Source organism: Furipterus horrens, unplaced genomic scaffold (genome assembly GCF_987537825.1).
Source record: "Furipterus horrens unplaced genomic scaffold, mFurHor1.1.pri manual_scaffold_3, whole genome shotgun sequence".
NCBI classification, from domain to species: domain Eukaryota; kingdom Metazoa; phylum Chordata; class Mammalia; order Chiroptera; family Furipteridae; genus Furipterus; species Furipterus horrens.
Genome location: NW_028327173.1, coordinates 136,988,573 through 137,096,818, shown reverse-complemented (window position 1 = coordinate 137,096,818; position 108,246 = coordinate 136,988,573). Strand labels below are relative to the sequence as shown.

At 46.7% G+C, this 108,246-nt stretch overlaps 6 protein-coding genes, 1 long non-coding RNA gene and 2 pseudogenes across 8 annotated transcripts; 7 read left to right on the top strand and 2 right to left on the bottom strand.

The window, feature by feature from the left end:
* Nucleotides 1–12,568: 12,568 nt before the first annotated feature.
* On the bottom strand, nt 12,569–14,018 carry LOC150016089 (uncharacterized). The gene is made up of 2 exons (XR_016509773.1): nt 13,113–14,018; nt 12,569–12,772 (listed from the first exon to the last, which is right to left on the bottom strand). It is a non-coding gene; the product is annotated as an uncharacterized LOC150016089 (long non-coding RNA).
* On the top strand, nt 13,240–18,875 carry OXA1L (OXA1L mitochondrial inner membrane insertase). Its single transcript, XM_090270296.1, has 10 exons — nt 13,240–13,326; nt 13,755–13,916; nt 14,608–14,821; nt 16,874–17,017; nt 17,255–17,340; nt 17,517–17,681; nt 17,847–17,951; nt 18,063–18,225; nt 18,309–18,389; nt 18,468–18,875. The coding sequence occupies exons 1-10, from the start codon at nt 13,264–13,266 to the stop codon at nt 18,593–18,595; spliced, it is 1,311 nt and encodes a 436-aa protein (XP_090126422.1). The 5' UTR covers nt 13,240–13,263; the 3' UTR covers nt 18,596–18,875.
* A 404-nt stretch (nt 18,876–19,279) lies between these two features.
* SLC7A7 (solute carrier family 7 member 7) lies at nt 19,280–52,421 on the bottom strand. 2 transcript variants are annotated; one of them, XM_090270294.1, is made up of 10 exons: nt 52,275–52,421; nt 46,137–46,682; nt 25,074–25,199; nt 24,135–24,279; nt 22,531–22,654; nt 22,205–22,308; nt 21,824–21,920; nt 20,392–20,541; nt 20,012–20,195; nt 19,280–19,811 (listed from the first exon to the last, which is right to left on the bottom strand). In XM_090270294.1, the coding sequence occupies exons 2-10, from the start codon at nt 46,633–46,635 to the stop codon at nt 19,705–19,707; spliced, it is 1,536 nt and encodes a 511-aa protein (XP_090126420.1). In that variant the 5' UTR covers nt 46,636–46,682; nt 52,275–52,421; the 3' UTR covers nt 19,280–19,704. The 2 variants fall into 2 exon arrangements, with proteins under 2 accessions (XP_090126420.1, XP_090126421.1); XM_090270295.1 differs by lacking the exon at nt 52,275–52,421 and adding an exon at nt 48,010–48,117.
* Nucleotides 32,614–32,986, top strand: LOC150016087 (protein BEX2-like; annotated as a pseudogene).
* A 6,806-nt stretch (nt 52,422–59,227) lies between the features above and the next one.
* MRPL52 (mitochondrial ribosomal protein L52) lies at nt 59,228–62,551 on the top strand. The gene is made up of 5 exons (XM_090270293.1): nt 59,228–59,279; nt 59,400–59,460; nt 59,537–59,604; nt 61,943–62,007; nt 62,377–62,551. The coding sequence occupies exons 1-5, from the start codon at nt 59,267–59,269 to the stop codon at nt 62,527–62,529; spliced, it is 360 nt and encodes a 119-aa protein (XP_090126419.1). The 5' UTR covers nt 59,228–59,266; the 3' UTR covers nt 62,530–62,551.
* A 1,881-nt stretch (nt 62,552–64,432) lies between these two features.
* On the top strand, nt 64,433–74,767 carry MMP14 (matrix metallopeptidase 14). Its single transcript, XM_090270292.1, has 10 exons — nt 64,433–64,798; nt 68,832–68,980; nt 69,232–69,354; nt 69,739–70,046; nt 70,514–70,675; nt 71,122–71,279; nt 71,460–71,598; nt 71,723–71,873; nt 72,324–72,439; nt 72,763–74,767. Exons 1-10 carry the CDS (start codon nt 64,694–64,696, stop codon nt 73,092–73,094), a joined length of 1,743 nt encoding a protein of 580 aa, XP_090126418.1. The 5' UTR covers nt 64,433–64,693; the 3' UTR covers nt 73,095–74,767.
* Nucleotides 74,768–84,141: 9,374 nt separating this feature from the next.
* Nucleotides 84,142–84,262, top strand: LOC150016083 (small nucleolar RNA SNORA8; annotated as a pseudogene).
* Nucleotides 84,263–86,949: 2,687 nt separating this feature from the next.
* Nucleotides 86,950–92,900, top strand: LRP10 (LDL receptor related protein 10). Its single transcript, XM_090268324.1, has 8 exons — nt 86,950–87,037; nt 87,141–87,497; nt 87,879–87,941; nt 88,810–88,945; nt 89,876–90,066; nt 90,185–91,202; nt 91,545–91,674; nt 91,785–92,900. The coding sequence occupies exons 1-8, from the start codon at nt 86,950–86,952 to the stop codon at nt 92,388–92,390; spliced, it is 2,589 nt and encodes an 862-aa protein (XP_090124450.1). The 3' UTR covers nt 92,391–92,900.
* Nucleotides 92,901–97,220: 4,320 nt separating this feature from the next.
* On the top strand, nt 97,221–101,575 carry REM2 (RRAD and GEM like GTPase 2). Its single transcript, XM_090270291.1, has 5 exons — nt 97,221–97,431; nt 98,643–98,984; nt 99,229–99,302; nt 100,015–100,222; nt 100,553–101,575. Exons 1-5 carry the CDS (start codon nt 97,353–97,355, stop codon nt 100,846–100,848), a joined length of 999 nt encoding a protein of 332 aa, XP_090126417.1. The 5' UTR covers nt 97,221–97,352; the 3' UTR covers nt 100,849–101,575.
* Nucleotides 101,576–108,246: the final 6,671 nt, after the last annotated feature.

The following is a 108,246-nucleotide window of genomic DNA, read 5'->3' as shown; positions in this document are numbered from 1 at the left end:
GGCACAGGGACTCCCCCATGCATCACCATCGACGGGTACACCCTGGAGGTTGTCAACGACTTCACTTACCTCGGGTCCACCATCTCGAGCTCTCTGTCAGTCGACTTGGAGGTCAACCGGAGAATCGCCAGGGCAGCCACAGTTATGGCCAGACTGAACCGGCGAGCGTGGAACAATTCCAGCCTCACTGAGAAAACCAGACTGCGCATCTACCAAGCCTGCGTACTCAGCACTCTCCTCTATGGCAGCGAGACGTGGACCACCTACGCAAGGCACGAAAGGAAACTCAATAGCTTCCACATGAGGTGCCTGCGATGCGTCCTGCATGTCGCCTGGCAGGATAAGGTCCCCAACACCGAGGTGCTGAAGCGAGCCAATATGAGCAGTTTGCATGCAGTTCTTAGCGAGAGACGCCTCAGGTGGCTCGGCCATGTCAAAAGAATGGATGCAGGCCGTATCCCCAAAGACCTCCTCTACGGCGAGCTAGCAGAAGGCAAGAGGATGACAGGGCGCCCAAAACTGCGGTTCAAAGACATCTGCAAAAAGGACATGACACAATGCTCCATCAATCTCAACACATGGGAAGTTCAAGCAGACGACCGCCTAGCCTGGAGGCTCGCGGTCAGGCAAGGTACGTCACGTGCAGAGGCTGCGCGCAACGAGGAGGCGGTCCAGAAAAGATCGAGGCGGAAGCAGCGTCAACAGCAGCAACAACGGCCATCTGCCTTCACCTGTAACAAGTGTGGCAGGGATTGTCACTCCCGAGTTGGACTGCACAGCCATTCTCGGCGGTGCAGATAGACTCTCAAGAAGCTACGCCATCGTCTCTTGAGACGGACGGCTGCCGCCGCCGACGACGACATCTGTGACTGGATCTTTTATATGCTACTGAGGTCCACACACTAAGTTCCTCGAACATTTTTATGACCAGTGTCTTGAACTCTGCATCTGCTAGATTGCTTATCTCCATTATATTTATCTCTTCTTCTGAGTTTTGTTCTGTCTTTTCATTTGGGCCATGTTTCTTTGTCTCCTCATTTTGGCAGCATCCTTGTGATTGTTTCTTTGTATTAGGTAGAGCTGCTTTGACTCCATGCCTTTGTAGTGCAGCTTAATGTAGTAGGTCTCCTGTATGGTCCAGTGGGACAGCCTCCCCTATCACCCAAGCTGAGTACTCAAGGTGCCCCATTTGTGTGGGTTGAGTACATCCTCCTCTTATAGTTGAGCCTTGGCTGTTGTTGGCAGATCAATGGGCAAGGTTTACTCAGGCCAGTTAGCTGCAAGGACTGGCTGTGTCCTCTGACCACCAACCTCTGTCCTCTATGGAGGATTAGCTGTGAAGAGGTAAGGTGGTGGTGCTCCAATGTGGTCTATAGCTGTCCACTAGGTATATTGACCCTGGGGTTTCCCAGGTCATGCAGGCCAAGGTCAGCCCCCACCTGTTTTTTTCCCAAGGCCACCCTGCCTGAGCTATAAAGTAATCTGAGATGGCTGCTACTTGTGCTGGGCTTGGATATTCCCAGGCAAAGCCAAGCTGTGAATCTAGGCTGGCTGCTGCTAGTGCCAGGCTGAGGGCTCACTGAAGCCAACTCTTGATTGTGCGATAAGATTTAGAAAGTTGTGAAGCATGAGCCAAGACCAGTTATTCATATGGAAAAGCAGTTTGGTTGGGCAGGGCAGAGTCTCCAGGGATCTCCAAGGTAGGTCAGTGTTAGCCAGGTTGATGGAGTCTCAGATATGACACCAGCTTGCAAACTCTGTAGGGGGAGGGTTTACAAAAGGGACAATAGCCTCTGTTGGCCTTGATGCCAGACACTTCAGTTTCTCCCTGTATACCATTGTTGCCTTTCAAGCTGATACACAGTGCCAGAGCTCAGAGGGAGTGACTCTGAGTAGGTGAGTCCTTCCTTGTGTGGGTTGTTGAAGAGGAACTGCTTCAGGCTCCAGCAGCTTCTTCCACTGACTCAATCCCCACTGGTTTTTGCACCCAGAAGTTATGGCAACTTATCTTCCTGGCATTGAAACCATAGGCTGGGAGGCCTGGCATGGGGCTGGGATTCCTCACTCCCAAGATATCCCTCCCAAATTTTTATCTACCAAATGTGAGTGGAAGACCACCCCCTTCTGCATCTGCACCCCTCCTACCAGTCTAGATGGATGTGGTTTCTTTAATTCTATAGTTGTCATACTTCCATTCAACTTGATTTCTGAAGGTTTTGAGTGATAGTTGTTCTATATTTTAGTTGTAATTTTGATGTGGTTGTGCAAAGAAGTGAGCCATGTCTGCCTATACCGCCAACTTGACCAGAAGTCCCAGGCCAGAAGATTTAAAATAAAAGGAGGGCAGAGACTGGCTCTCAGGCTCTCTTCCTCCAGGATACCAGGATGATGATGTTGCAGTTGCCTGCATTTCCCAATGGACAGTGTTTTGGATGGGAAGGAGCTGTGGGCGCAGCCTAGGATCAGGCTGGCCTAGCAGAGGGTGGCAGGGTTATTCTTCTTTGGGTGTTCTAGAGGGATGACCTCTGAGGCAGAAGCCTGCCATTTTTCCAAAATTGTGGAGCTGTTACAGAACTGCAGTCTATGCTATTCTGGAACAGCTGTGGGGTCTGATTGCCTGCTGTCAAGAAGGGTAACTCCCAATACAAAAGTCTGGTTGAAAAGGAAAGGGAGTTTACTTAAAAGTTTTATAGATTCAGAATAATGGTGGGTTTTGTCCCACCCACTCCCTTTAAAACACCCAAAAACACTTAGTACTGCCTCCCCTATCAAACCAGGCCAGTTTTAGAATACACCAGTCAGAAGTATGTACCATCTTTCAGAAAAGCAGAAGCCCATGGCTCTGTATTCCCAGTCACCGTTCAGCATCTCAGGCATCTCCAACTAATCCATGCTTGGTTAGGCAGGTCCCTGCAATTCCAGCCTCATCAGCCATGACACCGTGTTCTCAAGGCAGCTTCCCCAGTGGGTCTCCTCTTTATTCAAGACTTTGTGGCAGACTCTCTCCAAACCATGTGTCTTCCCTCATACACCAGATGTCCTAGTTGACTCCCATCTACCCCCTTTCAGACCATACGGCTTCTCTCCCCATCCTCATGGCTCTCCCTAATTTTAAATACTGACCCAGAGCACTATACATCATTGTTATAAAAAGTATCTTAAGCCTATCATCCATCCTTTTGCTCTGGGCTGCAGCAGTTATTATCTAGCTATCAGCTTGCCATAGATATGCAAAGTACCTTAAAAGCTGTATTATCTCTTTTCCCCACCCCAAAACCATGAGCTGTGGGGGCTTTGGGGACCCCTCCCCGACTCTGTTACATGGCTTTTGTATCTTATGTTGTTTTAGTTTTTAAACTAACCCTGTAGAAGTAAGATAACTATCAACTAACAGGAGGAAATAATAGAACTCAGGTGTAAAAGAGTTTAGCCTTAACTGATAGGTTTAAGTAATTAAAGCTGTGACTAAAGCATTAAAGAGTTTAACCTTAATTGATAGGCTTAAGTGACTAATGCATGTGGGATGCTATTATTCCAACTTTGTGTAGCTTTTGAATAAAGGCTCCTTTCCTTTAGCACCAAACCTTTGTCTCTGGAATTTTGCCTACAAGGTGGCAGGGGGCAGCAGGACCCACTTGTTGTTCGGTAACAATCAGAGAATAGCAAATTAAAACCTCAATGATATATCATGTTACACCTGTCAGAATGGCTACCATCAATAAGTAAATGAACATCAAGCCTTGGTGAGGATGTGGAAAAAAGGGAACCCTAAGTGCACTGTTGGTGGGAATGCAATCTGGTGCAGCCACTGTGGAAAACAACATGGAGTATCCTTTAAAAATTAAAAATGGAACTCCCTTTTGACCCAGTGATTCCACTTCTGGGAATATATCCTGTGAGAAATGCTCACAATAAAAACCGGGACACAGGACTTGACAGCAAAATGAGGCATTTATTCACAAATCTGCAGAGTTGGGTGCACCCCCAGCCAGGAGCATGTGCGCGCCAAGTAGACAAAGAAAACTCGTTTTATACTAACTCAATTAGCTCCCCTCACTAACGAGATTAGCTCCCCCTCCCCTCTCCCCCATTTCTCCATTACTGGTTAGTCCGGGGTCACAGTCTAACGTGATTAACTACTTACATCAGGGTGTGATTAACTAAGGGTAATCTAGTTATAGGTCTAGCTCCAACTTATTTGCAAAGTTATCTAGCTACATCTTCCCATTTCTCTGTGATTGGTGATGACAATCTTCCTCCCTTTGATCCCAGAGATATGTGTGAGGAGCTGCAGAATTTTCTGGCCCTTTTTCCAAGACTCATCTGTTAATTACTTCCTACTGGTTTGAGAGTCACTGGCTTGCTTCTTTATCCCTAACAACCCCAAGGATCCTGAAACACCAATACAAAAAAATATATGCACCCCTGTGTTTATAGCAGTGCTATTTATAGTAGTAGTAACCCTGGCTGGTTTGGCTCAGTGGATTGAGCGTCGGCCTGCGAGCTAAGTGTCGCTGGTTCGATCTTCCAATCAGGGCACATCAGAGAAGGAAAACTCTGATTCCAAAAAACCTCCGCTGCCTTGCGGCATACCTCTTCAGGGGAAAGGCTAAGGGAGTAAACCCCGACAGAAAATCCGGAGCCGGAGTCCCTAAGGCGGTTTGACATTGTAGTCAACACCGGCAACTCCTGCAGCGCACCTGAAGCCAAGCTGTATTGACTCCGTCTTTCCCTTGGACCTTTCAGCTGCGAAGAGAGGGGGGATCTGCTGCATGGGCAACAGCAGACCCTCCATATCACCCTGCCCAGGCTCTGTAGCTTCAGCTTCACTGGAGAGGACACTCCAGCGTCATCGCAAGATGTCGATCCAACACGGGAGGAGACAGATACCGTGTCACTCCCGAGTCGGACTGCACAACCATTCTCGGCGGTGCAGATAGACTCTTAAGAAGCTACACCATCGTCTCTCGAGACGGACGGCTGCCGATACGATACGAGTTAAGTAGTTAATCATGTTAGATTGTGAACCTGGATTAACCAGTAATGGATAAACAGGGGAGAAGAAGAGGGGAGGGGGAGCTAATAGCATTAGGGAGGGGGAGCTAATCGCATTAGTATAAAACCAGTTTTCTTTGTCTACTTCGCAAGTGCAGGACACTGGCTGGCTGTGCGCCCACCTCTGCAGACTAGTGATAAATGCCTCGCTTTGCTGCTGAAGTCCTGTGTCCCAGTGTTTCATTGTGAGCGTTTCTCACAATCTCACTTACATGTAGAATCTAATTAACATGATAAACTAGCGAACAAGATAGTAACAGAAGCTTAGATACATAAAACAGACTGGTAGCTGCTGGTAAGGAGGCTACAGGTGGGGATGGGATGAAAGATGATGAAGGGATTAACCAAAGAACATTTATGCACAACCTGAGGACAACAATATGGGGATTGGCTTGGAGAGGGGAGAGGGTGGGGCTAGGTGGAGGTGGGGAAAGGGAGAAAAAGTGGGAACAACTGTAACAGCATAAACAATAAAAATAAATTTTTTAAAAAATGGGGTCTTTAAGGTGAGCCCTAATTCAATATGACCTTTATAAGAAGGGTAAATTCGGACACATAGGCAGTCATCAGAGAAATGGGCAGACTGAGGACGGCCATGTAAAAAGACAAAGGAAGAAGGCAGTCATCTGAAGTCAAGGAGATAGGCCTCAGAAGAAACCAAACATGCTGACACCTGCTCTTGGACATCTACCCTCCAGAATTATGAGAAAATAATTTTTGTTGTTTGAGCCACCTGGTCTGTCATATATTGTTACAGCAGCCCTAGCAAAATAATACAAATAGAATCTAAGAATATAAACAAAATATGTGATCCCTGCAAGAAATGTTGAAATTAAGAGATTATCATCATAAATTCATGCATTTTCTTCCAGGCTTTTAAAATATGCATATCTTGCCCATTTTCACAAAATTAACACCAAAATGTACTTACACTTTTGGATCCTGTTTCTTTTACATAATTATGAACACTTTTACTAAATCATAAATATTTCACCACCTCATTATAGTCAAAACTATGCTTTGAAATGGATGCATATTATTCTATTGAATAAATGCAACTGAAATCATTTTTATTTCCATATGGTTTCAAGAGTAGATTGTTTCCATTTTTAGTAATTTTAAATAACACTATAATGACCATCTTTGAATATAGGTTTTCTCCCCTTAGGAAAACACTCTTAAACAAAATATAGATCGTTTCCAATTTTTTAAATTATTTTTTAATTACAGTTGACATTCAGATCATATTAGTTTCAGGTGTACAGATAGTAGTTAAGACATTTATATAATTTATGAAACTATCCCCCTGATAAGTCAAGCACTGGCTTGAAACCATACGCAGTTGTTTTAATATTATTGACCATATTCCCCATGTTGTATTTTACATCCCCATGTCTATTTTATAACTGCCAGTTTGTACTTCTTAACCCCTTCACCTTTTTCACCCAGCCCTTTAACTCCCCCTCCCATCTGGGAACATCAATTTGTCCTTTGTATCTATGAGTTTGTTTCTATTTTGTTTGTTCATTAAGTTTGCTTTTTAGATTCTGCATATAAAAAAAATCATATGGTATTCATCCTTCTCTGTCTCACATTTCATTTAGCATAATACTCTCTAGGTTCATCCATGTTGTTGCAAATGCTAAGAATTCATTCTTTTTTATGGTCACCACTTCTTTGTTCATTCATCTGTTGATGGACACTTAGGTTGCTTCCATATCTTAGCTACTGTAAATAGTGCTGTAATGAACATAGGAGTGCTTCTTTTTTCAAATCAGTGTTTTGCATTTCTTGGATAAATACTTAGAGTAGGATTGCTGGGTCATATGGTAGTTCTATTTTAAAATTTTTGAGGAACATCTATACTGTTTTCCATATTGGTTGCACCAATTTGCAGTTCCACCAACAGTGCGTGAAGGTTCCCTTTTCTCCACATCTTCACCAACACTTCTTGTTTGTTGACTTATTGATGATAGCCATCTGACAGGTGTGAGGTGATACCTCCTTGTAGTTTTAATTGGCATTTCTCTAATGATAATTAGTGAGGTTGAGCATCTTTTCATGTCTATTGGCCATTTGTATGTCTTCTTTGGAGAAGTGTCTATTTAGGTCCTCTGCCTATTTTTCAATCAAATTGCTTTTTGGTGTCAAGTTGTATGAATTCTTTATATATTTTGGATATTAACCCCTTAGCAGATGTATCATTGGAAAATATCTTCTCCCATTCAGTAGCTTGTCTTTTCATTTTATTGATGGTTTCCTTTGCTGTGCAAAACTTTTTTAGTTTGATTGAGTCCTATTTGTTTATTTTTATTTTTGTTTCCCTTTCCCGACAAATAAAAAAAAATTACTAAAAATCATGTCAAAGAGTTTACTACCTATGTATAATGGTTTCAAGTCTTACATTTAAGTCTTTAATCCATTTTGAGTTTATTCTATTTACATGGTGAAAGAGAGTGGTCTAGTTTCATTTTTGGCATGTATCTACCCAGTTTTCCCAACACCATTAATTGAATAGATTGTCTTCACCTCACTGTATATTCTTGCGCTCTTTGTCTTGCCCACTTTGTCAGATGTTATCTGAACATAAAGATGTGGGTTTATTTCTGAGCTCTCTATTCTGTTCCATTAATCTATATAACTGTTTTATGCCAGTACCATGCTGTTTTAATTACTATGAACTTGTAAACAGGCAGTGTGATTCCTCTAATTTGTTTTTTTTCCCCTCAGGAGTGCTGTGGTTATTTCGGTTATTTTGTGATTCCATATAAAGTTTGGGGCTATTTGTTCTAATTCTGTGAAATATGTCATTGGTATTTTCATAGGGTTTGCAATGAATCTGTATATTGCTTTGGGTTGTATGGACATTTTAACCATGTTAATTCTTCCTATCTGTGAGCATGGTATATGTTTCCATTTCTTTTAATCTTCTTCAATTTCTTTTTTCAATGTCTTACAATTTTCTGAACACATGTCTGTTACTTCCTTGGTTAAATTTATTCCTGGGTATTTTTACGCAATTGTAAATGGGATTGTTTTCTTAATTCTCTGATAGTTCATTATTGGTGCATAAAATGCAACCAATTTTTTGATATTAATTTTGTATCCTGCTACTTGACTGAATTCGTTTATCAGTTCTAATAGTTTTTTGGTGGAATCTTTAGGGTTTTCTATTTATAGTATTATAGTATTGTGTCATCTGCAAATAGTAAGTTTTATTTCTTTCTTTCCAATTTGGATGCCTTTTATTTCTTTTTCTTGCCTGATAGCTACGACTAGAACCTACAATACTATGTTGAATAAAAGTGGTAAAGAGATAAAGACATGTACCATATGATTTCACATATATGGAATCTAATGAACAAAATAAAATAATAAACAAAATAGAAACAGACTCATAGATACACAGAACAGACTGACAGCTGTCATAAGGGAGGTAAGTTGAAGGGCTGGATGAACAGGTGAAGGGATTAAGCAAAGAAAAAAAACCCTCATAAACACAGATAACAGTATAGTGATTACCAGAAGGAAAGAGGGGTAGGGGGAGGTAAAAGAGGGTAAAGGGGGAATAAATGGTGATGGAAGAAGACTTGACTTGAGGTAGTAAACATACAGTATATCATACAGATGATACGTTATAGACTGTATACCTGAAACCTATATTTTATTAACCAACATCACCCCAATAAATTGAATTTTAATAGAAGTTGCAAACGTAGACAACCTTTTCTTGTTTCTGATCTTAAGGAAAATGCTTTTAGATTTTACCCATTGAGTATGATGATAGCTGTAGGTTTATCATATATGGCCTTTATTATGTTGATGTATGTTCCCTCTGTTCCCACTTTGCTGAGTTTTTATCATAAATGGATGCTTCTTGTCAAATGCTTTTTCTGTACCTATTGATATGATCATATGATTTTTCATGTTTCATTTTATTTATGGGGTGTATCTTGTTAACTGATTTGTGGATTTTGAGCCAACTTTGCATCCTGAGAATAAACATCACTTGATCATGGTGTATGATCTTTTTAATGTTTTGCTGAATTTGGTTTTCTTCTTCTTCTTCTTTTATCATTTATGCTATTACAAATGTCCCATTTTTCCCCCTTTGCTCCCCTCTACCCAGCCCACCCCTCACTTCCATAATCAATCCCCACACTGTCTTCCCTGTCCATGGGTTCTTCATGTATATTCTTTGACTAATCCCTTCATCTTCTTTCAATCATTCCCTACCTTCCCCTCCCCTCTCATAGTTGTCAATCTATTCCATGAGTCTATGCCTCTGGTTCTATTTTGTTCATTAGTTTATTTTGTTCATTAAATTCCTCTTATAAGTGAGATCATATGATATTTGTGTTTCACTGACTGACTTATTTCAGTTAGCATAATAATCTACAATTCCATCCATGCTGTCGCAAAAGGCAAGAATGCTTTCTTTTTTTCTTCGCGTAGTATTCCATTGTGTTAATGTACCAGTTTTTTTGTTTTATTACAGTTGTCCCACTTTTTCCCCCATTGCTCCCCCCACACACAGCCCACTCCTTCTCCCACAGTCATTTCCCACCACGTTGTCCATGTCCATGGGTTATTTATACTAGTTCCTTTACTAGACCCTTCCCCTATTTACCCCCCTTCTCTCCCTCCCTCCCTCCCCCAGATAACTCTTTTTCTGTTCCTTGTTCAATTTTGTTCATTTGTTTGTGTTGTTCATTAGTCTCTTATATTGGGTGATACCATATGATATTTTTCTTTAATTGCCTGGCTTATTTCGCTAAGCATAATTCTCTCCAGTTCCATCCATGTTGTCACAAGTGGCAGAAGTTCCTTCTTTCTTTCTGTACCACAGTTTTTTGATCCACATTACTGATAGGCATTAAGGCTATTTCCAAATCTTGGCTATTGTAAATAGTGCTGCTATGAATAAGGGGTGCATAAGTTCTTTTGAATTGGTGTTTCAGGATTGTTAGGGTATATTCTGAGTAGTGGAATGGCTGGGTAAAAGGCAGTTCCATTTTTAATTTTTTTAGGAAACTCCATACTGTTTTTCACAGTGGCTGCACCAGTCTGCATTCCCACCAACAGTGCACTAGGGTTCCCTTTCTTCCATGGCCCTGCCAGTACTTGTTGTTTGCTGATTTACTAATGATAGCCATTTTGGCAGGTATGAGGTGATATCTCATTGTGGTTTTAATTTACCATCTCTGATGGCTAGTGATGTTGAGCATTTTTCCTATGTCTATGCGCCATCTATATGTTCTCCTTACAGAAGTGTCTATTCAGGTCCTTTGTCCCCCCCCCACCCTATTTTTTTAAGAAAAGAGACTATATTTGGGGGGAAGGGTTTTTATCTTATTTTCAAGGACAGTCTGTGCTAAGCCTTTTTTTGTTTTTCATTGTTTTTAATGTCGTTCTATTACAGTTGTCCCATTTTTCCACCATGGCTCTCCCCTGCCCTGTGCACCTCCCCCCTCTCCCATAGTCAGTCCCCACCCTGTTGTCCATGTCTATGGGCCATTTATACTAGTTTCTTTACTAGACCCTTCCTCTTCTTTCCTCCCTTCTCCCCTTGCCCCCTAACCTCTGGTCACTGTCAGTCTGTTCCTTGTTTCCATGCCTCTGGTTCTATTTTGCTCATTTGTTTGTTTTGTTCATTAGGTTCTTGTATTAGGTGAAATTATATGGTATTTGTCTTTTGCCACCCGGCTTACATCACTAAGCATAATACTTTCCAGTTCCATCCATGTTGTCGCAAAAGGTAGCAGTTCCTTCTTTCTTTCTGCTACATAGTACTCCATTGTGTAAATGTACCACAGTTTTTTAACCCACTCATCCATTGATTGGCACCTAGGCTGTTTCCAGCATTTCACTACTATAAATAGTGCTGCTATGAACATAGGGGTGCATAGGTTCTTCTGAACTTATGTTTTAGGTTTCTTAGGGTATAATCCCAGCAGTGGAATCACTGTATCAAAAGGCAGTTTCCTTTGCCCACTTTTAATTGGATTGTTTGTATTCCTGGTTGAGTCATATATGTTTTTATATATTGTGGAAATTAAACCCTTGTCTGATGTATCATTGGCAAATGTTCTCCCATACAGTCAGTTCCTTTTCCATTTTGATGATTTCTTTAGCTGTGCCAAAACTTTTTTTAACTTGACATAGTCCCATTTGTTTATTTTTTTCCTTTATTTCCCTTGCCCTAGGAGATATATCAGTAAAAATATTGTTACGTGGGATATCTGAAATTTTATTGTCTATGTTTTCTGGTAGGATTTTTATGGTATCACAACTTCTATTTAAGTCCTTAATCCATTTTGAGTTTATTGAAAGTTTGTACCTTTCAACCACCTTCATCCAATTTCCCTACCCCAACCCCTGCCTCTGATAGTCACAAATCTGATCTCTTTTTATATGAGTTCGGTAATTCTTTTTAGAGTCCAGATCTAAGTGAGATCATACAGTAATTTTCTTTCTCTGTCTAATTTCACTTAGCCTAATGCCCTCCAGGTCCATCCATGCTGTCACAAATGACAGAACTTCCATGTTTTTTATGGCTGAATTGTATCCTTTATTTTTTAAAATTTTATTTATTTATTTTAGAGAAAGGGGAAGAGAGGGATAAAGTGAGGGAGAGAAATATTGATTGGCTGCTTCTCATATGCACCCCAACTGGGATGGAACCTGCAGCCTGTCCATGTGCCCTGACCAAAGATCGAACCAGCAACCTTTTGCTTTACAGGATGACACCCAACCAACTGAGCCACACCAGAAAAGGCAACATGTATACCACATTTCTTTGTCCATTCATGCATCGATACTTAGGTTGTTTCCATATCTTAGCTATTGTAGATAGTGCTGCTATAAACATGGGAGTACAACTATCTCATCAATAAAGTGCATTTTGAGAGGGAAGAAAATTCCACATTCCCAGAAGTGAAATTGCTGGATCATATGGTAGCTCTATTTCTAGTTTTTCAAGGACCCTCCATACTATTTTTATAGTAGTTGTACAAGGCTGTACAAGGAGGCAAACACTGGAAGATATGGTTTATTGGGGGTCACCAAAGTAACCACCACAGAATAGTTTTATTTTTTCCCAAGTGTCCTGTATCTGTGTATTTGTCATCAGCTCTATCTGTATTGATTTTTTCAAGTAACCAAAAAAGCTTGTTTATAATAGTATGCAACATATATGATTAATAGGTTATACTCCTGATTACTAAATCTATAGTCTATTTCTTTGACTCCTATTTTTACCATTTGTCGGGTATTTTCATAACCATCCCAAAATAGCAGTGATTGAGATCATTTCAAGCTATTGTCATTCAAAAGCAAACTGTACTTTGTCATTCAAAAAGCACTTTTTAGTTGAAAGACTTTGTTGGGGTTCAAATATAATCAGCTTTCACCTTTCTGAGCTGTACTTTTTTTTCTGTGAAGTAACTTTCCCTCATATATATTTAGGAATGTTATCAGCTTCAAGAAACAAAACACTCAACCAACCAAGAGATAAGTGTCTAGATAGTATAGACTTTTAATTATCTTACACAACAAAGTCTAGAGATAGGTGGTTTCAAGCTTGATGAAGCAGCTCAATGACACCACATAATCAAGAATGCAGGGTTTTTTATCCATACAACCATCTTCAACATATTAACTTTTCATCTTTAGACTTGTCCCCTTGTAGTTACGAGATGCTCCCCACACAGCCTCACTGAGGAAGGAAACAGGGAAAGATGTAGTCTCCTTAAAGTTCTTCCATCTGAAAAGTAACTTTTTACTACAAGCTGCCTTCCTTCAACTTTTGTCAAAACTCCAGATTACCCTCAAATTTCATTGGATCTGCGACTACAATATTATCTAGCAATAAGAATCAAACATCACTGGGCAGGGTAAAATAAAAAACAAACCACACCAAGCATAGCCAAGACTGTCCTGAGACTAGACACGTAGGAAAACTCGCCGGTTTACGACCACTTAGGTGGCTTTTTAACGTCACTCTTCTAAAAACACTCCGCGGAATCTCGTAAATGAGGCCCTTTGCGTCTTCCTACCCACTTCAAAGATGTCCACCGAGCTCCAGTCTCCTCTACCACTTTGATCATGGCGAAACGCCGGCTTCAGACCCGTTTCCAAAAGCGCCTCCTCCCGCGAGACTGCGGCTCTGAGTGCGCAGGCGCGAACGGAGGTCTTCTCCCAGCCAAAATGGCGGTGGTATTGATGTGCGGGCGGAGGGAGCTTCTCCGCCTGCTACGGCCTCAGCGACAGGTGAGGTTGTGCCAGGGCTCAACGTAGGGGTGCTGCCCCGTCCCTGTGACCCAAGCCAGGGGCCACTCATGCTGGGGTCATGAGCACACGCTTACCTGCTCACCGAAACCTGCGTCCCTTGACCTCGGGTCCCGTGAGGACGCAGAAGGGTTACCTTCTTTGACCCCGCGGGCTCAGCGGCCCCGTCTCGTTGTCTGTTCCCGGGAGCAGGCTTCACCTCTGCCAAGGAAACCTCAGCCTCCATTTCTGGGCCGCGGGGTGGGCCTGCGGTAGGTGAGATGCAGGACCAACCTTTTGCGCGTGGAGAGTTAGTGTCCTCACCTGTGGTAGCGAGCTGCCTTCTTGCGGAGCGGGGGCGGGGAGGATGAACTTAATAACGAGACTTCTGCTCGCGTTAAAAGAGCTTCATCCTCCTTTTCCGCGCGCAGTTCCACAGCGTCTCAGGGCCCTCGCAGTGGCTTTGGAAACCGCGAACTGCGGGAGTCCTGTTCCCAGCCGGACGGTGCTGCGGGCGCCCACTCTGTGCCCTCCTCGCGGCCCCTAGCCCCCGTGGCCTCAGTATCTCTGCCATCTCGTTTGCAGAAGCCGAGGTAAGACGTGTTAGGAGTGGTGTTTCTTGGCTAAGTTTTTGTTTTTATTCTGTTTTGACTGGGGAAAGTGGAATGTGGAGGAGAGGTCTTGTCCACACTCCATACAGCTCCCCAGAATGGTAGCATCTCTGCTTGGGATAGGTTTTCAGATCAGTTGGGGGGTGATTGCGAGTACACAGCAGGAGAGATTTTATGTCATATACGTACCGTTGTTTCCCCAAGTGGTGCCCAGCCACGCACGGTGATGGGAAATGTGATTCCAGGTGTGTGTGTATTAGAAAAAGTGTAACTTGCATATCACTTACATGATTTCATGGATGTTGATATTTCTGAGGATGAGACCAAGTAGGTATTTTGATCTTAAAAATTGAGTTGTTTTAAGGGAAAATTATGAGTATAATAGTTTGAGTATGTGCAGAGTCATGACAATGATACCCAAATGACTGAAGTTTGAAAAATACTGATAAAAGAAATAACTTTAATGAAGTCTTATATAAGTCAGCTATTTTTCTGCCTTGGGAGCAAGATAAAATGTTCTCTTTAAAAGTTGAATTCTGTGGCTATGTAGGCTAACCTTGGGAGAACAAGAAGTAGGGAGTCAAGAAAACAACCCAATACTGGTCATTATAAAGGGACCCTCAATTTCTGTGTCCCCCGTACTGAATCTTACACATGGCTTCTTTTTGCACAGGTTCAGGCCCCTCCGGTCATTCCTGCAACTCCTTCACCCACAGCAATAACTGAGGTGGCTTCTGGAGAGACTGCAGATGTAGTCCAAGCTGCTGCAGAACAGAGCTTCACTGAACTAGGGCTGGGGTCATACACCCCAGTGGGAATGATCCAGAACCTACTGGAATTTATGCATGTTAACCTTGGCCTGCCTTGGTGGGGGGCCATTGCTGCATGTAAGAGGAATGAATCCTGGACAAGGGTGGAGGAAATGTGGAGTTAGGGATAGAACTTTGAAGAATGCAGTTCAGTGAGGGTATCAGGAAGTAGTTGTATTAGTATAGGGAGTCATAAAAAAGATTATTCAAATGAGAGATAAAGGCTCATTATATGTAGATGTACTCTACCTGTATTTTCTAAAGGACATAAAACCATTAGAAAATCTGCAATTCAAGAAATGTAAATATTTGAATGTGAACGTGGGGTTAGAGTAAGGAGACCTTGTTAACAGTGATGAAGCTGCCCTGGGTTAGAGTAGGTCAGGAACTTGAACCCAGTATTGGGGAGACACAATTGCTCCTCTTGTAGGCTAAAACTGTGCTTCAAATTCTGTATCTTCCTATGCCCTGCTCCAGCAATCATCCTTTAATCTCCCTGTCTTCAACTTCTCCCTTTTTACTGCCATACTCTGAATATATAAACATGGTCAAGCACAGCATGTGCTTCTTGCATGGAAATCTTTTTCCCTTTATCTCTAGTTCACCTTTCCTTCCTTTTATAGCTATTTTTTGTTCCTTTTGTCTTGTTTGTTTGTTTTCTCTCACCAGAGCACACTTTTTCATTGCTTTTAGATAGAAAGGGAGAGAGAAACATTGATGTGAGAGAGAAATAGCAATTGGTTGCCTCCTACATGCACCTTGACAGGGGTCTGAACCCTCAACCTGTGTATGTGCCCTGACCAGGAATCAAACCTGCAACCTTTCAGTTAAGCAGTGACAGTCCAACTGACTGAGCCACACCAGCCATGGCTTATAGCCATGTATCCAGTATCCAGTGGATTTGCTTCTTTCTTTCCACTCCTTGACCATCAGCAATTTGACTTTTACTAGTGCCCCTTTATTCTGACTGCCAGTCACTTCATTGCTAAATCTACTTTTCTTTTTATACTTGATCCTTCTGTGTTAGACACATTAGATTTTGAAATCCATTCCTTGGCTTTTATGACAGTCTTTTCTGATTTTCTTCCTGTCTTTTATTGAGAAACATCAATTGGTTGCCTTTGGTACATGCCTGGACCAGGGATCATACCTGTATACCCACAACCTAGGTATGTGTCCTGACTAGGAATCTAACCCATAACCTTTAGGTTACAGTACAGTGCTCCAGCCATCTGAGCCACACCTGCCAGGACTCTTCTTATCTTTTTGACCACCTTCCCATCTCTTTTGCCCAGTATACTACCTACCCCAGAAAACCTGGTATTCTGCATTCCATCCTTAGCTCCCGTCTTTACTGCACATCATCCATCATAATGTTGGTAAAGCCTAAACCAATAAGTCCCCTCAACCCCCATCTCCTTTTAGCCTAGGCCCACTTGTCTATAGATACCATAAATTAAATATTTGTTGGAATAGGAAATGTGAAGTGTAAAAAAAGAAATAGGCAGAAACTTAAGCAGTAGGCCATCAATATTAGCTCCTGCTTTAGAGGTTTCTAAGACAGCGGCTTTCAAACTTTATTCCTGGGAACTCCAGCATTCTATAAGCGTACCTCTGATAAGAGCAAAGGCTGGAACTTAAACAATCCAATAGCCAGACCATCCCCTCACCTAGGGCAGCTTGATTTTATGTTATGCATATTGGAACTACACTTAGAGTTTGGTAGGGGGAAGTTCCATTGATAATAGAAAAGTTTGCAAACCATTGATCTATAAAAGTAGCTTCTGGCACATTTTATTCAAGAAAACAAGCAAGATTCCTGGCTATTTGCTTAGAGAAGTTAATGTTAGACTGTTGTGATGTTAAAGCAGAGGATTTAGCCTTAATGGAACTAACTCATACTCCTACCCTTTGTTTTGGGCACCTCCGGTACGAGTCACATTGTGGAGAAAACTAGAATAAGAGAGACCTTTTCAGTGAGAACCTAAAAATCTTCAACCTTCTAGTGGGGGGGAGAGGGCAAGGGGAGCAATGGGGCGAAAATTGGGACAACTGTAAAAATAAAAATCTTTAAACTTCTCGCTGCAAAACTGCTTTAATTTTACTCCAATCCTAGTGTGTATTTTCCAGGTACAGTCCTTGCCCGCTGCCTGGTGTTTCCTCTCATTGTGAAGGGCCAACGAGAGGCAGCCAAGATCCACAACCATATGCCAGAGATCCAGAAGTTTTCCACTCAAATCAGAGAGGCCAAGTTGGCAGGAGACCATGTTGAGTGTGAGTCACTTGCAGAATGAGCGTGGGAGAGGACCACATTTACACTTTTCCTGACATTCTGCTGAAGGAAAGAGTTGCTACTGCTGGGCCCGTTCTAAAGATTTGCCTGCTTCTTGGACCTAATGCTTACAGGGACTAGCCAGGGTCAGTTAGAAATGTCATGGGCCAGGTGATGAGGATGGTCATCTCTACCAATGTAACTGCCTGCCCAACCACTAACTTGCCCTCACTTCACAGTTTACAGGGCCTCCTCAGAGATGCACATGTATCAGAAAAAGCATGATATTAAATTCTTTAGACCTCTCATTCTACCTCTGACTCAGGTAAGAAAAAAAATTTCCCTTGTTTTATTTTGAACCAGTCAGATTACCTCCTGTTTCCCATGCCCTGGGCCCCCAAAAAGCAGATGGTGGTAATATTATACATGGTTTTCAGTAATGGAGTAATGAATATGTCTCCTCTGATAAAGGGTCCTGACCCTGTTTATCCTGTGTAATAGGCGCCGATCTTCATCTCCTTTTTCATTGCCTTGAGAGAAATGGCCAACCTTCCTGTGCCCAGCCTACAGACAGGTGGCCTGTGGTGGTTTCAGGATCTCACACTGTCTGACCCCACCTACATTTTACCACTGGTAGTCACTGCTACAATGTGGGGTGTTCTTGAGGTAAGCCCAGGTTGGCCAAGTGCCAAGTCTGCAAAGTGAACTGGGATTAGGGGTAAAGTAGTTTCTACCTAGAGAAGCAGAGGTGATGGATAAGAAATGTGAGCCATAATCACTAAAATCCCTGATCTTCCTCTGCCCCCCCCCCCTTTTTTTTTTTTTTTGCAGCTAGGTGCTGAGGCTGGTGTGCAAAGTACTGACCTTCAGTGGATGAGAAATATTATGAGGTTGATGCCCCTGGCAGTCTTGCCCATAACTCTACATTTTCCAACGGTGGGTAGTGACTTACAGGCTGGTTTCAAGTCCTTTCAGCTAGCCTCGCCACCTCCCGGCAAGCTGGTCAGGGATGCAGCTTCTGAGTATCTGTTCTTCCTTCTCATCCAGGCAGTGTTCGTGTATTGGTTCTCCTCGAATATGTTTTCCCTGGGCCAGGTGGCTTGCCTCCGGATTCCAGCTGTACGCACTGTACTTAAAATCCCCCAGCGTGTTGTGCATGACTCCAGCAAATTACCTCCACAAGAAAACTTCCTAAAGAGCTTCAGAAGAGGTAAGGGCCTGTTTGCAAATTAGGACCAGGGGAAAATGGTCTGAAAACGAGTATGAGACAGTGTCTTACTCTTCTTTATATAGGCTGGAAGAATGCTGAAGTCTCCTATCAGCTACAAGAGCGTGAAAGGCGCATGCAGAATCACTTGGAGCTAGCAGCCAGGGGTAAAGAATCCTTTCAGGCTAAATTCTGTCATTGTTTCTCCCTTTCCTTTGTTCATTGAGCTTCTCTTCTTTCCCCAGGTCCCTTACGACAGACCTTTGCCCACAACCCTCTGCTACAGCATGGGAAAAATCCCCCTACCAACACCCCTAACAGCAGCTGCAACAAACCGAAGTCAAAGCAGCCCTGGCGTGACACACTTGGCTGAATTCTGTTTCCTGCTCATACTGACATTAACCCTGTCTCTCCAAAGACTCAGTCTTAGAACAAGAGTTGACACTGGGTCCTTGTCCCAGACTTAGAAACTATGGGATATGGAGATGTTCATTTTAAAAAGTGGATTCCACTATAATCTCTTATATCCAAGTTAAAGAGTACTGGGGAGCTAAGTGATCTTCTGTTCACAGAATTAGTAAACCTCTGTACTGTATGTTACTTTCTGGTACTTATTAAACAAAGGACTGGATTGTGTGCTTCAGTAAACTAAATAGGTCGGTGGTGATTGCTCTTGCTGGCCTGTGCTCTTCGGAAGTATCTCAGTGTAGTAACCCTATAGACATGTTGTTTCAGCTACATGTGCCTTGCAGTCATAGAGGTATGCCTGATAAGTTGAGATTATATCTAAATAGAGTAACCATGTTTATTTATCCCAACATTACCTATAAAATGTCCTTCAAAGATGTGCTCAAATTCTTAGTGGTACTTTTTATCTAACAACCTTAACATTTTGCTGCAGCAGCTTAGGTGTAGAAATTGGTTTCATCAGCCTTTAGCAAATAGCTTGAAAGGGAAGAAATACTTGGATACTTTCAAGCATTAGATTGTTTTTAGTCTACCTACCAGGCTAATAGGAACTGCCCTAGAGACTATATAAAATGAAGTCACTCAAAGCTTAGGAACATAACCCTTTTATTGTCCAGCACCTATACAGTTTCATTTCTCTCTAAAGGAGATAGGAAGTTCGCAGCATTACTGGCCCTTTTAAAGGAAACGAGGAGTAGGTAGGCACACCCAGAGGTGAGTGCATATTTTAACATATGGGAATGTGCTCCTGGAACAACCAAGCCCACACCTGACATGCTCCCACCACAGTCTGCTTTATCATCCCTCTTTAAAAATCTGGAACAATATATACCAAGACAAATAAATTACTGTCCATATCTCAAAAAGCAAGTTCAGAAGTTGTTGAAGCTGCCCAGACCAGGCTTCTGGACAGGTGCCTCCAAAGAAGTAAGCTTTCCTTTTCAACTTCCTTGGCTCCAGCCAGTAGAAGACAAGAGGCCCCTGCTTTTCACAACTCAGGATTCTTAGTGTTATTTACTTAGACTTGGGATCTTGTTCCTTGGGCATCTTTTCTTCATCTTCCAAGTCCATCTCTGCTGCAACTGACATACATAGGACCTGGAGGTACCATGTGGTAGATGCTACAACGAGAAGTTGGAATCAAAACTCATAAGAAATCAACTGGACTGAGTTCAAGTGGCACTGAATGGGGTTGGGCCTGAGGAGACTATTCAGTTAAGCCTTAAGGTTAACAGGAAGGAGCTATGGCAAAGGTGACTTGGGACAGGATTTGCAGGAACAGTAAAAAAGTGCCAAGTCAACCTGAGGGTCTAAATCTTACCCACAATCTTTCGGAGGCAATGAGGTCGTTTGTGTTCTGGGACTCTGATGATGAAGAAGTAAAAGGGCAAGCCTGAGAGGGCAATGCCAATGCCGATGAGGGAGTTGATGGTATCACTGTAAAGTGGAATAGCCACCAGGAAGATGGTGCAGCAGCAGAAGACAATGGGGAAGAACAGGCTGAGCTAAGGGCACAGAAGAAACAACTAGAAGTCAGTTCAGGATTGACCGCTGAAATAACCCCACCTTTTATGACAAGCAGAGCCATGAGCTGCCTCTCCATCCCCATCATCTCCACATACTACCACCAAAGGTCTCTGAGTAAACCATCATGTAAGGATCCCCAGAGCAGATGGAGCAGGTAGGTTAGAGGTGAGTTACCTTGAGGGAACGAGGTCGATCAGGCTCCTTCCAGCGCAGATAGAGCTGACCCACAATTGAGAGCCCCACAAAGAACCAGTAGCTGAAGCTATAGTAGTTAATGAGCTGGAAGATGTCCTCTACACACAAGTAGATCAATGCCATGATACCCTGTAAGCACAAGTCAGCTCCTCAGGCCCTTGGTTACTCAAGGCATTTTTCACTGCCCTTTTCCAAACCCATCCTCTTAAGTCCTCAGTCTCCCCACCTGCCCTTTTCTGTTCCCACCCTCTTTAGCACCTGAGTTTCAGTACCTCATTCTTTCCTGTTGGATTGGTCAAAAAGTCTGTTTAGTTTTTTCCGTAAAATAAAACACATTTTTCCTTTTCACCAGTAACTTTATTGATTGGGATGTTTTGATTATGTTGGCTATCTCTCACCATTGGCTTCTTGTGGGTAGAGGCCAGGGGTGCCGCTAAACATCTCCCAATGCATACGACAGCCCCACAGCAAAAAATTATTTGACCAAAATGTCAATGTACAAAAAAACTTTGCAAACCACTTTTGATGCATTCAGTCAGTCACAGCACCTTCTCCATACACTGCACAAATCTTTTTTTTGTTGGTTTCAGTTGCATTTTTACCTTTCTTGAAATAAAGCATAATGTACCAAAAATGTTGTGTATCTTCTTCCATCTTCAATATTAAAATGGCTGCACAAAAATTCACCAATTTTGATAAGCTTCTTTTTAAATACTAGCTGATATGACAGCTGTCACAGTACAGTATAACAAAATTGTTTCAAATGAAGTTAAAAACTAAGCACTAGATAGCCATTGTACAGAAAAAACTAAAGGAACTTTTCGGCCAACCCAATATTAAGTCAACAGCCTCAATTGTTTTTTCAGCCCATCCTTCAAACCTTTGCCAAGTTAACCACCTGTAAAGCAGAGCTCAAAACAATTCCTCAAGATTTTTTTGCCTAACAGCCTCCACATAATGGCTGCAACCTACTTTAAACTCCACATCGATTTACCTCAGGACTTTGATGCTGTTTCTCTTAACCTAAGGCCCATCTCTCCTGTTTGCAACCCTAACCTTAAAAATCTACTTCGAATGCGTTTAGTCTTTTCTCATTCACCCTCTACCCCCATGGAAGTGATAGTGTCTTTCCCTAAATGCTACATCACTCACTATCATGGCAGTCATTACAATATATCCCATGTGTTTTATGCATTACCCTGAACCAAAGGAGGTTACCATTCCTTGGAGAAGATAAATTGTCTCCTAAGAACTACAGCAGTTAGTACAGTGTCTTGCCCACAGTGGAGGTTCTATCAGTAGTTTTTCTATTAGAATCTCCTTGAGTTTTCAGGAAGCCAGGAAAGTTGCATCTACTGTTATTTGTTTCCCCCACAATCTGGCTTTCAGCCTTGTCCTTGGGATCACTTACATTAAAAAGCAGAGCAGGCACTGGAGTGAACCGCTTAACATGAACCATGCAGATGGCATCAGGGAGATGACCTTCTCTTGAGCCCACAAAGAAAAGCCTATTTTGAGTAAGATAGGAGAAGCTGAGAAACTTGTGGGACATGGTGTGGCCTGGTTCATGTGACACACAGGCCTCCCTCTGCCATCCCCTCCAGAAGAGTGGATAATATGGGATGGAGGTCAATATTGAGATTAGTAAGAACTAGAGGCTGCTGATGAAAACAAGAGCAAAGAGGTTGTGAATCATCTGGGGAGCACAGTTACTAAAGTCTGGGTCCTGTAAGTCCTGCCTCCCCCTGCCATAGTTTTCAAAATAGCCTCCAGTAAAAGATACTACTCATACCTAGAAGCAGCCACAATGGAGGCATTGAGGCCACCAAAGCAGGATAACGCAACTGCCGGTGGAATTGTCCAGTTGAATATTCCAAAAATCTGATCTGCAAAAGTCTAAGGGAAAGAGTCATTAGGGATGAAAGACATGGACAGGCATGTCCCCATATTCCCACTTCCTGGAACCCAACCCTTCCACAACAGTGGTAACAGGACCTCATTGCAAGTCCAGTATCCCAGTATCCTTTCAAGGACTCCCTTTTCTGGGAATTTCAAGAGCTGCTCTATACCTAGAAGCCCACAAATACCCTCAGCCTTCTGCTAGTGCACATAGTTTACCACAGCAACAGCATCACTGGCCAGGATGTCCCTCATGTTTAGCACGGTGTAATAGGCCACATTGGTCAAGATGTAGATGATGGTGACAATGGGCATGGAAATGGCAATGGAGAGGGGCAGATTCCTACAGCCAAATAGAATAATAGATACATTAGTCCCACAGTCGCATCCTCATCTCCTTTAATCCTCACACTCTGTCACACTTGTAGCATTTCCCTAGTGCCTTTGCCTTTGTTGCCTAGGATAGTGACTTAAGCTTTGAACTCTTAAGATCTAAAGAACATCAAGGGAAAGGAATGTCACATTTGGAGAAAGGGCTACTATGCAAAAAAAGTGGGGTAACAAAGACCTATGTCATAGGTCATAATGAAGATGGGAGGTTTTTTGGGTTTCTTTATTTACATCCAAGGATTCTCTAAAATTGTTAACATTGAAAAAATAAAAATGTAAATATTGAAAAGTTTGTCTTAAGGTTGAGAAATACTGTAGAAGAAGGAATTATGGAGGCAAAATGTAAAATCTAATTTCATCAGAATAGGACAGTCCCTCGGTAGAAAGAACAATGTGTGTATCTAAACAAGCAACTTGAGAAGTATGTCTGCCTCGCCCCTTTACTCAGTTTGAGAACCTTGAGTACCATCCTAACCGGTGACCAAGAGAAAGATACAAAGACCTCTCAAGGGCTCTCTAGCCCAAATGAAGTCATGATCGTCATAAAACTTCACAGTGAGACTGGAGGTTGGGGGGAATGAATACTCTCAAGTCATTCAGCTTCTGTCCAGTAGGTGGAAGCACCACCCAGGCCTCCATCTTGCTTCTAATATCTGCCCCCAGGGTTGCAACACTGGAAGTGTACCAAGAGTATTCTTCTGTTTTCTCAAAGCCAAAAGAAATTATTTATTATTATTCTTTTGGCTAAAAAACTATAGAAATACCACTCCCTGGCAAGTCTTAGTTCCCAGAATCATTGAATCTCAGAGCCAGGAAAGGCTGAGGAGATCATATAATTCAACCCCATGTATCAGAGATAAGGACTTCCTCAAAGGCATCCAACAAATCAGAGGAAAGATGCTCCAGACCCTTTGAATTCCTGTCCAGCGCTCCTCACTCTGCGTGACTAGAGGGTAATTCAGAGTAACAATGGTGAAGTGATACCATTGAATGAAAAAATACCACTACGCCAGTATGAATTTGAGAAACGAGAGATCAGAAGGGAAACAGGAAGGTTTTGGGGCGTCTATGACCCTCAGTTCTCTATGTGGGGATAAGGGTGGGCGAAAGACTTATCAAGGAAAATTATTTATTTTAAAAGCATACATTGAGTACATGATACAACATGCCTTGATACAAGGATGAATAAACAAGTGTAAAAAGGCCTTCTTGAAAATTTTTTTGGAAAAGGCCTTTTAAAAAAAATTTTAAACATGCCCAGGAAAGTTCACATGTCAGCTGTTGCTGTGATCATGGACAAGTTATATTTCTGGACCTTAGGCCTCCCATCTATTAAAAGGGAGCTGATAAAAATCTAGCTCAGTCATTGTGGTACTCCATCTGACATGCAGTAGAAGCACATTATTGCCATGGAAAGTTGGTAAGGTACCTACCTCTCAGGATTCTTGATCTCTTCAGTAACATAGTTGAGGGTGTCCCAGCCCGAATAGGAGAACAGAGCTGAGTACAGTGCCAGGGCAATGTCACCCATTGCATATGATGAACCCTCAAAGGAATTCTCAAAGTGATTTGAGGCTCCTAGAACCCAGAGAACATGGAAAGGCAGGATTAGTGACCTCCTCCCCAACCTCAAAGTCATCCAGAAAAGGAGTAGAAGAATATGGCTAACAGCAGGTGAGTGGCTTAGAACACCTTTGTTAGCAAGGGTATCAGTGAAGGAACAGAGCAGAAGAGACATCTACAGTGATGGGCTGATTGCAGGCTACAGCATGGGAGTCTTGACAGGAAGGCCTCAATGTGGCTTCCTAGGAGTAGAAGGGCTAGAGAAGAGAACAGGGGTGATGCAGTCCTGTCCTGCCCTGCCAGGTGCCCGATTCTGCCCCCTTTCTAACACCAGACTGAGCTGATACAGGGTGGAGGAAGGGCAGGACTCACTGTGCCCAGGTCAACAGAGTAGTTGTTGGGTAGGTGTTCAGACCTGGAAACTGGAGTGTATATAAGTTCATTTCTGCCCTTGCTCACTCCCAAGGGGAAAACAACCATAGCCACAGCATTGAGCTTTACAATCAGCAAAAGCCATCTCCCAGTGAATGGCTGGCAGCTCTTTTGCTGAGATCATCCTCCTCTGGGAAGCAGCATGTATGAAAAGTAAAGGACAGGCTTTGGGGTCAGTGCCTGGGTACAGATTCCAGTTCCACTACTTAATAGCTAAGGTCTTAGGCAAAATACTTAATTCTGTAGCCTTAGTTTTCTCATCTATAAAATGGGAACAATAGGACCTACCAAATGAGATACTGCATAAATGGCACTTAGAGGAGTGTGACTTCATAGAAAATGCCTAACAAATATAAGATGATATTATTATTTCTTACCCTGGCCAAGTCTAACAATGCCTGCGATGATGACGGCAATCAGAGCCAGTAGCTTAGCATAGGTGGAAATATCTTGTACCATTGTTCCCCACTTGACATGGGCACAGTTAACGAAGGTTAAGAGACCTGAAAGAAAAATAATACTGATTGATGACTGACTGTATCATCGAGAGGGCCTTACACTTCCAAGCAATTTTTCCAATACCAGTCACCAAAATAGACATTTGGCCAAAGACAAGTGTTAGGCTCAGAAACCTGTATTGGAAACCTCCTGCCCAGAATGTCCTCACCATTACCATGTAAAGGAACTTGCTAAGCACCTGTGTACATTGCACCACACACAGACACACACACACCCTCAGCAGGATGACACAAACAGGAGACACAAAACAAAGTGACTGGATTTGCTTACATACAAAAATGCTCACAGCAGTGGGAGGCAACTTAGCTCAAGGGAATTAGGATGTGTTAAGGCTGTTGTCTCTGAAAAGTCAGTTTCTCCCCTCTCCACCCTCCTATCAACTGAGATGAGTTCTAGGACCCGGTAGTCTGATGCTATGGTATTACTATTAACCTTGACATGTCCTGTTATGACTTATCCAATGTCTGGGCCAGCAGGTCAGGACATGTAGCCAAGGATTAGATGGAGGCCAGACTTCCTGCTACAGCCTGCCAGTTCAGCTGCTTGCTTTTGTGCTTAGAAAGGTTCTTGGAACCAAGATTCCTACAAAATGGGGACAGGGCATTTTTCCTGACTGGACAATGAAAAACCAAGAGCCACAAACATTCCTCAAGTCTTTCCCTTAACATAGAGGCAATCCCTTTAGAGCCAGAGTTCTTTTTTTAAGATTTTATTTACTTTTAGCGAGAGGGGAAGGGAGGGATAAAGAGTAGAGAAACACCAGTGTATTGTTGCCTCTCGTGACCCCCAGCTGGGGTCCTGGCCCACAACAGAGGCATGTGCCCTGACTGGGAATCAAACTGGCAACCCTTTGGTTCACAGGCTGGTGCTCAATCCACTGAACCACACCAGCCAGGGCTAGAGCCAGAATTCTTAAACGAGGGCTTCCACAAGGCCTGATATGCTTTATAAAGTGTTATATAGATCTATCCAAAGTATATACATGTTTCTAAGAAAAGGGTCCAGCCCTGACTGACATAGCTCAGTGGGTTGGTGTCATCCTGCAAACCAAAAGGTCACCAGTTCGATTCCCGGTCAAGGTACATGCCTGGATCGCAGGCCAGGTCCCTGGTTGGCAGTGTACAAAAGGCAACCAATCGATGTTTCTCTCACACATTGACGTTTGTCTCCCTTCTCCCTTCTCATCTCTCTAAAAATAAATTAATTAAGTCTTTTTTTTTAATGTCCATAGCTTTTGTCAGAACCTCAGAGAAATATATTACCCCCCACAAAAAGTTACAATCCACTTCAGAAAAAGAAATTCAAGATGGTAATTCCACACATGCTGTGAGGCTGACCAGTAAGACTCCCAGAATGTGAAAGGGAAGAAAGTCAAAAGAAACAATTCTGAAACTCAGCAGAATGTTCCTCAATCCCCCACCATCCTCTTAAACAGGCAGGCAGGCATACACACCACACCTTCCCCACTGTGGCAGAGTAAAGGGCTTCACTGCTCCCTCCTTCCCAGCTCAGCAACTGGAGCACAAGAAGGATGACTTAACAGTCCTCCCAGGGGTTCCGAGGGCAAGGTCAGAGTCAGCCTGCCTTATCAGTAGAGAAAGTGAGGCCTAGTGCTTGCTGGGCTTGCCTGCATCAGGTCACCAACATAGTCAGGAAGTATCCCTGTCTCAGTTCTGGCAGTGGTGTGAACTTCACTGTCCCTAGTTCTCCAATTTTGTTGTGTCCTGGCCTCATTATACTCTAGCCTGAGGTTACTTCATCCTGAGAAGCAGGGAAGACCAGCCTCTCAGAATAGCAGTCCTTTCTTCTGTCTCTCCCTGCCCTTATACCCTTGCTTTTCTACTCACTGCCCAAATACTTTTCTGCTCTTCCCAGAAAAAGAAACATTCTTGTCTCATACAAGCATTTGCTTTTCTGCCTAATAAACCAGACAATAAACAATCAACTCTTATCCCAGGGCTGGGCAAAATTGTAACCATAACTCCAGGCTACCCTACTGCTAAGTTAATAATTAAAGACACAAGCAAACACTCTCCATAAGCACCCTACAAAATGGCTAAAGTGCCTGTATCTCAAGCTCCACAAATCTTTCAGATCTGTTAATCCTTCTCAGCCAGTCACCCATCCTTTACTCCCCACCGGACTTCTACCTCCAGCCATTCAACAGCCCTCATGCCCCTCTCTTTCCTCCTGTAACCCTTACCCCTAACCCATGGAGCTTTGCTTCTGTCTTAAAAATAGAACTCCAAACACCAGGGACAACTGATACTGCCATAGTCACAAAGGAATGGGACCCCCTAATTAAAATTCATGGTTAGCCCTTAGGGTAACCATGGGTCACAACACCAAACTGGGATAGGCTAAGCCACTCTTTCTGGTTCACAGTCAGTCTGCAGCCTAGCGCCACTAGGTTCTATTCTCAGCTCTATCCAGGCGCATGGGCAGGCAAAAGCCAACTCATCATCCTTTATTACCACAAATTATGAAAAGAAAATACATGGATTGTTTACATTTTAATCCCTACTGCTTATCTACTCCCACGTCCATCCATTTGTATTCCTCCTTTTACCCACCAGTCTCCCCACCCTGCACTCAACTTTATTTCTCAGTCACTGTCCCCCCTTCTTGGCGTGATTTGCTCTCTGTATTGAGCACAGGGGTCTTGGTTTGAATGAAGAAGGAAATCCTGTGGAAAGAAACAAGGAAGCAGAGGAACTGCCTGAAGAGAGCTGGCCCACACCTTCTCCCAAACCCCACCTCCTCGAAGGTCTCTTGGCCATAAAACAGGAAATGGGTATGGGAAGTGGCTGTGCTGACTGGGCTCTTTGGCCATTCCACCCCACCCCCACCCCCCAGCAGATAGAGGGGACCAGAGGCCCCAGAGTCCAGCCAAGCACACTGTTCTTGAAGCAGAGCCCAACCTCCTGGTTCAGAGGCAGGGAAAGGAGGGGAACATGGAGTTGGAAGATAGAGGCAGCTGCAAGTTAACCTCAAGGACAGAGGTGCCCTACCCTCCTGCCTCTAGGTGCAATTCAGTCTCCACCCAACACTGGCCCAAGTCCACAGGAAGATGCCCTGAAATCACTTTGGACCCTTGACTAAGGGGCAGCTCCATTCCTGCTTTGACACCTGCTTTGGAGAAAGGAGAAGCTACAAAAAATTCATCTTATAAGCATCTAAGGAGTTGAATGAGTCATTCAACCCAGTCCCCACAGGCTCCTGGAGTAGGAGGCTAGTTCTAGCATTAAGGCCCAGCATCAACTCTGGAACTAAAAGTCAGGATAGCACTGCCTAGGTTGATCCAGAACAGAATGAATCTTGCAGATCCACTCAGGATCAGATGCCCAGATTTATTATAGTTTAGATGCCCAAACTAAGAAGTCCCTGAAAAAGAATGGGAACCTACACTTCTCCCAGCGCCATAGGTTTTAAATACATACAATGTAACACACAACACTTAGGATGCTATTGAATCCATCTTCTCTTTCAAATGCCCAGGGACTATAAAACCTCAGTACTTTACTAGACAAGTCATTTCATTGTTAAAAGAGATCCAATAGCTCTTCTTTCCACAAGCCAAATACATCTTCCTCGCAACTTCAACCCAGTAGCTCCAGGCCTCTCCTCTGGAGCTACACAGAATCTAGCTAAAGCCCCTTCCATATAAGGCCCTTCTTATCACTATACACTTACATCCTGTCCCCTCGAGTCTTCCCTCTTTCAGGCTAAAAACCCAGTTTTTTCAACCTCTTGTGTGACAAATATGGCTTTCTGACCACTCGCCATCCCAGTTCTCTCCTCTGCATTTACATGCTTCATTGAGTCAGTGTCTCCCTGGACACTGCAGACATTTCACAGACTGTGGAGCTGCAGTTTGAACTCACTGTCAACAGCAATTCCTTTTTGCCCCACCTCAAACTGATCAGCTTTTCCATCTTCCCCTTTTGGGGCCTATAAAAATGATTTTTTAAAAATCCCAAATATGGCACATTCACATTCCTTTGTGAATTCTTAGGCATCATTCCCATCTGCTATAAATGGATTTTTCCACATTAATCTTGTTAGTGCAAATGCCTCCAATTTTGTATTGAAGTCACTGATAATGTTGCCCAGGATACTATAGACCTTCCTCTATGCTGGTATTATTCCAGAACGTCAATCAAGAATCCACCAAACTGTTCTTTTATCTAGTCCAGTTTTTTACACTTGGTCAACAAGAATATCATAAGAGTCCTGGTCAGGTAGTTCGATTCCTTGGAGTATTATCCTGACGCACCAAGATTGCGAATTCGATCTCCGGTCGGGGCACATACAAGAGGCAACCAATGAATGCATAAATAAGTGGAACAACAAATTGATGTTTCTCTCTCTCCCAAAATAAATTTTAAAAATTTAAATTAAAAAGAAAAGAATATCATGAGAGTTTGCCAAGAACCTCTCTGAAATCTGCATACACATGTCTCTGTTCTAACAATCTAATGATGCTGTCAAATGACTCAAATAAAACTAGTACATATTTATACTAGAATGTTCTTAACTACACCATTGTAAGTCAAAAATTAGAAACAAGCCAAATGCCCATCAACAGTAGCATAGCTAAATCAATACAATGGAATACTAAACAGCAGTGAGAATAAGCCACATACAACTACAGACAAAAATACAGATAAGCTTCACAAACATATTTAGTGAACAAGCCAGACACAAAAGAGTATATTCCCTTTATATCCATTTACAAAAAAAACAGGTAAAACTAATCTATGCTACTAGAAGTCAGAACAGTGATTTCCCTTTTTTTCTTTTTTTTTTTTTGTTGGGGGTGGGGGTGCGGCAGAAGGGAGTGACTGGGAGGAACACAAGAAGGGTTTGAGGGCTGCTTTCTTGATGTAGATGCTGGTTATACATGTCTGTTCAATGTGTGAAAATTCATCAAGCTGTACACTTATAATGTGCACTGTTCCTTGGTGTATATTACATTTAAATAAAATTTTGAAGTTGAACAACAAATAAGGTTAGCTTAGCATGGCTTATTTTTAGTGAATCCATACAGGTTTCTGAGATTCTCCTTTCTTATTATGCTTTGCTAACCAGCTATGTCTAGAATTTGGGCAGGAATCAACTTCAAGTTATCAGTGCAAAATGCTCAGAATTCACCTCTCTCTCTTTCTTGGAAAGAAAGCTATCACAGGTTATCACCTGTGGTAGGCAAAACAACAGCCCTGGGAAGCAGAAGAATCAGTGTCAAGAGTGATGTGATGTAAGAAAGACTTGACTAGCTATTGCTGACTTTGAAGATGAAAGGGGACCGTGAGCTAAGGAATGTGGGCAGCCTCTAAAAGCCACAAAAGGCAAGAAAATGGATTCTCCCCTGGGCATGACTGACACATTGATTTTGACCTAGTGAGACTCACTTCAGACTTCTGACCTATGGAGCAGTTCAAATATAAATTTGTATCCAACTAAGCAAACCAGACTAAGAACAGAATCATAGGTATGGCGATCATCCGGAGGGTTATCAGCTGGGAGGGGGAAGGGGGTAAAATGGGGATATGGTGCAGAGACTAAGAAGCATAATCAGTTGGTACAAAATAGACAGGGGGATGTTAAGAATAATATAGGAAAGGGTGAAGCCAAAGAACTTACATGCACGACCCATGAACATGAACTAAGTGGGGTGGGATTGCTGGAGGGAAGTGGGGTACTGGGTGGAGGAGGAAAGCAAAGGGAAAAAAAATTGGGACTACTGTAACAACATAATAAAATACACTTTAAAATTTGAATAATAAAAATAAAATATAAATTTGTGTTGTTTTAAGCCAACAATTGGTGGTATTTTTAACAGCAGCAATAGGAAACTAATATGTCATGCAACAGCTTCCTTCACACCCTTCCTGTTCTCCAAGATCCTGGAGATGCTTGATGGTGATTCTGTCATTTCAGCTAATTATAAATTCTTTCTATTTGTCTGCAAATGGATAACTTAAAACATCTAAAGCAATAACATGTATTACTATCTCCTTAACTCTCTTGGTCTTGTTTTTTTGTTGGCTTAGATCTGTTGGCTTGTTGGTTTTCATTTAAACTTTTTTTTTTTTTAATTTGAGGGGATATGGGGAAGAAAAACATCAATTTGCTGTTCTACTTAATGTATGGATTTATTGGTTGACTTTGTGTATTCCCCTCACAGGGATCAAACCTGCAACCTTGGTATATCAAGACGATTCTCTACCCATCTGACCTACCCCACCAGGACAGCCTGTTGGTTTTTTTATTAAACCCTTTCTAGATTAGCAATCCTCCGTTAGGAAAAATTAGAAGAAAAATAGAACTGTGGCATTCTTCTTTCTCAGCCACCATCTACTTTCTTTCTTTCTTTCTTTTTTTCTTTCTTTTAATTTTATTTATATATTTTTAGAGAGAGGGGAAGGGAGGGAGAAAAAGAGGGAGAGAAACATCAATGTATGGTTGCCTTTCACATGCCCCCAACTGGGGACCTGGCCCACAACCCAGGCATGTGCCCTGACTGGAAATTGAACCAGCAAACCTTTGGTTCGCAGGCTGGTGCTCAATCCACTGAGCCACACCAGCCAGGGCACCACCATCTACTTTCATAGAACTAATTTCCATGCCCTTGCTGTTCTCACTCTGAACATTCCTGTAGAGCCTTTGATTGTCCTCTGTCTTTTCTTCCAATCTTAGTTTATGCTAGGCATTAAGCTTCAGGACACTCTTCTTGCAGTTCTGGGCCACCCTTGAATTGAGTCTTGGTTATGTCACCTCTCACCATCTCTTATATATCTTGTCTTTAAAAATCTAAGCTCATCAAAAAGCAATGTATTCAATCACCTTGGTTTCTTCAGATGACTCTCCTTTTCTTCTTAAATAAGATAATTTTCAACTATTTTATCAGAATTTCATTTTAAAGAAGCTCCTGGAATTATTTTTTTTAATCCTAGGCTATAACATTATAATTCTTTACCCTGAACTTTTCTGAAAAGTCTTTGCCTGAAATTTAGAGTGTATTTCAGAGGAAACCTAGCATTTCTTTTTCTGGGAAGTACAAACTCTTAGCAAGCACAGTCATTTCCTCACAAGGATTCCACACTTCCCCTGATTATATTAAATAATAATAAAAATAAGTAAGTCCTATCCTTTTGAGATGCATATTGAAGCCTTTACAGGTTAAATGGTTTAATGTCTTGGGTTTGCTTTAAATAATCTACTGGGGCAGCGCCTCGCTGGTGGTCTGTCACTTGCACCTTTCTTGGTTCCTGCTTCTGGTGACTCTCCAGTAGGAGGTGGAGGAGAGGGAAAGCAGGTCTGTGAGTCCAAGTGTTGCAGCAGAGCACTCAAGGTGAGAATCCGAGTATCAGGAGGAGGAGAATAGGCTCAGGAGCAATGGTGTCCAAAGAGGAACAAGCAGTAAAAAAAAAAAATCTCAACATGGAAAATGAATAAAGGGATGAAAAAGAGCAAGATGTTAATAAAGGAGAGGCCTTGGCCCTCCTTTTGGAAGCTGGTGAATATTGTGTGCCTAGAGGAAATCATAGGTGGCTCGCTGTGAGGCAGCCCATCTGCAGCACAGATGTGTCTGGGATTACAGGCTTGGAGAGCCACAGGCAAGGATGCACAAGAGAATATGGAAAGGATTGAGGAGATGAGACAGCTGAAGGAAAAGGTGGGGGGAAAGCTGTTAAGACATAGTCCGCAGGCAGTTAGCACTGACTCCCCTCACCGTGACCCTCATGATGAGTTTTGCCTTATGATTTGAATCCTGATGTTTTCCCTGAAATTAATAGATACACCTGCTTCCTAAACTTACATGTTCTTGATTAACTTTCACTGTAAACCTGTTGGTGTTACTTGTTTCCTGTGGGTCCCTTACTGCCAGTTTCTAATTGAATATTGTATTTTGACCCAATTTGTGAGTTTCTGTCAGTAGGGGAGTTTTACCTATTGCATGGAAAGATGCTCTTTACATATTATGAAGTTAATAAAGCAGTTTAAAAAGCAAAATAGCCCTGGCTGGTGTTGCTCAGTGGATCGAGTGCCAGCCTGTGAACCAAGAGGTCACCAGTTCGATTCCCAGTCAGGGCACATGCCTGGGTTGCAGGCCAGGTCCATGGCTGGGAGCACTCAAGAGGCAACCACACATTGCTCTTTCTCTCCCTCACTTTCTCCCTCCCTTCCCCTCTCTCTAAAAATAAATAAGTAAAAAGCATAATCATCATAATAATAATAATCTAGTGGGGTGAGGGTGGGGTAGTTGGAGTATAGATAAAACAATGTTGATTGTGATTCATGAACATTGGGAGTTCACATTATTATTCACTCTACTTTTGAATATGTTTGAAATTTTCCATAATAAACGATTGTTTAAAACTTTATAGAGCTGCTGCTTTTAATGGAATGCAATGACATTAGCAAAAAGATGCTCAGGGACTTGAGGGTTCCATCACTACCATATCTTCCCACAAACTTTATAATCTTTATTAGGAAAGCAAAACAGTCCCCCTCTGATGTGAGAGTGTGCAGTCTATGCCCACAGTTACATCATTCCTATCTCTTTTTGCTTTTATCCTCTTGTTCTCTTCACCATGCTTCTCCCCTTAGGATGAGAGTTTATTTCCATGCACGATTACTATGAGAGACCTTCAGGAAAATTCCCTAAATGGATCCTGAGAGCCTCTGACAACACCATGTAATAATTCTTCTTCCCAAGGTAAGCAGAGAGGATTAACAGAGGCTGTGTCCTTGTGCCCTTTCTAAGAGATGTACACATATCTGTAACTTCTGTTTAGCTGTAAGAAGAAACCAACCTGCAGGCAGAGCTGGAAGTAGTACTGGCCGGTACTGTTCATTACATTCATTGGGGAAGTAAAACCCTTTGACAGCTCTCTGTATCTTAGTGGACTCAAATTTCCCTCTCACCACAGTCAAAAGAATCAAAATGTGACCTTGCACCGATGGAGCAGGCATTCCTCATTATAGCAGGTGCTCATACAAGTTCATCTTTTGATATACAATATTAATCTCAGCTCTTCTGGAAAAGCCATCATTTTTTAACAAAAGATATTCTTTCATGTCATATTCTAATCAAATATGAAACTATTCCCTCCTTGCAGTGAAAGTAAAAAACAAATAAACATGTTCAGCCTTGAATGTTTATAGATATGAGTCCAAAAACATCATTCCTGATCCTATATCCTATTTTCTCCAAATGTATTCACTGAGCAACATTTCCATCTTTATTCTTCTTTCTATTTAATACCTCAAAGCCTCCCAAATACCCAGATTTATACTATTATTGGTGCATTTTCTCCTTTCCTTTAAAATTTCAATTTAAAGCTTATTAAACACATCTCTTCCAATCCTTATGAAATTTGCTCTGTCCTTCACTGGAGTCTATCGTTCTAGTATCTTAGCATATATAGTCAGGCACTGTGTTCTGTGTTCTATGTTCTTCTTTTCCTTTGCATGCACAGCTTTCAAATGACCATGAAATGAAAATTTCACCTGCCACTCACTTCACTATCTTGAATTTCAAAATCACCACTGATCCATCTCAGGCGTCTTCTGACTAGTGACATCATTCATCCCACAGCAATTGGCAGAAGGACAGCAATCTGTGGGCTTAATTGGTACGAACAAGCTTTTTGTCATATGTTGCTCAAGAGAAACCGCACGTCTCTGCATTAGGCTGGTCTATGTCTACTCAGAGTCACATTGTTCAGGGACAGCCAAGTTCAGTCACTGGTGTGCTCGGGCCTACTGATACCCACATATGTCCAGAATACTCTAATACTGCTGTTTCCTCAGAAGGATCAGATTTACATTCTCTGAAAAAGCCTCAGACCTGTTGCCTAAAGCCAGACATTTCAATTTTTCCTCCTTTTCTCTACTGCCTGTTTTGTTTGTTTGTAACGCCTACCTCTATACACCTTAAAATTCACTTTCTCTTCCTGGCTTCCTTGAGGTGTTATTTCTTCCATCCTTCCTAGGTGCTATTATAACTCTCAGAGAGCAGATGGTCCTCAGACTCTTTTACCCTTTCGGGCTAGAGAAGCATTTCGCTTACTCAGGTATCCTGTGGCAAGAAGACACACCAAGCAAATCCCTAGGGGTCACTGAATCAGATGCTTGTACTCTGCCTCCAGGAACTCCGTCAGCACTTTAGGCACCACAGCTGCACACCGCTCCAGGAACAAGCAGGCAGGGTGTTCAAGAGGGTCTCATATTCAACCACTCCGTGTGCTCCCTTCTCTAAGATGGCTGGTCCTTGTTCACTGGGCTCTTCCTGGTCTGCTTAGCTAGGGCCGATTCAGGTCCTCAGGAACAGGCCCCCAAGCCTGACTGAGCATCAGAATCACCTACAGCACTGGGGTTCCACCTCAGGAGTTCTGCTGCAGGCAGTCTGATGGCCTGCCTGCTTTGGGTGTGCTGCCTTAGGTAATCACATCAGAACAACCCTCATCTCTCCACTTAACTCAGCGCTTCTCTATCCCAGCTGCACATCGGCCTTGCTTGACAAGCTTTAACAAAGTCCAGTGCTCAGGCCCCACCCAGGCAATGAAGTTGGAAACTGTGTTGGAACCCAGGCATCAGCAGGTTTTCAAAGCTCCCCAGGGGATCCTAAAGCACAGTGACAGCTGAGAAGCTCTCTTCCCAAGGCCCCCATCAGTTCTCCCCAGCAGCAAGTTTCTGCTTCTTCAATTCACATTCTCGAAGCAGTTCCCATTTGTATACCCAGTGGTACAGATTTTTTTGGTTGGGGAAACAGGGAAGGAGAAGAAGAGGCCATGAATAATTTTTTTTAATCCTTACCAGAGGATATGTTTTTTATCGATTGGAGAGACAGAGAGAAAGGGGGCGGAGGGGAGAGAGATCGGTCACCTCCCACTTGTGCCCCAACCACACCGACAGGGGATTGAACTTGCAACCCAGGCATGTACCCTGACCAGGAGTCAAACCAGCAGCCTCTGGATGTACAGAATGATGCTCCAGCCAACTGAGCCACCTGACCAGGGCACCATGAGTATTTTTTTAAACTTCTGGGTAATTTCAGTGTACAGCCAGGGATGGGACTCCCTCTCCTTGACTCCTTCCCCAACTTCCTCTAGGCCCTTCTGAGGCAGAGAGAAAGAGAACATATAAAGGAAGAGAACAAAGGTGAACCCCTGAAGAGCCTTGAGGATGAAGCCACCACAGAACTCAACCTCCCTCACTGCTGATGAAGTCATTCCAATGTTCACACTGACCCCACACCAAAAAGAACTCAAGGCTCTGACTCCAGCCTGTGTGCTGCTCTGAATGTGGAACATGAAATGAAACTTTCCCCACTGTGAACTTAAAACAGCTCTTGGGAAAACCCCTCCGGGAGAGATAACCAGCTTTCAAGCATAAAGTTCAAAGGACAAAAATCAGTTGGGGGCCCAGTATCTGGTTGTTTTACCTCATTAGCCACAAGTTCATGAAGCCAGTCATTCTAATATCAGGAAAAGCTACATGTGGCAAAAGCTTCCAGGCAAATATACAGAGAGCTGAAGCCCCTTACAGTCCACAAGCAGCTTTAGTAGATTCAGTATGAACGGTCTGCCCTCCCCCCTGCCCGATTCCTCGAGCAGCCCTCAGCCCTCCACCACCCACCCCGCCCTCAGAGCCAAAAGCATGCAGTGCCCTTCTCAGCCAAGCTGAATCTGGAACCATATCTTCTGGTCATTCATCCAGTCAGCATTTATTGAAGCACCTACTACATGCAAGTCACTAACGGCAACTGTCAGGGACACAAAAGGCTGCAGTAGTCTGTCTGTTCACAGGAGGCCCTGTGTTGCTGGCTAACTAGTATAAGCAGGCAGACCGAAGACACAGGAGGTAAATTGTCCTGTTAGCAAAAGGCAAAAAACTAGACCAAAAAAACTAGGTCACATGGTGGGAAAGTGTAGGCAGGAGCAGAATTACCCAACACTGCTAACAATGGGCCAAAGCATGTCAGCTCCAAAGAAAGGGCCATTGGGTGGAGCTGGACTTCTGGACATCTAGACCTGACTCTGCCAAGAGAAAAGTTCCACCTTTTCTGCAGAGAGGAAAAAGAGCCTCAGCCCTAGGAGCTACTATAAAATTAAAAGTAGGTATAACCTTGGCCGGGTAGCACAATGGGTTAAAGAATCATCCCTATACACCAAGGTTGCAGGTTCAATCTCTGGTCAAGGCACATACAAGAAGCAACCCATGAATGCATCAAGGAACAACAAATCAATCTCTCTCACTCTCACCCTCTCTCTCACTCTCACCCTCTCTCTCTCTCTCAAATCAATTTTTTTTAAAGTAGGTGTGTTATCTTTATCTTACAATTGAGAAAACTGAAGTCACTCAGGCCAGCTTCTAAGTTTGTATACATTCCACCACATGCCTTCCTGCTTGGATGCAAGGATGTGAGACTGGGAGTGGGATTATCTCTCCTGGGGTAATGGAGCTTCTGGCTGCAGAGAACTGGAGCAATCTCAAAGAACTCTGAAAAACCAGAATAATAGCCTCAGGAAGGGCCACCTGCACACCTCTCTGGTTGGGAAAAGTAACCATTTATAGTAACCTGGACAGGACAGCACAGTTTTCTCCGAACTCAGGATTAATTAATTATCCATCCGTCTACGCAATAAGCACTTACTGAGCACCCACTGTGTTCCAGGCCCTGCACAGGCTCTGTGATTAAGACTCAGGCCCCAGCCTTCACAGAAAAGTGAACATGAACAATTATAAGAATGAAAGTATGAAAGTCATTGTGAGGCAACCCATCCAGTCTGGGGCAGTGAAGGGGGTGCACATGGATACCAGGACCACTATTATCTGGACTGAGTATATGGAGGTTGGTGCTGGGGTTGGGGGTGGGGAGGAAAATCCCTAGCAGACAGGGTAACATGTGATTACCCTGACAATGAAATCAGCAGTGAGTGAAGTCGCCCACGCGTACAAAAAAATTTACCCCAACCAGCAATTTTCAACCAGTGTGCCACAAGAATTTTTAAAACATGCAGTATCTGACTATTTAGTCAGGGGCACTGACCTCTTTTCTCTTAGATTGTCAAATTAAAAAATGACAAAAAAAAAAAAAAAAGACAATAGCCAATACAATAGTAGCCGCCAGGTGTGAATGAATCAAAATTATATCAATTTTTTACCAGATTTGCAAAAAAATATATTTTTTGGTGTGCTACAGAAGTTTAGTAATTAGTCTATGTGTGCCATGAGATGAAAAAGGTTGAAAATCGCTGCCCTAAGCAATAATTGGTAAATGATTCCAAGGTCTATTAGCAATGCTAATAGATGAAATTCACCATCAGCTCTAAAGGAGGATCATACCTATTGAGGGGCAGTAAACCACTCTGACAGAAGCAGAAACCTTTATTTGCTCTCTTGAAACTGTCACCATTTAAATAGAAATGGATGAAAGTATGGCAGAAATACAGATCACACCTCTATGAGACAGAGACTGTATTCTAGAGACGAAGAAACAGGCTAATAAATGTAACCTGCCTGATTCCATGCCCTTAAACACCATGACCACTCCTTCCCAAAAGGAAGAGGGTGTCCTCTGCACTGTTCAATGGAGAAAAATGCTGACTCGGGGCACCCAAGCATTCCAGCCATGGGGAAGACCTTACTGTAGGATAAAGATATTTCACCCAACTTTTCTAGAAATATACTCCCAAACCAAGCTAAAGCAGGCTTAAGTCTTTCCCATAAACTCCTCCCTCAACACTGGTCCCTCCCTCTAACAACCACCCTTCTTGCCTTCAGAGTCAGTCCTCTGGAAAGTATATCTAATCTGACACTCCCTGCCCTTCCCTTGTCTGACATCCACTCCACCACTTCCCTGAAAAGACTGACAGTTTCCCTTTACCTCCGATTTGTCAATTCCAAATGATGTTGGCTGTTCAGCCCCTCCTTTGGGCTCACACAGGCTCCACATCTAACCACACTGCATTAGAATGGTTTACATGACTATTTGTCTCTCCCACGAACTGTGAGCTACAGAGGGTGGACTGAGTAACAGCCACCCTCATATCCCCAGGGCCTACCCCAGAACTAGGCACATAGTAGACACTCAAACTTCACTGGATGAATAAACTCTGAAATCCAACTCCACCCACAATGCCCTGAAATTTCCCTCTCCAAATTCACCAGTGACCTCAATGTTGATAAATCCAAGCAACTCCACTCCTGATCTAGCTTGACCTCTTACCAAATTGGACACTGTTGACCACCGAATCCTTCTCAAATTGCTCTCTTCCACTAACCATCTCCCATTTCTCATCTATCTCTCTAGATGCTTCTTCTCCACCTTTTTGCAGAATATTTATCCCTTAATGCTGGTATTCCTCAGAACACTGTCCTAAGCCCTTTTCTCCTCCCTTTCTACATCTGGTTCCAAGATCATCTCATCTGTTACTGTGATTTTAATTATCATCTATATACTGAAGATTCCCAAAAGTATATCACCAGCCCAAGTGTCACGATTCCAGATACATATGAATATCTAACCACCTACTTACTGGACATCACCAGGTACAAACTCAGTCTGTCCAAAACTGATCCCATCAATGTCTCTCAAACCTCTGCTTCTCCAGTGTTTCCCCTGTAAGTAACTGGCATAAACATCCTAAGTTGCCCACACCAGAAACCTGGGCATCTTCATCGACAACCTCCGCCATATCTAATCAGTGTCCTAGTCTTAACCAGTTTCCTCAAGCCCCAAACATGACTCTAATCCAGGCCACCATCATCACTTACTAGGATCATAGCAACTGCTTTGTAACTGGTCTCCTGCTTTCAGTCCTGCAAATTGGTACAAGAGTAATCTTTTTAAAAATCCACAAATTCTAAACTCTAAATCACAAATGTAACTTTCCTGCTTCAAATGCCTGAAGAGGTTTTTCATTGCCTTAGGACAGTGATTTTCAACCTTTTCTATCTCAGGGCACGCACAAAGTAGTAAAATTCTGTGGCACAGCAAAAAATATATATTTTTGCCAATCTGACAAAAAAAAGTAGGTGTAATTTTGATTCACTCACACCAGACGGCTATTGTTGTGTTGGCTGTTGTCATTGTTTTTTAAATTTGACAATCTATGGTAAAAGAGGTCTATGCTCCTCACTGAGTAGTCAGGTATTGCATGTTTTAAAAATTCTTGCAGCACAACAGTGTGCCATGGTGCACCAGCTGAAAATCGCAAGCCCAACAAACTCCTTAAATTAATATGGTTCTTGCTATAGATTGTATTTTCCAAAGATATCTTGACAATATCTCCCATCCCACATGCTTTTTATACAATGTGACTTTGACACTCCATCAAGAGGTAAGAGGCCCTGGCTTATGTGGCTCTGTGGACTGAGCATCAGCCTGCGATCCAAGTGTCGCCGGTTCGATTCCCAGTTAGGGCACATGACTAGGTTGCACACCAGGTCCCCAGGTGGGGGCGCGTGTGAGGCAACTGCACGTTGATGTTCCTCTCCCTCTCTTTCTCCTTTCCCCTCTCTCTAAAAACAGATAAACAAAATAAAATTTTTTTAAAAAGAGGTAAGGTCTGTGCCTCTTGAAACTGGATGGTCTTCTGTAACTGTTTCAACCTCTAGAGTACAGCAGGAGTGACACCATGTGACTTCAGAAGCTAGGTCACAAAAGGCGATGCAGCTTCCACAAGGCTTGTTGGGATTCTCATTCTTGAAGCCTTCAGCTGCCAAGTAAACAGTCTGATTGCTCTGAGGCTGCCATTATGTGAAGAAGCTCAATGTAGTCCAAGTGGAGAGACCACATGGAGAGGCCCTGACACAACCTGAAAATGATGCCCAGCTAGTCCCCATCTTTAGTGCCTCCATTCCAGCTCTTCCCACACACCATGTGACTACAATCACATGAGATTCTGAGCCAGAACTGTCCCACTTAGGCCTTCCCAAATTCCTGAGCCACAGAAACCATGAAATATTAGAATAAAATGACTATTGTTCTAAGCCACTAAGTTTTATGTGACTTGTTTTGCAGCAATAATAGTTAGACAAGTTAATAAAGCCCTGAAAAAACCTCTCTGATGACCTCCGTCTATCTCTGCAATCCAACTCTCAACACTTCCTATCTTAAACTCGATACTGTAGGCCACTCTGAACACCTTTCAGTGTCTTGAAGATGTCTTTCTTGTCCACAAGTTTTCATACATTCTGTTCTTGCTGCCTGAGATGTCCCTCTTCCCTTTCTACTCTTAGTTAATTTTTCTTTATCACTCAGGGGTTGTATTAAACATCCTTATGGAGCCCTGGCTGGTATGGCTCAGTGGATTGAGCACTGGCCTGCAAATCAAAGGGTCGCTGGTTCGATTCCCAGTCAGGGCACATACCTGGGTTGCGAGCCAGGTCCCCAGTTAGGGGCATGTGAGAGGCAACCACACATTGATGTTTCTCTCCCTCTCTTTCTCCCTCTCTTCCCCTCTCTCTAAAAATAAATAAATAAAATCCATAATAAAGAAAGTTTTAAAAAAATAAACAAAATATTTTTGAAAAACGCTTTCTTATGGAGAGTTTCTAAACTCCTAGGCTAGTTCAGGTCTCCTCCTGTGGCTCCTTGTCCCTCAAAAATTACAACACTCATCATAGTCTACTGTAATCTTGTGTTGGGTTGCCTATACTAGCCTCCCACCAGCACACACACGTGTGTGCGCACACACACACACACACACACACACACACTGACAGCTCCCTAAGGACAATGATCAGTGCTAGTGCAATGGCAAGTGCTTCATGAATATGTGCTGAGTACTCAGTCTCCAGCCTCATTGCTTTCCTGAGCTCCAGATGGGCACATCTGCCTACCACCCTACAAATAAATTTCAAATTAAACATGATTGCATCCTCCCCCTCCTTGTAAATGATGCCAGGATCTACCAGTTGCCCAAAACAGAAACCTCACTTCTTCACTCAAATAATATTTATTGAGCTCCTCCTCCCTTTGTTTCTTTGTTGGCAATACAGTGGATCATAAGGCAGGCTCAGCCCCGGTGGCACAGAACTTACAGGCTGGTGGGCATGCATCACCTACCTGTTTCTTATAACAGACATCCCAGTAAGTGTCATTGGTTGTTCTGATTATACCTTCTAAATTGCTCTCCCATCTGTCCTTTCCTGGAGACATCATCTACTAAATAATCTGTGCCTCGACTGCCATTGCCCCAGTTCAGGCTTTTGTCATTTCCTGTCTGGACTGCAATGAGCTTCCTAATCCGTGTCCCTCCCTCCAGCCTTGCTTCTTATGTCCCATCCCGGCTACACTGCTCCCCTGTTCTCACCTTTGTGCCTTTACATCGCCTTTCCCTGTATCTAGAATGTCCTTGGCCCTTCCTCAGTTAGCAGATATTTATTGAGTACCTAGCAGACAACAGGCACTGTTCTACGTGCTGGAGATTCAGCAGTGACCAAAACATCTACTCTCATGATGTTTCCATTCAAGAGGGGAAGACAGACAAACAAGCAAATAATAATGTCAGGGGGTGATGAGTACTATTAAAAAAAAAAAAAAAAAAAAAAAAAACAGGATAGAAGACTGAGAGCTACCACTTTAAATAGGATAGGTCTCTGTAAGGCAATATGTGTGCAAAGATATTAATGGAGTGAGATAATAAACTCTGAGGACTCCTAGGGAAAGAGCCTTCCCAGCAAAGGAACAATCAGTAATCACTCCCCAGTTAAAAAATGCCTAAAGCAGGAACAAGCCAGGCAAATTGAAGGAAAAGCAAGACAAACAGTGTAGCCAGAGCACAGAGGGTAAGGATGAGGTGTCTTAAATGAGTCAAAGAAGTCAGATAAAGTGGGCTTTGAAGGTCATGCTAAGTGGGTGCTTCACCTACCCCTGATTACTTTTCATCCTCCAATGTCAAGTGCAGAAATCATCTCCTGAATAGGCCATACACCATCCCACTCCTGGCACTTACCATATACAATATGTTTAATTGACTATTTTTGTGAGTCTCCACCACACCATGAGTTCCCTTCAAGCAGGGGCTCTACCTTACAGCTCCATGCTTTATAGAGTGCATCACAATTCAGTAAATTATTTTCAGAGTCAAAACACTCTTCCTTCTTCATTCCATGCCCTGCAAGCAATTCCCTGGTTACTAGATTGATTTCTCAATGACTATGGCACTAGGAAGGGGGTGCCATGATAGTGAACACATGCCTTCTGGTATTTAGAAGTTACACATGTATGCTCACCATTGCACATTAATAAAGACTTACTTATACAACATCAGCCTCTCTTTTGGGCGAGACTTAACTGGTGAGAAAATAATCACCTCTGGGTCATGATGACCCAAGGAAGGCACTGCTCATGGAAGAGCAGCATGAGCAGCCCGGAAGGAGCCCCAGATGCCCCCTCTACCTCATCACCATCTTCCTTATTTCAGATGGCAACCCCATCACCACCAATCTGTCCAAGCCTGAATCTTTAGCAACACCTCAGAGAGCTCTCACACACTCCCACATCCAGAAGTCCTAGAACTCCCACCTTTCGCTATTTCTGTACCTACCCCCTCATCTCAGTTCCAGAGGCCCCACCCAGGAGGCAGCCCTTCACCACATTTCATATGGACTCAGGTTTCAGCTCCCTAAATGGTCTCCCTACCTTCTCTTTCCAAAAACACTCTCCACATACCCAAAGGAGTTCTTCCAAGAAAATCTGATTTTACTTCCCCACTTAAAATTGATAGCTCTCCCCTATTTTCAAAATAAAGTCTAGCCTGTTTAGGTACCATATAAAACCCTCCTTGAGCTGACCCTAGGCTCTCTTTCCAGTTTACCTTCTCCCCTATCTCTTATTCCACATTCCAGCTTTACCAACTACCTGCAATCTTCTGAACAGTCTGTACCTTTTTGCATCTCCACACCTCATTACATGCAGTTACCCCTATGAGAAATGTCCTAGAAGACAGCTGTGTATCTTTTCAAAATTCAGCTGAGACATTGTGTTGTCTGTGACATCTTCCTGAGCTCTCCTCCCCACAAGAAGAAAGTTGTCCCACTTGCTCCTATGGTGCCTTTATCACCACACCTATTATCTTGTATAACAGTTATTTGTTAAGGTGTCTGTCTCCCTCCTGGGCTACTTCTTGGTTTTCTCCTGAATGGTTATGGTTAAATAGAGATATTACAGTTTATATCTGGGCAGAATGATGTTCTCAGAGGTCTCAGTATCTGACTTGTCCTGGGTGCTCATTAAATAATAACTGAAGGAAGAAACTCATGAATCACATGTCCCTAAATTTTTACATTCTTGGTTGTCCTTCAGAACCTTCTCCCAGATCTCCATGTGCCTCTGAAGTTACTAGAGATAGAAAAAAGGCCTATAAGCAGTGAAGAGATAAAATAATTTTAAATATAATAATATAATAATTATTATATTTATTATATTATAATAAATATAATAATTATTAACATGGTACATTTAACATGATTTATGGTTTTCACTGAATCTGATTTCATTCTTGTAGTAACCTGGAAGTAACTAGTCACTGCACCTTGCCTAAGGTCACACAGTTATTGAGCCAGCCTCAAACACAAGTATGATGCACTTTTTACTCTACCAGAGCTGCCTCAAGTATATTCCATAAACTCATGCAGCCCAAAACTCTGTCTTCTATTCACTGGGGAGCTCTGCAAACTAATCATAACTGTGGTTACTTTGCATGTATTTGTACAAGGGTGTACATGTGCATTTATGTGTACATGGGTGTACAAGAGTTTGAGTACATCTCTATTCCCAAATTAGAAGCAGCAAATTTAAAAAGAGTGATTGATAGAGGCAGGTACAATGCCACAATCAAGGAACAACAGCTGTCAGAGATTACACAGACCAAAACCGGAAATGAATAAAACCTGATGAACTGAAGTCAGGCCAGCAGTCTGAGGCCACTGAGGAAGCCAACATTCATCCCCACACTGCTGGCCTGGGAATGCCCCATAATCACAGAAGAATGGAGATGTGCAACAGTAACCCCAGATCACCGAAAGAAATGTCAAGTTATTAAGGCAAGCAGACATAGCAGTGGTTTTAAAGAGAATTCAACAAAGATGGTTGAAATAAGAGAATTCTGGCATTTAACGGAATGCAGCCATCTTAGAAATTTTACTTAGATGGAATAATCCTTGTCCTACACAAGATATGTGACAATATACCCACATTTAAAGGGACCCCAAGACAAACAGATTCTAAAATTAGTTTCACCAGTAAGTCAACCTACCAGGTCATCTATAATAGTGTTAAGAATCTAGTCAAGCTCTGGTCAGTATGGGCTCATTTGGTTGAGCGGCATCCTGCAAACCAAAAGGTCATGGGTTCAATCCCTGGTCAGGGAACATGCCTAGGTTTGCAGGTTCAGTCTCCCAGGGCACGTACAAAAAGGCAACCACTTGCTGTTTCTCTCTCACATCAATATTTCTCTCCTTCTCTTTCTCCCTCCCTCCCCCTCTCTCTAAAAAATTAAATTAAAGTAAAATTAAATGTAGATCTGTAAATAGAAAAGAATGTCACTGATAAATTCTGGGGAAAAAGCAAACTGTAGAACTATATATGGACTATGATCCCATTTTTCATAACCATAGAACAAAACTACATCTCTTGAAGGAGCATGAAGAAAGCCAGGAAGGGCACACAAACTGCTAATGTTGCTTACCACAAGGAGTTGGGTGAAAGGTAAATTAGTGGGGTTTTTTACACTTTGGTACTATTTGAATTTTCACACAAAACATCATTAATTTTTAATAAAATAAAAGCATTTGTAGAGGCATACATTTCCTTCCATCTCCTTCTTACTGTCTGACTAGACTCACACCCAGGCCTCTGCCCTGACGTTCCACCCAACACCTCCTACCCCAGCCCCACTTACAGATGCAGGCAGCAGCCAGCAGGCGGCCAGCAGCATAGGGGGTGAAGCAGCTTGGGAAGATGGGCTGCACCATGTAGTTGGCAAAGGTGATGGCGATGATGGCCTGGCTGGTGGGCTCAATAATGAGGAGAGAAGTCCAGAGTCGGATGAAAGCAAGCAGTTCCCCAAAGGCCTCGAGGATGTAGGCATAGCTGGCCCCAGACTTCTTAATGGTGGTGCCCAGTTCCGCATAACAAAGGGCCCCAAAAGCGGAGAAGAGGCCCCCAACAGCCCAGATGACCAGCGAGAGGCCAAAGGAGGCGCTGTACATGAGAACACCCTTGGGGGACACAAAGATGCCTGAGCCAATCATGTTCCCAACAATCAGGCACACACCATTCAGCAGAGAGATCTCCTTCTTCAGCGTCACCTGTTCGGGCCCTGGGTGGGCCTCCTCTGCCAAAGGGGATGCATCCCCCGTGTGCTGGGAGGCCACTTCGTACTTAACGCCATCAACCATAGTGGAGGAGGAAAATAAAGACTTCACCAGCTTCCTGGCATTGCCCTCTAAGGAAGAACAATGAAGATAATATATATCAGGTGGTTGGCAGTACCATAGTATGCTCCCCCATAGGGACCAGTATGGACAACCTGCCCTGCCCACCATGACTGAGACCTCTCTCTTGCCTCCCACCTCCCATTAACTCCTTCTCAAGCTGGCCTTGGATCATCAAAACAACCACAACTCAAATTTTTGAGGAAAGGCACTCATTCCCTAGAGAGAAAGTATCTGTCTCTCACCCTCACTGTGAGGCTGGTGCTGTCAATGTGATTTACAGAATAGGAAACTAAATCCTGGTTCTACCTGGACTGGCTGTGATAAGATACAGGAATTAGGGCAATCATCTGGCAGTTCCCAGGTGTAACCATGATTAGAGCCAGCATTTTTCAGCCTTACCTCAAAAAAAAAGGTTGGCCCTGGCCGGTGTGGCTCAGCTGGTTGGAACTTTGTCCGTAACCTGAAAGGTAGTGGGTTTGATTCCCAGTCAGAGCATATGCCTAAATTGTGGGTTTGATCCCCTGGTGGGGTGCATATGAGAAGCAACCAATTAATGTTTCTCTCTCACATCCATGTTTCCCTGTCTCTCTCCCTCCCTTCCCCTCTATCTAAAATCAATAAGCACATCCTAAGGTAAGGATAAATAAATAAATAAAAAGTCTGTCTTCCCTCCAGTTTCAGGCTCACCTGTCACCTGTCACCTGTCCTGAGATGGAACATGAGGAACCAACCTTGCAAGCAAATAATCTGTGGGTTCTCCTCACAACACTGCTCTTTTCCCCCAAGGATTCTAGCTCTGGCAAACCTAAAGGCTTCAGATATTTCCTGCTGGAAACCCAAAACACTCCCCCTGCTGAGGTGAAGTGCTCAACCCTAGCAAAGCCCCAGCAGCCTCACCCCATCCTGAAAGAAGACAAGCTATTTTCCTCTTTTCCGAGATACCTTTCCCAGTCTCTATTACTCCAGATCCCTGCCGTCAAATCCCTCACATTAGCATAGTTGCGTCACCCAAACGGTATGAATGAGAGAAGGGTGATCCAAATGTACAGCCCAATCTAGAGATGATTGGATTCAGCTGGTGACCACTCCCCACCCGGAGCTCTTGCTGGAGATACGGCCCTGAAAGCCAAAGCCAGAAGACAGCTGAAGCAGGGCAGCTGATGCTGGCCCTCGCACAGCAGGAGACAGCTGAGCGGAAAAACAGGCAAGGCTAGCCAAGCAAGTGGAGAGACACTAGGGCTAGGGGCACTGGGGAGAGGAAGGGGACACTGCACAGCAGCAAAGAGGGAGCAAGTGAGGGGGCTGCTGAAGGAGAGAGGGTGAAGCACTCACTACCTGGCTAAAGATGTAAGCACGGCAGCAGCGCCAGGGGAAGTCAGGAGCCTTGCTCTGACCACTCCTTCTTCTCAGCCAGCAGTGAAAGGAATGGCCAGGCAAGGGCTTATGGATTTAAGTCAAATGAAGAAGTCAAGAAGGGCGGAGGGGCTGAGGGCGGGGGAGAGAAGTATTAAGCAACTGTGTCTGGGTCCAAGGTTCACTGGCCCCTCATCTCTGCAAAAAGGGCATCTAGGAGCTCTGGGCTCAGCACTTTCTACGATAAGAAGGCACTCCCTCAGGAATCTCCCTTGACAGGAGCCAGAAGAAAGGACTGTCAGCTGGGCATAGCTCTGAAGCCCTGGGGAAACTGTCTCCTAGCAAATTAGCCCTGATGAGCACTAGGCAGGCTGGGAAAGAATGCACAGCCCCATCTCCCAGTCCTTCAGACCCCACCCTAGCCCACTTCTCTCATCCCAAACAAGAAACGCCAGAGGGTTGCACACAAAGGCTAGTTCACAAACGAAGAGATTAGAGGAAGTGAGAGTGAAGTCCCTGTACCTCGTGACTGGGCGTCCTAAGAGTAAAATTCTTCACACTTCCTGGCAGAGTGAAGGGTGGCTGCCTCTAAACTTGGGCCATTACCCTAAGGCTGAGCCTCAAGTTGCTTCCAAGGAAACAGGGTTAAGAAATTATACTCTAACCTCTGGCTGCATTCACCACCCGTCCCACACATGTGCCCTTTCATCCTTAAGAAAACATACCAGGATCTTTGGGTAAGCATAATGCTTACAAACATCTTCCCCAAATACAAGTTTACTCCAATTTCCTAAAAATATGGGGAAATAGGATTTCACTGAGCCATCCTGAACATGCAGGCCCAGAACAGAAAGAACAAATTGCGTAGTTTTTGGAAACCATAGATTATGCTACCTTTATCGTCTACTTAAATCTGGTATTTTGGGTCTCTTTTACCAAAAGAGTTATACTCTATCCATTCTGGAATCCAACTATCTATTTGTCTCTTTTCACAACTTTTTCAGAACAATCCTCTTTGGTTATTCTACAACCAGAGAATGTCAATCTAAAAATCCCTGTACCCTTCCATCCTAGCCCCTTAAGCTTTGTTTTTAAACCAAGAGAGGGATCCAGATGTTTGCTTTCCCAGACAGCATCCTTCTCCCAAGTCACTCTCACAAACATCTGGAATCTGTGGATGAAAAAAACGGGTTCTATGGAAAGTAATCTCACAGGGTAATCTAATTATAAATTCCTAACTGGGCAAGTTATGATGGGTAGTCATGCAGCAAGCATACAATTTATTTACTAAAAGGTTTATCTTTGGCTTAAGCAACCCCTGTTTATTGTTTCTGTACATCTAGGTTAACACACTTTTGAAGTGTCCCATCCTTCTGGTATATGATTGAGACAGGATAGATAGTAAGAAGCTAGGGTAATTCCTTGGCAAGTGGAATAGGGAAACTGAGACAGATAGCTGATCAAACTGGCCAAGCAATTTACAGCCAGAAACAGAAGGTCACCTCCCTAGAGATAACATCTAGACCTCAGTTGTATTTCAGTTCCAGTCACAGAAAAAGCACAACCAGGTAAGCTATGGCCAGGACCAGCTGCAATGACTAAGGACCCCCTGCCCTGGCACTGACCACTCAGTGGAGACTGTGACCCTGAAAGCGCACACCTGGAAAGCTGATGAATATTCTATTAAACCCTCCCCTGAGACCTCCCTGAGATTCCCGCCTGCAGGAGCGAGATAAAAGCCTCAAGATAAAGGACGCAGCGCTTGGAGCTCACTCTCTCACTCTTCCTCAGGGGAACAGCCTCCACCATTCCCCTTACCTTCTTCCCCCACTTCTTAACCCCACAGGCATGTGTCTCCTAAATTCTAAGGCAATGAGCAGCTGGCAGCGTGTCCTAGGCTGACCTCCTGAACTTATCCCCAAAGCCCCCTTTTCTCTGACTTCCCAGTGAAGTAAGGCTGCGCAGCCTAGGCTCTCCTGTTGCTTCTTCTATGCTAGGCGCTTCCTTGTCTTACTGTCCTCAGCTTTAATAAGTGTATCTTCATAGTTGCCTGGACTCGTGCTGTGAAATCTTTCCTACACAAAATCAAGAACCCATGCACTACCGGGTGGCCCTAGGCAGACCCTCTCAGGGCCAGACCCCCCTGCCCATAACATGACCACTTTCAGGGCCCTCCTTCTAATACATGACCACCCTCAAGAGAGCACATAACCTTAACCTGTAATCCGATCCCCACCTGGCTTTTTCCCACCGACCTGTAATTTTCCTTATGCTCCCTCCTTAATTTCAAATGTGTAAAAGAAAATATAAAACTTATTCTCAGGAGCATTTGAGAACTTGCTCCCCTGGCATATGTTGTCAGTTTGCCTCAGATAAACTCTTACAAAAATTCTCTACAGGTTTGGACATCTCTTATGTCCACAAATCCATCCAGAGGAGACTGTCCTTTTCTCTCACGTGCCCCCTTAAATACTCCTATAATAATAATAATGGCTGTACTTATTGAGCACTTACTGGAACCAGACACACTGCTAAGCATCTTAATGCCTTACTTCATTTAATCCTCCCTGCAGCCCCTGAGGCAGGCACTAAGTCCCATGCCACGGTGCCAAACTAGTGAGGGCAGGCTAGCCAACAGAGCCCAAGCTCTTACCTGGCACTGCGCTACCTCCCCAACATCCCTACTCCCTCCTATCTGCCCAGCCTCTGGGCTTTCCTCAGACAAGAAAACACTTCACATGGCTTCCTAATGAATTATCTGGAAGAAGATGTGATTATATTAAAAAGAAAGCCTCTGCCCTCCTTCAGCCTGAAGCCTAGACCCTCCAGCAAAGCCCATCCATCTCCTTCCTAGCTGTTCCTCTTGTTTCTCATCTCTGCAGGCGAATACAAGTCTTCTCAGCAGCACTGCATTTGCTAGGGTGCCCGCTTAAAGAGCAAACAACGCACACAGAAATACATCATCACATGTGCCTTTTTAAAACCAAATTCATTGTCACCAAGGGGCGGGCATGTGTCCTAACGGGATGTTTAAAAAAGAAGTAGAAATGAAGGAGGGACAAAGGAAGGAGAGAGAGCGTGGGGTCAAGTGGGGAGAGAAGTGTGTTGTTGAGTTTAATTCCTGGCTAAGCAGTGTCTGAAAAGAGAAGTCCTCTTGGAATCTAGAAACAGAAACCCACACTCCAGGAAACAGCGTCCCCTAGCGGCGTCACTCGGAATGCGAAGGGTAGAACCTCCTTCCTAGCCTACCCTTCGCTCGCCCACACAAACTAACTGGGCAGGGGTGGCTGTCCTTCACGGAGAAGATGCCCCCTCTTTTCTCGACCACTGCCTAGCACCAGCGCCGTGGGCGAAAAGGCACCATCTTTGGCAGCTCACATTCCTCCGAGACCCTGGTTCACAGGGTAATGCTTCCACCACTTAGGCAGCCTGGGGTCTGGCAGGACCTCTCCTAAAGGGCTCGTCCACACCAGGCTTTACGGAAGAATTTTGCAGTCTGGAACCTCATGAGATAACGGTGTTCCTGATACGCAGCACCCCTTGTCCTCTTCCCCTGTCTGAAGTGCATTCAGGACCTAGTGGAGATTACAGGACAGCACACTCATCCTACAGCCTGTGGGAGAAGTTTCAGATTCAGGGGCTCAGGGAACCCAGGCAGCAGGGCCCCCAGGATACAGTGCCTGGCACAGTAGCCAGTGGGGCCCCTTGACCTAACCCCACCTGTGAATGGCAACAGCAAAACACCCTTTCTCGAAAAACCAGCACACAGTCCAGGGTCTTGACTCCTCAGTCAAGTTCAGGGAGCTAAATGTGATCAGATGTTTTCACTCCCAGAGACCCCATGTCCTGCCTTCCTAGTTCCAACTGGTCTATGCTGCCTCCCCTAACAACAGAAATAGAAAACAGATACACTCTGGTACAGCTAGATTGCCCCATCACCCTAGGCTGGAATCTCAGCTCCTCCCTCCCCAGTTCTCCATTTGTTTTTCTATATCCCACAGTGGCTACGACAGTCCCATAAAAAAAGAAAACAAGTGAAACAAGAAATTGTTTACTCCTGTGGCCAGGGCTTCCATGAATGTAGGGCTAAGTCTCTGGGCAGAGGGCTCTGCCTAGGGAGGGTCAGCGCTGGGGCCGCAAAACGAGAGGCTCTGAGTTTCCTGCATTCAGACAACCTTCAGGACTCTCACTCCATCCTCCTCCTGCACTTCCCCTCTCACCCACTGTCCCCGTCTCCCACCTCTTACCAGTCCCGTGACCTTTGGGCAGGTTCGAGGAGGAGGGGCTACCAGCACGTTGGGGGTGGGGGTAGGAAAAGGTGCTAGCAAGGGGCACCAGGGTAAGGCTGGAGCTGCAGCAGCTGTTGACTCTGAGGAGCAGAAAAGGCAGAGGGTGATGGGACCGAAATGGAAAACAGGAAAACATATGTGTGACTCTGGCCGGCTGCAGCAGCGGGGAGGGGCCAGGAGGACGGGCTGGATCTGGGACCCATAGGACCTCGAAGCCTGCCTGCCTCTAGGCTCCTCCTCTTCCCTACCTCAGCCTCCCCCTCCCGCCCCCCTAACTTCCTTGTTGCCCTACATTTACTAGCACTGAAGCTCTCCCAGCGATTTACACTGCCCTCCTCATGCCCTTTACAACTCCTCCTCCTAATTCCATTTCCCATGCATCTCCCAGTCTCACACTATCATCAGCCCTGCCAAAGGCACAGAATCCATGGTTAGAGCAATGGACCTCTGTGGTCCCATCTCCAGAATCTCAGTGTCATTTCAACCCCTGTGTAAGGCAATCCATGCCAAGGAATGTCACTTGTCAGGGTACAATTGAGCGCATACCTAAACACTAAGCAAGCCCACTCACAACTCAGGTCCCCAGTTGGTTCAGGTGATGCATGTGTTGCTAAGGCCAGCCAAGGAGGCCTGAGCAAGCCCTGACACAGGGCTAATGAGTTGGCATCACTTCACACCAGGATTATTTAAATACGTTGAATGTTTATTTAACAAAAGTGGGGGGATATGATTTTCTGGGAATAAAAACTGTTTGCATCTTTCTTTCTATTCAAAGTTAGAACTTATGTGATTTCATTACATACAACTTTCTGAAGTAGACAGTCTTCTTGGTAGGCACAAGAAACCATTTAAAATGTAGATATGGCATAAATCTCTCTCGGGGAGTGGCACTTCACAGTGTATGGTGCGTTCTCAAAATTCCAGCTGTGACTTCTGCCCTTAAGCACCTAAAAGCTGGTCCTAGGGCTATACTGTGCAACTTATACCTGTACCTGCATGTTGCAAAATTATTTTGGAGACAGATGGTCCAAGTAAGCAGTCTCTTAAGGATCTCTCAGTGGATGGTAACCAGCTTAAAGTTCACCAAGAGACAAAGACAGAAATCAGAGTTCACTGCCACCAAATGTCCAAATTACTCCGAGAATAATTTAGTGCACTTTTAGACCCAGGCTGCTAGCCAGTTGGTCTGCCCCTTAAGCCTATTCCGGGGTCAGGTCCAAGCTGTAAATGAGGGAAGTACTGAGAAGTCTAAAACTGCCCCTCAGCTCTGGACCCTGCTCTCTCACTCCACTCCAGCCATACTCGCCTCCTTGCTGCTACCACACAATCATGTTCCAGGGTAAGAGCTTTGGCAATTGCTGTTCCCTCTGCCTGCAACATTCTTCCCAGAGATATTAATTCCTTCACCCACTCCATTCAGGTCTGTGCTTAAACACCAACCTCTCCATCCCTTCACCATGCTTGACTTTTCCTTTAAGGGCACTCATTACCATGCCAAGTTGGGAGTTCATTTGTTGTCAGCTGCTCCACTGGGGTGCAAGTATCATCACCAGAGCTTTATTTACCCCTATCCTCAGTAAGGGCACATGTGGACTGTCAAGAAAAGTTTGCTGGAAGAATAAATGAATAAATGAATAATGCTCTCCCCCTAGACTGATTTCCCAGCTGGCTGGGCTCTGGTGATGTCCTTGAACTTGCCCTTCAGCTGCTGCTGCTCTGGCTCCTAAGCAAGGAGTATTTAAAAGTATTTATTGTTTTTGATGTAATGGGTTTAAGGAAAAGGGAAGGTATAATGTTCATATTTACTGGGAGGTCCAAAATAGTTTGAAATGGACTTTTTGTCTCATTAATGGAAAAACAAAAAAAGCCCGTCATCTAACGCGCTTTCCCGGATCCTGCAAGCTCTCAGTGCTCCGTCCCACCACCCAGGCTCAGATGACACTTCTGGATGCAGCGAGAGTAAAGCGCGACAGTCACGAAGCGGTGAACGGGCAGAGGAAAAAGCAGAGAGGTGACCGCAAGGTTGACGCAAATGCAGGTGGGTTCGAGAAGAGTGAACCACAGCCCCTTAAGCGTGAACTCTTCCCAGACCCCACTCCCGGCTCCCCTCCCGACCCCCAGCTCTCTCTGCCCTTCCCGGCGATCCTCGCCCCTTCTCCACAACCCTTCCGCCCACGCCCAGCCAGCTCTGCCTCTCACCTTGGCCCGTTTCTCCCACTTTCCCCCACCCAGCCTCACTTTCCCGGGGCCCGGGGCCTTCACGTGGCTGCCGCCTTCTGTTTAGTTCTTTCTCTCGGCCCCGTTCCGTGTCTGCGGCCGAATAGCTCGCCTTCCCAAATCCTGAACCTTCCTCTGCCCGCCCTCAAAGCCCGTCTCAAGAGTCGGATCGTCCTTGATGGTCCCGCTACAGGGGCCGAACCGGGGTGTGCCTTTGTGAGAAACGCTCACAATAAAAACTGGGACACAAGACTTGAGCAGTAAAGCGAGGCCTTTATTCACGAGTCTGCAGAGCCGGGCGCACCCTCACAGCCAGGAGAATGTGCGCCCCAAGTAGACAAAGGAAACTGGTTTTATAGTCTTAGCTTCCCCACCCTGAAATTGCTACCCTATAGTGATTATTTTCTCCACCCTAAAATTGCCGCCCTAAAGTGATTATCTTCACCCTAAAATTGCCACCCTAAAGTGAGAACGATTAGCTTCCCCGCCCTAACGCAAACTAGCTTCCCCTCCCCTCTCCTTCTTTCCTGTTTCTCCATGACTGGATACTTCCGAGTTACAATCTAATGCGTTCATCTAAATGCCCCTATTGTGATTTGTGAATATGCTAATGCTGTCAACTCCCTTCTCAGATTCTTTAATTACATTTGCCCTTTGTTACCAATGACTTTTTACTGGTTTGGGAGTCACTATGTTCTTATTTCTTACACCTTGGGGGACCAGAACCCCACTCCACAGGGCATTCCTCCAGTTCCCTCCACCTGGCCAAGCAGCTCTCGCCCCTCGCGGGCTCCAGAAAACGCCAAAAGAGGGGCTTGTGATGAACGTAGGCAAAGGGCGCAAAGGGCCGAGAGCCAAGAAACCTCGCAACCGCTCCTCTGCCTTCTGACTCAGGCACAGCTGTGCTGCCCCTGGGAAAATTAAAATGACCGCGGATACCCTTCGACGGGCCCTCTGCTCCGGGATCTCAGCTTCCTTTTCCCTCCCTCCCAATCCAGCTCGAGCTGGCGGCCCGACGGAGGTCTGGCAAACCTCCCCCTCATCCCGCCTCCTGCCCCGAGACGCTCGGCTGAAATCCTGAGGGGCTCTGGGTTGCAAAGCGCGGTGGGATAACACGGAAGGAGCGGCGCCGGCTTCAGCCGGGGGAGGGATCTTCCGAAGGGCGCCTCCTCTACCCAGGATCTCAACTCCCCACCCCCTTGGGGGGACTATTGCATCAGCTTAGAGATCCCAAATTAAGGAAAGTGGTCTCCACTAGGCCGGAAAGGTGTTGAGCAGTAGCGCCGCCGCCAGGAGGCAGCACTTAACAAAAAAAATGTCCTGGCTGAGGGAGCCCGGGAGGCAGGAGTGACCAATGCACCTTTTGCCTTAAGTCTTTGAGGCTGCGTGAACCCCACAATAGAGGATTTGCTGGCCTTGTTCAAGAAAAGGGATCTGGAAATGCTTCACCATGTTTTAAAGCTAAAAGATAACTTGTAAATAATAGTTTCCTTTTGTATACCTTTTGGACAGTCTCGCTTTGGCATTTTTATAAAGTGAGAACGCTGCAGAGAGGTTCACAGAAAGCCACCCACCTTCAAGACCTTATCTGGTGGAAAGTGAAGCTTAAGAGATTTCAAAGCTGTGGGGCAAGAAAAAATAGTTTAGCCCGAGGTCATACAGATTTAGTAGAGATTTGACAGCCATGGGACCAGAAAAGGAGTATGTTACAATAAATTATATAACTAATAAAGTAATAATAATATGCAAAGCAATGTATTGTGTGAATGGGTGGTTTATAGCCATCAGTTCCCACACTTCTTGCTGAGTGTGACAGTAATTTCATCTTGAGCTGTTCTAAGAAGGAACATAATGAAGAGATGTGAAATAAGACATTTCCCAAACCTCAGAATTTGGTTACAAGCATGCAAAAGGGGGAAGAAGAGGATACAAAATGAGGTGGCAACACAGAGTCAGCTTCACTTCTGCTCTTTCTCCAACATCATCATTATTCATCCCAATGGTTTAAAAAACACTTAATTTCCCAGGACAAAGCAATTGTACAGAAGTTACAGTATACAGACCCAACAGAAAGATATTTAAATAAACATGTTGGACAAAATAAACATGAGTGGATAACAAAATGTTAAAGCCAAGTATAGGCCATGATGCCCTTGAGGGGCAAAAGTGTTAAAGAGAGGGGAGACATGAAGCTCAGATTCCTGATGCTTCCCATTGCTCTCGACTCCAGCTTCTGCCAAATGAACTCCAGAGGTAGAGGCATCTAGTTTGGGATGCTGAAGCCCTTTCCTGTGGCTTATGAGTCTGATGAAGTCACTGAGGAGAGCTGTCCAAGTGCCAAACCCCGCCCTTGCAAGGGCTCCATGAGGCCCCTGAGAATGCTGATGATGTTAGCTGTCAGCACTAATGTTCTGTCTCTCTCTTAAAATCCAAACCCATATTTCCTGCTATTTACAGCCCGTGGATTGTCCCCTGCCACATCAAAATAACCACGTCAAAGGCTGAACTTGTCTTCTTTCCCAAGACCTTTCCCCCTCCCCGATTTCCCAGTTTTCCTGGTCAAACTTCCCATCCTGCCCCCAAAACTCTCCAGCTCCTTGACTCCCACAGCTATTATTACATGTGTTCACTTCTGCATGTAGAGTTCATGTTATCTACATTATTTGTGCACTTTAATATATGTTCCCTTTTTTATGATTTTGCAAATCAGTGGTGTCCCCTACTGTGTTACTACTGGAATAAAGGAATGTTACTGGTTCAGTTCTATAAACACTATAAAGATACAGCATTGGGCCCTGACTGGTGTGGCTCAGTGGGTTGGGAGTCACCCTGTAAACCAAAAGGTCACCTGTTCAATTCCAGGTTGGGGCACATGCCTGAGTTGCAGGCTAGGTCCCTGGTCCCATTTGGGGTTGTGCAAGAGGCAACTGATCGCTGTATCTCTCACAAATTGATGTTTCTTTCCCTCTCTTTTTCCATCCCTTCCCCTCTCTCTAAAAGTAAATAAATAAAATCTTTTTTTTTTTATTGTTTTTGGTAAGTGAAAGTGAAGTATATGAATGTAAGATGATAATGGTAGTCTGTGGTCTTATTTCCCTTGCTTAGTTTTTTGGGTCCATCTGTTGGTTTAACAGCCAAGTTTCTATTTTTTTCTTTTAAATTTTTGATTACATTTTCCCACTACCTTTTAACCCCCTTATACCCCTCTCCCGCCTGCAATCACCACACTGTTGTCCATGAGTCCTTTTTTCCTCCATCCCTTCACCCCCTAACCTCCCCACCCCAAGTTTCATTTGTTCCCATTCTTCTGGTTCAGTCGGAGCCTCTACTATTCTTATTGTTATCAGAATAGCTTCTTTTAGTTCTTAAACTAGGATCCACCCTTCTCCTCTTTCAAAGCTCAGCTCAGAGGCACCTTTTGTGGAAAAACATCCTGGTCTTGCAGAAGGAAATTATAAACTTCAAATGACCATTTCACCACTCCCTCAGGTTCTCTCAGTCAGCATGCATATAAGTGTCTAGCCTAGCACACAGTAATCGGCACTTTTGTAGGAACCTCACCATTTGTAAGCACTTTCACTTACATTATCATCCTTAAAAATGTTTTCACAAATGTGTATATTAAGCTTTTTTTAATGAAAAAATTAAGGATAAGTGACTTACTCAAGTTAAGTGATTAAAAAAGCAGAAGCAGCCCTGGCTGGTGTGGCTCAGTGCGGGGACTAAGCTCCAGCCTGTGAACTGAAAGGTCACTAGTTCAATTCCCACGCAGGGCACATGACTGGGTTGCAGCAAGGTCCCCAGTTGTGGGCCTGGGAGAGGCTACAACCACGGCAAAGGATGGATGGATGTATCTGGCACATCAATGTTTCTCTCCTTCTTTTTCCCCTGCCCTTCCCTTTCTCTAAAAAAGGAAATAAATCTTTTAAAAAAAGAGAGAGGAAGGAGTCAGAGATGTGGATTTGCCACTTACTAGTACATACCTCAAGGTTGTTGCAAAAATTATATTAGACAATGTGTGGTGGTAGCTCTTATAAAAATGGAATCAGATCTTAGCTCTGGTACTTCTTCCTCAAGAAAGCCTTGACAGCGTACTCTAGATCAAGGTTCGTTACATGCTTACAAGCATCACATACTTCCCTTCCTACCACTTATCTCAGCGGTAATATTACAGTAATGTGATTATTTGTTTATTGTCTTCTCTCTTTAGACTGCGAGCTCTATCAGAATAATGATGTCTGCCTTGCTCCCCAACAGAATCTCCTAGGTAGGCTTAACACAGTGCTTGTCACATAGCTCTTCAATTTTGTCGGGTAAATGAGAACCGAACCCAAACTTTTTGGTTCACTCTAGGTTTGACTCTTAGGCTGGGAAAAATGTTAGTGATGAGGGAGAGAAGATAGAATGAGGTAACATGCATGTTACTCCGCTGATAAAAGGTAAATTTCAAAGAACTAGACACTCCTGCAGGGAACTCGTAGAAACAGTTCAGAACGGTTCAGTCTGGGAGGACACTTCCACTCAAGCTGTAACCACCACAGAGGATGCATACGATTAAACACCGTTCTGGTCCCAAAACCAGGCTGCAGTTCCGTCCTCCTTTTCCGTACAATGACCCAAGATGGCGGGGCCCGTGATTGAAAACCAGGTTCAAGATGGCGGCCTCCACCTTTCCCTGAAGCGCCGCGCGGGACCACGGAGGCCACGCCCACTTCCGGTTCCTGGGGCTTAGCATGGCGGCCTTAGGTACTCTGCTCTCCAGTAAACTGGGTGTAGGGTCCGTAGGCTCGGGAGTCCGTGGGGGCGGGCTCGGGAACCGTGAGCTGGCAGCACGGCCTCTTTCCCAACTCTGCCCTGTTTTCCCAGCAGGTGTCCGGAGGCTGCACTGCAGCGCGGTGGCTCGAGCGGGTAGCCAGTGGAGAGTCCAGTGAGTGCCGGTTTAGGGGAAGCGGGGGGTCCAGAAGCTGTGCTGAGTCCTAACCGGACTGTTTTTCTCCACCCAGGCAGGGTCTGGCCGCCAACCCCTCCGGCTACGGGCCTCTTACGGAGCTCCCAGACTGGTCTTACGCGGGTGAGCGCTTTCTGATAGTTAACCCTACTTCGGAGAGCCGCTCAGAGAGAACGCCCCTTCAGGGAGCGGGGTGGGGGCTGGTGTCAAGGTGGGGGCTGAGTGAACAACGTATTGAACTTTATAGGGGTAAGAAGTCCTATTGTTTATTTTGTAAATTAAACTACTTTTATGGAAAATACAGCTAGCCAAGATCTTTTTGGCTTGTGCATATAAGCAGAAGACGATTGTGACTTGGGGCGCCACCCGGGGAAGGGAGTGAAAAGACTATGTTTCTCAGAGTCGTTCTTAGAAAGTTGGGGAGAACCGCCCATCTGTGTGGTGATTGCATTATTAAGAATTTGGTACCACATCCAGGGAGAGCTCCTTGAAAGGCTGCCTAAATGAGCATCTCAGAAGAATAGTAAAGTGAGGATTGAGGGTGGTGGCCGCCCTTCAGAAAAGTCGCTTCCCTTTACTTTAAAACAAACAAAAGAAATATTAGCCCTAGGAGACAGGGAGCTTTGAAAAGTTGAAGCCACTCCCCATACCCCCCTATGGGACTCCAGTTTACAGGTGGGAAAATTGAGACCTGCAAAAGTTAATTGCCTGTGATCACCCGCTAGGTAATAATAGCAAAGTCAGGACTAGAACTCAGCAGAGAACAGGCCCCCTTCAAGAGCATAGAGACCTGAGTATTAATACACTATTGGATTTTATAGGAGTATGATCCTGCTTCATCAGATATTTGGTGTCTGAGGAGGATGGTACAGATCTTTTCTACTTGTTATTTACTATAGGAAGTGAAGGATCTTCTTGAAGTTGTATGGAATATTGGAAAGACTCTGGAATTAATTCATAATCTAGATTTCTCTTCTTGCTAACTGGGTCTTGAACAAGTTACTTAATTGTATCTCTCAATTTCCATATCTGTAAAAGAATACTTACCTCTTACTGTTCTTGTAAGGATAAAATGAAATGACCAATGTACACCTGGCATACACAATATTGACTCCCTTGATTGATAAATAATATCCCTTACCTGTCTTGCCTTCAAACTTTTGAGCAGAATTTTTACTCTTATTTGTTTCTTTGTTGAAAGTGCCCTTTCTCTTCAACTCCATTATAAACTATTAGAGATACTGCATCCTTTTAGCAAGTCTGTAGATATATATGAAATTTTTATTCTGTGCACATGTGCCTATACTACACTGAAAGCTTAGTGAAAGAGTCCCTGATCGCAAGGAACTTAAAAGTCTAGCTGGGAAAACAAATCATGGACATATTAAAAATTAAATAATCTGCAGTGCTCTGCTAGTTTCCAAAAGGACTTGAGATGGCTGAATAGGTTAAAAACAATAGTACAATAAATGCCCCAAGGCAAATAGATTAATGTTAAGTGATTGATATGTACTTCTTTCATACGATTACTCTGTCCAGCAAAGCTATCATTTAGAATGGAAGGGCAGATGAAATGCTTCCCAGACAAGGTAAAGCTAAAGGAGTTCATTACCACCAAGCCATTATTACATGAAATGTTAAAGGGACTTATTTAAGAAAAAGAAGATCAAAACTATGAATGTTAAAATGGCAACAACTATCAACAACTAAATCCAAAAAATAAAAACAAAATCCAACTAAGCAAACCAGAATTGGAACAGAATCATAGGTATCAGGATCATTTGGGGGGTTATCAGCTGGGAGGGGAAAGGGGGAAAATAGGGAAATGGTGCAGGGATTAAGAAGCATAACTGGTTGGTACAAAATAGACAAGGGGAGTTAATAATACAGGAAAATGTGAAGCCAAAGAACTTACATGCATGACCTATGGACATGAACTAAGGGGGATGGGATTGCTGGAAGGAAGGGTACGGGTACTGGAAAGAGGGGAGCAAAGGGAGAAGAAATTGGAACAACTGTAACATAATAAAATATACTTTTTAAAAAAGTTGAAGAGGTTGGAGAAGGATTTCTGGGACAGATAGGGTTTGGCTGGAAGGAAAGGCAAGAGGTGTTTTTCTCAGTATGGAGTGAGATGGACTTTTGCAAAGACTTCCAGTGAGTAGAACAGTGATCGGTTTGCTTGAGTGGAGTGTTTCTGAAAATAGAACAAGCAGTTCAGCATTGCAAAGAACCTTAAATTCCAGGTTAATGAGGGGTAAGTGAAATAGAGTAGGAATGTGCCAGGAGCTTATTCTTGGGGATTCTGACATGCTTCACCCTTGAAGGTGAGGGATATGTTTTAGGAGAATTTTAGAATAGGTGTGTAATGGAAGAGAGGAGCCCTCATTCCTGCCAGGGTTTTCACAGGGTGCTGCAGGCCATGCCTAACATTTGCCTGTTCTCTCACTTCTATCTACAGATGGCCGCCCTGCTCCTCCAATGAAAGGCCAACTTCGAAGAATTGCCCAAAGAGAGAAGTTTGCAGTGAGTGGTTAGAGCCCCAGGCAGGGCAACCTGTATGTAATATGAAGAAGAAAGTTTAAATTATAATTTGTCTTGACCTGTGTTGACACCTAAGTTAACATATACCCCTTACACTAAGGTTTTAACACTACTGTGAGAAGGGAGAAATAAAGTAAGGTAGTCCTAGGGCAGGAACCAGTAGTAGGCATTCTGCCACACATTTTACTGTCTTCCTCCTGCTTTCCAGCCCAGAACCTGGTCCCACCCCTTCCCCAGTCAGCAGTGTCATTTTCCAGCTGAAACCTCTGACTTTGATCTGTGAGTGAAAGGATATATGGTGCAGAGCTCAAGCCCCAGATGTTATCCACACTGTTTTCCTGTCTGTTTCAGAGACGAGTTGTACTGCTGTCACAGGAAATGGATGCTGGATTACAGGCTTGGCAGCTCAGGCAGCAGGAGAAGTTGCAGGAAGAAGAAAGGAAGCAGAAAAATGCTCTTAAACCTAAAGGGGCTGCTCTGCAAAGCCCACTACCAAGTGAATAAAAAGCAACTCCTATCTCCCTTTCCCAGACTCTCTCTGGCTTTCTTGCCTGTCACCTTCATGCCTCATCCTAGCCATCTTTTTATTCCCCATCCAACTTCAGAGCAAAAGAGCTTGGACACTATATAGAATAGGGTGTAAGAGCACTGCCAGGAAGGGTTGGGTTAGTGCTCCAAGATACTTACCCCCTCCTTTGCCAGTCATAGAGCTGGCCCAGCTATGAGCAGTTACTGCTCTGCAAACATGAAAAAGGGGCAAGTTTTCTTGATCTTCACCAGGCATTCGAGCCTTGAAAAACCTATATACAGCTCAGTCTGCATGCAGTTACGCACTTAATAAATGTTTTGATGAAAAACACTACAGCTGAGGTCCATTTCTTCACAAACAACTGGTCAGTTTTTGTAAACTAGATACATGGCCCAAAAGGGTACCTCCACTGGGAAGGCTGACATGGGAAGAACCAGACTTGGGTGTTGCATGTTCTAAAGATTTGGACCTTGAGGTTTCCATGGTTCTGATTGAATTCCAGAAGTTGGTTAGAGAGAAGGCTGCCCTCCTTATGCCAGTTTGTGTAGGGAGCCCTGGAGGTACTCAACCCCCAAATAATCACTGTGAGATAGGTATCCCCTGTATACCTCCCACAAACCCATTAGCTGCTCCCAAGACCCAGCGAAACCTTTCATTTTATTGATCATGGCTCTTCCCATGGATTCTGTGTGGAAAGGACCTTTTCTCTTATTACAATACAGAACATGACTTTTTTTCCATTTTCATGCCACAAACGTGTTAGTTCCTAGATTTCTTGGATTTTGGGAGCTTCCTACCTGACCTAATTTCTGTCCAGCTTCTGTTATTCCTTCCCTTGCTTTCTTTCCCTCCCTTCTTTCCCCCAATACCACCTCCTCCTCTCGCTGACCAATGCAATTCTTGGGTCTCAGGTTTCACTGATGGTCGGGTTTTCTGTCTCCCACACTTTTCCTGCTTCTGTTTGACTTCCAGATCTGATTCTCAGCCTCTTTCTTATCTGTCTCCTTTTCTCAAGGCCAGTTTTAGCTCGTTCTCTCATACATACCTCCTCCACCTTTTGTTCTCAGAGACTAGTCAGCCCCTGGAGATTTTACTCTTGAAGGAATTGCCTCCTTTTCCAGTGTATGTAGGGAACTAAACCCTAATGTCCTGACTTCCGGTCTCTCATCTAACAATTGCACCAAACTTGATTTCTTTTTTCCCAGATTCCATGGCCTTGCACCCCTTCCCTTCCCAGCCAGTTCTAATTTAAGGAGCAGCCAGATTGCAAGTGGCCTAATAAAGGGATAACATTTTTCTACGAGGATAGGACCCCCAGATGCAGCGTGGTTGTGGGGTTTGTTGATGGGTAGTTCGTTCTTGTTTGTTTGCAACAGGGACAGAGGTGGTTGTCAAGAATAAGAAACAAAAGGTTCAATTTGGTTTAGTCACAGGTCGCAACAGACAATCCCCCAAGCCAGGTGTCAGGCATGGAAGACCCCCCTATCACGATCCCGGACTCTGAACTAATTGCCCCAGCCACGGAGCCTCCCAGTCCTTCCCACTCTGAGGGGAGACAAACGCTGAATACCGGAGGAATTCAGCCACCCAAAATATGCTTAGGGGAAGAAAGTCTCCCACATCCCGTTCCCTGGGTTCCCCCCACTATCCTCTGCTTTCAGCCCCTGGAGATGGCAGCCTTCACCACACAGTCAACTTAGGGTTGGTTGGGGTATGTGTGTGTGTTTGGTTTGGTTGGGGGGGAGCGGCGTTGGGGTGTGTGTGTGTGTGTTTAACCGGGCTCTTGGCTGTAATTGGATTCAGGCTGAAACAACCACGTCCGCACCGGGAAAGGAGGGCATTGGGGCGGGGGCGGGGGAGAGGCTGTGGGAGAAGGGAGGGACCAGAGCAGAGAGCAAGAGAGGGCTCGCGATCCAGTTCGCCGACTAAGCAGAAGAAAGATCAAAAAACGGAGAAGAGGGGACGAGCAAACAGGCTCTTTCAAGAACAATTGCCTCATCTCCAAGCAGACAGCGCTCTAGGAATCCAAATTCAGTGCCACCCGAAGACAAAGGCGTCCGAGGGAGTGGCGGCGCGACCCCAGGGCTTGGGCCCCGCCGCGGAGCCCGCACAGCCGGTCTGCCCGGACGGTCGCGGACCATGTCTCCCGCCCCACGGCCCTCCTGCAGTCTGCTGCTCCCCCTGCTCGCGCTCGCCACCGCGCTCGCCTCCTTCAGCTCGGCCCAAAGCAGCTTCAGCCCCGAAGTAAGTGAGCTCCTCCGGCCCCCTGCCTGGAGTCGTGCGGCGGAGGAGGCGAGCCCGGGGGTCTCCAAGGGGACAGCCCCCCTTCGGAGAGGCGGGCTCTCGGGGTCTCGATTGCTCCGGCCTGCAGGATTTCCTCCTTTTTCTTTCCCTCCTCGTCTCCAAACTTCCAAAGCGATCTGACTTTGCCTCCTTCACCCCACCCCACCCGCCACCGCCTTCTTCCCCACTCGTTTCCTTGGAAGAACTTTACAGCCGGGCCCACTCCCCACCTTCCCCAATTCCCCCGGGCTCTGCGCTCAGCTCTGGAACCAGTTGGGAGCCTGATGAATATTTGGACTCCGCTCAGACCCTGCGCCGTCCTGGTTTCTTGTCATGCGCTGGAGTTTGTTGTTTCTTCAACTTTCCAGCTCTCCCGCGCTCTCCCGCCCGCGCTCAGCGGCGCCGGGCTGCCAGGGAGGGCTCTGGAAGACCGCGGCCCCGGCCCTCCGCGCTGCGGCCGCTGCCCACCAGCCGGGCCCTCCACCCACGCATCCGCGCCCAGGTGGGGTCGCGGCTGGACAGCGGAGCGGCCCGGCCCCCCGAGAGGATCCCTCTGGGTCCCGGCCCCCGAGCCCTGGCGTCGAGGGTCACGATGCTGGCGCTCTGGCCGCCTTTTCACACACACACAAAGCTCTCCTTGTGAGTGGGAGCTCGGCTGGGCCGCCGCCTTCTCCCCCGCCCCCTCCCCCGCCTGCTCCTTTAGGCCCTTTTTGTTGTTAATTGTTTTTCTGTGTTAATTGCCTGGAGACAGGCGTCGCACAGGGGGAGAGGGGACAGGGCCTGGGCCCGGGCGCCCGCACAGGTCTCGACTGACTCCAGCGCCCCCCCACCCATTCCCCGACGTTGGCCCATCCGGCGGGGAGGAAGTCGCGTGGGAGTTGTCTGAGGAGGTTTTTCCTCTCTCCCTCTTATTTTGGGGTGAAGGTGGGAGACGGATTTGATCAGTTTCTTATTTTGGGACATCCCAACCCACTCAGCCCTGAGAGGGCCTGGGTGCCTGGGTGCGGTCTGAAGGGGCTGGGAAGGGCCCGAGAAGGGGGAAGGGATCTGGACTTGGCTTCTTCCTACCCCGTCGGCGCCCTGGTCCCACCCCTAGAAGAAACATCTCCAGAAAGAACACACTCTGTCCTAAAGGGATCTGAGGCTGAAAGGAAAAAGGGTGGCCCTAGGAATGGGGTGACCAGGAAGTGTGAAAATCTGCCCTCTGGCTAATCCTGGCACTGGCCAAGCGGAGGAGGCATCCTCTTTCCAGGCCTGGAGTCTTCATCTGAGGCCTGAAAGCAGAGCTCCCAACAAAAGGAGCCCGGGCATCTGGGGAGCAGCCCACTGCCAACATCGCCTGCCCTGCCCCACTAGGCCCCCAAAGGGAGGGGCAGCAGCCCTCTTCTCTGCTTTAAGTGGGTCATGGGCAGTCCCAGTGCCAGAACCACTATTTGCTTCTGGGCCATGGAGGGTGGGAAGCAGAGGGAGGGAGGAGCAGGCTCAGAAGCTCCTATACAGGGCCTGCTGGAGAGCCAGAGGTTCCCCCCAACCCTGGACTCCTAGGCCAGAGGAGGGACCAGTTCCCTTGACTTTCTCATAGAACAGCGCTTTTCAACAGGTGTGCCACAAGAATTTGTGAAACATGCAATACCTGACTCTTTAGTCAAGGGCAAGACTTCCTTTCCCTTAGACTGTCAAATTTATAAAATGACAACTGGCAGCACGACAGTCGTTGTCCGGTGTGAATGAATCAAAATTATACCATTTTTTTTTTTGTCAGATCGGCAAAAAAATATATTTTTTGGTGTGCTGAAGAATTTTAGTAACTAGTTTTTGTGTGCCGTGAAATGAAAAGGGTTGAAAATCACTGACCTGGGGAATGCCTTGCACCACTTCATTTTCAAGGCAAAGCCAACCAACTGAGTTCTTTGACCCAACATGTTGCTCCTTCTCCGGGCCTCAGGCAGCCAATTCCTCCCACCAGTCCTCCATAGTCTTGCAGCAGCTTCAGGACAGCCCTTTCCTCCCCTTGGCCTGTCTGGCTCTCAGCCCTTCCCCCACCCAGCCGCAGACACAAGAGTCCTCTCTTCTGTGGTTCCAACCTCATAGTCTGTGGTTCTTGCTTTGCTCAGAGTCTGTCCCTGTGAGGGAAGAAAGCCTAGGCCTGGGAGGAGAGGGACAGGGGTGCCTCCTTTTCAGGACTCCAGGGAAGTCCCATTTTTGACTAAGCTTCCCCTTTTAACTATTGGATGTGGGGTGGAGGTTGTGGGTATGAACATTTACACCTGCCTACCTTCCTGAAAGACTCCTCAGGGAAGGTTTTGTTTATCCCAGAGCTCCTGGCTGTAGATTATCCTCACCTCTCTGCCAACCTCCCTTCTGTCCTCCTGCCCTAGAGTTCCCCTCAGTTTTGCTCCCTGAGGGTTGAGGGGACCTTACCTCAGTCCTCCTGAATTCCAGCTCTTCATAGGCCACTCTAATCCTTCCCCAAAGCTGAACTCCCACCAGGGGTTGTAAGGCTGGAATGTGTCTACCCTATAGGTGAGGCTAGGGGCAAAGGGAGTTTCCTGCCCAGATAGGTATTGGCCACAGCAGGCTTCCCGAAGGTGCTAGCTGAAGCGTCAGCCAGCACAGGTCAGGGCAAGCATACAGCTGTTGGGGAGAGCAGTGCAGGCCTGAATCACCCTGCTCTGCTCTGCTCTGGTATACCAGAGGTTAAACTTCACTCCCTCTCCTACCCTTGAGAAAAGGCTCTCAGAGTAGGGTGGTGCTGGGGTTACTCTGGCCAGGCCTGTTGGCTCAGGAAAGGCTGGCTTGTTTACATCTCAGGCCCTACCTCCATCATCCTTGGGGGATTACTTCCCAAGACCATGTTGCAATTCTTGCCCCAGCAGGCTCAGGTTCCCAGTCAGCTGCTCCTGAATCACCTCTAGCTCCCGTGCAAGAGCACTGTCCCAGCACCAGGGTGTGAGCCCAGAGGAGAAGGGCCATGTGGAGATTTATCCTAATAACCTGGGGTGGAGGGTGCAGCACCTAACAGCAACCTCAACCCCTCTGCACCCCAAGCTCTCACCCCAGGCACCATGCAGCCCTCTCTGGGCTGCTTAAGGAGGCAATGCTGGAGCAGGAACCAGTTCTCCAGGTAGTATCTCTGCATAGGAGAATCCAAGTATTTTCATATCCTATATATGACTTGGCTCATTTTACTTTTCAGGTTTTAGGAAAATACTCCATTGTTCTTATAATAAAGGCTGACTTTTTCCTCAACGAGGTATTGCAGTGTGTGTACCTTTTGATCAAACACCAAAAACCTAACTTTACTTTAAGGCACTATGCCAGCCTTTATATTATGAACAATTCACAACATGCCTGAAATAAAACAAATTACAGTCCCCAAGTCTCCACCTCACCCCCATCTCCCACTCCCTCTGCTGAGATCCTTAAATGTATGGTTTAGATCCCAAGCCTTAGGTCAAATGCTGCTTGGATAGAAGCAGTGGCAGGATCCTGGCTCTGGCTGCATCACACCTCTGACCACCTGCAGAGGCCCCAGCTTCCCCTATCAGCAGCCAGCCTCAGCCATGGCTCCTTTTCTGCCCTCCTTTCTTAAAAAAAATCTCAGCTGTGAGGGCCCTGGAGGCTTGGCATCCCTCTTCCCTGAGGGTCACATGCCAGGCCCAAGAGTGGAGCCCTTCATCCTCTCCCCTTTCCACCCTAAGAAGACATCTGAGAACTTGGTTAAACAACCAGGGCTCCCATCCTGAAGGCAGCTATAGCCAAAGTCCAGAGCTGGGGCCCACAGCTCCAAGAGGACAAGCCCTACTGGGGCCTGGGCCAGAGTTCAGGTCCAGCCTCCAGCCTTGGAGTTCCTCCAGATCCACTGCCAGAGCCAGGCTGAAAGCTCATTGCTCTTTCTTCATCAAGTGGAGGGTTCAAGCCAGGTACCATGAGGAGGCGGAGGTGTTCCTTGAGCCAGGTGGGAATGCTCTAAGCCACATTCCTTTCCCTACAGGCCTGGCTACAACAATATGGCTACCTGCCCCCTGGGGACCTGCGTACCCACACACAGCGCTTGCCTCAGTCATTCTCAGCTGCTGTCGCTGCCATGCAGAGATTCTACAGTCTGCGGGTGACAGGCAAGGTTGATGCGGACACCATGAAGTAAGTGCTAGACCCTGGCAGGAATTCTGCCCAGCACCCACTGAGACAACACTGAACACCATAGAAGTTGCTCCCTGAATGCCTGACTCCTGCCCCTACCTCATCCCCACATGCTGATCCTGACCCTCTTTTTTATTCACCCTGACCTTGCCCACACTAACCCTGGGGCCAGACATCCCCACTGTCCTCTGAAGACCTTTGTCTTTCATACACTATACTGATCCCAGTCTTTACACTCCATTCTCCCTCAGGGCCATGAAGCGCCCCCGCTGTGGTGTTCCAGACAAGTTTGGAGCTGAGATCAAGGCCAATGTTCGAAGGAAGCGCTACGCCATCCAGGGCCCCAAATGGCAGCATAATGAGGTTACTTTCTGGTGAGTCCAACAGGCAAGTGGCCTTTCTCACAATTGGGTTACCATTCCCTATCAGTTGTGCTTACAGAGACTCCGAGGCATCTTGCCATACTCACCTCTTCCTAGGATGCATCCTTGGGAGTGGGGAGGAGAATACCAGTAACCCTGGAGAGAGGTGCACATTGTATGGGAGAAGGGTATACCCCAGGGCCAGAAAGCCAAAGCCTGAGGGTCCCCTAAGCTCTCAGTACTTGGGGCAGAGGCATCATAAGGCAGCAGGAAGAACTGGGTCAGGCAAAGGTGGCTGAGCAGTTCCGTCGGTCCTGGGAAAGTATAGGGAAGGAGAATTTTGCCCCTTGTAACCCTAACATACTGTAATCCTCTCCCCATGTGGCTGGACCTCAGCATTCAGAATTACACTCCCAAAGTAGGCGAGTATGCCACGTTTGAGGCCATCCGCAAGGCATTCCGCGTGTGGGAGAGTGCCACACCACTGCGTTTCCGAGAGGTACCCTATGCCTACATCCGTGAGGGCCATGAGAAGCAGGCCGACATCATGATCTTCTTCGCTGATGGTTTCCATGGCGACAGCACACCCTTCGATGGCGAGGGTGGCTTCCTTGCGCACGCCTACTTCCCAGGCCCCAACATCGGAGGGGACACACATTTTGACTCTGCCGAGCCTTGGACTGTCAATAATGAGGATCTGAATGGTGAGCCCTGGGACTCTTATTCTGGGGAGAGTCAATGATCATTTATATAGGGTTCTCCTGCCTCCTCCCAAAATCTTATACCCCACAATCTCAGGGCTACAAGGGACTACAAAGATCTCCAGGTATGACGTCCAACAAAAGAAGGAATCCAGTTTTGAACTACTTATATATGGTTTCTTCTCTCACCCAATAATTGGTTTCTCAGTCAAAGATTTAAAAGTATCCACATCACCCACTTTTCTGGACAAATGTCATCCTGGGAGAAACAAGTCCAGATAGGACCTCATCCTTCCTTAACACAGAGCTCCTAGGATAGGGATCCAGCCCCAGAGCACTCTCACCTTCTGGTTTTTTGAGTGGAAAACATGGCAGGCAGGCTTGTGTGTGAAACTAAAGCCCCTGATGGGAAAGCTGGGAGTCTGCGGAAGGGACCGAGGCTGCCATCATAACCCTCCCCACCCCTCCAGGCAATGACATCTTCCTGGTGGCTGTACATGAGCTGGGCCATGCTCTGGGCCTTGAGCATTCCAATGATCCCTCGGCCATCATGGCACCCTTTTACCAGTGGATGGACACAGAGAACTTCGTGCTGCCTGATGATGACCGCAGGGGCATCCAGCAACTTTATGGCAAGTAATCTATGTCCACATCTGCTCCTTTCTCTCTGCTCCTTGTCTTCATTCTCTCTGGACGGCATATTTCTTCCCCTTTCCCATGCCCTACAGTCTCCCCACATCCCCCTCCTGACTCTGTATCTATTCACTCCCACTTTTATTTTATTTCATTTGTCTGTTTTTAGAGAGAGGGGAAAGGAGAAAGAGAGGGAGAGAAACATCAATGTGCAGTTGCCTCTCACGCACCCCTAACTGGGGACCTGGCTTGCAACCTAGGCATGTGCCCTGACTGGAAATTGAACCATATTCGCTCCCACTTTTGAGTCTACATTTTCTGTCCCTTCTTAGCTGCTTGCTTCAGATTCCCTTCACCCTTCCCAAAAGTGCTGTCTGCCCATATGTCTGTCCTTTCCTCTCCCTCTTCCCCCAAGTCTGAAGTGCTCCTGTGTTCTCTGCCCCAGGGAGTAAATCAGTCCCCACCAAGATGCCTCCTCAACCCAGGACCACCTCCAGGCCTTCTTTCCCTGATAAGCCCAAAAACCCCACCTATGGGCCCAACATCTGTGATGGGAATTTTGACACCGTGGCTGTGCTTCGAGGAGAGATGTTTGTCTTCAAGGTGAGAGGAAGAAGTGGGCTGGTTTGGGGGGCCAAAGGGCTCTATGACCAGGAGGCAGGGTGGAAACAGCAGCAGGTGGACTAAAAACTAAAACAGAGGCAGTGGGGGAGCTTTGGGGACTGAGCTGGAGAACTAAGTGACAAGACATAATGTATTCTTCCTACCTCAACTGCCTCCCAGGAGCGCTGGTTCTGGCGGGTAAGGAATAACCAAGTGATGGATGGATACCCAATGCCCATCGGCCAGTTCTGGCGGGGACTGCCTGCATCCATCAACACTGCCTATGAGAGGAAGGATGGCAAATTTGTCTTCTTCAAAGGTAACCAGGCCTTAGTCTTTGGGTGTGTGGAGGGTCTCCTTGGATGAACAGATTCCACTTAACTCCTCCATAGACCCTAGAACCCAAGTGCGACCTCGATCCTGCTCTTCTGTTGCCTCCCCAGGAGATAAACACTGGGTGTTTGATGAAGCTTCCCTGGAGCCTGGCTACCCCAAGCACATTAAGGAGCTGGGCCGAGGGCTGCCTACTGACAGGATTGATGCTGCTCTCTTCTGGATGCCCAATGGAAAGACCTACTTCTTCCGGGGAAACAAGTAAGGTCTCAGGCCTGCCTCCTCAGATACCATTACCAGATTCCCTCTGTTCTGGAGGAAGACCCATTTTACCTCTGGGATGTTTCCCTGGAGAAGGAGTTGGCTAAGTCTCTGTTGTTGCCTAGCAACAGGCAGCCTCCACTGTGTGCTGAGTGAGTGGGATGTGACCGGGTCACCATTTCAGACCTGGTCATTTGACGCCTCCTGCCCCCAGCACTGTGCCTCCGCTGCAGCAGCCTGGCACTGTCATTAAGGGCTGCTGGTGGCTCCTTACAGCCTGCGCCCTCCCTCCCACCTCCACCTTCCGCCACTTTCAGCTACAGGTCCTCATTACTCCAAACCCCTGTCCAGAGCCACTCTTAGCTCACTGGAGAATTCAGTACCAGGTCCTGCTACCCTCTGAGGATGTGCCCAGTGTTCAACCACTTCCCTTTCTCTCCTCTCTACCAGGTACTACCGTTTCAACGAGGAGCTCAGGGTAGTGGACAATGAGTACCCCCAAAACATCAAGGTCTGGGAAGGAATCCCTGAGTCTCCCAGAGGGTCATTCATGGGCAGTGATGAAGGTGAGAGGGGCATGGGAGGTGTCTGTGCGGGGAGGATCAATTGGTACAAGGAGTTAAGAGAGAGGAGGAGGAAAGAAGGAGAGTATTGTGGGAAAATGACGATGACGATAATAACAGTGGAGCCCTTGCCATGGGCCAGGCACTGGGCCAACTGCTTTCCACATGTTAGACCCCTTAGTCCCCACCACTCCCCAACCTGGTACTAGAATTACCCCATTTACAGCTGAGGACACTGACAGATTTTCCTTCTGCTCTTCTCTCTGGGTCTCCTGGACGCGGCCTTACCTCTGTCTTCTTTGCCACCTTCTTGCTGACTCCTGCAGTCTTCACGTACTTCTACAAGGGGAACAGATACTGGAAATTCAACAACCAGAAGCTGAAGGTAGAGCCAGGCTACCCCAAGTCAGCCCTGCGGGACTGGATGGGCTGCCCTTCGGGGGGCCGGCCAGATGAGGGGACTGAGGAGGAAACGGAGGTGATCATCATCGAGGTGGACGAGGAGGGCAGCGGGGCAGTGAGCGCAGCCGCTGTGGTGCTGCCTGTGCTGCTGCTGCTCCTGGTGCTGGCAGTAGGCCTCGCAGTCTTCTTCTTCAGACGCCATGGGACCCCCAAGCGACTGCTCTATTGCCAGCGGTCCCTGCTGGACAAGGTCTGACCCCCACTGCCGCCCGCCCACTCCTACCATGTGGACTTTGCCTCTGAAGGCAAGTGGCAGCAGATGGTGGTGGGTGGGCTGCTCCCACCCGTTCCAAGCTCCCTCGTCACCCCCACCTCCCTTCTCTGTCTCATGACTGGCCTCATCCCTCCTATCCTCATCCCTGGCATTGCTTCTTCCCTAGATGGGTCCCCTGGGGGCTGCACAGGGGCTACCCGTTTCAGTCCCTGCCCCTCAGGGACCCCTGTAGCTTGGTGTATGTCTAGCCTCATCTGAATGTCGTGGCTCTGCACTTGAAGGCAGGACTCTCAGACCTCACTGGTAAAGGTCAAATGGGGTCATCTGCTCCTTTCCATTCCCTGACATACCTTTAACCTCTGAACTCTGACCTCAGGGGGCTCTGGGCACTCCAGCCCCACTCAGCAAGCCCCCAGGTACACCCAGTTTGCAGCCTCCCACCACTCTTTCTAGCCTAAAGGAATCTAACCTTTTATGAAGGGAGACCCTGAGAGAGTGAGGGAGTGGGAGCTGCATAGCCACCTTAAGATCTTGAAAGGGAAGCTCAGAGAGGGTCAGTCCTCTCCACCAAGACCTGCCTCTCCCCCACCACTGCCTCCAAGAACTTCATGGAAGGAGCCTGAGCCATTAAGGAGTAAACTGAGGGTGCAGAAACCCCTGACAGCCCTGCTCTCCCAAATGTTAGCCTTGGATGGAGATGTCAAGGTTGGAAGAGCTGAGACCAGGGGGTGCAGCTACCAGGGTGGGGCCACGGGGAGAGATTTGGTCAGGAGCCTCAAGGCTCAAATGCAGGCAGCTGGGGCAAGTGCCAGGGGCAGGGCAGTCAGAGGGGACAGGAGGGGACCAAAAGGAGGTGCGGCAGGAGTGTATGGCTGGGGGCTCAGCAGGCCCGGCCAGCAAAGATGCCACAAGGTGGGCCATAGTACCCAGGGGAGGGTACATATTATTGGAGCTCTCAGGAAGGGCCTGAGAAAGGCACACTTGCTCCTCTTGGTGCCTCCCCTCTGACCAGACAGCACAGAGGGGAAGGGTGAGGAGCCCAGAGAAAGGAGCAGGGACTGGTGACTGGCCCTTAATGAGAGTAGCCATTACTACTTAGCTACTTAGGGAGCAGGAGGCTCCCAGCAGCAAGCAGCCTTGAGTCAGCCAGTCTCAGGGAGGGCAGGTGCCTGCGCATTTCTTATTTCTTGGTCAGGTTACCCCCTCACTTCCTGATGCCTCCACCCCTCAGCCTACCCTAGGGTGTCCTGCCCCCCTCACCCCCACCCAGCCCACCCATTTGGAGTCTCCTTCGGCCACCCCACCGAAGGTGGTCATGGTACCGGGGACTTGGGAGAGTGAGAGACCTTTCGAGGAGTGCAAGGAGAAGGATGGGGGGGTGGGGGGAATGGGGTGAACGGTGCTGGTAGTTCGGCTAAGTTTGTCTTGTTTGGGTTTTTTGTTTTGTTTAATGTATATTTTTATTATAATTATTATATATGAATTCCCTTCAAATCGTTCCTTTTTTGTTAACAAGGGGCATGGGGAGGGGTGGGGGTGGGGGGCAGAGGCATCGGACCCCAGGAACCTGCAGGGCGGGGCTGGGTCAGTGCCCTCTAAGGACATTTTTGACCTTGTTCAACCTTTCCACAAAGAATAAATGGTGTTTCACATTTCATGTGTGGCTGCAGTTCTCTCATAGGGTGAATGGGCTGTGGCCACAAAGGAAATGAAGAGGGGGAGAGCGTGCTCATGAACAATGCTTTCCAAGAGATGGGCATTTGGTATTTTTCGTAAAGGAATATGTTTACTCGGTGGATAAAGGGATTCAGGGGCCAGAGTTGGAAAGGAAAGCATACTCCCGGGGGCAGGGGGGCGGTCCACAGGGCCCAGGCACTCTCCCAACCTGGCCTAAGGGGCTACCTTTGAGGCCCAGGGCTACAAAGCCAAGAGGAAGTGGTCAAGCTGATGCCACTCGGAAAATCTTCCTAAACTGCCTTACCCTGTCCTGTGACCTGGCCACAGATCCTATTTCCTCAAGCCTCTGCCTCCTGCTGGGGAGTCCCACGATCATATTCAGCCCCAGGCTCTGTGGCAAGTCTTCCACCCCAGCCCTCCTCGGACTCTAAGCCTCTTCCAGGCCTGGGGTTCAGCTCCCGGGGCAGAGATAACAGAGGCGGGGAGAAAGAGGTTGCCCCTTGGCCAGTTAGGAGCAGCCTGTGTCTGGCTACACAGAGATCTTACCCCAGCTGCTCAGGAGAGGCAGGATGGTCAGGTTGGAAGGACAGAACAGAATAGCAAGGCTTTGTTTCCTCTTTCTTTAGAAACTGCGCCCAGACAGGGTTCCCAGGCTGCTGACCCACCCTTCCTCCGAAACCAGCCTGTAGGGAGGAATAGCTCAGTTGCTGAGTCAGCTCAGCTGGAGAGGAGCAGTTCTCCCCCACTTCCCGCCCCTTTCCCTTCCTGCCTCAGCCCAGCCCACCCTAGGCTCTAGCCCAGGGCCCCTCCACAGCCTGCCTCCAAGAACCCTGGCCCCACCTAGGCCAGTCCTATCCAGCTGCTATTCAGGGCTGCTTGGTGTGATTGCTTTGGCAGAAGGGGTACCCCACCTTCCTACCAGCCAAGAACCCTGACCCTACACCCGGCCTCCTGTGCCTCTTCTGCCAACAGCTGTTTGGCACAGCCTGTGTGTCTCAGTGGAGTTGGCCACCATCACCCTGCCACCCTCACCCCAGGAGATAGGGACCCCTGAGAAGCCGGCACAGAAAAGTCAGGGGTGTCCGGGAGTGGCGAGGCCTGTACATGTGGCAAGGAGCTCAAAGATGAGCTCATGGCCCCTTTGTGCTTTTGTGGCCCACATCTGGAGGCAATTACAGATGTTATCCAGTGGGAGTTCTGCGAAACACAGCTGGAACCAGTGGAGGAGCCTGGGGAGGGGGGACAGCCAGAGGGAAGAGGAGGGGGAACCCAGGGCTCCCGAGGCTGAATGCGGTTTCCCCATCACGAGGAAATTGTTTGGCCCTGATTCTGGAATCACAAGATGCTCTCTGAAGCCAAGGGGGAGAGACGGGAATGGAGGACCAGAGACAAAGGGGGAAGGGGTGGAAGAGCAGGGATAATTGTGGGGTGGAGGCTGCTGGTCTCGTGCTGCCCTGGGCCTGAGGGATCCAGCCCAGTGAGACTGCCAGGCTACCCCAGGAAGTGACTTGGTGACCTCCGTGCCCCAGCTGAGTGAACTACTTGACCTGGTCAGGCTGGGGTGAGAGGAGAGCAGAGAGCCCTATGGCTCCTGAGAGACCTGCAAATGAGTTTTCACTGGCCCTACCCGCTTTGTCCATTGGGCCTGACCCAATGTCTATGGTTCCAAGTTCCTTTATTCGAAAGCAGCACATGTGAGTTAGAGCAGCCAGGAGGGAGCCAAAGGGAATCTGTGAGGAGGTTTGGGCAGAACCCAGGGAAGCCAGCTCCGAGGAGAATAAACTGGGGACAAGCGCAGAAGAGAGGCAGTGCTCTGCCCACCACTGCACCCCACACATTTGGAGGGGGGAGCCATGGACTGCTTTGTCATCGCCTCCCTTCTCTAGGGATCTTGCCACCAGCTGGGCCCATGCCTCCAAGTCTGCCAGCCAGGCAGTGGGTCAGCAGGATGGGAGGGGAAGATCTAAGTGGAGTTTTAGAGAAAAGAGGACTGAACAGTGACCCCCACCCCAAACACACATCCTCGCCAGCTCTGCTGGCCTTTCATGGTCCCTGCCCAAGGGCCCCTTCTCCCCACAATCTGATAAATTTCCCAGTCCTCTCCCCTCTGTATCCCTTTGTCCCTCACCAGCTAAGGGGAAGTGGTAGGAAACCAACATTTGCCAAGATCCTCACTACACCCAATGATGCAGGCACTAACCCTGCCTCCATTTTACAGATGCCATAACTGAGGCCCAGATAAGACTTGCTGAAGACCACAGCTTATTAGTACAAAATTAAAACCCAAATCTTCTGATTTATTTTTTTTCTGTACAGGCAGATTCTGACTGTGTTTCTTGAGTATCCCTTCCCATGTGGACCCCATTTAGCTGGGTGTCTGTGTGGCAGGGGATCTGTCAGCATGCCTACTGTGCCCTGCAGTACATCCAACATCAGCATTGGGATTGGGGGTGCAGGGGAAGAAGGACGCTTCCTCAGAAATCCACTTTGCCAGAAGTCACTTCCTGCTGGGGAAGAAAGGAGGCAGCGGGACTCAGAAGCCAAAGGCACTGAGTAGGACAATGGCAGCAGGTAGGGGAGGGAGGATCGTGGTGAATGGCTGTGGCAAGGGTTTGTGGGGTGGTGGGGGGAGTGGAGGCCTTCATGGATAGTTCCCACTCCCCTCCTAAAACCCCAAGGAAACCTCAGTCAAGGATGTTCCACTGTCCTGCAGTCCCTGTTCCCCCTTCCAACCCCTCACCTTAAATCTGAATTCACCTTGCCCCTTCCTGAAAGCAACTAGAGGTGACCTCTGAAAATGGTTCGCTATTCACTTGACCCAGAAAACCCCACAAAATCATACAAATCAAGAGGTTCAGATCTTTGTGTTCACTTTAAGAACACTCGTGAAACTGCCTAAGCCATCAAGAGTATGTATAGGCGAAAAGCCACCTAGTATCTGAAAGCTGTAACTTTAAAGAAGCAATGTGTCCCCTTCCCTTGATGCAATAGTGGAGTTGGTAGCTGTGTCCAGGCCAAACAGTGGGGCTGGACATAGGGTCGGGGTGGCCCAAAAAGAGTGCTGAGTTTTTGCTGCACATGCTTAAAAATGCAGAGAGCAATGCTGAACTTAAGGGTTTATATGCAGATTCTCTGGTCATTGAGTACATCCAGGTGAACAAAACCCCCAAGATGTGGCATAGAATTTACAGAGCTCATGGGCAGATTAGTCCATACATGAGCTCTCCCTGCCACAATGAGATGGTCCTTACGGAAAAAAGAGCAGATTGTTCCCGAACCAGAAGAGGAAACTGCACAGAAGAAAATGATAGCCCAGAAGAAACAAAAGCTTATGGCCTCAGAGTAAATTCAGCATAAAAGAAATACGAATAAAAGTAAAAAATAAAAATTAAAAAAAAAAAAAAAAACTTTTATGCTGAATTCACCTTTAGAAGATCAATTCCTGCATACCTAGCCTGGAGGGTTTTGCCTTCCTCCTTCAGACGGTCTTGGGAGACAGAGGAGACCCAGAGATGGGGTAGGGGGAGCTGGGCAGACCTAGAGGCAGCCTGCATGGAGGCTGTGCAGCAGGGGCCTGAAAGGGAGGCAGGCCCAACTGGCCAGAAGCCACCTTCCAAATGAGCTCACACACATACTTTCCACCCTGGCCCAGGGCCGATGGCTGAGCGCCTTCCAGGCCAGCTTTCCCCAGTCAGGCCCAACCCCCTCTGTCCTCCCCTGTCCCTCACCAGTCCTGGACCCAGGGGTTCCACGACAGAATCAGACACCCCAGACCACAGCTGTCACCACAGTGCAAGGGAGAAGCTTCCTCTGCCTCCATGCTGAGGCCAAGTACCTCCAGGTCCTTTATTCCTCCAAGAGCCCCTTTGTGGCTTAGGGGAAGGAGAGATTAGCTTCCCCCTCCCAAAGACCCACACCTGGGTAGGGAGTGGCGGTAGAGGGGACAGAAGAGGTGTCCACACAGTAGTGAATTGGCGGAAGGACTTCCTTTGAGTGTTTAAAGTAGCTCATTGACTCAGGGACCAGACCAGGTCTGGGAGCTGCCTCACCATGGATCACATCCTGCTCACTCACTTCATTTCCCGCTAGGGGCACTTCCCTGATTTGGGGCAAGATGGGATCATGGGGTCTGTGTGAGGCAAGGCCAAGCTGACCACAAAGTTGGGGGGGAGTTGACAAGAAAGGGAGGATGGGCCACCAGTGCCTCCAAAGGCCTAGCAGATTCACACACACGCAATAGGCTCCAGCTCTTTTTGATGCCTCCTGTGGTCAAACACATCACCCTCACCCAGCTTCCAGAAACATGTAGCACCAGGCCAGAGAGCAGGATCAATTCCCAAAAATGCTCTCCTTAGCCACTCAGTGCCTGGCTCTGTGCTAGGAACGTGGCTGCCCTGACCATATACCCTGGATCCAATATCTTCCTGAGGTTCTGTGAGTTAGTATATAGGCAGACATGACAATTTGTCTCACTTTGAATTCCCAGAATACAGCCACTGCAAGTGATCACACAGCCAGCTGTTGCCATCTAAGGCATTAATGGTATCATTCTGTCAAGGATCGACTATGATTTATAATAATACTGACCTCATCACAGCCACTGGACAAACATGTACTGTCCTTAATTTTTTTTTTACAGAAGAGTTGGATGGTTCTAGGCACACAGAAGCCCCTTAACTTAATAAGTTTGTTGACTTAAGTTGCCAATGAGAGCTGTGATATACATAAGTAAACAATGGTACTTGTGAATATGTAAGTACTGTATTGTATACATATGTACATAAGTTATGTATAGTAAGTAGTGATACATAAATTAAAAGATCATTGAGCTACACACTTAAACTTATTTTATTTCTGTAAACCCTATTTCTGTAACTTTACTGTATGTTTCACCTCTATTTTAAAAAGGTTAAAAAAATAAAGAAAAATATATCGAGGTAAAGAGGTTCATAACTCCAGAACCACAACTTTGGGTATAGACCTCCTCCTTCTGAGCCGACCCTCCTCACCAGCCTGCCCTTAAGGTGTGTGTGTGTGGGGGGGGGGGTCAGTACCAGGTTGTGTTGGCCCAGCTCTTCTGGAAATATCGATCCTTCCGATTGCACCCGGGTCCAGTCTGCTCCTGGACCTTGACCTGGAGAGGCCAGCAGCAGGGTCTGTCTCTCTTCCCTACAACCCTCTAAGCTCCATTCCAGTGTCCTGTCTCTCCTCCATTCCACTGGCCTGTGCTCCAGAGGTCCCCTCACCCTAAGTCTGCACAAACCTGCATATAAGTTCCGGGTGGAGGAAAGCTGCGGAAGGGGACCAGAGACCCACCCCTCTCTGGCTGCGGGTACACCCCCTCTACAGCAGAGACCAGCTGGGCAAGTTTTGCAAGGTGACAGCTCCCCCTTGTGCTGGGTATTGTCACTGCAAATCAAGCCCGAAGTAAGAGAAGCAGAGGCAAACGCAGCCTCTGCACCTCCCACCCCTCCTCCCGAGACCACAGATACCACCAGCCAGTCCCTTCCCCCTTTCCACTTTCTACGTTTCCACCCAGGACACCTGTACTTAAAGGGGTGGGGCTACGGGCGCGACAGGGTGACAAGCCTTAGTCTTTCAGGGGCAGAGAGAGCCAAGTCAGAGTTTCCAGCTCTCATCCTTGTACGGGGGTTGGTGGGTAGCCTTCGAATAACTCCAAGAAGGAAGAAGGAATTGAGGGAGTTGGGACAGAGGGTCCGCAGGAGGAAGTACGGGAGACACTTTGGAGCCCCCTCTTCAGAGCTCCTCTGAGCTGTCACACTGCCCCCCTGTGGATGCCTCAGACATCGATGACTCCAGGATACCTATCCCCCAGGCTCCTGGTTGGGAGTCCAGGTGGGTCTGCACTCTGGGACTTCAGAATGCTCTCATTGAGCTCCCTCTAGCCAAGGCAAGCCGGCCTCTGTAACTCCTGTATCTAAGGGTGGGACGTTTCTGTGACACTTCTCGGAGGCCTCTGGCGATGCTGGCGGACGAGGAGAGCCTCTAACCTGCGCTCATCCTCCTCAGCTTATCCTCACCTTGGGGCGAGGAGAATCCTTAATCTCTGCCTCACACTTGCGAGGTTCTTAAATATTGTAGTTTAAAAAAAAAAGAATGCCAGTAGGTATTTTGTGAATAGCATCATATTTTTGCTTTGTGCTAAAAGTTTCGTTAAAAATAAACGTTTAAAATATACCAAGTATTTTCAAAACCATCTTAGTATTTAATTTTGTAATATATCAGAGACTCAGACAATGGACATGATTGAGGCCACTCTCAGACTTCCAGGAGGTGTCCCCAACCCTGCCTCTCCTTCTCTTCCAAAGCACAAGGAAACTTGCTCCCATAACCATCTGGTAGGGTCTTCAACTTCCCCACTCCCTTCAAACATAGAGGTTTCCCCATCTTGAAAAGCTGTCTACTGGATACTGCTGCAGTCTTGAATGATTTCCCCAATCCCCCCTTTTTCTTTCAAGCCAAGGTTTTTCAAGAGCTGTCTGCATTCCTTCTCCAGTCATTTCTTTTTAACCTAACTTCCAGTCATTTCTTTTTAACCTAACTTCAACATTTGTATTCCAACCCAGGATATTTAGAAATTTACTGAAATTGCTCCTGATCCCTTTTTTTCCACCCCAGGCCTTTACTTCCTTTCACTTTCTTTATTTTTTTTTAACATAAAATTTAAAATTGTAATGGGAAAAAAGATAATAAATCTGAAAAGACAAACAATAGATTGTGGAAACGTTTCTAGACCAAACAGCTAACAGCTAAGTGGAAAAAAATGAGTCTACAAATTAATAGGAAAAACATAACCCAAAAGGAGAATGACTAAAGGATATTAGTGACTAAGTAAGTCACATGGCTAACAAATATAAGATGATCAGCCCCACTGTAGACTGGCTATGAAAATTAAAGAAACGAATTATAATTTTTTTATTTAGAGTATCAAAGAATACGAGGGTAGTAACACCCAGTGCTGGTGAGGAGAATAGGAAAGCAGTATGTTCAAACTTAATAAGAATGTGACCTACTCTAAAATTTTTTTGAAACAGTTACCCACACCATCTATTACAATTAAAAACTACATATGCCCTTTGACTATAGCTTATGCCCCAGTAATCCGATTTTAGGAGCTCTATTCTTTAGAAATAGAAGCACAATTATGTACCTTCTTTCACTTTCTTTGGCTTCATGTTATCATCTAACTCACCTTGCTTCCAGAATTTCCCTTTGCCCTTCTCTTCAGGGAAGTTATGACACCCTGAAATCCATGAGTCTGTAGTTGTCACAGAGCCCTGAAGGCCCAGGGACAGGTGTCCCTCTGCATTAATCCTACCTGCACCCTTAGTTTTCTGTTCCTTAAGCAGGGAGTAGGCTGACTTTCTTTATTTGCTCCATTAATTCCAGTTTCTGCCCTTCAGACTATACGAAATAAACAAATTCTTGCTTTAAACTACCACACTTTAAATATTTGGATCTAGTTTTTTGTGTCTTCAATCCCTCATGAAAATTAAGCTTTTTTTATGTGTAAAAAGCCTTTCTGGTTCCACAAACAGCTTATTATATGGCTTAAAGGCCCCACACCATTCCTATCACCCTCCTCTGGACTAATTAATTTTATCAATTTTTTAAAACATAGTTTCCAGTACACAAGAGGCAGTATCACATAGTGTTGGAAGCAAGGGCTCTGGAATTACATGATCTAGGTTTGAGTCCAGTTGTACAATTACTACTGGGGCGACTTTCAGCAAGTTATACTTCTTCCCTTAGCTTCAATTTTCTCAACTTTACAATGAGGCTAATAATAAAAAGCGTAGTTGAGTCCTGGCTGTGTGGTTCGGTGGATTGAGTGTTGGCCTGCAAAGAGTCAGTGGTTCGATTCCCAGTTAGGGCACATGCCTAGGTTGTAGGCCAGGACTCTGGTTGGTGGCGTGTGAGAGGCAACCGATTGATGTATCTCTCGCACACTGATGTTTCTCTCTCTCTCTTACTCCTTCCCTTCCTCTTTCTCTAAAAGTAAATAAATTGTCTTCTAAAAAAATAAAATAAAACATATTAAAATTTTTAATTAAAAAATGGGTAGTTGAGTGGATTAAGAGATATAATCTATGTAATGCTCACCAAACATTTATTAAGTACCTACTTTGTGCCAGACATTGTTTTGGGCACTAGGGAAAACACCAGCAAACAAATAGATCTCTGCCCCCATTAAACTTACATTCTTGTGGGAAAAGCAGGCAGGAAATATAGTAAATGAGCAAAATATATACTGTATTAGATAGTCATAAGAAATTTCCAAATCTTTAGATTCTGCATCCTTTTTTATTAAAAATTCCACCTGTAAACCATCATTCTCTTCTCACCTTTTACTATGAGCACTCAAGAGAAGCCAGGCTGCTTCTTCAACATTTTGCTTAGAAGTTTCTTCAATCACCCTTGCTGGTGTAGCTCAGTGGATTGAGTACCGGATGCCTGCAAACCAGAGTTGTCAGTTAGATTCCTAGTCAGGACACATGTCTGGGTTGCGGGCCAGGTCCCTAGTTGGGGGCGCTTGAGAGGCAATCACACATTGATATTTCTCTCCCTCTCTTTCTCCCTTCCTCTAAAAATAAATAAATAAAATCTTCAAAATAAAAGAGAAGTTTCTTCAACAAAATATCCAATTTTATTGCTCACAAATTCTACCTTCCACAAAACATTGTAACTCAAACACAGTTAAGCAGAGTTCTTTGTCACTTTATAACAAGAATCTCCTTTTCTCCACTTTCCAATACTCCTCAGCTCTATCTGAGACCTCTCAGAATAACCTTTACTGTCCATATTTCTACCAACATTTTAATCTGTTCACTACCACCGAGGTATTCTCTAAGAAAACTGAAGCCCTCTCTACAGCTCTCCTCTTCTGAGCCCTCACAAGAATTGCCCTTAACAGTACATTCAAAGCGATGCAGGCTCTCTCTAACATGCACCTCCAAACTCTTCCAGCCTCTGCCCGTTACTCAGTTCCAAAGCCACTTCTACATTTTTAGGTATTTGTTACAGCAGCACCCGCACTTTTCAAGACCAAGTTTCTATCTTAGTCCATTCAGACTTCTATTTTAAAAATACCACCAACTGGGTAGCTTATAAACAACAGAAATTTATTGTCCACAGTTCTGGAGGCTCAGAAGTCCAAGATTAGGGGGCCGACATGATCACCTTCTGGTGAGGTTTCTCTTCCTGGTTCATAGCCAGTGCCTTCTCACTGTGTCCTCACATAACAGAAAAGGCTAGATAGGGTTCTACTCTCATGCTCAAAGTATCTCCCAAAGGCCCACCTGCTAAGACTATCATCTTTAGGGGTTAGGAAATCAGCATCAGAATTTTGGGGGAAAATGTTCAAAGGACAGTGAAATATAAATTCAGTATCTGGCTTCGTTGGTTTTCTTGGCTTCATGCATATTAAATCTGGTATTTTTATTGATACAGTATAAAAAAAGAATCTGGGGGGACACGAACATTCAGACCATAACACCTTGGCTCCTGCACATGCTAGTAGTTTGATCTTGAGCAAATTATTTAAACTATCTATGATTTAGTTTCCTCAATTATAAAACAAGGACAAAAAAAGCACCTACTTTCTAGAGGTATGATGAGGATTAAATGAGATAATACATGTGAAGTACTTAGTGCCAAGCATATGATGAGTACTCTGTAAAAGTTATCATTTTGAAAACCAAACTTTTGCCCGTATTCCTGAAAAAGTTTTAAGAACATCTCCATAGACCCATTTCTAAATGTACTTGATGGTCTAGGATGTGATTTATGTGAGCCTGGACACTTAAACTCACTAAACAAATTAAAGCTTAAACTCATTATAAGCACCTTGGTCTTTTTAATTTCTTCCTTTCTTTCTTGTTTTTATTGCTTGAATTCACTCTTAAATATGTCTAGCACAGGCCTTACACATGGAAGGCATTCTAATAAATATTTATAGAATGAAAGTTTGTTCTACCCTGGTGCAGTTTCTTCCTGATGATGACAATGATGATCATGATGACGATGATGATTGTTCCCAAAAGCATAGATCTTGATTTTATTTTCAGCAAATTTCTGTTTATTCTGCACACTAAACCATGGGCTCTCTTCTTCCTTCCCACTACAACTCTTCCCATCTCACCACCATCTGCCCTGCTTCCTTTCCACATTCCTCAACCACCCACATTCTGGATCCTCTGGGTACTCTCCATGGCTCTATGGCTTTTAAATTTATGTATCTGACCTCTCTTTCTAACTAGACTCAAAGCTCCTTGAGTTCCAGGCAACAGCTATGTACCCAGCATAGAGAACACAGTAAAACACTGTTAAAAGCTCCATGATCACTTCTAGGACTTAACTTTTTCTTTAAATTTTATTTATTTACTTTTAGAGAGAGGGAAAGGAAGGAAGAGAGAAAGAAATATTGATGTGTGAGAGAAACATAGACTGGTTGCCTCTCCCACGCCCCCAACTGGGGACCTGGCCCACAACCTAGGCATATGCCCTGGCTGGGAATCGAACCAGCGACCCCTCCGTTCACAGGCCGGCACTCAATCCACTGAGCCACACCAGCCAGGGCAGGACTTAAATATTTTAAATTTCCCCAACTTCTTTGCCCCTCTTTCCTTTGCTCATCCTCCTCCTACATTGAGGGTTCTATTTCACCCCTCATTAATCCCACAGGCTGCAAGAGAGAACTGAGAGAGGTGGGATATAGAACGAAGGGCTTGGGTCCAAGTGGAAGAAAGGCCTTTTTATGACCAACTCTGGCTTCAGGCTCTGCTAAAATCCCTTTTTTGTTTGTTTGGTTTTTTAATTTTTTAGAGAGAGGGGAAGGAAGAGAGAGAACTAGAGGGAGAGAAACAGCGATAAACCTAGGATAAACCTGGCCCACAACCCAGGCATGCACTCTGACTGCGAATTAGAATTGAACCTGTGACCTTTCAGTTCCCAGGCGGGTGCCCAATCCACTGAACCACACCAGCCAGGGCTGAGATCCCAGTTTTTAACATATCAAAACCAATGTCTTTAACATAAAACTGTTTTGTACCATTTGTAAAGCAGTGAGAGTAGTAAGGACCCAAGTGTATGTTCTATCCAAAGCAAGATCGCCCAGGTTCAAAAACTTCGTTTCAGCATTTACTAGATCCATGATCTTGAACAAAATACTTAACCTCTCTACCCAGTTTCCTTATCTGTAAAATGGAAATAACAATAGTATCTTACCTCGCAATATTGTTGAGAGGAATAAAAGAACGAACACTTGAAAAGTGCTTTAAATTGTGCCTGAAATGTGAAAAAAAGCTCCAAAGTATTTGCTATTGGTATCGTTTATTAATATTACTTATCAGTGCCACAGGAAATCAGTAACCCCAAGCCCATATAAATTAGAAATATCTCCTGTAACTAATAATAATTATTATTACCAGGTATGGAGCACCTTCTTTAAGCTCAACTTACATTACCTCCCTAAGGACTGACAACAACCTTACGAGGGAAATGCACTTTTATTATCCCCATTTCATAATCGAGAAGGACAGGGAAGTTAAGTAATTTTCTCAAGGTCACAAAGCCAGCAAGTGGGGAAGTCACGTTTATTCCTTTATTTACCATTTACCGAGTTTTTTTTCTGTGTCCAAGCAGGAGAGAAGCCCTGTGGGTACAAAGGTAAACAGGAAGTTTCAATTTTCATAACGAGGCAGGGCGGGGGCTGGAATGAAGAGTAAACAAATAGCTTTTACACTGTGTGGTAATTTCTATAATAGAGGTTCACTTCAAAAAGTGCTACCGGATCTCAGACACTGGAACAGGAAAGTCCTGAGAGCTTGCGTCCTAAAGAAAGACATGACAGTTACGGAATAAGCAGCTGTCCTTTGACAAACGTGTCCAGTAACAAACGTGCTACCGAAAGGAATAAACAAAACCGAATCAAAACTGGAGACTGAGCTCTGGTTCAAGAAGCCGGTCTGACCAGTCCAGGTACGGCCGGAAAGGGGTTAAAGCGAGCAGGCGGGCGGGGCGAGCGCGCTGTTGAGCGGAGGTGGGGCTAGGATCGTCCCCGCCCCCTTCTTCTGCCCCGGTAGCTCCAACCCCTAGGGTGCCGCCGGGGCGAGGGCCGGGTAGTTGGGTTGCGCTGCCTATGCCCCCTCCCCCGCCCCGCTCTCCTGTCTCGTTCGGCGGACTGGACACACTGGAGAAGTTGAGCCGCCACCGGGCCGGCCGAGCAGGTGACGGTCGGCAAAGTTTGGCTAGAAGAGGAAGTGGTCTCAAGCCCCGGCAGGTGGCGACCAGGCCTGAACCTGGCGCTCGCGGCCTGCGGGCGAGCTCTAGGCGAGGGTGCGCTCCGGAACCGGGCCTCGAGCCGATTCCCGGGGCTTCGGGAGCCGGCTTCGAGAGGCGGCTTCCAGAGCGAACGCGGCGGCAGCCCGGAAGACAACTCCGAAGTTGGCGAGAGGCACCGCCCCTGCTCTTGGGCCGCCGCCGCCTCTCCGCCCCCAGCCCTGGCATCCCGAGCAAGGGTCAAGGAGCCCGGGGCATGGAGCCCCCTCGGGGAGGCGGCACCAAGGGTCCTGCACTCTCGGAGCGGCGCCGCCTGCGCAATGGGTAGACGACAGAGGCTGCGGGACTCTTTCTGCTCCCTCGGACAGCTCAGGATGCTGCCGGCCATCCTGCTCTTTCTCCTCTTGGGTAAGCAACCTAAACGAAACTCTTCATCCAGCACCTCGCCCCCAGGGCTGCCGGGGGCCCGAACGCTCTAGCTCCCTTCCTCCTCTGCTGCCCCTCAGCCTACCCTGCTAGCCTGGCCCCCTGCCCTGCCGCCGCACCCAGCGCTGCCTGCTCCAGCCCCCGGGAAGCCTAGTCGACCCCTCAGCCCTCATCCTGCCTCCCGCTTCCCTAGATTTCCAGGCCACCCCTCAAGCCATGCTGCCGACCTTCCTTTGAGGTTGCGCACGGCAGTCCCGGCCGCTTCACCACCGCCTCCCGTAAACTACCCGGGGGTCCCAGGCGGCGGCTTCTTTCGCTTGAGTTGTACAGGTGAAGAAAACTTCTAACTCCCTCTCCTGTCCTTTCTCGCTCTTCCTCTAGGGGGCGCGCTGGCCCATCCAGACCGGATCATTTTCCCTAATCCTGGTGAGTAGATGATGTCTTTGGGGCCAGGGGCTTGGTAAAACGAGGGAAGACCCAAGAGAAGGAGTCTCTCTTCCCTGAACTCTTCTGATATCTACCGTAGTTTTTGAGTGGAGATCATCCGCTTTTCACAGAGGGGGAAACTGAGACCCAGTGTAAGCCCTCACCGGGTGATTATGTACTTTTTTTCCCCTCCAATCTCCATGCTTGATCCCCCTAGCTTCCTAGAGAGGGTATTTCCTGCTCTAAATGCTCCTGTAACTTTTTCTTTTTTTCAAAGATTTTTATTTATTTTCAGAGAGAGGAGAAGGGAGGGAGAAAGAGGGAGAGAAACAGTGATCTGTTTCCTCTCATACACCCCAAACTGGGGACCTGGCCTGCAACCCTGGCATGTGCCCTGACTGGGAATCAAACCAGGGACCTTTTGGTTCACAGGCCGAAGCTCAATCCACTGAGCCACTACAGCCAGGGCTATGCACTTGTTACTTTTAAGGTGAAGCTATGATGCGTGTGGGGAGGAAGGGATCCACTGAAGACTATGACTATACAGAGTATAGGTGGGCAGGTGAAGCTTGTCTGCTCCTTTTTTTAAAAAAATTAATTTTAGAGAGACAGAAGAAAGGAGAGAGGAAGAGAGAAACATCAGTTTGTCCCACTTATTTATACATTCATTGTTTGATTCTTGTATGTGTCCTGACCAGGGATCAAACCCCACAATTTTGGCATATGGGGACGATGCTCTAACCAACTGAGCTACCTAGCCAGGGCTGTAGTCTCCTTCTTGAAGAACCCAGGCCCGTGAAGGCCTCAAGCCTGGGGAGAGGTGGGTTGGTAACAGACTCTCAGCCAGTTTCTCTGCCTTTCTCACCAGCCTGTGAGAACCCCCCAGCAGTGCTTTTGGAAATGCAGGGCACCTTACAGAGGCCCCTGAGCCGGGACAGCCGCAGCTCCCCTGCCAACTGCACCTGGCTCCTCCTTGGCAGCAAGAATCAGCCTGTAACAATCAGGTGAGAAGCTGGGCAAGACCCTATCCCACTCCCTTGCCCCCTTCCCTCATTGTGGGAAAGCCTTCAGGGATCACTTCTTTGTGGAAATTCTATTTCTGTCAACAGGGGGAAGAGTAGAATTTGATTTGTCCTTGTCTGTCCTAAAAGCTGGGCTTATTCTGGACCAGACACAGTGAATTGGAGGTGGGCAGGGATGGACATCTAGCTTGTGTCCCAGTCATTTCTGAAGGTGCACAGTCACCATCAAGTCAGTCCTTGGCCTCCTATTTGGCTGCTTTGAGGAGCCCCTCAATTTTTGCACATCCTTACCTAGGATTGAGCTATTCCCATAATCAGCTTAGAACCTTCTTCCGCCTGTCCAGATCTCCTAAATAGTCCAGGTCTCCCCAGGCTCCTCCAACCTTGGGCTATGGGGTTGGGGCCCATGTTAATGAAGCACCTAGCTATTTGCTTCACACGGTTCGCTTCTCATGAATTTACCCAGAAGGGAATAGGTAAAGGGAGAGGGGCAATCTGGGGAGAGGCTGTTGGGGGCAGAGGGATCAAAATGCTGGTGTTCCCAGGTCTCACCACCAGTTGGGGATGGCAAGTTCTGGTTAACTGAACTGTATGGTAATTGCCAGTTACTGCTAACACTGTACTTGAGGGACAGCGCTGCAACAACTGGAAAGCAATACACCTGTTGTTATCACAGTCCCAGAAGACAAGTCAGTTTTTCAGAATGTATCTCATATTTTCGTGGTGCCACTGGCCTCTGTTAGAACTGTTGCCATTGACTACTAAGGAATTTGGCTAATTGAATTTTCACTTGGCTATTTGGATTGTGGATAAGTAGTCGTTTGTACATTTTGGAGTAGAAAAGGCCTGAGGGAGGGAGAAGCCAGCAGTGGTCAAAAATATCTCACATCTTGCTCTCCTCCACCCCTATAGGTTCCAAAAACTGCACCTGGCCTGTGGCTCAGAGCGCTTAATCTTGCGCTCCCCTCTCCAGCCACAGATCTCCCTGTGCGAGGCACCTCCCAGCCCTCTGCAGCTACCTGGGGGCAATGTCACCATCACTTACAGCTACACGGGGTCCAGAGCACCTGTGGGCCAGGGCTTCCTACTCTTCTACAGCCAAGGTGAGCTAGACAGGGATGTCCATGGGGCTATTAACACAGGCAATAGAAGCTCTAGGGTGGAGGTAGGGATCCTACCAGCTCCAGTGCTTCACTGTCCTTCTCCATGGTGCCTCTGCAGATTGGCTGATATGCGAGCAGGGAGAGTTCCAGTGCCTGAACCACCGCTGTGTGTCCCGGGCCCAGCACTGCGACGGGGTCGATACCTGTGGAGATGGCTCAGATGAGGCAGGTTGCAGTTCAGATCCCTTCCCTGACCTGACCCCAGCCTCTCTCCCCATCCCACCCTGCAATCACACCTTGGAAGACTTCTATGGGGTCTTCTCCTCCCCTGGATACTCACAACTGGCCTCAGTCTCCCATCCCCAGTACTGCCTCTGGCTGCTGGACCCCCATGATGGCCGGCGCCTGGCAGTGCGCTTCACAGCCCTGGATCTGGGCTATGAAGATTCAGTGCATGTGTATGATGGCCCTGGGCCCCCCGAGATCTCCCGGCGGCTGCGTAGGCTCACCCACTTCAACAATGGCAAGGCTGTCACCGTGGAGACACTGTCTGGCCAGGCCATCGTGGCCTACCACACAGTTCCTTGGAGCAATGGTCGGGGCTTCAACGCCACCTACCATGTGCAGGGCTATTGCTTGCCTTGGGACCAACCCTGCGGCTTAGGCTCTGGCCTGGGGGCCAGTGAGGGCCTAGGTGAGCGTTGCTACAGTGAGGCACAGCGCTGTGATGGCTCATGGGACTGTGCCGATGGCACAGATGAAGAGAACTGCCCCAGCTGCCCACCTGGACACTATCCTTGTGGGCCTGCTGGCACCCCTGGTGCCACAGCCTGCTACCTGCCTGCTGACCGCTGTAACTACCAGACCTTCTGTGCTGACGGAGCAGATGAGAAACATTGCCGGCACTGCCAGCCTGGCAACTTCCGATGCCGGGATGAGAAGTGCGTGTATGAGACATGGGTGTGCGACGGGCAGCCAGACTGTGCCGACGGCAGTGATGAGTGGGACTGCTCCTATGCCCTGCCCCGCAAGGTCATTACAGCTGCAGTCATTGGCAGCCTTGTGTGCGGCTTGCTACTGGTCATTGCTCTGGGCTGCACCTGCAAGCTCTATGCCATTCGCACCCAGGAGTACAGGTCAGCTGGCTGTAGAGGAGTGGGGACTGAGGGTGAGACAGGGCCCGTGCTGCCACAGGAGAGCATGAGGGTGGCCATGTTGGGCACAGGTTCTAGTGATAAGCTTATGGGTTGGCTCGTGGGGTTATCCAGCTTGGGGAAAAGGATGCTTCTCTGAGGGAAGGACAGGTCTAGATTCTGAAGGCAATCTCAAAGAAGAGGGGACCTCAGATGACTTTTGGGAAAACCACAGCATAGCTTCAGTTGTCGTGTCCTGGGTGTAGAGGGAAGAGGCCTGTCCAGGCTGGGACAGGCTGCTCTATCTGGAACCACCTGTGACTGAGCAGCCCTCATTGTTTCCAGCATCTTTGCCCCCCTCTCCCGAATGGAGGCTGAGATTGTGCAGCAGCAGGCACCCCCCTCCTATGGGCAGCTCATTGCCCAGGGCGCCATCCCACCTGTGGAGGACTTCCCTACAGAGAACCCTAATGATGTAAGTCACTACCCCCAACCCTACCTCATCCTGCTCCCAACCCCACCGTGGCCCCGCCACTGTCCCCTCCTCACCCCTCTAACTCTGATGTCTGCCTCCTCTCCATGCAGAACTCGGTGCTCGGCAACCTGCGTTCTCTGCTACAGATCTTGCGCCAGGATATGTCTCCAGGGGCTGCCTCAGGTTCCCGCCGCCGCCATCGGAGCCGCTGTGTGCGCCGCCTAGTGCGCCGTCTCCGCCGCTGGGGCCTGCTTCCTCGAACCAATACCCCAGCCCGGACCCCTGAGACCAGATCCCAGGTCACACCTTCTGATGCTCCCCTTGAAGCCCTAGATGGCAGCACAGGTCTGGCCCGTGAGATTGGGGCAGTAGGTGGGCATGATGGGGAACAGGCACCCCCACTGCCTATCAAGGCTCCCCTCCCATCTGCCAGCATACCTCCAGCTGTCCCTATTGTCCCAGAGGCCCCAGGGCCACTGCCCTCAGTGCCCCTAGAACCATCACTGCTGTCTGGAGTGGTGCAGGCCCTACGAGGCCGCCTCCTGCCCAGCCTTCGGCCCCCAGGACCAGCCCAGCCCCCAGGACCAACCCGAGCCCCACCTGAACCCCACACGGTAGTCCTGTCCCCAGAGGATGAGGACGATGTACTGCTGGTGCCCCTGGCTGAGCCAGGGGTCTGGATGGTTGAAGCAGAGGATGAGCCACTGCTTGCCTGAGGTGACCCGGCTCCCCTGAGCTCTGGTCACAGTGACAACAACCTTTTAGAAAGCAGCTCAGCTTCCCTTCCACTACTTCCCTCCTTTGCCCTCAGTCTGAGACGACTTGGTAAGCCTCCCTTTGGCCCCATGTAGCTGCTGCTGTCAAGCCAGGTGTCCCTGAGGCAGAGCGGGCTCACACAGCTCCCTCTGCACCTGGCCAGAGATCCACCTGGCCACCAACACCATTTGGGTGGCTTTTTTCAAAAAGTAAAGTTCTTAAGAGGTCATGGGCCTAAACACTCCATCCTTTCCAATCTCCCACCCAAAAGTGGCCTTAAGCACTGGAATGCCAATTGGCTGGAGACCTCCAGCCCACAAGGGGAGGATTTGGGCAGGACCTAAGGTTTGGCCAACTGCAATCCTTCCTATAGGGCCTGGCTCAAAAAAAGAGCACAACAAATGCTTTTGTCACGTAGCTAGGTCATTGCCTAGAAATCAAGGTTGAAAATAAAGGAATCCAAAATTTAAGATTTTTGTAAACTAGCTGAGCCTGCACCTGCCCCTCTACCTGTCTCAGCTTATGCTCACCTCACTCTGTTCCTTCCTGTGTGGGCCTTTGCTCTGGCCTCCACCTCCTGCCTCTTCCTATTGATCTAACCTCACACTCTTAATGTCATACCATCCAACAGTAAGAAAGTTCTAGGGACCCTAAGAACCAACCCTTTCCACCTCCACTCATCACCCGGGAACCAGCTCTACTGTGATTGACACCAGGGTGAGCACCAAGCTTCCATTCACTGCCTGGCTGACCCCTGTAGCCAGAAGGCTCCCATTTATGGAGTACTCCCAGGGTACAGATCACAGGAACAGACTGTCCTTGGTGGAACATGGCAGATGTGACTCTTGCCCTCCACCCTCTACCCCCACCCGACACAGTCTGTACTAGGGAAGACAGGTGAACTTTATTTAGTAGCTAGGCTGGCTCAAAGCAGGCAAAGGTGAATTGAGAGAAAAACTTGAAATATCTGGGATGTGAAGATGCTGGCATTAACTTGGCCAAATCTAAGGTCTTCCTGGAAGAGGGCCCAAACTAGATTCTAAAGAATGCTGTCAGTAGTTGAAATAGAATCGTGAATTCTAGTCAGGGTGAGGCCACAAGGTAAGAAAACTAAGCAGACTTGAGGGTGAGGGCTGTAGGCTCAACCCTGAACCTCCTCAGAAAAGGGGCAGGAACACAAGCAGTGGCCAGAGCCAAAAAGCCGAGAGTGTGATGGAGGAGGGAATAATCTGTGAAAAATGTTGGAACCTGGCCTCTGGAAAGAAAGGTAACAGAGCTGTCCCAGAGTTTGACATTAAAATTGGGATAAAGAATACAGGAGGAGTCTATGATGCCCCAGGAGTCTATGATCACACCCTGACAACATCCTTAACATGCAGAACTAATTGCATAATGTTTCCTCTTTCTAAGTGAGCAAGAGCCTAAGGAATGGCAGAAAGGAGACATGGTGCAATCCTGGGGCCCTGGCATCGTGGCTCAGGAAGACCCCAGTTCCTTTCACTCTAGACCCACTCCCGAGATTGGGGAAGGGGTTCCAGAGATCCTCATTCTTGCTTACTGTTCTCCCTCTAGACCTTTCCTAAGTGCTCACAGTCCCTGGGTCCCACCAGTGTCGGGCCCAAAGAAAAGAGTGAAATAAGGAATGTTGATTTCCCCACCCATCCTCCATCACCTGGTCTCTGCCCTCTCCACACTCCTGTCTTCCCCGCCAGCCATCTCAGAAACCTTCAACCTGATATCTTCATCTCTTGTCCTACTCCAGACGTTTTTTTGTAACTTGAAAGCAGACCAAGATATTAAGGTAAAAGAATGGCCCTCATAGTGAAACAGCTCAGAATGCTGGAGAGAGGACTTGGTAGAGTTCACTAGGGAGGACTGTGTGTATACATAGATCCACGAGCCTGGGAGAAGCTTCTCTAGGTGCTGTAGGAGACGCAGCAGTAACACTGCTTTCATCAGCCACACTGAAATCCCAGGTTGGCAGGGAGAGGGAGTTGGCCTTGTACAGGCAGGAAGAGAAAACCAAAACAGAGGGTCCTACCCAAGAGAGGGTGGTGCACTGGGGAACACTCAAAGTTTGTTTTAACTATGGCCCACGTAAAAAAGAAGGCAACTTCAAATATTATCAGGATGGACACTTTATCAATGATGCCCTGTATCAGGTATGTAAGGGGTGGGGGGGCTGGGAATCTGAGATAACAACAGAAGTTAGTCCTTAAGGAGGAGAATCTGGACCTGAACCAAGCTCCAGTTCTTGCTCAGAGGGCATAGGGGGCTGGGGGCAGCCATACTGCAAAGGCTGTGGGAGCACCAAATAGTTGGACTCCTTGCTAAGTGTTAGATCGCTTATCCTATGTGGCTAACCCTCATGACAAGGCTGTGCCATGGGCATCATAACCCGCACAAGCCCAATTCACAGGTTTAGAAGCAGCATCTGAGGAATTAGGAGACTAGCCCATTCTCTACAGAGAAGCAGATTTAAACCTGGGTTGGTTCACTGCCAAATCTCACTCATGTCCCACTATTCCATAGGACCTCCCATTCCTGAGGGAGCTTAGAGATGGTTGGACAAGGACACAGCCTCTTACTAGTGGGAGAGAGAGATGGAGGTTCAAGATGAAACCCAACCTGTTCCTGTGGCCTAAAGCTGGTTTGAGGGCAGGCAGAAGTCATGGTCAAGAATCCCTGCTGAGTTCTGCAGCCGCTGACTCACTCTTATCTAATAGCATAGAAATGAATCCAACCACCTAACCAAGTTATCCAGCTACATCAAGCTCTCCCCTTTATAATTTAAAACTTTTCTAAAAACTCATTTTGGAAGGAAACCATTCTAAAACATTACATTCATTTTCAGCACATCTGCAATATAACAAATTTTTCTGGGAAGCTGAGGATCATTCATAGAAACCAATGACTCCTCTTCAGCAATGCATTCAGAAGTTATAATAGTGTCAGAGCTGTTTGCCTACATGTCAAATGACATTAGAGCACCTTTAAAGTTTATTTTTAGAGAGGGGAAGGAAAGGAGAAAGGTAGGGAAACATTGATGTCAGAGAGAAATATTGATCACTTGCCTCTCGCTGACAGGGACTGAACCTACAACCCAGGCATGTGCACTGACCAAGCCGGCGACCTTTCGTTTTGTGGGACAACACTCAACCCACTGAGCCACACTGCTCAGAGCTAGAGCATCTTTTAAATGCTTATGACTGCTTTAAAAGTTTCTTGTGGTGTTGCTTCCCTAACTACCAGGATATCAGGTGTCACTTACTGCTCTAAATGTGCTTCTGGTCTATGAGTACATGAACACACACGGACATGTTAAAACTGAATAAAGTAAGGATAAGTCTGTGATTGAGAACTGGAGAGTCTATCGGGTGAGTAAAGTATGTGAGTATTGTATCTGCTCAGGAGTCTTTCTGTTCCCACTAAACCCTACAATGTAACCCTGTAGTTGACCTCCAGGTGAATGAACAGTCATTGCCTGTTAGTCCAAAGATTACCATTTGCCTCTTCTATTGGAAAAGTTCACTGACGGTTGCAATATGGAGTGTTCCCAATAACGGGACACAGTGGGACTATTTAAGATAAGGAAGGCAGCATAGGATAGAGGTGAAAGATCTGGGAGGAGGGGTGGAGTTCTGATGTCCTTTAAAAAAAAGATTTTACTCATTTACTTTTTTAGAGAGAGAAGAAGGGAGGGAGAAAGAGAGGGAGAGACATCATGTGGTTGCCTCTCGTACACCCCCAGCAAATGCCCTGATGGGGAATGAACTGGTGACCTTTTGGTTCTCAGGCCAGCACTCAATCCACTGAGCCACATCAGCCTGGTGTCACACTTTTTTTCCAGTTGCATGATTGATTTGGGGACAGGCCACCCGCCTACCACTCTGAGCCTTACAGTCATGAGGATGAAAGGAGATAACCATAACGTAGGAAGATGCTTAGCTTAGCACCTGGCAAAAATGGGGTCAGAAGTGGCCAGGAAATCAGAATGTTTGGATGCTCTCAGGTGTCAGGAAGGAAGACAAGAATGGGAGCCTGAAGGGAAAAGAAACCAGGCAGGAAAGGAACAGTAAAGGAGACAGGCCATCTGGCTTTGCACAGAGGTAGACAGACCGTAGAGGGACTCGAGGGGAGGGGCTGGGGCTCTAAACCCCGCCTAGGGGTTGGGAACTTCTAAAAGATTAGTCTCTCCCTTTTCTCCTGCTCTGATTAATGCTAGGTTGGTGGACGTGGCAGGAAGGGAGAGGAACACAATGGTTTGCACCACCTGAACTTAGTGAAAAAGGAAGCTGCCCAAACAAAGCAGCCATCTCTTCTTCCTCAAAGCCCCCATGTGCTTAGGGGACAGGCTAGCAAATGGGTATTTTGTGGGTCTTAGCCCAGAGGAAGTGGCATGGTGGCTGTCCCCCTCTCTGCATTTCTTTTGGTTTCTACCTCAAGCCCCTCCATTTAGCCACAGAGCAGACACTCTGGGCTGGACACAGACAAATGATTCATAGTCCTGGTTCCTGGAGAAAGACCTCTCGGTCCTTTTGTCCCTGTCTAGGCGTCCTGCCCTCCTCAGCTCCCTCACCCACCGACCCGTTGCCCCACTTCTCTGAACCCCTCTTCTCTGCCCTCTGACTTCGCTCTGTTTGTCTTAACCAGACTCCGCAGTGTGTGCTCCCAGAGGGAAGTGACACAAAAGGGTGGGGGGAGCAAAAAGGAGGGAATCCCGCTGACATCATTCATTAGCATGTGTGACCTCATCAGGGGGCGGGGCAATCCCCCAGGTGTCTGGCGGTCGAGGGGGAGGATATGTAGGGGGGTGGCGTTTAAAGGGAAAAGCTGACAGTGCTGCTTAGTGAGGTAGCGGGTGCCGCGAGTCGCCGCCGGGCTGTACACGCACCCCGAAGCATTCGGACCTGGACACAGACATGGACACAGATACAGAGACCACAGCCCTCTGCCCCTCCGGCAGCCACCAGGCCTCCCCGCCAGGGACGCCCACACCAGGTGAGGCTGAGCTGGGCAGCTTTCGCATGGAATCATGAGGGTGGGAGCTGAAGCTTTGGTGGGGAAGTCTGAACTAGGGGTTAAAGGAGCTTGAACCCAAATAGTAAGAGGGGAAGAGCAAGTCGGGAAGTGGGGAAGCCTCCCACTGACAGTAGGAATGGGGCTGGACTGGGGAGTGGGGGGAGAGCTGTTTAAACGCCCCTCCCCCTCACTCCTAGGGCTTCGCTGGGGAAATCGGTGCTTGGCCCCCTAGGTCAAATCTCATTCCCAAGAGGCTGGGACAGGGGGGAGGGAGGAGGGGAAGGAAAGAGGCAGCGCACAAGCCTGGGATTCACAGGCAAAGGGCTGCCCCGGCGACCTGTTGTAAAGGTTTCTCCTGGCTCCCTGGAGGCTTTGGCTGCTGGCCAAGTATTGATCCTGGGCTATTTCCAGCCTCTCTCCATCCCCCTTTGTTATGTCTGTCCATCCTTCTCCCAGCTACCCTAACCCATGCATTGTCTTTCTCTCCTGCTCCTGCTCTCTCTCTCCCACACTCCCTCTACCTCACCGTGAACACAATATTCTCTCCAACTAACTGGGACAGCCAGGGCTGCAGGATTCTCACACACCAGCCATGCACTGAGCGATGCTCACCTACAAGGCCACAGGAAGAGGCAGCCCCTCTTATGCATGCACCCACTGAAACCCAAAACACACAACTCCAAGAATGAAGGCCCTTCCCTGGGAACAGGCTCCCCACAAAGTTTTTGATTACCACTCTCCACCCTTCAGAACATGGGCAGCAGTTTTAGCTTCTCATCCCTGACCAGCAAGTGAGGGGGTTGCCAGTGCAAGAAGTAGTGGGGGCAGGGCCTCTTGGCTGAAGGAGGAGCAGCCCTGGGACTGGAGGCCTAGTCTGGGAGTGTGCCTATGTGTCACTGTGAAATGTGAGTAGGTGTGCAAGGCTGCACACAGGTGCTTTCCCGGCATGGGGCAGGTTTTGAATAGGTTTTAGCTGGAACCACTTTGGACACACCATCAGGTCAGCTCCTTGGTGCTCTGCCAGTTCAGGCTCCTAGGAGAGTTTCAGTGTAAGAGGTCAGACCAAAGATTTTCAGTTGCTTCTGGATCATGGTCATCAATTGGGCCTCTGAAGCTGGAGCAGCCAGGATTGAGCACTCTGCAGATGGCTAGGCACACCCGCTCATAGCATCTTTCTCTTTGCCCCCCAGAAGCAAATGCCATACTGCTGAAGAAGCCAGATAAACTGTTGTCAGGGTTGGACCGGAGCGAGCCACCCTCTGCCCCAGGGGCCCCCAGACGAAGAGGCAGTATGCCTCTACCCTACAAGCACCAGCTGCGGCGGGCTCAGGCTGTAGATGAACTTGACTGGCCACCTCAAGCCTCGTCCTCTGGCTCCTCTGACTCCTTGGGCTCAGGGGAGGCAACCCTCACCCAAAAGGATGGCATCTTCAAGGTCATGTTGGTTGGGGAAAGCGGCGTGGGCAAGAGTACCCTAGCAGGCACTTTTGGCGGTCTCCAGGGAGACAGTGCTCATGAGCTGGAGAACCCAGGTATTTGGGGGAGCTTTGTAAGGGTTGAGGGTGCCTCTATAGCCCTAGTCAGGGATGGAAGTACTCAAGGCATGAGCGGCCCCTGGAGGCCAGAATCTAAGAGAAGTTTCTCCAATGCTTTCTGTGGCAACCTCCCTGAAGGAGGGCCCCTGGTTCTGGGATCTGAGGTGTCCCTAGTTACCAGGTCTCACAAATGTTGGGAGCCTTCTAATGGCCTCTATTCCCTGTCCTTATTTCCCAACAGAGGACACCTATGAGAGACGTATCATGGTGGATAAGGAGGAAGTAACCTTAGTTGTTTATGACATCTGGGAACAGGTGAGAACTAAGATGCGGCTGCAAGCAGGTGATAAACCCTGGGAGAACTGGGGAAGGGAAAACTCTGGCTTAAGCCAGGTGGGACTGCAGAAGCTGGTTTCATTTAACATGTATCCTCATCTCAGAGAGCAAAGGCCCACACCACTGTGCATATCATGGCATTGAGAGCTGCTGTCTTTCCAGGCTATTCTGACCCAGAGGAAAGTTAGGATCTGAATTTGGCAAACCCTGCAGCTGCAAGCCAGGCTAAACATCCTGAAGTTGACCCTACCCATACATTTTTTTCAGCCTGGAAGAGTCTGACCAGAGAGGACAAGAGCTCACGGCTCTGGAATATCAGGGAAAGAAAAAAAAGTGAGGATTTGTGAACATTTGGACATAAATGGTTACTATATAAAAATGAGAGAGCAGATTACATACACTTGAATAGCAGTCGTTTAAATTTTCTTCAGCTTAAGCATCAGAAAGAAGGGCTACCCTAGTCGAGGATACTATGTCTCCAATTCTCCAGAGTGGAGCTCACATTACTGACTTGTCCCTCCTCCACAAAGGCATCCTGGGTATGGAGATTGTGCCATTAAGTAGCTCTGCTGTTTTAAGCGGGTGGCTTCTCCTTCACATACTGATTCCTCATCCTTGAGATGTAGGTGCTGGACAGGCTCTCCTGGGCCGCCAGCCATGCCATTCCATGATTCTCTCTGCCCATCTGCAGGGGGATGCAGGAGGATGGTTGAGGGACCACTGCCTTCAGACCGGGGATGCCTTTCTCATCGTCTTCTCAGTCACTGACCGACGAAGCTTCTCTAAAGTTCCAGAGACCCTACTTCGACTCCGGGCTGGGAGGCCCCACCATGACCTGCCTGTCATCCTGGTTGGAAACAAGAGTGACCTGGCCCGCTCCAGGGAGGTCTCATTGGAGGGTGGGTATCCAGAAACTCATCATACTTGCAATCTCAACGGATCTTCTTTCCGTGTCACCTCTTTTCCATAAGCCCTTTTTAGCCTCAGGTGCACAAACTTAACTGCATTTCACCCCAGTCTAAGGGTAGTCTACCAATGCTCATCCTAGGGCCCTGAGAATCCTTTCTCTTCATTCCCCCTCACCTCTTCTTCAAGGTCCCTTTCTCCCTCCCCTCTCTCCACAGGATCCCTGCCTTGTCCTCTTATTTTGCCCAATCCCTTTCCACTGCACACTCAGCCCCCAGGCCCAGTTCAGTCAGGCAGGCCCCTGAACCTGTCCCTTCCCGCAGAGGGCCGCCACCTGGCAGGAACACTGAGCTGCAAGCACATTGAGACTTCTGCTGCGCTGCACCACAACACGCAGGAGCTCTTCGAGGGGGCTGTACGCCAGATCCGTCTGCGGCGGGGCCGGAGCCGAGCAGGGGTCCAGCGGCAGGAGTGGGGCAGCCCCGAAGGCCCTGCACCACATGCGCGCCGCGAGAGCCTCACCAAAAAGGCCAAGCGCTTCCTTGCCAACCTGGTGCCCCGCAACGCTAAGTTCTTCAAGCAGCGCTCCAGGTCATGTCACGACCTCTCTGTGCTCTGAGCCGCGGTCGCCATGGTCACCACGGTCGCTATGGTCACCACTCACTCGGCTTGTCCCATGCCTAGCTCCGCCCTGCCCCACCCTTGTCTGGCTTCCTTTGGGAAGACTCTCTAGGAAACCAAAAACTCCCAGGACGCCCTGGTGTGACCACGGTGGGTGGGGAAGGTCTCTGGATACAACCCCCCTTCCCCAACCACCCCCGGCCTTGGGAGCCTAGGAGGCAGGACTCAAAACCGAGGTGAAAGCACCACGGTCGGCGGGCAAGGCAGGTTCCGAGGCAGGTTCCGACAAGACGGAAAATTGTTCTGCAAGATACTTCGTTTTGTTTTCTTTCTTTTTTTTTTTTTTTTTATTACTTCACGCTTGACCACCTCTCCTGTAAATAGATCCTAAGGCCGAGAACTGGAAAAGTGCTATGTAGGCTCCTTTACAAGGTTTTCCACCTTTGTACCGTGCACAAATATGCCTCACCTTTAAGAGATCCTTAAAGGTAAAGACAGGGAGATCCTTCTTGGAGACGTTTCCTACAACGTTCTGGCTCTTATCTGCTGCACTTGTTCACGTGCCTTTAAGACGTTCTTAAAGGCAAGGACTTGGAAATGCTATTTTTTGAGAATTCTGTGGTTTACCACTACGCCATGGCATTTCCCCTTTAAGGCTATTAAAGGTAAGGTGTGGACAGTCTTTTGCCTTCCGATGCCAGCGTGGGAGCTGAGCCGGTGGCCACCCCCCCCCCCCGCCCGCCCGCCCCCGCTGCCCCTTTGCCCAGGGCCCAGGAGGTACCAGCAAGGGGCCACCCTTCCCTTTTCAATAAAGAGTTTTTCTACTGCACCTGTTCACTTTGACTCTGTTCTAACATCCCCACAGAAGGGATGTACGTATGTAGGAAACTCTTAGACAAGAAAACTCAAGCCCAGAGGGGCAAGGAACCTAAGTCTCTAGGGAGACTTCCGAATTGATTTAGTCCTGGTGTAGTCTGTGACAGGTGACCACAGGCTCTTAGAGATAATTGGGTCTAACTCGTGCCTTTGCTGATGAGAAAACAGGCCTGGAGAGGAGCTAGGAGTAATTTACCTGCTAGAAGTAACTTAGTAACTTAGTGACACAGTGGTATCAAGTCGCCATCTCCTTACCCTGCTTTATACTGCAAGGAGTAGGCTAGACACTACATTTAGCTCCCAGAGCCACATTCAGCTATGACCTGGACTGGTTCAAGGTGAGGCCCACATCCACCAGAAAGGCCCACCAGCTGGGGCATGATGGGGTCAGCCTGCACCTCTTGCTGACAAGGCCCCATTGCTCCAGCTGTCACCTGCAAACCCCGGGTGAGAACTGAAGCTGTCAGTGCCTTCCCTGGTGACACCCACGCCTGCTGCTGCTGCCTGAGCCATGAGTTTGAACAAAGGGAACAGAGGCAGCAGCTCCCCTCACACTTAAACATGTAATACAGTTACCTGAGCACCCCAGGATCAGGCCTCCACCTCACCCCACTCAAGTTCCCAGAACTTGATTGGAAGAGGGATGAGATGTCTTCTGAATCCTTATAGCTGAGGAGGAGCCAAGTGAGACCAGCCCAGCATGAGATAGTGACACTATCCTTAGGACTTTATTCACTTTTTCTGTTAATTCTTTAAGGACTATATATAAGGTGTTACTGCATTTTTTACTGTAGAAGAAAGAGTGTAAGTAACTCGTCTGAGAGGTCAATAAGCAAACAGCTGGGATTCCACTCATGTCTGCTTGGTACTTAATTTTTTTATTTATTAAATTTATTGGAATGACATTGTTTAATAAAATTATATAAACTCTACATGTACAATTCTTTTTTTATTTTTATTTTTAAATTATTATTGTTGTTCCATTTTTCCCCTGTTGCTCTTTAGTGGTGATTTTATCTACCTTTGCACCTGAGGTTCCCCTTCCAGTAAGAATGGGGGGAAGAGGAAGAGGGACAGTAGAAGAAATTTAGGTGACACAGTGATCAGGGCCATGGGCAGTGGCTGTGGTGGAAGGGTCAGAGAAATTATGTAGCTCTAGCAGAGTAAGCCTGTCTAATCTCTGGGGACCATGAGCAAAGCCAGTTCAAATTTTCAAATGCAGGAAAACACGCTGAGCCCATGAAAAGACCAGATGGTTCTGCAGTTAAGTTGAAACTTCAAGGACATGAAGAAGAGGGTAATGGAAAAGTGTGGTTTGAAGCCCTGCTTCAAAGGAGTGAGTGCCCAACCCTGTAGGCAGTGAGAGTCACTGAAGGTCTTTATGTTTGAAAATGACATGATTGTAATGATTCTTTAGGAAGGGGAGGCTGGGAGAGGTGTGCATGGATTGGAGCAACAGACGCAAGTGTAGGGGCCAATCACAGTATTACATATGGAGGGCAATGAAGGCCCATCCTGGGAGAGATGGCAGTGGGAAAGAAGAGGCAGCAGGGATTTGAGAGTCAGAACTGATGGGACTTGGCAACTGAGTGGCTGGGTATAAAGAGGGAGGAGTTACAAGCTGTGGGAGGATGTGGAGGAATTAGAGTTAGCAGCAGAGAGTAGAGGGTAAATGACTCCATTTTGGAGACTGAGTTTGAAACGTTAGAAGAACATCCATAAGGAGAGTTTCAGCAGTTCCCTGGACAGCTGGGTCTGAAATTCAGAACAAGTTGGGACAAAAGTCATACATATAAGAATAATCACTATAAAGATAAAAGCAGAAGAGCCAGAGGAAAGGATGAGAGGCAAGACTGGCTTTATGAATGTGTGACCTGTGCAGTCACAAAGGGTCTTATGCTTGTTTAATGCTCTGCTGTTGCTGTCCTGAAATTCTTTAAATAAGGAGCCCTGTGTCTTTATTTTGTACAGGGACCCACAAATTATACTAAGGTAGAGGGCGCAATACTGGCTGAGATGCTTAGCCTCAAACCACACATGGGCTTTAGGGGTCTGTGATTCTTGTGAAATGGTACAATCTGGTATGTTTGTGCAATCATGCATTTGCCTGACAATAGGTTACACAAGTTTCATCAGATTTCCAAAGGGGTCTGTGACCCAACAAACTACAAACCAGGTTGGTGCTGATGGCTGCTGGGAAGGGGAACCGGGTGGGTGAGGGACAGGTGAGGGAGATTTACTTCTCATTGTACACCCCTTTTCTACTTTTTTAACTATGGCATATCTTACCTGCTCCATAACTAAATAAACTAATTTAAAATAAAGCAAAACCTTGGCGTTTCAGAGAAAGAAGAGGGATTAAAGAGAGTCATGGGGAGAGTCAGGTGAAGAAGGGGGAAATGAAGCCACCACGGAGGCAGTGGAAGGACTAGGGCTGAGCACCTAGAGGCTACTGCCAAGAAAGGAGGGATTTTCAAGAGGAAGAGTACCACCAATGGTCCAAGGTGGCAAGAAGAAGAATGAGGAACAGAAGGCCCAGTGCCTTTTTTGTGGCAGAATTCTGAAGATGATGACGGCAGGAACTCCCCAGGAGGGGAGCCACACACACCACAGGCCTCCCTGCCCCCAAGTCAGCCAGACCCATCAGCAGACCCATCTGTGTGTTCCCTCCAGACGCCTACAGGGAAGAGCTCAGAACAGAAGGAAGCTGAATTCACGCTCCTGCCAGACTTGGGAGAGGTGGGGTCTTCTCTGAGAGCCAGGCCATTTTTCCCCCTCCCTCTGATCAAAGCAAAGTACAGCCTGGCTGCTGATCTGAACTGATGTGAGAAATAACTAAGGGCCCTGGGACCTGCGCTGCTTGTGGCAGGTAAGGTCCCCTCTGCCCTGGTGCTCCTCTTAACCATTGTAATTTTCTCTTGGGGACTGTGCTTTTACTGCCCAACCTCTGCCTACCCATCCTACCCCCATTCCTCACCCACCCTCCTGGGTCATAAGGCCTTCTCATTGGCCGAGAGCATAGACTGTGCCCTACTCTGAGGGGCCAGAGGTGAGTCCAGTCTGTGTCTTCTTGGAAAGTATTCCTCTACTCTGGGCCCCTGCTTGCAGTTGAGCCATGAGGCCCTGCTGCATCTAACAGTCTCTACAGAGACTGGAGCAGGGGCTCTTGTCTTCTGAAAGGTTGCCAGAGTCATGCAAGGACAACTTCACAAGTCTTTTGGGTTAAACTCTCACTCTCAGAAAGTCCACTCATACGTACAACTTTTATTAATTCAACACATCAGTCCAAGTAAATTGTTCCTGATATTGTTATCTTTCATCTACAAATGCTTATTGTTCCACTCAGGTATTGCAGTATGGCAATACTGTGCTGAGCCCTATGAGGGAAACAAATACAGGCAAGACTATCTCTGCCCTCGAGTAACTTATAACTGACCTGGAAGAGATGGAACAAGGTGGTGACAGCACTGCTATAGCCAAGACAGCAGCAAACTATACCACATTCTGCCTAACTGGGGGTGATACTATGTGCTTTAAAAGTTTTTTAAGAATGGAAGAAACAATTTAGAACACACATTTTAGGAACTGAGGCTTGAAGAATGTAGGTACGGTGCAGATAGATGGAGGAAAGAAGGAAAACAACTCCCTGTGGTGAAACTACACAGGCAGATGCACAGGAAAAATGGCAGGCAGCCTGCCCTGTAATAGCATAAAAGACCCTCCTTATTCAGAAAACAGCAACATTTGGGTGGGTGGTGCGGTCAAGTTGTCAAGGGGCCCAAAAACCAGACAACAGCATCCTGCTTCTTAGTCCTTTATCATCTTCGTGGCTCTCTGGTGCATATGTGCTCACAATCCCTTTTAATCTGTTTGACCCACAGCTTGGCGGCCTTGTAAACTCAAAATGTGAATAAAAAATCAACGAGGTCTTGCAGGCATTTTAGTAACACTCAGGCCCATTACTTCCTGGATGAACGTCTAGAGAAAAGTCACTCTTAACCTCTGCCTCTCTGAACCTCAACTCTTCCAGCTATACAGTGAAGATGACACCTACCTTGTAGGAGAGTCATGAGGACTAAATAAAAATGGCAATATCTTTGTCAAGCATTATACAAAATGAGAAGTAGAAGTCATGTTTTTTATACCTGTGTCCTGGTCCCTTATTCAGGCACTTGGGCCGCTTGTTAAACTCTCAAAGCACAGCAGCACTCTGGAAATACAAATTGAAGTTGCCGTCTGCAAGGTCCAGCAAAACTCCCAGAGGACTCACAGGTGACCCCTTGTTGGACTTGTTGTTTTAGGGAGGACTGCTGGTGGAGGGGTTGGAAATTGGCAATGAAAAGCCTAAGTGATGATATTATACTAGTTTTCTGGTTTTTTGTTCAAACGGTAACTGGTCTTTAGGCAGAGAACCTGTGCTGATTTAAAATACTTACTCTGAAAGAAAAGTGCCAGAGTAGGGCTAGGTTCTGGAGGCCAACAGCAGGTGCCATAAGAATGCTTGGAGGAGGTTAGGAGGGACACTAAGCAAAGGGCTCTAATAGTGAATGCCAGAAAAAGCAAAGGGCACTAGGTGCCCTGAAGGTACCTGGGGGGCTCACCTTGATTTTTCAAAGACATCTGGCTATAATCTGATGATATAAAGTTTAGGCATAAAATAAGATTGTACAATGGGATTTGTTTTCCTGAAAGCTAGGCTGGTTGTCTGCGACCCAGGAACTCATGAGCCTGGGACTTTTAGCACAGGAACAATTAAGGCTTGTTTTTTTGTTTCTTGTTTTTTTCCATCATGGCCCCATCCTCACTTCTCCCCCTATAAATCTGGAGCATTCTTGGAAGTTGGGAAGAAGAATGAGGTCAGGTAGAAAGTGTGTAGGCATCCAGAGGAATGGGAATAGTGAGTGCAGTGGTAATGACAAGCTAACAAGTTCTAAGCCCAATACAGGGATCATTTCATTTAATCCTCACATCCCTGAAATAGGTACTGTTATCTTTTTTCTTTTTCTTTTCTCTCTCTTTTTTTTCTTTTTCTTTTTGGCAGATGAGGAGTCTCAGTTAGAGAAGTTGAGTAACACCCAAGCTCACTCAGCTGGTTTGAGACAAAAGAAAGATCTGAACCATGCAGTGTTGCTTCAGAGCGTGACCGATCTGCTGCAGAGTGGAGGTCCCCTGGCTTGGGCAGGCCCAGGAATTGGGAAAAGGAGGCTAATGCTGAGCACCACTCATTTTAACAAATAGGCATCATCATGCTTGAAAGCTGATTGTAGCTCCCATCCTTCTGGAACATTGGTAAGAGTTTGACAAGTCTCTGATTTCCAAGGTCATTGTTTCCCTCTCTGCAATCCAACACTGATTGGCTCCTTTCCAGTCTTCAGGCACCTCCTTCATATCTGTCGATTGCCCTCAGAAATAACTGCTAATGGCTCTTCAGTAACTCCAGCCAACTCCTTAAGGGCTCTTGAGAGCAGATCATCTGGGACAGCTAACAGAACTCATCCAACTTTTTAAAAGTGATCTTTGATCAGCTCTTTCCTTGTCTCCACCTTCCCAACATGATCTAAGCTGGCAGGTCTGCTTCAGCTCAACAATGCTCTCTAAACAAAGAGCAGAGCAAATCAGTTCTGGATACAGAGCGTAAAAGTTGGGAAAGAGGATAAGGATATTTGAAGCCAGAAAAGTCAGACATACAGCTTCTCAGATCAAAATTCCTTTCTGCATCCAGCTCACAACTATTGACTTCACCTGGTTGCCATGGAAACATCAGTCTGTGGTGGATGGCAAGCAGCATTTTAGACAGAAAGCATAACAGGCTACCATAGTAACACTAAAGAGTAAAGCTGCCTCCTCTCTTGAAGGGGTGAGGAAGAAATAAAGCTGCCTGGAAAGGGACAGCCTTTGGAAAGCCTGTCTCCAACTTGAACAGAGAGGGAATTAATTCAATAGACATGTAATATGTGCAAAACAAAGCAATAATGAAAAGGACATATCTATGCCTGGCCTCATTAGGCCATTACCATCTATTAAGAGAGTTTATAAAGAACTGTAAATAAGGCCTAATAAGACCTATAATAGGATAAAGAATATTGAAAAGGGAATTCGGTTCCAACTAGGAAAGTTTCAGTGTCTTAAAGGGCTAGATTTTTTTTTTAAAGACTTTATTTATCCATTTTTAGAGAGAGGGGATGGGAGGGAGAAAGAGAGGGAAAGAAACATCAATCTGTTGCCTTTTGCATGCTCCCAACTGGGGACCTGTTCCATAACCCAGGTCCATGCCCTGACTGGGAATTGAACCAGTGGCCTTTTGGTTTGCGGGCCAATGCTCAATCTGCTGAGCCACACCAGCCAGGGAAGGGCTAGATGTTGACCATCAGAAGATGGGCAGGAAGAGAGAACAAACAGAGCAGACATGGAAGTGGAAAATTTCAGGATATACCGAGAAATATGAGTATAGAGACAAAAAAAGCGACACTTCACCATGACTTCAAGGCCTTGGCTTCCACAGTGGTGCTGAGAGGCAGGT

Excerpts from the sequence above, each read along its gene's own strand:
- OXA1L (XM_090270296.1), top strand. The coding sequence starts at position 13,264 with ATGGCGGTGGTATTGATGTGCGGGCGGAGGGAGCTTCTCCGCCTGCTA. Across the intron at positions 14,822-16,873 it reads GTGGGGGGCCATTGCTGCAT|GTACAGTCCTTGCCCGCTGC; the intron begins GTAAGAGGAATG and ends TGTATTTTCCAG. Across the intron at positions 17,341-17,516 it reads TCATTCTACCTCTGACTCAG|GCGCCGATCTTCATCTCCTT; the intron begins GTAAGAAAAAAA and ends CCTGTGTAATAG.
- SLC7A7 (XM_090270294.1), bottom strand. The coding sequence starts at position 46,635 with ATGGTTGATGGCGTTAAGTACGAAGTGGCCTCCCAGCACACGGGGGAT. Across the intron at positions 22,309-22,530 it reads CCAGTGATGCTGTTGCTGTG|ACTTTTGCAGATCAGATTTT; the intron begins GTAAACTATGTG and ends TCTTTCCCTTAG. Across the intron at positions 20,196-20,391 it reads ATCGACCTCGTTCCCTCAAG|CTCAGCCTGTTCTTCCCCAT; the intron begins GTAACTCACCTC and ends CTGTGCCCTTAG.
- MRPL52 (XM_090270293.1), top strand. Across the intron at positions 59,605-61,942 it reads CCCAGACTGGTCTTACGCGG|ATGGCCGCCCTGCTCCTCCA; the intron begins GTGAGCGCTTTC and ends TTCTATCTACAG. Across the intron at positions 62,008-62,376 it reads CCCAAAGAGAGAAGTTTGCA|AGACGAGTTGTACTGCTGTC; the intron begins GTGAGTGGTTAG and ends TGTCTGTTTCAG.
- MMP14 (XM_090270292.1), top strand. The coding sequence starts at position 64,694 with ATGTCTCCCGCCCCACGGCCCTCCTGCAGTCTGCTGCTCCCCCTGCTC. Across the intron at positions 70,676-71,121 it reads GGGCATCCAGCAACTTTATG|GGAGTAAATCAGTCCCCACC; the intron begins GCAAGTAATCTA and ends TCTCTGCCCCAG. Across the intron at positions 71,599-71,722 it reads CAAATTTGTCTTCTTCAAAG|GAGATAAACACTGGGTGTTT; the intron begins GTAACCAGGCCT and ends TTGCCTCCCCAG.
- LRP10 (XM_090268324.1), top strand. The coding sequence starts at position 86,950 with ATGCCCCCTCCCCCGCCCCGCTCTCCTGTCTCGTTCGGCGGACTGGAC. Across the intron at positions 90,067-90,184 it reads CCTACTCTTCTACAGCCAAG|ATTGGCTGATATGCGAGCAG; the intron begins GTGAGCTAGACA and ends GTGCCTCTGCAG. Across the intron at positions 91,675-91,784 it reads CTACAGAGAACCCTAATGAT|AACTCGGTGCTCGGCAACCT; the intron begins GTAAGTCACTAC and ends CTCTCCATGCAG.
- REM2 (XM_090270291.1), top strand. The coding sequence starts at position 97,353 with ATGGACACAGATACAGAGACCACAGCCCTCTGCCCCTCCGGCAGCCAC. Across the intron at positions 97,432-98,642 it reads GCCAGGGACGCCCACACCAG|AAGCAAATGCCATACTGCTG; the intron begins GTGAGGCTGAGC and ends TTTGCCCCCCAG. Across the intron at positions 99,303-100,014 it reads TTTATGACATCTGGGAACAG|GGGGATGCAGGAGGATGGTT; the intron begins GTGAGAACTAAG and ends GCCCATCTGCAG.